The sequence below is a fragment of the Arctopsyche grandis genome, unplaced genomic scaffold (assembly GCF_051622035.1).
Source record: "Arctopsyche grandis isolate Sample6627 unplaced genomic scaffold, ASM5162203v2 HiC_scaffold_46, whole genome shotgun sequence".
In the NCBI taxonomy this organism is placed as follows: domain Eukaryota; kingdom Metazoa; phylum Arthropoda; class Insecta; order Trichoptera; family Hydropsychidae; genus Arctopsyche; species Arctopsyche grandis.
The window spans coordinates 1,787,828-1,932,006 of record NW_027518449.1 but is presented as its reverse complement, the minus strand read 5'-3'; the positions used below and the strand labels follow the sequence as shown (position 1 = coordinate 1,932,006).

General features: G+C 35.9%; 3 protein-coding genes across 5 annotated transcripts in view; all 3 read left to right on the top strand.

Moving 5' to 3' along the window:
* Nucleotides 1–47,039: 47,039 nt before the first annotated feature.
* Nucleotides 47,040–86,426, top strand: LOC143921923 (uncharacterized). The gene is made up of 2 exons (XM_077445246.1): nucleotides 47,040–49,274; nucleotides 86,316–86,426. The coding sequence occupies exon 1, from the start codon at nucleotides 47,040–47,042 to the stop codon at nucleotides 48,114–48,116; it is 1,077 nt and encodes a 358-aa protein (XP_077301372.1). The 3' UTR covers nucleotides 48,117–49,274; nucleotides 86,316–86,426.
* LOC143921917 (uncharacterized) lies at nucleotides 86,363–89,623 on the top strand. 2 transcript variants are annotated; one of them, XM_077445241.1, is made up of 3 exons: nucleotides 86,363–88,564; nucleotides 88,831–89,272; nucleotides 89,316–89,621. In XM_077445241.1, exon 1 carries the CDS (start codon nucleotides 86,573–86,575, stop codon nucleotides 88,244–88,246), a length of 1,674 nt encoding a protein of 557 aa, XP_077301367.1. In that variant the 5' UTR covers nucleotides 86,363–86,572; the 3' UTR covers nucleotides 88,247–88,564; nucleotides 88,831–89,272; nucleotides 89,316–89,621. The 2 variants fall into 2 exon arrangements, with proteins under 2 accessions (XP_077301367.1, XP_077301365.1); XM_077445239.1 differs by having other exon boundaries at nucleotides 86,363–88,415; nucleotides 88,742–89,623.
* Nucleotides 89,624–144,063: 54,440 nt separating this feature from the next.
* The window catches only part of LOC143921916 (uncharacterized), a 3,246-nt gene continuing 3,130 nt past the window's right edge, over nucleotides 144,064–144,179 (top strand). For both annotated transcript variants that reach the window (XM_077445237.1, XM_077445238.1), the window contains exon 1: nucleotides 144,064–144,179. This exon is cut by the window's right edge. The gene's annotated coding sequence lies outside the window, so the exon portion shown is untranslated.

Here is a 144,179-nt window from a genome sequence, read left to right as displayed (position 1 = left end):
GTAAAATGATTGATGTATAAGTGTATTGAAATGTAGTTGTGATGATGATTGTAATTGTGATGTAAATTGTAATTGTGACAATTGAAAGCATGTTTAGAAGAATACAAGATGATTTTATGGAATGGAAGATGAAACATTGTTGAGGATGATAGAGGAAATGTTTTAAAAGAATGTGAGATGAAACATTGTTGAGGATGATAGAGGAAATGTTTTAAAAGAATGTAAGATGATATATTGTATAGAGTAGAAGATGAAATGTAAAAGAATGTGAGATGAAATGCTGTAAAAATATAAAAGACAGAATGTCATCCGAGGGCGAATGACAGTCAGGAATGACCGAAATGTAGGAATGATTTTTAAACGAGCCGTAATTGTGGTTGGTCAAACTGCAAGGGATAAAGTATGAGTGTGGTATGCATGGGAAAGACCGGATGCGTGTTGTTATGGTCACTTGTTGGAGGACAAGCCCGAAGAACGTGTACAATAAATAGTTCTGACTTGATTTGCGCGTTTCACTTGGAATCCTTCACATCCGGATCCTATATACATGCATGCAAACATGCATGCATACATACAAACATACATACGTACACACATACATACATGCATACACACACACATACACACATACATAATACACACATACACACGTGCAAACATACAAACACACGAATACACACATACATAATACACACATACACAAACACACACACACACATACATACATGCATGCATACATACATACATACACACATACATAATACACACATGCATACATACATACATACATGCATGCATACATACAAACATACATACGTACCTAACCTAACCTAACCTAACCTAACCTTACCTAACCTAACCTAACCTAACCTAACCTAACCTAACCGAACCTAACCTAACCTAGAATACACACATACATAATACACACATACACAAACACACACACACATACGTAAATGCATGCATACATACAAACATACATACATACATGCATACACACACACATACATACATACATACATACATGCATGTATACACACATGCATACATACACATACATAATACACACATACACAAACACATACATACATACATACATACATGCATGCATACATACAAACATACATACGTACATACATACACACACACAAATACACACATGCAAATATACAAACACACACAAACACACATACATAATACACACATACACACACACACACCCACACAAATACACACATACACAAACACACACATACATACATACATACATGCATGCATACATACAAACATACATACGTACATACATACACACACACAAATACACACATGCAAACATACAAACACACACAAACACACATACATAATACACACATACACACACACACACCCACACAAATACACACATACACAAACACACACACATACATACATACATACATGCATGCAAACATGCATGCATACATACAAACATACATACGTACTCACATACATACATGCATACACACACACACATACACACATACACACGTGCAAACATACAAACACACGAATACACACATACATAATACACACATACACAAATACACACACACATACATACATGCATGCATACATACATACATACACACATACATAATACACACATGCATACATACATACATACATGCATGCATACATACAAACATACATACGTACCTAACCTAACCTAACCTAACCTAACCTTACCCAACCTAACCTAACCTAACCTAACCTAACCTAACCTAACCTAACCTAACCTAACCTAACCTTACCTAACCTCACCTAACCTAACCTAACCTAACCGAACCTAACCTAACCTAACCTAACCTAACCTATACACAAACACACACACATACATACATGCATGCATACATACATACATACATACATGCATGCATACATACAAACACACAAATACACACATGCATACATACACACACACATACACACATACATAATACACACATACACGAACACACACACATACATACATACATACATACATGCATGCATACACACGTGCATACATACACACACACAAATACACACATACATAATACACACATACACAAACACACACAGATACATACATACATACATACATACATACATGCATACACACACACACATACACACATACATAATACACACATACACACATGCAAACATACAAACACACGAATACACACATACATAATACACACATACACAAACACACACACATACATACATGCATGCATACAAACATACATACATACGTACATACATACATACATACATACATGCATACACATACACACAAACACACTTACACACATACATAATACACACATACACGGATGCAAACGTACAAACACAAGAATACACACATACATACATACATACATGCATACATACATGCATGCATACATACAAACATACATACGTACATACATACACACACAAATACACACATGCAAACATACAAACACACACAAACACACATACATAATACACACATACACACACACACACCCACACAAATACACACATACACAAACACACACACATACATACATACATACATGCATGCATACACACATGCATACATACACACATATATAATACACACATACACAAACACATACATACATACATACATACATGCATGCATACATACAAACATACATACGTACATACATACACACACACAAATACACACATGCAAACATACAAACACACACAAACACACATACATAATACACACATACACACACACACACCCACACAAATACACACAAACACAAACACACACACATACATACATACATACATGCATGCAAACATACAAACATACATACGTACATACATACACATACACAAATACACACATGCAAACATACAAACACACACAAACACACATACATAATACACACATACACACATACATAATACACACATACACGCATGCAAACATACAAACACAAGAATACACACATACATACGTACATACATACATACATGCATAAACACACACACATACACACATACACACATGCAAACATACAAACACAAGAATACACACATACATAATACACACATACACAAACACACACACACATACGTAAATGCATGCATACATACAACTATACATACATACATGCATACACACACACACATACATACATACATACATACATGCATGCATACACACATACACAAACACATACATACATACATACATACATGCATGCAAACATACAAACATACATACGTACATACATACACACACACAAATACACACATGCAAACATACAAACACACACAAACACACATACATAATACACACATACACACACACACACCCACACAAATACACACATACACAAACACACACACATACATACATACATACATGCATGCATACATACAAACATACATACGTACATACATACACACACACAAATACACACATGCAAACATACAAACACACACAAACACACATACATAATACACACATACACACACACACACCCACACAAATACACACATACACAAACACACACACATACATACATACATACATGCATGCAAACATGCAAACATACATACGTACATACATACACATACACAAATACACACATGCAAACATACAAACACACACAAACACACATACATAATACACACATACACACATACATAATACACACATACACGCATGCAAACATACAAACACAAGAATACACACATACATACGTACATACATACATACATGCATAAACACACACACATACACACATACACACATGCAAACATACAAACACAAGAATACACACATACATAATACACACATACACAAACACACACACACATACGTAAATGCATGCATACATACAAACATACATACATACATGCATACACACACACACATACATACAAACATACATGCATGCATACATACATACATACACACATACATAATACACACATACACGAACACACACACATACATACATACATACGTACATGCATGCATACACACGTGCATACATACACACACACAAATACACACATACATAATACACACATACACAAACACACACAGATACATACATACATACATACATACATACATGCATACACACACACACATACACACATACATAATACACACATACACACATGCAAACATACAAACACACGAATACACACATACATAATACACACATACACAAACACAAACACATACATACATGCATGCATACAAACATACATACATACGTACATACATACATACATACACATACACACAAACACACATACACACATACATAATACACACATACTAGCATGCAAACATACAAACACAAGAATACACACATACATACATACATGCATACATACACACATGCAAACATACAAACACACGAATACACACATACATAATACACACATACACAAACACACACACATACTGACATTCATGCATACAAACATACATACATACGAACATACATACATACATACATACATGCATACACATACACACATACATAATACACACATACACGCATGCAAACATACAAACACAAGAATACACACATACATACATACATGCATACATACATGCATGCATACATACAAACATACATACGTACATACATACATACATGCATAAACACACACACATACACACATACACACATGTAAACATACAAACACAAGAATACACACATACATAATACACACATACACAAACACACACACACATACGTAAATGCATGCATACATACAACTATACATACATACATGCATACACACACACACATACATACATACATACATACATGCATGCATACACACATACACAAACACATACATACATACATACATACATGCATGCAAACATACAAACATACATACGTACATACATACACACACACAAATACACACATGCAAACATACAAACACACACAAACACACATACATAATACACACATACACACACACACACCCACACAAATACACACATACACAAACACACACACATACATACATACATACATGCATGCATACATACAAACATACATACGTACATACATACACACACACAAATACACACATGCAAACATACAAACACACACAAACACACATACATAATACACACATACACACACACACACCCACACAAATACACACATACACAAACACACACACATACATACATACATACATGCATGCAAACATGCATGCATACATACAAACATACATACGTACACACATACATACATGCATACACACACACACATACACACATACATAATACACACATACACACGTGCAAACATACAAACACACGAATACACACATACATAATACACACATACACAAACACACACACACACATACATAAATGCATGCATACATACATACATACACACATACATAATACACACATGCATACATACATACATACATGCATACATACATACATACATGCATGCATACATACAAACATACATACGTACCTAACCTAACCTAACCTAACCTAACCTTACCTAACCTAACCTAACCTAACCTAACCTAACCTTACCTAACCGAACCTAACCTAACCAAACCTAACCTAACCTAACCTAACCTAACCTAACCTAACCTAACCTAACCTATACACAAACACACACACATACATACATGCATGCATACATACATAAATACATACATGCATGCATACATACAAACACACAAATACACACATGCATACATACACACACACATACACACATACATAATACACACAGACACACATGCAAACATACAAACACACGAATACACACATACATAATACACACATACACAAACACACACACATACTGACATTCATGCATACAAACATACATACATACGTACATACATACATACATACATACATGCATACACATACACACATACACACATATACACATACATAATACACACATACACGCATGCAAACATACAAACACAAGAATACACACATACATACATACATGCAAACATACATGCATGCATACATACAAACATACATACGTACACACATACATACATGCATACACACACACACATACACACATACATAATACACACATACACACGTGCAAACATACAAACACACGAATACACACATACATAATACACACATACACAAACACACACACACACATACATACATGCATGCATACATACATACATACACACATACATAATACACACATGCATACATACATACATACATGCATGCATACATACAAACATACATACGTACCTAACCTAACCTAACCTAACCTAACCTTACCTAACCTAACCTAACCTAACCTAACCTAACCTAACCTAACCGAACCTAACCTAACCAAACCTAACCTAACCTAACCTAACCTAACCTAACCTAACCTAACCTTACCTAACCTAACCTATACACAAACACACACACATACATACATGCATGCATACATACATAAATACATACATGCATGCATACATACAAACACACAAATACACACATGCATACATACACACACACATACACACATACATAATACACACAGACACACATGCAAACATACAAACACACGAATACACACATACATAATACACACATACACAAACACACACACATACTGACATTCATGCATACAAACATACATACATACGTACATACATACATACATACATACATGCATTCACATACACACATACATAATACACACATACACGCATGCAAACATACAAACACAAGAATACACACATACATACATACATGCATACATACATGCATGCATACATACAAACATACATACGTACATACATACATACATGCATAAACACACACACATACACACATACACACATGCAAACATACAAACACAAGAATACACACATACATAATACACACATACACAAACACACACACACATACGTAAATGCATGCATACATACAACTATACATACATACATGCATAAACACACACACATACAAACATACATACATACATGCATGCATACACACATGCATACATACACATACATAATACACACATACACAAACACATACATACATACATACATACATGCATGCAAACATACAAACATACATACGTACATACATACACACACACAAATACACACATGCAAACATACAAACACACACAAACACACATACATAATACACACATACACACACACACACCCACACAAATACACACATACACAAACACACACACATACATACATACATACATGCATGCATACATACAAACATACATACGTACATACATACACACACACAAATACACACATGCAAACATACAAACACACACAAACACACATACATAATACACACATACACACACACACACCCACACAAATACACACATACACAAACACACACACATACATACATACATACATGCATGCAAACATGCATGCATACATACAAACATACATACGTACTCACATACATACATGCATACACACACACACATACACACATACACACATACACACGTGCAAACATACAAACACACGAATACACACATACATAATACACACATACACAAACACACACACACATACATACATGCATGCATACATACATACATACACACATACATAATACACACATGCATACATACATACATACATGCATGCATACATACAAACATACATACGTACCTAACCTAACCTAACCTAACCTAACCTTACCTAACCTAACCTAACCTAACCTAACCTAACCTAACCGAACCTAACCTAACCAAACCTAACCTAACCTAACCTAACCTAACCTAACCTAACCTAACCTAACCTATACACAAACACACACACATACATACATGCATGCATACATACATAAATACATACATGCATGCATACATACAAACACACAAATACACACATGCATACAAACACACACACATACACACATACATAATACACACAGACACACATGCAAACATACAAACACACGAATACACACATACATAATACACACATACACAAACACACACACATACTGACATTCATGCATACAAACATACATACATACGTACATACATACATACATACATACATGCATACACATACACACATACTTACATACACACATACATAATACACACATACACGCATGCAAACATACAAACACAAGAATACACACATACATACATACATGCATACATACATGCATGCATACATACAAACATACATACGTACTTACATACATACATGCATTAACACACACACATTTACACATACACACATGCAAACATACAAACACAAGAATACACACATACATAATACACACATACACAAACACACACACACATACGTAAATGCATGCATACATACAACTATACATACATACATGCATACACACACACATACATACATACATACATACATACATGCATGCATACACACATGCATACATACACATACATAATACACACATACACAAACACATACATACATACATACATACATGCATGCAAACATACAAACATACATACGTACATACATACACACACACAAATACACACATGCAAACATACAAACACACACAAACACACATACATAATACACACATACACACACACACACCCACACAAATACACACATACACAAACACACACACATACATACATACATACATGCATGCATACATACAAACATACATACGTACATACATACACACACACAAATACACACATGCAAACATACAAACACACACAAACACACATACATAATACACACATACACACACACACACCCACACAAATACACACATACACAAACACACACACATACATACATACATACATGCATGCAAACATGCATGCATACATACAAACATACATACGTACACACATACATACATGCATACACACACACACATACACACATACATAATACACACATACACACGTGCAAACATACAAACACACGAATACACACATACATAATACACACATACACAAACACACACACACACATACATACATGCATGCATACATACATACATACACACATACATAATACACACATGCATACATACATACATACATGCATGCATACATACAAACATACATACGTACCTAACCTAACCTAACCTAACCTAACCTTACTTACCTAACCTAACCTAACCTAACCTAACCTAACCGAACCTAACCTAACCTAGAATACACACATACATAATACACACATACACAAACACACACACACATACGTAAATGCATGCATACATACAAACATACATACATACATGCATACACACACACATACATACATACATACATACATGCATGTATACACACATGCATACATACACATACATAATACACACATACACAAACACATACATACATACATACATACATGCATGCATACATACAAACATACATACGTACATACATACACACACACAAATACACACATGCAAATATACAAACACACACAAACACACATACATAATACACACATACACACACACACACCCACACAAATACACACATACACAAACACACACACATACATACATACATACATGCATGCAAACATGCATGCATACATACAAACATACATACGTACTCACATACATACATGCATACACACACACACATACACACATACACACGTGCAAACATACAAACACACGAATACACACATACATAATACACACATACACAAATACACACACACATACATACATGCATGCATACATACATACATACACACATACATAATACACACATGCATACATACATACATACATGCATGCATACATACAAATATACATACGTACCTAACCTAACCTAACCTAACCTAACCTAACCTTACCCAACCTGACCTAACCTAACCTAACCTAACCTAACCTAACCTAACCTAACCTAACCTAACCTAACCGAACCTAACCTAACCTAACCTAACCTAACCTAACCTAACCTAACCTAACCTAACCTAACCTAACCTATACACAAACACACACACATACATACATGCATGCATACATACATACATACATACATGCATGCATACATACAAACACACACAAATACACACATGCAAACATACAAACACACACAAACACACATACATAATACACACATACACACACACACACCCACACAAATACACACATACACAAACACACACACATACATACATACATACATGCATGCATACATACAAACATACATACGTACATACATACACACACACAAATACACACATGCAAACATACAAACACACACAAACACACATACATAATACACACATACACACACACACACCCACACAAATACACACATACACAAACACACACACATACTGACATTCATGCATACAAACATACATACATACGTACATACATACATACATACATACATGCATACACATACACACATACACACATACACACATACACACATACATAATACACACATACACGCATGCAAACATACAAACACAAGAATACACACATACATACATACATGCATACATACATGCATGCATACATACAAACATACATACGTACATACATACATACATGCATAAACACACACACATACACACATACACACATGCAAACATACAAACACAAGAATACACACATACATAATACACACATACACAAACACACACACACATACGTAAATGCATGCATACATACAACTATACATACATACATGCATACAAACACACACATACATACATACATACATACATGCATGCATACACACATGCATACATACACATACATAATACACACATACACAAACACATACATACATACATACATACATGCATGCATACATACAAACATACATACGTACATACATACACACACACAAATACACACATGCAAACATACAAACACACACAAACACACATACATAATACACACATACACACACACACACCCACACAAATACACACATACACAAACACACACACATACATACATACATACATGCATGCATACATACAAACATACATACGTACATACATACACACACACAAATACACACATGCAAACATACAAACACACACAAACACACATACATAATACACACATACACACACACACACCCACACAAATACACACATACACAAACACACACACATACATACATACATACATGCATGCAAACATGCATGCATACATACAAACATACATACGTTCTCACATACATACATGCATACACACACACACATACACACATACATAATACACACATACACACGTGCAAACATACAAACACACGAATACACACATACATAATACACACATACACAAACACACACACACACATACATACATGCATGCATACATACATACATACACACATACATAATACACACATGCATACATACATACATACATGCATGCATACATACAAACATACATACGTACCTAACCTAACCTAACCTAACCTAACCTTACCTAACCTAACCTCACCTAACCTAACCTAACCTAACCGAACCTAACCTAACCTAACCTAACCTAACCTATACACAAACACACACACATACATACATGCATGCATACATACATACATACATACATGCATGCATACATACAAACACACAAATACACACATGCATACATACACACACACATACACACATACATAATACACACATACACGAACACACACACATACATACATACATACATACATGCATGCATACACACGTGCATACATACACACACACAAATACACACATACATAATACACACATACACAAACACACACAGATACATACATACATACATACATACATACATGCATACACACACACACATACACACATACATAATACACACATACACACATGCAAACATACAAACACACGAATACACACATACATAATACACACATACACAAACACACACACATACATACATGCATGCATACAAACATACATACATACGTACATACATACATACATACATACATGCATACACATACACACAAACACACTTACACACATACATAATACACACATACACGGATGCAAACGTACAAACACAAGAATACACACATACATACATACATACATGCATACATACATGCATGCATACATACAAACATACATACGTACATACATACACACACAAATACACACATGCAAACATACAAACACACACAAACACACATACATAATACACACATACACACACACACACCCACACAAATACACACATACACAAACACACACACATACATACATACATACATGCATGCATACACACATGCATACATACACACATATATAATACACACATACACAAACACATACATACATACATACATACCTGCATGCATACATACAAACATACATACGTACATACATACACACACACAAATACACACATGCAAACATACAAACACACACAAACACACATACATAATACACACATACACACACACACACCCACACAAATACACACAAACACAAACACACACACATACATACATACATACATGCATGCAAACATACAAACATACATACGTACATACATACACATACACAAATACACACATGCAAACATACAAACACACACAAACACACATACATAATACACACATACACACATACATAATACACACATACACGCATGCAAACATACAAACACAAGAATACACACATACATACGTACATACATACATACATGCATAAACACACACACATACACACATACACACATGCAAACATACAAACACAAGAATACACACATACATAATACACACATACACAAACACACACACACATACGTAAATGCATGCATACATACAACTATACATACATACATGCATACACACACACACATACATACATACATACATACATGCATGCATACACACATACACAAACACATACATACATACATACATACATGCATGCAAACATACAAACATACATACGTACATACATACACACACACAAATACACACATGCAAACATACAAACACACACAAACACACATACATAATACACACATACACACACACACACCCACACAAATACACACATACACAAACACACACACATACATACATACATACATGCATGCATACATACAAACATACATACGTACATACATACACACACACAAATACACACATGCAAACATACAAACACACACAAACACACATACATAATACACACATACACACACACACACCCACACAAATACACACATACACAAACACACACACATACATACATACATACATGCATGCAAACATGCAAACATACATACGTACATACATACACATACACAAATACACACATGCAAACATACAAACACACACAAACACACATACATAATACACACATACACACATACATAATACACACATACACGCATGCAAACATACAAACACAAGAATACACACATACATACGTACATACATACATACATGCATAAACACACACACATACACACATACACACATGCAAACATACAAACACAAGAATACACACATACATAATACACACATACACAAACACACACACACATACGTAAATGCATGCATACATACAAACATACATACATACATGCATACACACACACACATACATACAAACATACATGCATGCATACATACATACATACACACATACATAATACACACATACACGAACACACACACATACATACATACATACGTACATGCATGCATACACACGTGCATACATACACACACACAAATACACACATACATAATACACACATACACAAACACACACAGATACATACATACATACATACATACATACATGCATACACACACACACATACACACATACATAATACACACATACACACATGCAAACATACAAACACACGAATACACACATACATAATACACACATACACAAACACAAACACATACATACATGCATGCATACAAACATACATACATACGTACATACATACATACATACACATACACACAAACACACATACACACAAACATAATACACACATACTAGCATGCAAACATACAAACACAAGAATACACACATACATACATACATGCATACATACACACATGCAAACATACAAACACACGAATACACACATACATAATACACACATACACAAACACACACACATACTGACATTCATGCATACAAACATACATACATACGAACATACATACATACATACATACATGCATACACATACACACATACATAATACACACATACACGCATGCAAACATACAAACACAAGAATACACACATACATACATACATGCATACATACATGCATGCATACATACAAACATACATACGTACATACATACATACATGCATAAACACACACACATACACACATACACACATGTAAACATACAAACACAAGAATACACACATACATAATACACACATACACAAACACACACACACATACGTAAATGCATGCATACATACAACTATACATACATACATGCATACACACACACACATACATACATACATACATACATGCATGCATACACACATACACAAACACATACATACATACATACATACATGCATGCAAACATACAAACATACATACGTACATACATACACACACACAAATACACACATGCAAACATACAAACACACACAAACACACATACATAATACACACATACACACACACACACCCACACAAATACACACATACACAAACACACACACATACATACATACATACATGCATGCATACATACAAACATACATACGTACATACATACACACACACAAATACACACATGCAAACATACAAACACACACAAACACACATACATAATACACACATACACACACACACACCCACACAAATACACACATACACAAACACACACACATACATACATACATACATGCATGCAAACATGCATGCATACATACAAACATACATACGTACACACATACATACATGCATACACACACACACATACACACATACATAATACACACATACACACGTGCAAACATACAAACACACGAATACACACATACATAATACACACATACACAAACACACACACACACATACATAAATGCATGCATACATACATACATACACACATACATAATACACACATGCATACATACATACATACATGCATACATACATACATACATGCATGCATACATACAAACATACATACGTACCTAACCTAACCTAACCTAACCTAACCTTACCTAACCTAACCTAACCTAACCTAACCTAACCTTACCTAACCGAACCTAACCTAACCAAACCTAACCTAACCTAACCTAACCTAACCTAACCTAACCTAACCTAACCTATACACAAACACACACACATACATACATGCATGCATACATACATAAATACATACATGCATGCATACATACAAACACACAAATACACACATGCATACATACACACACACATACACACATACATAATACACACAGACACACATGCAAACATACAAACACACGAATACACACATACATAATACACACATACACAAACACACACACATACTGACATTCATGCATACAAACATACATACATACGTACATACATACATACATACATACATGCATACACATACACACATACACACATATACACATACATAATACACACATACACGCATGCAAACATACAAACACAAGAATACACACATACATACATACATGCAAACATACATGCATGCATACATACAAACATACATACGTACACACATACATACATGCATACACACACACACATACACACATACATAATACACACATACACACGTGCAAACATACAAACACACGAATACACACATACATAATACACACATACACAAACACACACACACACATACATACATGCATGCATACATACATACATACACACATACATAATACACACATGCATACATACATACATACATGCATGCATACATACAAACATACATACGTACCTAACCTAACCTAACCTAACCTAACCTTACCTAACCTAACCTAACCTAACCTAACCTAACCTAACCTAACCGAACCTAACCTAACCAAACCTAACCTAACCTAACCTAACCTAACCTAACCTAACCTAACCTTACCTAACCTAACCTATACACAAACACACACACATACATACATGCATGCATACATACATAAATACATACATGCATGCATACATACAAACACACAAATACACACATGCATACATACACACACACATACACACATACATAATACACACAGACACACATGCAAACATACAAACACACGAATACACACATACATAATACACACATACACAAACACACACACATACTGACATTCATGCATACAAACATACATACATACGTACATACATACATACATACATACATGCATTCACATACACACATACATAATACACACATACACGCATGCAAACATACAAACACAAGAATACACACATACATACATACATGCATACATACATGCATGCATACATACAAACATACATACGTACATACATACATACATGCATAAACACACACACATACACACATACACACATGCAAACATACAAACACAAGAATACACACATACATAATACACACATACACAAACACACACACACATACGTAAATGCATGCATACATACAACTATACATACATACATGCATAAACACACACACATACAAACATACATACATACATGCATGCATACACACATGCATACATACACATACATAATACACACATACACAAACACATACATACATACATACATACATGCATGCAAACATACAAACATACATACGTACATACATACACACACACAAATACACACATGCAAACATACAAACACACACAAACACACATACATAATACACACATACACACACACACACCCACACAAATACACACATACACAAACACACACACATACATACATACATACATGCATGCATACATACAAACATACATACGTACATACATACACACACACAAATACACACATGCAAACATACAAACACACACAAACACACATACATAATACACACATACACACACACACACCCACACAAATACACACATACACAAACACACACACATACATACATACATACATGCATGCAAACATGCATGCATACATACAAACATACATACGTACACACATACATACATGCATACACACACACACATACACACATACATAATACACACATACACACGTGCAAACATACAAACACACGAATACACACATACATAATACACACATACACAAACACACACACACACATACATACATGCATCCATACATACATACATACACACATACATAATACACACATGCATACATACATACATACATGCATGCATAAATACAAACATACATACGTACCTAACCTAACCTAACCTAACCTAACCTTACCTAACCTAACCTAACCTAACCTAACCTAACCTAACCGAACCTAACCTAACCTAGAATACACACATACATAATACACACATACACAAACACACACACACATACGTAAATGCATGCATACATACAAACATACATACATACATGCATACACACACACATACATACATGCATGTATACACACATGCATACATACACATACATAATACACACATACACAAACACATACATACATACATACATACATGCATGCATACATACAAACATACATACGTACATACATACACACACACAAATACACACATGCAAACATACAAACACACACAAACACACATACATAATACACACATACACACACACACACCCACACAAATACACACACATACACAAACACACACATACATACATACATACATGCATGCATACATACAAACATACATACGTACATACATACACACACACAAATACACACATGCAAACATACAAACACACACAAACACACATACATAATACACACATACACACACACACACCCACACAAATACACACATACACAAACACACACACATACATACATACATACATGCATGCAAACATGCATGCATACATACAAACATACATACGTACTCACATACATACATGCATACACACACACACATACACACATACACACGTGCAAACATACAAACACACGAATACACACATACATAATACACACATACACAAACACACACACACATACATACATGCATGCATACATACATACATACACACATACATAATACACACATGCATACATACATACATACATGCATGCATACATACAAACATACATACGTACCTAACCTAACCTAACCTAACCTAACCTTACCTAACCTAACCTAACCTAACCTAACCTAACCTAACCTAACCGAACCTAACCTAACCAAACCTAACCTAACCTAACCTAACCTAACCTAACCTAACCTAACCTATACACAAACACACACACATACATACATGCATGCATACATACATAAATACATACATGCATGCATACATACAAACACACAAATACACACATGCATACAAACACACACACATACACACATACATAATACACACAGACACACATGCAAACATACAAACACACGAATACACACATACATAATACACACATACACAAACACACACACATACTGACATTCATGCATACAAACATACATACATACGTACATACATACATACATACAAACATGCATACACATACACACATACTTACATACACACATACATAATACACACATACACGCATGCAAACATACAAACACAAGAATACACACATACATACATACATGCATACATACATGCATGCATACATACAAACATACATACGTACATACATACATACATGCATTAACACACACACATTTACACATACACACATGCAAACATACAAACACAAGAATACACACATACATAATACACACATACACAAACACACACACACATACGTAAATGCATGCATACATACAACTATACATACATACATGCATACACACACACATACATACATACATACATACATACATGCATGCATACACACATGCATACATACACATACATAATACACACATACACAAACACATACATACATACATACATACATGCATGCAAACATACAAACATACATACGTACATACATACACACACACAAATACACACATGCAAACATACAAACACACACAAACACACATACATAATACACACATACACACACACACACCCACACAAATACACACATACACAAACACACACACATACATACATACATACATGCATGCATACATACAAACATACATACGTACATACATACACACACACAAATACACACATGCAAACATACAAACACACACAAACACACATACATAATACACACATACACACACACACACCCACACAAATACACACATACACAAACACACACACATACATACATACATACATGCATGCAAACATGCATGCATACATACAAACATACATACGTACACACATACATACATGCATACACACACACACATACACACATACATAATACACACATACACACGTGCAAACATACAAACACACGAATACACACATACATAATACACACATACACAAACACACACACACACATACATACATGCATGCATACATACATACATACACACATACATAATACACACATGCATACATACATACATACATGCATGCATACATACAAACATACATACGTACCTAACCTAACCTAACCTAACCTAACCTTACCTAACCTAACCTAACCTAACCTAACCTAACCTAACCGAACCTAACCTAACCTAGAATACACACATACATAATACACACATACACAAACACACACACACATACGTAAATGCATGCATACATACAAACATACATACATACATGCATACACACACATACATACATACATACATACATACATGCATGTATACACACATGCATACATACACATACATAATACACACATACACAAACACATACATACATACATACATACATGCATGCATACATACAAACATACATACGTACATACATACACACACACAAATACACACATGCAAATATACAAACACACACAAACACACATACATAATACACACATACACACACACACACACCCACACAAATACACACATACACAAACACACACATACATACATACATACATGCATGCATACATACAAACATACACACGTACATACATACACACACACAAATACACACATGCAAACATACAAACACACACAAACACACATACATAATACACACATACACACACACACACCCACACAAATACACACATACACAAACACACACACATACATACATACATACATGCATGCAAACATGCATGCATACATACAAACATACATACGTACTCACATACATACATGCATACACACACACACATACACACATACACACGTGCAAACATACAAACACACGAATACACACATACATAATACACACATACACAAATACACACACACATACATACATGCATGCATACATACATACATACACACATACATAATACACACATGCATACATACATACATACATGCATGCATACATACAAACATACATACGTACCTAACCTAACCTAACCTAACCTAACCTAACCTTACCCAACCTAACCTAACCTAACCTAACCTAACCTAACCTAACCTAACCTAACCTAACCTAACCGAACCTAACCTAACCTAACCTAACCTAACCTAACCTAACCTAACCTAACCTAACCTAACCTAACCTAACCTATACACAAACACACACACATACATACATGCATGCATACATACATACATACATACATGCATGCATACATACAAACACACACAAATACACACATGCAAACATACAAACACACACAAACACACATACATAATACACACATACACACACACACACCCACACAAATACACACATACACAAACACACACACATACATACATACATACATGCATGCATACATACAAACATACATACGTACATACATACACACACACAAATACACACATGCAAACATACAAACACACAAAAATAATACACACATACACACACACACACCCACACAAATACACACATACACAAACACACACACATACTGACATTCATGCATACAAACATACATACATACGTACATACATACATACATACATACATGCATACACATACACACATACACACATACACACATACACACATACATAATACACACATACACGCATGCAAACATACAAACACAAGAATACACACATACATACATACATGCATACATACATGCATGCATACATACAAACATACATACGTACATACATACATACATGCATAAACACACACACATACACACATACACACATGCAAACATACAAACACAAGAATACACACATACATAATACACACATACACAAACACACACACACATACGTAAATGCATGCATACATACAACTATACATACATACATGCATACAAACACACACATACATACATACATACATACATGCATGCATACACACATGCATACATACACATACATAATACACACATACACAAACACATACATACATACATACATACATGCATGCATACATACAAACATACATACGTACATACATACACACACACAAATACACACATGCAAACATACAAACACACACAAACACACATACATAATACACACATACACACACACACACCCACACAAATACACACATACACAAACACACACACATACATACATACATACATGCATGCATACATACAAACATACATACGTACATACATACACACACACAAATACACACATGCAAACATACAAACACACACAAACACACATACATAATACACACATACACACACACACACCCACACAAATACACACATACACAAACACACACACATACATACATACATACATGCATGCAAACATGCATGCATACATACAAACATACATACGTTCTCACATACATACATGCATACACACACACACATACACACATACATAATACACACATACACACGTGCAAACATACAAACACACGAATACACACATACATAATACACACATACACAAACACACACACACACATACATACATGCATGCATACATACATACATACACACATACATAATACACACATGCATACATACATACATACATGCATGCATACATACAAATATACATACGTACCTAACCTAACCTAACCTAACCTAACCTTACCTAACCTAACCTCACCTAACCTAACCTAACCTAACCGAACCTAACCTAACCTAACCTAACCTAACCTATACACAAACACACACACATACATACATGCATGCATACATACATACATACATACATGCATGCATACATACAAACACACAAATACACACATGCATACATACACACACACATACACACATACATAATACACACATACACGAACACACACACATACATACATACATACATACATGCATGCATACACACGTGCATACATACACACACACAAATACACACATACATAATACACACATACACAAACACACACAGATACATACATACATACATACATACATACATGCATACACACACACACATACACACATACATTATACACACATACACACATGCAAACATACAAACACACGAATACACACATACATAATACACACATACACAAACACACACACATACATACATGCATGCATACAAACATACATACATACGTACATACATACATACATACATACATGCATACACATACACACAAACACACTTACACACATACATAATACACACATACACGGATGCAAACGTACAAACACAAGAATACACACATACATACATACATACATGCATACATACATGCATGCATACATACAAACATACATACGTACATACATACACACACAAATACACACATGCAAACATACAAACACACACAAACACACATACATAATACACACATACACACACACACACCCACACAAATACACACATACACAAACACACACACATACATACATACATACATGCATGCATACACACATGCATACATACACACATATATAATACACACATACACAAACACATACATACATACATACATACATGCATGCATACATACAAACATACATACGTACATACATACACACACACAAATACACACATGCAAACATACAAACACACACAAACACACATACATAATACACACATACACACACACACACCCACACAAATACACACATACACAAACACACACACATACATACATACATACATGCATGCAAACATACAAACATACATACGTACATACATACACATACACAAATACACACATGCAAACATTCAAACACACACAAACACACATACATAATACACACATACACACATACATAATACACACATACACGCATGCAAACATACAAACACAAGAATACACACATACATACGTACATACATACATACATGCATAAACACACACACATACACACATACACACATGCAAACATACAAACACAAGAATACACACATACATAATACACACATACACAAACACACACACACATACGTAAATGCATGCATACATACAAACATACATACATACATGCATACACACACACAAATACATACAAACATACATGCATGCATACATACATACATACACACATACATAATACACACATACACGAACACACACACATACATACATACATACGTACATGCATGCATACACACGTGCATACATACACACACACAAATACACACATACATAATACACACATACACAAACACACACAGATACATACATACATACATACATACATACATGCATACACACACACACATACACACATACATAATACACACATACACACATGCAAACATACAAACACACGAATACACACATACATAATACACACATACACAAACACAAACACATACATACATGCATGCATACAAACATACATACATACGTACATACATACATACATACATACATACATACACATACACACAAACACACATACACACATACATAATACACACATACTAGCATGCAAACATACAAACACAAGAATACACACATACATACATACATGCATACATACACACATGCAAACATACAAACACACGAATACACACATACATAATACACACATACACAAACACACACACATACTGACATTCATGCATACAAACATACATACATACGAACATACATACGAACATACATACATACATACATACATGCATACACATACACACATACATAATACACACATACACGCATGCAAACATACAAACACAAGAATACACACATACATACATACATGCATACATACATGCATGCATACATACAAACATACATACGTACATACATACATACATGCATAAACACACACACATACACACATACACACATGCAAACATACAAACACAAGAATACACACATACATAATACACACATACACAAACACACACACACATACGTAAATGCATGCATACATACAACTATACATACATACATGCATACACACACACACATACATACATACATACATACATGCATGCATACACACATACACAAACACATACATACATACATACATACATGCATGCATACACACATACACAAACACATACATACATACATACATACATGCATGCATACATACAAACATACATACGTACATACATACACACACACAAATACACACATGCAAACATACAAACACACACAAACACACATACATAATACACACATACACACACACACACCCACACAAATACACACATACACAAACACACACACATACATACATACATACATGCATGCAAACATGCATGCATACATACAAACATACATACGTACTCACATACATACATGCATACACACACACACATACACACATACACACGTGCAAACATACAAACACACGAATACACACATACATAATACACACATACACAAATACACACACACATACATACATGCATGCATACATACATACATACACACATACATAATACACACATGCATACATACATACATACATGCATGCATACATACAAACATACATACGTACCTAACCTAACCTAACCTTACCTAACCTAACCTAACCTAACCTAACCTAACCGAACCTAACCTAACCAAACCTAACCTAACCTAACTTAACCTAACCTAACCTAACCTAACCTATACACAAACACACACACATACATACATGCATGCATACATACATAAATACATACATGCATGCATACATACAAACACACAAATACACACATGCATACAAACACACACACATACACACATACATAATACACACAGACACACATGCAAACATACAAACACACGAATACACACATACATAATACACACATACACAAACACACACACATACTGACATTCATGCATACAAACATACATACATACGTACATACATACATACATACATACATACATGCATACACATACACACATACTTACATACACACATACATAATACACACATACACGCATGCAAACATACAAACACAAGAATACACACATACATACATACATGCATACATACATGCATGCATACATACAAACATACATACGTACATACATACATACATGCATTAACACACACACATTTACACATACACACATGCAAACATACAAACACAAGAATACACACATACATAATACACACATACACAAACACACACACACATACGTAAATGCATGCATACATACAACTATACATACATACATGCATACACACACACATACATACATACATACATACATACATGCATGCATACACACATGCATACATACACATACATAATACACACATACACAAACACATACATACATACATACATACATGCATGCATGCAAACATACAAACATACATACGTACATACATACACACACACAAATACACACATGCAAACATACAAACACACACAAACACACATACATAATACACACATACACACACACACACCCACACAAATACACACATACACAAACACACACACATACATACATACATACATGCATGCATACATACAAACATACATACGTACATACATACACACACACAAATACACACATGCAAACATACAAACACACACAAACACACATACATAATACACACATACACACACACACACCCACACAAATACACACATACACAAACACACACACATACATACATACATACATGCATGCAAACATGCATGCATACATACAAACATACATACGTACACACATACATACATGCATACACACACACACATACACACATACATAATACACACATACACGCGTGCAAACATACAAACACACGAATACACACATACATAATACACACATACACAAACACACACACACACATACATACATGCATGCATACATACATACATACACACATACATAATACACACATGCATACATACATACATACATGCATGCATACATACAAACATACATACGTACCTAACCTAACCTAACCTAACCTAACCTTACCTAACCTAACCTAACCTAACCTAACCTAACCTAACCGAACCTAACCTAACCTAGAATACACACATACATAATACACACATACACAAACACACACACACATACGTAAATGCATGCATACATACAAACATACATACATACATGCATACACACACACATACATACATACATACATACATGCATGTATACACACATGCATACATACACATACATAATACACACATACACAAACACATACATACATACATACATACATGCATGCATACATACAAACATACATACGTACATACATACACACACACAAATACACACATGCAAATATACAAACACACACAAACACACATACATAATACACACATACACACACACACACCCACACAAATACACACATACACAAACACACACATACATACATACATACATGCATGCATACATACAAACATACATACGTACATACATACACACACACAAATACACACATGCAAACATACAAACACACACAAACACACATACATAATACACACATACACACACACACACCCACACAAATACACACATACACAAACACACACACATACATACATACATACATGCATGCATACATACAAACATACATACGTACATACATACACACACACAAATACAGAAATGCAAACATACAAACACACACAAACACACATACATAATACACACATACACACACACACACCCACACAAATACACACATACACAAACACACACACATACATACATACATACATGCATGCAAACATGCATGCATACATACAAACATACATACGTTCTCACATACATACATGCATACACACACACACATACACACATACATAATACACACATACAAACGTGCAAACATACAAACACACGAATACACACATACATAATACACACATACACAAACACACACACACACATACATACATGCATGCATACATACATACATACACACATACATAATACACACATGCATACATACATACATACATGCATGCATACATACAAACATACATACGTACCTAACCTAACCTAACCTAACCTAACCTTACCTAACCTAACCTCACCTAACCTAACCTAACCTAACCGAACCTAACCTAACCTAACCTAACCTAACCTATACACAAACACACACACATACATACATGCATGCATACATACATACATACATACATGCATGCATACATACAAACACACAAATACACACATGCATACATACACACACACATACACACATACATAATACACACATACACGAACACACACACATACATACATACATACATACATGCATGCATACACACGTGCATACATACACACAAACAAATACACACATACATAATACACACATACACAAACACACACAGATACATACATACATACATACATACATACATGCATACACACACACATACACACATACATAATACACACATACACACATGCAAACATACAAACACACGAATACACACATACATAATACACACATACACAAACACACACACATACATACATGCATGCATACAAACATACATACATACGTACATACATACATACATACATACATGCATACACATACACACAAACACACTTACACACATACATAATACACACATACACGGATGCAAACGTACAAACACAAGAATACACACATACATACATACATACATGCATACATACATGCATGCATACATACAAACATACATACGTACATACATACACACACAAATACACACATGCAAACATACAAACACACACAAACACACATACATAATACACACATACACACACACACACCCACACAAATACACACATACACAAACACACACACATACATACATACATACATGCATGCATACACACATGCATACATACACACATATATAATACACACATACACAAACACATACATACATACATACATACATGCATGCAAACATACAAACATACATACGTACATACATACACATACACAAATACACACATGCAAACATACAAACACACACAAACACACATACATAATACACACATACACACATACATAATACACACATACACGCATGCAAACATACAAACACAAGAATACACACATACATACGTACATACATACATACATGCATAAACACACACACATACACACATACACACATGCAAACATACAAACACAAGAATACACACATACATAATACACACATACACAAACACACACACACATACGTAAATGCATGCATACATACAAACATACATACATACATGCATACACACACACACATACATACAAACATACATGCATGCATACATACATACATACACACATACATAATACACACATACACGAACACACACACATACATACATACATACGTACATGCATGCATACACACGTGCATACATACACACACACAAATACACACATACATAATACACACATACACAAACACACACAGATACATACATACATACATACATACATACATGCATACACACACACACATACACACATACATAATACACACATACACACATGCAAACATACAAACACACGAATACACACATACATAATACACACATACACAAACACAAACACATACATACATGCATGCATACAAACATACATACATACGTACATACATACATACATACATACATACATACACATACACACAAACACACATACACACATACATAATACACACATACTAGCATGCAAACATACAAACACAAGAATACACACATACATACATACATGCATACATACACACATGCAAACATACAAACACACGAATACACACATACATAATACACACATACACAAACACACACACATACTGACATTCATGCATACAAACATACATACATACGAACATACATACATACATACATACATGCATACACATACACACATACATAATACACACATACACGCATGCAAACATACAAACACAAGAATACACACATACATACATACATGCATACATACATGCATGCATACATACAAACATACATACGTACATACATACATACATGCATAAACACACACACATACACACATACACACATGCAAACATACAAACACAAGAATACACACATACATAATACACACATACACAAACACACACACATACGTAAATGCATGCATACATACAACTATACATACATACATGCATACACACACACACATACATACATACATACATACATGCATGCATACACACATACACAAACACATACATACATACATACATACATGCATGCAAACATACAAACATACATACGTACATACATACACACACACAAATACACACATGCAAACATACAAACACACACAAACACACATACATAATACACACATACACACACACACACCCACACAAATACACACATACACAAACACACACACATACATACATACATACATGCATGCAAACATACAAACATACATACGTACATACATACACATACACAAATACACACATGCAAACATACAAACACACACAAACACACATACATAATACACACATACACACATACATAATACACACATACACGCATGCAAACATACAAACACAAGAATACACACATACATACGTACATACATACATACATGCATAAACACACACACATACACACATACACACATGCAAACATACAAACACAAGAATACACACATACATAATACACACATACACAAACACACACACACATACGTAAATGCATGCATACATACAAACATACATACATACATGCATACACACACACACATACATACAAACATACATGCATGCATACATACATACATACACACATACATAATACACACATACACGAACACACACACATACATACATACATACGTACATGCATGCATACACACGTGCATACATACACACACACAAATACACACATACATAATACACACATACACAAACACACACAGATACATACATACATACATACATACATACATGCATACACACACACACATACACACATACATAATACACACATACACACATGCAAACATACAAACACACGAATACACACATACATAATACACACATACACAAACACAAACACATACATACATGCATGCATACAAACATACATACATACGTACATACATACATACATACATACATACATACACATACACACAAACACACATACACACATACATAATACACACATACTAGCATGCAAACATACAAACACAAGAATACACACATACATACATACATGCATACATACACACATGCAAACATACAAACACACGAATACACACATACATAATACACACATACACAAACACACACACATACTGACATTCATGCATACAAACATACATACATACGAACATACATACATACATACATACATGCATACACATACACACATACATAATACACACATACACGCATGCAAACATACAAACACAAGAATACACACATACATACATACATGCATACATACATGCATGCATACATACAAACATACATACGTACATACATACATACATGCATAAACACACACACATACACACATACACACATGCAAACATACAAACACAAGAATACACACATACATAATACACACATACACAAACACACACACACATACGTAAATGCATGCATACATACAACTATACATACATACATGCATACACACACACACATACATACATACATACATACATGCATGCATACACACATACACAAACACATACATACATACATACATACATGCATGCAAACATACAAACATACATACGTACATACATACACACACACAAATACACACATGCAAACATACAAACACACACAAACACACATACATAATACACACATACACACACACACACCCACACAAATACACACATACACAAACACACACACATACATACATACATACATGCATGCATACATACAAACATACATACGTACATACATACACACACACAAATACACACATGCAAACATACAAACACACACAAACACACATACATAATACACACATACACACACACACACCCACACAAATACACACATACACAAACACACACACATACATACATACATACATGCATGCAAACATGCATGCATACATACAAACATACATACGTACACACATACATACATGCATACACACACACACATACACACATACATAATACACACATACACACGTGCAAACATACAAACACACGAATACACACATACATAATACACACATACACAAACACACACACACACATACATACATGCATCCATACATACATACATACACACATACATAATACACACATGCATACATACATACATACATGCATGCATAAATACAAACATACATACGTACCTAACCTAACCTAACCTAACCTAACCTTACCTAACCTAACCTAACCTAACCTTACCGAACCTAACCTAACCTAGAATACACACATACATAATACACACATACACAAACACACACACACATACGTAAATGCATGCATACATACAAACATACATACATACATGCATACACACACACATACATACATACATACATACATGCATGTATACACACATGCATACATACACATACATAATACACACATACACAAACACATACATACATACATACATACATGCATGCATACATACAAACATACATACGTACATACATACACACACACAAATACACACATGCAAATATACAAACACACACAAACACACATACATAATACACACATACACACACACACACCCACACAAATACACACATACACAAACACACACATACATACATACATACATGCATGCATACATACAAAGATACATACGTACATACATACACACACACAAATACACACATGCAAACAAACAAACACACACAAACACACATACATAATACACACATACACACACACACACCCACACAAATACACACATACACAAACACACACACATACATACATACATACATGCATGCAAACATGCATGCATACATACAAACATACATACGTACTCACATACATACATGCATACACACACACACATACACACATACACACGTGCAAACATACAAACACACGAATACACACATACATAATACACACATACACAAACACACACACACATACATACATGCATGCATACATACATACATACACACATACATAATACACACATGCATACATACATACATACATGCATGCATACATACAAACATACATACGTACCTAACCTAACCTAACCTAACCTAACCTTACCTAACCTAACCTAACCTAACCTAACCTAACCTAACCGAACCTAACCTAACCAAACCTAACCTAACCTAACCTAACCTAACCTAACCTAACCTAACCTATACACAAACACACACACATACATACATGCATGCATACATACATAAATACATACATGCATGCATACATACAAACACACAAATACACACATGCATACAAACACACACACATACACACATACATAATACACACAGACACACATGCAAACATACAAACACACGAATACACACATACATAATACACACATACACAAACACACACACATACTGACATTCATGCATACAAACATACATACATACGTACATACATACATACATACATACATGCATACACATACACACATACTTACATACACACATACATAATACACATATACACGCATGCAAACATACAAACACAAGAATACACACATACATACATACATGCATACATACATGCATGCATACATACAAACATACATACGTACATACATACATACATGCATTAACACACACACATTTACACATACACACATGCAAACATACAAACACAAGAATACACACATACATAATACACACATACACAAACACACACACACATACGTAAATGCATGCATACATACAACTATACATACATACATGCATACACACACACATACATACATACATACATACATACATGCATGCATACACACATGCATACATACACATACATAATACACACATACACAAACACATACATACATACATACATACATGCATGCAAACATACAAACATACATACGTACATACATACACACACACAAATACACACATGCAAACATACAAACACACACAAACACACATACATAATACACACATACACACACACACCCACACAAATACACACATACACAAACACACACACATACATACATACATACATGCATGCATACATACAAACATACATACGTACATACATACACACACACAAATACACACATGCAAACATACAAACACACACAAACACACATACATAATACACACATACACACACACACACCCACACAAATACACACATACACAAACACACACACATACATACATACATACATGCATGCAAACATGCATGCATACATACAAACATACATACGTACACACATACATACATGCATACACACACACACATACACACATACATAATACACACATACACACGTGCAAACATACAAACACACGAATACACACATACATAATACACACATACACAAACACACACACACACATACATACATGCATGCATACATACATACATACACACATACATAATACACACATGCATACATACATACATACATGCATGCATACATACAAACATACATACGTACCTAACCTAACCTAACCTAACCTAACCTTACCTAACCTAACCTAACCTAACCTAACCTAACCTAACCTAACCGAACCTAACCTAACCTAGAATACACACATACATAATACACACATACACAAACACACACACACATACGTAAATGCATGCATACATACAAACATACATACATACATGCATACACACACACATACATACATACATACATACATGCATGTATACACACATGCATACATACACATACATAATACACACATACACAAACACATACATACATACATACATACATGCATGCATACATACAAACATACATACGTACATACATACACACACACAAATACACACATGCAAATATACAAACACACACAAACACACATACATAATACACACATACACACACACACACCCACACAAATACACACATACACAAACACACACATACATACATACATACATGCATGCATACATACAAACATACATACGTACATACATACACACACACAAATACACACATGCAAACATACAAACACACACAAACACACATACATAATACACACATACACACACACACACCCACACAAATACACACATACACAAACACACACACATACATACATACATACATGCATGCAAACATGCATGCATACATACAAACATACATACGTACTCACATACATACATGCATACACACACACACATACACACATACACACGTGCAAACATACAAACACACGAATACACACATACATAATACACACATACACAAACACACACACACACATACATACATGCATGCATACATACATACATACACACATACATAATACACACATGCATACATACATACATACATGCATGCATACATACAAACATACATACGTACCTAACCTAACCTAACCTAACCTAACCTTACCTAACCTAACCTTACCTAACCTAACCTAACCTAACCGAACCTAACCTAACCAAACCTAACCTAACCTAACCTAACCTAACCTAACCTAACCTAACCTATACACAAACACACACACATACATACATGCATGCATACATACATAAATACATACATGCATGCATACATACAAACACACAAATACACACATGCATACATACACACACACATACACACATACATAATACACACAGACACACATGCAAACATACAAACACACGAATACACACATACATAATACACACATACACAAACACACACACACACATACATACATGCATGCATACATACATACATACACACATACATAATACACACATGCATACATACATACATACATGCATGCATACATACAAACATACATACGTACCTAACCTAACCTAACCTAACCTAACCTTACCTAACCTAACCTAACCTAACCTAACCTAACCTAACCTAACCGAACCTAACCTAACCTAACCTAACCTAACCTAACCTAACCTAACCTAACCTAACCTAACCTATACACAAACACACACACATACATATTGCTGTCGGTTCCCTCATCACTGAGGATCGTGACTATGATGTGCGGTCAACCAGCTGCCTCCATTCAGTTCTAAATTCGGCCAGGCGAAGACTTGCTACCGTGGAAGCGCCCGTCGCTGCAGATACTTGGTCAGTCCAGCGTGCGGGGGATCTGCCTCTGGCTCTTCTGCCTTCGACGCTACCAACCACAACCAACCGCTCCAGGCTCTCCTCACCTCTTCGTGCAATGTGGCCGAAGAACTGCAATATACGTTTCAGGCATATTGTTGACAATCTATCCTTGATTTTCAATTCTTCAAGAATAGACACATTCGTGCGTTTGTCGGTCCAAGGCACGCGCAGTAGCCGTCTCCAGGACCACATCTCGAAGGCATCGATTCTCCGTCTATCCGCCGCCTTCATGGTCCACGTCTCGACACCATAAAGGCAGACAGAAAAAACGAGACTCTTCACGAGACGGATTTTGACAGCAGTTGTAATGGCTCTATTCTTCCAAATCTTCGTTAGTTGTGACATTGCCGATTTTGCTAATGTAATCCGGCGCCGTATTTCCAATTCGCTGCCGCCGTTGTTAGATATGAGTGACCCCAGATAGATAAAATTATCAACCACATCTATACCGTTTAAAGCTGAGTTGTTGTTTTGCAGCTGTTGGTGACGGTCAATTATCATAATTTTTGTTTTGGGGCGGTTTATCTGGAGGCCAAGCACATTACTCTCTGTCTCAACACGACGGATCAGTTCGGCCATTTCTTCATGATTATTAGCTATGAGCGTTGTGTCATCCGCATACCGAAGATTGGATAGTTTTTTTCCACCAATGGACACTCCACCCTTCCAACCATCCAGTGCTCTACGCATTATATACTCTCCATATATATTAAATAGGTCTGGAGATAATATACACCCTTGCCTTACTCCACGTTGTACTCGAAAATTTGTCGAGTTTAGCGAATTGATTCGAACTACTGCATTGTTATCATTATACAAGTTATGTATTATCTTTACAAGATGCATGGGGACTCCCATGTCCAGTAGAACTTTCCACAGATAGTCCCAGTTCACAAAGTCAAAAGCTTTTTTATAGTCTATAAAACAAAGAACGGCTGGAGTTTGAAACTCCCGACATTTTTCAATGAGTTGACGTATATTCAGTATTTGTTCCCTCGTCCCTTTGCCTTTTACAAACCCTGCTTGTTCGTTCGGTATTTGCCATCCAAGGTAACTGCTCAAACGATCTTTAATTATATACAGCAATACTTTACTAGAGTGCGATATTAAGGCTAAGGTCCTGTAATTCTCGCATTTTTTTGTAGATCCTTTCTTGTGTAAGGGAATGAATATTGAATTGACCCAATCTTTCGGCCATACTCCGTTTACCCAGATCTTGTTGCACATATTACATAGCGCCTTTATCGCAGTTTCACCAAGCTCTTTCAGAAGTTCAGCTTGTATACCATCGCTGCCAGGAGACTTTTTACATTTCAGTTTCTTTATGGCATTTACAACTTCAGATGTCAAGATGTCAGGCTCCCTGACATCATCAATTAGGGAAACAATTGAGGTCGACGAACTACCACTGTACAATTCCGAACAGTATTCTTTCCATCGGTTGAGTATCACATCAATATCTGTAAGCGTGTTTCCAAATTGATCATCTATTGTCCAAGTTTTGGGTGAAAATTTTTGAGTGACGATTTTTACTTTGTGAAAAATATCCCTTGCCTGATTCTTTAATGCGTGTTTTTCTATCTCCTCACATATGTCATTTATATATTTAGCTTTATCCCGCCTACAACTCCTTTGAATATCTTTATGTAATATTGCATACCTTTCAAGATATTCTGTCGATGTTATGCCAGTTTGTTTAAGTCTTTTACGTTCTTTTATCTTAACCCAAGTTGAATCAGAGATAAAAGACTTACGATGTTCATTTTGCGGTGTTTGATGTTTTCTGGCATACCGAATTATGAGATCTTTAAAAATTTTCCAAGACTCTTCTACATCTACATTAGGATTTATTTGGAATTCTGCATCTTTTTCTCTGATTACATTGCCAAAATTAATTACATCATCATTGGTGAGTTTAATTGCTTTATTTTGATGTCTTTTAATCATTTTCAATTTCAGTCGAAATTTAGCAACAAGTAAGTTATGGTCCGATCCGCAATCTGCACCTGGATATGTTTTGACGTTATGTATCGATGATTTCCATCTAGAATTTATTAATACATAATCGATTTGGTTGCGGTGACGATCCCCAGGAGATATCCAAGTGTACAATCGCCTAGGATGATGTTGAAACCAAGTATTCATAATGGACATTTTATTTTCAATGCAGAAACTTATAAGTTTCTCTCCTCTCTCATTTGAATACCCAATCCATATTTACCTACTATGTTATCAATGTTGCTATTATTACCGACTTTGGCATTAAAATCACCAAGAATGATGGTCATTTCTTTGTTTGAGATATTTGACAATGTATCGAGTAGTGAAGCATAGAACGCATTTATTTTAATATCTTCGGCATCTGCAGTAGGAGCATATATTTGAAGGATGTTTAGTTTATATGGATGCGTGTTGAGTTTTAAGTGTATAAGTCTGTCACTTATGGGGTTGTAGCCAATTAGTGCACTGGTTAATTTAGATGCTAAGATCACCGCGACACCGCTATGTGACGAATCTTGGTTACCAGAAAAATATATCGTATTTCCATTTGAAGTTTTATAATGGCCGTTGTTCTTCCAGTGCGTTTCCGAGATTCCGAGTATATCTAGCCCATGACTGTACATCTCTTTCTCAACAACCAGTGTTTTCCCAGGATTCAGGAGTCCTCTAACGTTCCAAGTACCTATTTTGGATTTGTTCCGTAAAGTTTCTCCAGTCGCATATTTTCCACATGATGCCTGGTGAGTCACATGCATGTGGCCAGTAGCCAATTTCACACCGTGAGACCTGGAACCTCGAAGGCGCCGGGTGTCAGCCGGAGAGTCAGACTTCTTCACACTTTTATTTTTGTACATCATAGTTATCTTGGGAGAATACTGCAGTGGATTCCCACTTCCTTCTACAGCGCAGTAAATGTTTTGACATCTTATACTGGCAGAGCTGCTGCCCACTACCAGGGATTTATTATAGAGTTTCCTTCTCTGTCAAAGATGATACGGTACCTTCGAAAACCGGGTTGTGCTTTTGTTAAGCGGCGGCACTTACTCGCCGCTGACCTGAGACCGTCATAGTGTTGTGTGACATTTTATAGAGTGAAACTTACCACGGATTCACTCATCACCACTCTTATCTCAGCGCTCCTTGTCCAGGACCACCATGTCGCCATGGCAGTTGACTGCAAGAGTCGTTCCCCTATTTGCAACTTGGGGACCTGAGCGGTTGCATGGAGCTCTGCTCTGAGCTTATTAATTATGTATGTATGCATGCATGTATTACACACATTTATTATGTATTAATTATGTATGCATGCATGTATTACACACATACATACATGCATGCATACATACATACATACATACATGCATGCATACATACAAACACACACACAAAAACACACATGCAAACATACAAACACACACAAACACACATACATAATACACACATACACACACACACACCCACACAAATACACACATACACAAACACACACACATACATACATACATACATGCATGCATACATACAAACATACATACGTACATACAAACACACACAAATACACACATGCAAACATACAAACACACACAAACGCACATACATAATACACACATACACACACACACACCCACACAAATACACACATACACAAACACACACACATACATACATACATACATGCATGCAAACATGCATGCATACATACAAACATACATACGTACACACATACATACATGCATACACACACACACATACACACATACATAATACACACATACACACGTGCAAACATACAAACACACGAATACACACATACATAATACACACATACACAAACACACACACACACATACATACATGCATGCATACATACATACATACACACATACATAATACACACATGCATACATACATACATACATGCATGCATACATACAAACATACATACGTACCTAACCTAACCTAACCTAACCTAACCTAACCTTACCTAACCTAACCTTACCTAACCTAACCTAACCTAACCGAACCTAACCTAACCAAACCTAACCTAACCTAACCTAACCTAACCTAACCTAACCTAACCTAACCTAACCTATACACAAACACACACACATACATACATGCATGCATACATACATAAATACATACATGCATGCATACATACAAACACACAAATACACACATGCATACATACACACACACATACACACATACATAATACACACAGACACACATGCAAACATACAAACACACGAATACACACATACATAATACACACATACACAAACACACACACACACATACATACATGCATGCATACATACATACATACACACATACATAATACACACATGCATACATACATACATACATGCATGCATACATACAAACATACATACGTACCTAACCTAACCTAACCTAACCTAACCTTACCTAACCTAACCTAACCTAACCTAACCTAACCTAACCTAACCGAACCTAACCTAACCTAACCTAACCTAACCTAACCTAACCTAACCTAACCTAACCTAACCTAACCTATACACAAACACACACACACATACATATTGCTGTCGGTTCCCTCATCACTGAGGATCGTGACTATGATGTGCGGTCAACCAGCTGCCTCCATTCAGTTCTAAATTCGGCCAGGCGAAGACTTGCTACCGTGGAAGCGCCCGTCGCTGCAGATACTTGGTCAGTCCAGCGTGCGGGGGATCTGCCTCTGGCTCTTCTGCCTTCGACGCTACCAACCACAACCAACCGCTCCAGGCTCTCCTCACCTCTTCGTGCAATGTGGCCGAAGAACTGCAATATACGTTTCAGGCATATTGTTGACAATCTATCCTTGATTTTCAATTCTTCAAGAATAGACACATTCGTGCGTTTGTCGGTCCAAGGCACGCGCAGTAGCCGTCTCCAGGACCACATCTCGAAGGCATCGATTCTCCGTCTATCCGCCGCCTTCATGGTCCACGTCTCGACACCATAAAGGCAGACAGAAAAAACGAGACTCTTCACGAGACGGATTTTGACAGCAGTTGTAATGGCTCTATTCTTCCAAATCTTCGTTAGTTGTGACATTGCCGATTTTGCTAATGTAATCCGGCGCCGTATTTCCAATTCGCTGCCGCCGTTGTTAGATATGAGTGACCCCAGATAGATAAAATTATCAACCACATCTATACCGTTTAAAGCTGAGTTGTTGTTTTGCAGCTGTTGGTGACGGTCAATTATCATAATTTTTGTTTTGGGGCGGTTTATCTGGAGGCCAAGCACATTACTCTCTGTCTCAACACGACGGATCAGTTCGGCCATTTCTTCATGATTATTAGCTATGAGCGTTGTGTCATCCGCATACCGAAGATTGGATAGTTTTTTTCCACCAATGGACACTCCACCCTTCCAACCATCCAGTGCTCTACGCATTATATACTCTCCATATATATTAAATAGGTCTGGAGATAATATACACCCTTGCCTTACTCCACGTTGTACTCGAAAATTTGTCGAGTTTAGCGAATTGATTCGAACTACTGCATTGTTATCATTATACAAGTTATGTATTATCTTTACAAGATGCATGGGGACTCCCATGTCCAGTAGAACTTTCCACAGATAGTCCCAGTTCACAAAGTCAAAAGCTTTTTTATAGTCTATAAAACAAAGAACGGCTGGAGTTTGAAACTCCCGACATTTTTCAATGAGTTGACGTATATTCAGTATTTGTTCCCTCGTCCCTTTGCCTTTTACAAACCCTGCTTGTTCGTTCGGTATTTGCCATCCAAGGTAACTGCTCAAACGATCTTTAATTATATACAGCAATACTTTACTAGAGTGCGATATTAAGGCTAAGGTCCTGTAATTCTCGCATTTTTTTGTAGATCCTTTCTTGTGTAAGGGAATGAATATTGAATTGACCCAATCTTTCGGCCATACTCCGTTTACCCAGATCTTGTTGCACATATTACATAGCGCCTTTATCGCAGTTTCACCAAGCTCTTTCAGAAGTTCAGCTTGTATACCATCGCTGCCAGGAGACTTTTTACATTTCAGTTTCTTTATGGCATTTACAACTTCAGATGTCAAGATGTCAGGCTCCCTGACATCATCAATTAGGGAAACAATTGAGGTCGACGAACTACCACTGTACAATTCCGAACAGTATTCTTTCCATCGGTTGAGTATCACATCAATATCTGTAAGCGTGTTTCCAAATTGATCATCTATTGTCCAAGTTTTGGGTGAAAATTTTTGAGTGACGATTTTTACTTTGTGAAAAATATCCCTTGCCTGATTCTTTAATGCGTGTTTTTCTATCTCCTCACATATGTCATTTATATATTTAGCTTTATCCCGCCTACAACTCCTTTGAATATCTTTATGTAATATTGCATACCTTTCAAGATATTCTGTCGATGTTATGCCAGTTTGTTTAAGTCTTTTACGTTCTTTTATCTTAACCCAAGTTGAATCAGAGATAAAAGACTTACGATGTTCATTTTGCGGTGTTTGATGTTTTCTGGCATACCGAATTATGAGATCTTTAAAAATTTTCCAAGACTCTTCTACATCTACATTAGGATTTATTTGGAATTCTGCATCTTTTTCTCTGATTACATTGCCAAAATTAATTACATCATCATTGGTGAGTTTAATTGCTTTATTTTGATGTCTTTTAATCATTTTCAATTTCAGTCGAAATTTAGCAACAAGTAAGTTATGGTCCGATCCGCAATCTGCACCTGGATATGTTTTGACGTTATGTATCGATGATTTCCATCTAGAATTTATTAATACATAATCGATTTGGTTGCGGTGACGATCCCCAGGAGATATCCAAGTGTACAATCGCCTAGGATGATGTTGAAACCAAGTATTCATAATGGACATTTTATTTTCAATGCAGAAACTTATAAGTTTCTCTCCTCTCTCATTTGAATACCCAATCCATATTTACCTACTATGTTATCAATGTTGCTATTATTACCGACTTTGGCATTAAAATCACCAAGAATGATGGTCATTTCTTTGTTTGAGATATTTGACAATGTATCGAGTAGTGAAGCATAGAACGCATTTATTTTAATATCTTCGGCATCTGCAGTAGGAGCATATATTTGAAGGATGTTTAGTTTATATGGATGCGTGTTGAGTTTTAAGTGTATAAGTCTGTCACTTATGGGGTTGTAGCCAATTAGTGCACTGGTTAATTTAGATGCTAAGATCACCGCGACACCGCTATGTGACGAATCTTGGTTACCAGAAAAATATATCGTATTTCCATTTGAAGTTTTATAATGGCCGTTGTTCTTCCAGTGCGTTTCCGAGATTCCGAGTATATCTAGCCCATGACTGTACATCTCTTTCTCAACAACCAGTGTTTTCCCAGGATTCAGGAGTCCTCTAACGTTCCAAGTACCTATTTTGGATTTGTTCCGTAAAGTTTCTCCAGTCGCATATTTTCCACATGATGCCTGGTGAGTCACATGCATGTGGCCAGTAGCCAATTTCACACCGTGAGACCTGGAACCTCGAAGGCGCCGGGTGTCAGCCGGAGAGTCAGACTTCTTCACACTTTTATTTTTGTACATCATAGTTATCTTGGGAGAATACTGCAGTGGATTCCCACTTCCTTCTACAGCGCAGTAAATGTTTTGACATCTTATACTGGCAGAGCTGCTGCCCACTACCAGGGATTTATTATAGAGTTTCCTTCTCTGTCAAAGATGATACGGTACCTTCGAAAACCGGGTTGTGCTTTTGTTAAGCGGCGGCACTTACTCGCCGCTGACCTGAGACCGTCATAGTGTTGTGTGACATTTTATAGAGTGAAACTTACCACGGATTCACTCATCACCACTCTTATCTCAGCGCTCCTTGTCCAGGACCACCATGTCGCCATGGCAGTTGACTGCAAGAGTCGTTCCCCTATTTGCAACTTGGGGACCTGAGCGGTTGCATGGAGCTCTGCTCTGAGCTTATTAATTATGTATGTATGCATGCATGTATTACACACATTTATTATGTATTAATTATGTATGCATGCATGTATTACACACATACATACATGCATGCATACATACATACATACATACATGCATGCATACATACAAACACACACACAAAAACACACATGCAAACATACAAACACACACAAACACACATACATAATACACACATACACACACACACACCCACACAAATACACACATACACAAACACACACACATACATACATACATACATGCATGCATACATACAAACATACATACGTACATACAAACACACACAAATACACACATGCAAACATACAAACACACACAAACGCACATACATAATACACACATACACACACACACACCCACACAAATACACACATACACAAACACACACACATACATACATACATACATGCATGCAAACATGCATGCATACATACAAACATACATACGTACACACATACATACATGCATACACACACACACATACACACATACATAATACACACATACACACGTGCAAACATACAAACACACGAATACACACATACATAATACACACATACACAAACACACACACACACATACAAAAATGCATGCATACATACATACATACACACATACATAATACACACATGCATACATACATACATACATGCATGCATACATACAAACATACATACGTACCTAACCTAACCTAACCTAACCTAACCTTACCTAACCTAACCTTACCTAACCTAACCTAACCTAACCGAACCTAACCTAACCAAACCTAACCTAACCTAACCTAACCTAACCTAACCTAACCTAACCTAACCTAACCTATACACAAACACACACACATACATACATGCATGCATACATACATAAATACATACATGCATGCATACATACAAACACACAAATACACACATGCATACATACACACACACATACACACATACATAATACACACAGACACACATGCAAACATACAAACACACGAATACACACATACATAATACACACATACACAAACACACACACATACTGACATTCATGCATACAAACATACATACATACGTACATACATACATACATACATACATGCATACACATACACACATACACACATACACACATACATAATACACACATACACGCATGCAAACATACAAACACAAGAATACACACATACATACATACATGCATACATACATGCATGCATACATACAAACATACATACGTACATACATACATACATGCATAAACACACACACATATACACATACACACATGCAAACATACAAACACAAGAATACACACATACATAATACACACATACACAAACACACACACACACATACGTAAATGCATGCATACATACAACTACACATACATACATGCATACACACACACACATACATACATACATACATACATGCATGCATACACACATGCATACATACACATACATAATACACACATACACAAACACATACATACATACATACATACATGCATGCATACATACAAACATACATACGTACATACATACACACACACAAATACACACATGCAAACATACAAACACACACAAACACACATACATAATACACACATACACACACACACACCCACACAAATACACACATACACAAACACACACACATACATACATACATACATGCATGCAAACATGCATGCATACATACAAACATACATACGTACACACATACATACATGCATACACACACACACACATACACACATACATAATACACACATACACACGTGCAAACATACAAACACACGAATACACACATACATAATACACACATACACAAACACACACACACACATACATACATGCATGCATACATACATACATACACACATACATAATACACACATACACGAACACACACACATACATACATACATACGTACATGCATGCATACACACGTGCATACATACACACACACAAATACACACATACATAATACACACATACACAAACACACACAGATACATACATACATACATACATACATACATGCATACACACACACACATACACACATACATAATACACACATACACACATGCAAACATACAAACACACGAATACACACATACATAATACACACATACACAAACACACACACATACATACATGCATGCATACAAACATACATACATACGTACATACATACATACATACATACATGCATACACATACACACAAACACACATACACACATACATAATACACACATACACGCATGCAAACATACAAACACAAGAATACACACATACATACATACATGCATACATACATGCATGCATACATACAAACATACATACGAACATACATACACACACACAAATACACACATGCAAACATACAAACACACACAAACACACATACATAATACACACATACACACACACACACACCCACACAAATACACACATACACAAACACACACACATACATACATACATAAATGTAGGAATGATTTTTAAACGAGCCGTAATTGTGGTTGGTCAAACTGCAAGGGATAAAGTATGAGTGTGGTATGCATGGGAAAGACCGGATGCGTGTTGTTATGGTCACTTGTTGGAGGACAAGCCCGAAGAGCGTGTACAATAAATAGTTCTGACTTGATTTGCGCGTTTCACTTGGAATCCTTCACATCCGGATCCTATATTTGGGGGCTCGTCCGGGATGCCTGAAGACATTTCGAGTGACAGCCAGAAGCGGTCAGACGACGACGCGGAGTTTTGACAGTTGAGGTTAGGACGCGCGCGCGATGACGAGAATGCGGAAGCCCGTGACGTCGGTGACGTCACGTCAGCGAACACGCCACACGACGATGATGATATCCAAGACGATAGCGCCAATGTCAGCGTCAGTTTTACGTCGGCTAACTGTCGTGGAGATGCAGAGGTTCGCGGACTTAGACGAAGATGATGACGACGACGATGAAGAGGAAGAAGAAGACGAAGTGCCATATTTTGACAGAGACAAATTCGAGACTTACGCGCCACGGTTTAAGGGGATTGGCGGTGTGCCAATCAGCCGGTGGATTGAGCACATGGAAGAATTTGCGAAGTTCTTCCACTGGACGCCCCTGGAGCAACTGGTCTACGGGAGAATATATTGCGTAGGAACAGCGAGAATGTTCCTGGATTCAGAAGGGATAATTATATCATGGACTATCCTTAAGCAGAAGCTGATAGAAGAGTTCCAGTGGGATGACGAAGAGCTCGTCTTTGAAGAACGAGAAATGCTTGCTCAAGCAGAGCCCATTGACTCCGATTCAAGTGGGGCCGGTGAAACACCAGACGACGAACCCAGGGTGACGGGGCCCGTGAGAAACCGTGAAAACCGAGAAAGACTGAGTTCACGATGCTACAATTGTGGTGGACGTGGACACTTAGCAGCCGACTGTAGGTTTAAGACGAGAGGAACTCGTTGTTTCAATTGTAACGAGTTTGGGCACATATCAGCTCAATGTAACAGCATCAAAACAAAGACTGTCTTGACAATACAAGAAGAAATAAGAAAAGAAGTCAGTATTCCAACACAAGAGGACGATGCGAACATGGCTGATGGAGATGTAAACATGGCCAATGTAAGTGTGAACAGTGATGGTTTGCACAGAAAAAGACCTTTGCAGCAACGGGCTTCACGAGAAATGTCTGCTCAAAGAGAACTCATTGTTTCCAATAATGAAGAGGACGATGCGAACATGGCTGATGTAAGTGTGAACAGTGATGGTTTGCACAGAAAAAGACCTTTGCAGCAACGGGCTTCACGAGAGATGTCTGCTCAAAGAGAACTCATTGTTTCCAATGATGAAGAGGACGATGCGACCATGGCTGATGGAGGTGTGAACCTGGCTGATGGAAGTATGGACGGTGATGGATTGCAAAGAAGAAGACTTTGGGACTACGGAGACATACCGTCTTCAAATACAGATGAACCACCCGATGATCAATTTGGAAAAGGATATAAGGATTATAGTCATTTGAAGAATTCTGAAGATGAGAATAAAGAAAAGGAGAAACATAAAGACAAACAGAAAGATATGGCTAAATCACAAGAAGGATTAAGGGACCCAGTCAAAATTTCAACACCAAAAGACACTGTATTCACTTTCAAGCTCGGTCGTAGTCGGATTGATGTTAATTCAATGGAAAAGAAAATAGAACCATGGATTGGGAAAAGACTTACTGGATGTATCAGTGAGCTAGAACCAATATGTGTTGACTTCATTTATGGTAAATTACTAGCAGAATATCTGTGGGGTGACGGCAGATTCCTCGGACAGTCACAGAGAATCGCCGAGGGCATTGGATAGAATTTAAGTTGCACCGATGGAAGTGAAGTGTGCGTTTGTGAATTAGAGAATAAGTGAAATGCCTGGAGGGTTTTTAGTTAAGCCTTACTTGTAATTTGATGATTGAAAAGTGTAATGTTTTATTGCTTATTCTAGTATTTTTTGGGAAGTGCTTTGTATATTGAATCATGTTTTAATTTGGTTACATGCTTAGAAGAATATAAGATAACTGTATTGAAATGTAATTCTAGTAATGTTTTAAAATGTGATTGTTTCCGATGTAAAGATTTAACCTGTCATAGTAAAGGTATTGATTTTAATGTTTATTGCTAATTCTAGTAATGTTTTAAAATGTGATTGTTTCCGATGTAAAGATTTAACCTGTCATTGTAAAGGTATTGATTTTAATGTTTTATTGCTAATTCTAGTAATGTTATAAAATGTGATATTTCCGATGTAAAGATTTAACCTGTCATTGTAAAGGTATTGATTTTAATGTTTTATTGCTAATTCTAGTAATGTTTTAAAATGTGATTGTTTCCGGGGTAAAAATTTAACTTGTCATTGTAAAGGTTGTGATACCTTTCTGTTTTGTATTGCTTGTAATAATTTTACATAGTAATTGTGATACCTTTCTGTTTTGTATTGCTTGAAATAATTTTAAATTGTAATTGTGATGATTTATGTGTAACTTTAATTGTGATGATTTATGTGTAACTTTATTGAAGATTGAATTGTGTTGAAATGAAAAATTGATTTGTAGTGAAATGCGTAACGATTAATTTGTTATAATTGTAATTGTTATGTAAATTGTAAAATGATTGATGTATAAGTGTATTGAAATGTAGTTGTGATGATGATTGTAATTGTGATGTAAATTGTAATTGTGACAATTGAAAGCATGTTTAGAAGAATACAAGATGATTTTATGGAATGGAAGATGAAACATTGTTGAGGATGATAGAGGAAATGTTTTAAAAGAATGTGAGATGAAACATTGTTGAGGATGATAGAGGAAATGTTTTAAAAGAATGTAAGATGATATATTGTATAGAGTAGAAGATGAAATGTAAAAGAATGTGAGATGAAATGCTGTAAAAATATAAAAGACAGAATGTCATCCGAGGGCGAATGACAGTCAGGAATGACCGAAATGTAGGAATGATTTTTAAACGAGCCGTAATTGTGGTTGGTCAAACTGCAAGGGATAAAGTATGAGTGTGGTATGCATGGGAAAGACCGGATGCGTGTTGTTATGGTCACTTGTTGGAGGACAAGCCCGAAGAACGTGTACAATAAATAGTTCTGACTTGATTTGCGCGTTTCACTTGGAATCCTTCACATCCGGATCCTATATACATGCATGCAAACATGCATGCATACATACAAACATACATACGTACACACATACATACATGCATACACACACACATACACACATACATAATACACACATACACACGTGCAAACATACAAACACACGAATACACACATACATAATACACACATACACAAACACACACACACACATACATACATGCATGCATACATACATACATACACACATACATAATACACACATGCATACATACATACATACATGCATGCATACATACAAACATACATACGTACCTAACCTAACCTAACCTAACCTAACCTTACCTAACCTAACCTAACCTAACCTAACCTAACCTAACCGAACCTAACCTAACCTAGAATACACACATACATAATACACACATACACAAACACACACACACATACGTAAATGCATGCATACATACAAACATACATACATACATGCATACACACACACATACATACATACATACATACATGCATGTATACACACATGCATACATACACATACATAATACACACATACACAAACACATACATACATACATACATACATGCATGCATACATACAAACATACATACGTACATACATACACACACACAAATACACACATGCAAATATACAAACACACACAAACACACATACATAATACACACATACACACACACACACCCACACAAATACACACATACACAAACACACACATACATACATACATACATGCATGCATACATACAAACATACATACGTACATACATACACACACACAAATACACACATGCAAACATACAAACACACACAAACACACATACATAATACACACATACACACACACACACCCACACAAATACACACATACACAAACACACACACATACATACATACATACATGCATGCAAACATGCATGCATACATACAAACATACATACGTACTCACATACATACATGCATACACACACACACATACACACATACACACGTGCAAACATACAAACACACGAATACACACATACATAATACACACATACACAAATACACACACACATACATACATGCATGCATACATACATACATACACACATACATAATACACACATGCATACATACATACATACATGCATGCATACATACAAACATACATACGTACCTAACCTAACCTAACCTAACCTAACCTTACCCAACCTAACCTAACCTAACCTAACCTAACCTAACCTAACCTAACCTAACCTAACCTAACCTAACCGAACCTAACCTAACCTAACCTAACCTAACCTAACCTAACCTAATCTAACCTAACCTATACACAAACACACACACATACATACATGCATGCATACATACATACATACATACATGCATGCATACATACAAACACACACAAATACACACATGCAAACATACAAACACACACAAACACACATAGATAATACACACATACACACACACACACCCACACAAATACACACATACACAAACACACACACATACATACATACATACATGCATGCATACATACAAACATACATACGTACATACATACACACACACAAATACACACATGCAAACATACAAACACACACAAACACACATACATAATACACACATACACACACACACACCCACACAAATACACACATACACAAACACACACACATACTGACATTCATGCATACAAACATACATACATACGTACATACATACATACATACATACATGCATACACATACACACATACACACATACACACATACACACATACATAATACACACATACACGCATGCAAACATACTAACACAAGAATACACACATACATACATACATGCATACATACATGCATGCATACATACAAACATACATACGTACATACATACATACATGCATAAACACACACACATACACACATACACACATGCAAACATACAAACACAAGAATACACACATACATAATACACACATACACAAACACACACACACATACGTAAATGCATGCATACATACAACTATACATACATACATGCATACAAACACACACATACATACATACATACATACATGCATGCATACACACATGCATACATACACATACATAATACACACATACACAAACACATACATACATACATACATACATGCATGCATACATACAAACATACATACGTACATACATACACACACACAAATACACACATGCAAACATACAAACACACACAAACACACATACATAATACACACATACACACACACACACCCACACAAATACACACATACACAAACACACACACATACATACATACATACATGCATGCATACATACAAACATACATACGTACATACATACACACACACAAATACACACATGCAAACATACAAACACACACAAACACACATACATAATACACACATACACACACACACACCCACACAAATACACACATACACAAACACACACACATACATACATACATACATGCATGCAAACATGCATGCATACATACAAACATACATACGTTCTCACATACATACATGCATACACACACACACATACACACATACATAATACACACATACACACGTGCAAACATACAAACACACGAATACACACATACATAATACACACATACACAAACACACACACACACATACATACATGCATGCATACATACATACATACACACATACATAATACACACATGCATACATACATACATACATGCATGCATACATACAAACATACATACGTACCTAACCTAACCTAACCTAACCTAACCTTACCTAACCTAACCTCACCTAACCTAACCTAACCTAACCGAACCTAACCTAACCTAACCTAACCTAACCTATACACAAACACACACACATACATACATGCATGCATACATACATACATACATACATGCATGCATACATACAAACACACAAATACACACATGCATACATACACACACACATACACACATACATAATACACACATACACGAACACACACACATACATACATACATACATACATGCATGCATACACACGTGCATACATACACACACACAAATACACACATACATAATACACACATACACAAACACACACAGATACATACATACATACATACATACATACATGCATACACACACACACATACACACATACATAATACACACATACACACATGCAAACATACAAACACACGAATACACACATACATAATACACACATACACAAACACACACACATACATACATGCATGCATACAAACATACATACATACGTACATACATACATACATACATACATGCATACACATACACACAAACACACTTACACACATACATAATACACACATACACGGATGCAAACGTACAAACACAAGAATACACACATACATACATACATACATGCATACATACATGCATGCATACATACAAACATACATACGTACATACATACACACACAAATACACACATGCAAACATACAAACACACACAAACACACATACATAATACACACATACACACACACACACCCACACAAATACACACATACACAAACACACACACATACATACATACATACATGCATGCATACACACATGCATACATACACACATATATAATACACACATACACAAACACATACATACATACATACATACATGCATGCATACATACAAACATACATACGTACATACATACACACACACAAATACACACATGCAAACATACAAACACACACAAACACACATACATAATACACACATACACACACACACACCCACACAAATACACACATACACAAACACACACACATACATACATACATACATGCATGCAAACATACAAACATACATACGTACATACATACACATACACAAATACACACATGCAAACATACAAACACACACAAACACACATACATAATACACACATACACACATACATAATACACACATACACGCATGCAAACATACAAACACAAGAATACACACATACATACGTACATACATACATACATGCATAAACACACACACATACACACATACACACATGCAAACATACAAACACAAGAATACACACATACATAATACACACATACACAAACACACACACACATACGTAAATGCATGCATACATACAAACATACATACATACATGCATACACACACACACATACATACAAACATACATGCATGCATACATACATACATACACACATACATAATACACACATACACGAACACACACACATACATACATACATACGTACATGCATGCATACACACGTGCATACATACACACACACAAATACACACATACATAATACACACATACACAAACACACACAGATACATACATACATACATACATACATACATGCATACACACACACACATACACACATACATAATACACACATACAAACATGCAAACATACAAACACACGAATACACACATACATAATACACACATACACAAACACAAACACATACATACATGCATGCATACAAACATACATACATACGTACATACATACATACATACATACATACATACACATACACACAAACACACATACACACATACATAATACACACATACTAGCATGCAAACATACAAACACAAGAATACACACATGCATACATACATGCATACATACACACATGCAAACATACAAACACACGAATACACACATACATAATACACACATACACAAACACACACACATACTGACATTCATGCATACAAACATACATACATACGAACATACATACATACATACATACATGCATACACATACACACATACATAATACACACATACACGCATGCAAACATACAAACACAAGAATACACACATACATACATACATGCATACATACATGCATGCATACATACAAACATACATACGTACATACATACATACATGCATAAACACACACACATACACACATACACACATGCAAACATACAAACACAAGAATACACACATACATAATACACACATACACAAACACACACACACACATACGTAAATGCATGCATACATACAACTATACATACATACATGCATACACACACACACATACATACATACATACATACATGCATGCATACACACATACACAAACACATACATACATACATACATACATGCATGCAAACATACAAACATACATACGTACATACATACACACACACAAATACACACATGCAAACATACAAACACACACAAACACACATACATAATACACACATACACACACACACACCCACACAAATACACACATACACAAACACACACACATACATACATACATACATGCATGCATACATACAAACATACATACGTACATACATACACACACACAAATACACACATGCAAACATACAAACACACACAAACACACATACATAATACACACATACACACACACACACCCACACAAATACACACATACACAAACACACACACATACATACATACATACATGCATGCAAACATGCATGCATACATACAAACATACATACGTACACACATACATACATGCATACACACACACACATACACACATACATAATACACACATACACACGTGCAAACATACAAACACACGAATACACACATACATAATACACACATACACAAACACACACACACACATACATAAATGCATGCATACATACATACATACACACATACATAATACACACATGCATACATACATACATACATGCATGCATACATACAAACATACATACGTACCTAACCTAACCTAACCTAACCTAACCTTACCTAACCTAACCTAACCTAACCTAACCTTACCTAACCGAACCTAACCTAACCAAACCTAACCTAACCTAACCTTACCTAACCTAACCTAACCTAACCTAACCTAACCTATACACAAACACACACACATACATACATGCATGCATACATACATAAATACATACATGCATGCATACATACAAACACACAAATACACACATGCATACATACACACACACATACACACATACATAATACACACAGACACACATGCAAACATACAAACACACGAATACACACATACATAATACACACATACACAAACACGCACACACACATACATACATGCATGCATACATACATACATACACACATACATAATACACACATGCATACATACATACATACATGCATGCATACATACAAACATACATACGTACCTAACCTAACCTAACCTAACCTAACCTTACCTAACCTAACCTAACCTAACCTAACCTAACCTAACCTAACCGAACCTAACCTAACCAAACCTAACCTAACCTAACCTAACCTAACCTAACCTAACCTAACCTTACCTAACCTAACCTATACACAAACACACACACATACATACATGCATGCATACATACATAAATACATACATGCATGCATACATACAAACACACAAATACACACATGCATACATACACACACACATACACACATACATAATACACACAGACACACATGCAAACATACAAACACACGAATACACACATACATAATACACACATACACAAACACACACACATACTGACATTCATGCATACAAACATACATACATACGTACATACATACATACATACATACATGCATTCACATACACACATACATAATACACACATACACGCATGCAAACATACAAACACAAGAATACACACATACATACATACATGCATACATACATGCATGCATACATACAAACATACATACGTACATACATACATACATGCATAAACACACACACATACACACATACACACATGCAAACATACAAACACAAGAATACACACATACATAATACACACATACACAAACACACACACACATACGTAAATGCATGCATACATACAACTATACATACATACATGCATACACACACACACATACAAACATACATACATACATGCATGCATACACACATGCATACATACACATACATAATACACACATACACAAACACATACATACATACATACATACATGCATGCAAACATACAAACATACATACGTACATACATACACACACACAAATACACACATGCAAACATACAAACACACACAAACACACATACATAATACACACATACACACACACACACCCACACAAATACACACATACACAAACACACACACATACATACATACATACATGCATGCATACATACAAACATACATACGTACATACATACACACACACAAATACACACATGCAAACATACAAACACACACAAACACACATACATAATACACACATACACACACACACACCCACACAAATACACACATACACAAACACACACACATACATACATACATACATGCATGCAAACATGCATGCATACATACAAACATACATACGTACACACATACATACATGCATACACACACACACATACACACATACATAATACACACATACACACGTGCAAACATACAAACACACGAATACACACATACATAATACACACATACACAAACACACACACACACATACATACATGCATCCATACATACATACATACACACATACATAATACACACATGCATACATACATACATACATGCATGCATAAATACAAACATACATACGTACCTAACCTAACCTAACCTAACCTAACCTTACCTAACCTAACCTAACCTAACCTAACCTAACCTAACCGAACCTAACCTAACCTAGAATACACACATACATAATACACACATACACAAACACACACACACATACGTAAATGCATGCATACATACAAACATACATACATACATGCATACACACACACATACATACATACATACATACATGCATGTATACACACATGCATACATACACATACATAATACACACATACACAAACACATACATACATACATACATACATGCATGCATACATACAAACATACATACGTACATACATACACACACACAAATACACACATGCAAATATACAAACACACACAAACACACATACATAATACACACATACACACACACACACCCACACAAATACACACATACACAAACACACACATACATACATACATACATGCATGCATACATACAAACATACATACGTACATACATACACACACACAAATACACACATGCAAACATACAAACACACACAAACACACATACATAATACACACATACACACACACACACCCACACAAATACACACATACACAAACACACACACATACATACATACATACATGCATGCAAACATGCATGCATACATACAAACATACATACGTACTCACATACATACATGCATACACACACACACATACACACATACACACGTGCAAACATACAAACACACGAATACACACATACATAATACACACATACACAAACACACACACACATACATACATGCATGCATACATACATACATACACACATACATAATACACACATGCATACATACATACATACATGCATGCATACATACAAACATACATACGTACCTAACCTAACCTAACCTAACCTAACCTTACCTAACCTAACCTAACCTAACCTAACCTAACCGAACCTAACCTAACCAAACCTAACCTAACCTAACCTAACCTAACCTAACCTAACCTAACCTATACACAAACACACACACATACATACATGCATGCATACATACATAAATACATACATGCATGCATACATACAAACACACAAATACACACATGCATACAAACACACACACATACACACATACATAATACACACAGACACACATGCAAACAAACAAACACACGAATACACACATACATAATACACACATACACAAACACACACACATACTGACATTCATGCATACAAACATACATACATACGTACATACATACATACATACATACATGCATACACATACACACATACTTACATACACACATACATAATACACACATACACGCATGCAAACATACAAACACAAGAATACACACATACATACATACATGCATACATACATGCATGCATACATACAAACATACATACGTACATACATACATACATGCATTAACACACACACATTTACACATACACACATGCAAACATACAAACACAAGAATACACACATACATAATACACACATACACAAACACACACACACATACGTAAATGCATGCATACATACAACTATACATACATACATGCATACACACACACATACATACATACATACATACATACATGCATGCATACACACATGCATACATACACATACATAATACACACATACACAAACACATACATACATACATACATACATGCATGCAAACATACAAACATACATACGTACATACATACACACACACAAATACACACATGCAAACATACAAACACACACAAACACACATACATAATACACACATACACACACACACACCCACACAAATACACACATACACAAACACACACACATACATACATACATACATGCATGCATACATACAAACATACATACGTACATACATACACACACACAAATACACACATGCAAACATACAAACACACACAAACACACATACATAATACACACATACACACACACACACCCACACAAATACACACATACACAAACACACACACATACATACATACATACATGCATGCAAACATGCATGCATACATACAAACATACATACGTACACACATACATACATGCATACACACACACACATACACACATACATAATACACACATACACACGTGCAAACATACAAACACACGAATACACACATACATAATACACACATACACAAACACACACACACACATACATACATGCATGCATACATACATACATACACACATACATAATACACACATGCATACATACATACATACATGCATGCATACATACAAACATACATACGTACCTAACCTAACCTAACCTAACCTAACCTTACCTAACCTAACCTAACCTAACCTAACCTAACCTAACCGAACCTAACCTAACCTAGAATACACACATACATAATACACACATACACAAACACACACACACATACGTAAATGCATGCATACATACAAACATACATACATACATGCATACACACACACATACATACAAACATACATACATGCATGTATACACACATGCATACATACACATACATAATACACACATACACAAACACATACATACATACATACATACATGCATGCATACATACAAACATACATACGTACATACATACACACACACAAATACACACATGCAAATATACAAACACACACAAACACACATACATAATACACACATACACACACACACACCCACACAAATACACACATACACAAACACACACATACATACATACATACATGCATGCATACATACAAACATACATACGTACATACATACACACACACAAATACACACATGCAAACATACAAACACACACAAACACACATACATAATACACACATACACACACACACACCCACACAAATACACACATACACAAACACACACACATACATACATACATACATGCATGCAAACATGCATGCATACATACAAACATACATACGTACTCACATACATACATGCATACACACACACACATACACACATACACACGTGCAAACATACAAACACACGAATACACACATACATAATACACACATACACAAATACACACACACATACATACATGCATGCATACATACATACATACACACATACATAATACACACATGCATACATACATACATACATGCATGCATACATACAAACATACATACGTACCTAACCTAACCTAACCTAACCTAACCTTACCCAACCTAACCTAACCTAACCTAACCTAACCTAACCTAACCTAACCTAACCTAACCGAACCTAACCTAACCTAACCTAACCTAACCTAACCTAACCTAACCTAACCTAACCTAACCTAACCTATACACAAACACACACACATACATACATGCATGCATACATACATACATACATACATGCATGCATACATACAAACACACACAAATACACACATGCAAACATACAAACACACACAAACACACATACATAATACACACATACACACACACACACCCACACAAATACACACATACACAAACACACACACATACATACATACATACATGCATGCATACATACAAACATACATACGTACATACATACACACACACAAATACACACATGCAAACATACAAACACACACAAACACACATACATAATACACACATACACACACACACACCCACACAAATACACACATACACAAACACACACACATACTGACATTCATGCATACAAACATACATACATACGTACATACATACATACATACATACATGCATACACATACACACATACACACATACACACATACACACATACATAATACACACATACACGCATGCAAACATACAAACACAAGAATACACACATACATACATACATGCATACATACATGCATGCATACATACAAACATACATACGTACATACATACATACATGCATAAACACACACACATACACACATACACACATGCAAACATACAAACACAAGAATACACACATACATAATACACACATACACAAACACACACACACATACGTAAATGCATGCATACATACAACTATACATACATACATGCATACAAACACACACATACATACATACATACATACATGCATGCATACACACATGCATACATACACATACATAATACACACATACACAAACACATACATACATACATACATGCATGCATACATACAAACATACATACGTACATACATACGTACATACATACACACACACAAATACACACATGCAAACATACAAACACACACAAACACACATACATAATACACACATACACACACACACACCCACACAAATACACACATACACAAACACACACAAATACATACATACATACATGCATGCATACATACAAACATACATACGTACATACATACACACACACAAATACACACATGCAAACATACAAACACACACAAACACACATACATAATACACACATACACACACACACACCCACACAAATACACACATACACAAACACACACACATACATACATACATACATGCATGCAAACATGCATGCATACATACAAACATACATACGTTCTCACATACATACATGCATACACACACACACATACACACATACATAATACACACATACACACGTGCAAACATACAAACACACGAATACACACATACATAATACACACATACACAAACACACACACACATACATACATGCATGCATACATACATACATACACACATACATAATACACACATGCATACATACATACATACATGCATGCATACATACAAACATACATACGTACCTAACCTAACCTAACCTAACCTAACCTTACCTAACCTAACCTCACCTAACCTAACCTAACCTAACCGAACCTAACCTAACCTCACCTAACCTAACCTATACACAAACACACACACATACATACATGCATGCATACATACATACATACATACATGCATGCATACATACAAACACACAAATACACACATGCATACATACACACACACATACACACATACATAATACACACATACACGAACACACACACATACATACATACATACATACATGCATGCATACACACGTGCATACATACACACACACAAATACACACATACATAATACACACATACACAAACACACACAGATACATACATACATACATACATACATACATGCATACACACACACACATACACACATACACACATGCAAACATACAAACACACGAATACACACATACATAATACACACATACACAAACACACACACATACATAAATGCATGCATACAAACATACATACATACGTACATACATACATACATACATACATGCATACACATACACACAAACACACTTACACACATACATAATACACACATACACGGATGCAAACGTACAAACACAAGAATACACACATACATACATACATACATGCATACATACATGCATGCATACATACAAACATACATACGTACATACATACACACACAAATACACACATGCAAACATACAAACACACACAAACACACATACATAATACACACATACACACACACACACCCACACAAATACACACATACACAAACACACACACATACATACATACATACATGCATGCATACACACATGCATACATACACACATATATAATACACACATACACAAACACATACATACATACATACATACATGCATGCATACATACAAACATACATACGTACATACATACACACACACAAATACACACATGCAAACATACAAACACACACAAACACACATACATAATACACACATACACACACACACACCCACACAAATACACACATACACAAACACACACACATACATACATACATACATGCATGCATACATACAAACATACATACGTACATACATACACACACACACAAATACACACATGCAAACATACAAACACACACAAACACACATACATAATACACACATACACACACACACACCCACACAAATACACACATACACAAACACACACACATACATACATACATACATGCATGCAAACATGCATGCATACATACAAACATACATACGTTCTCACATACATACATGCATACACACACACACAAACACACATACATAATACACACATACACACGTGCAAACATACAAACACACGAATACACACATACATAATACACACATACACAAACACACACACACACATACATACATGCATGCATACATACATACATACACACATACATAATACACACATGCATACATACATACATACATGCATGCATACATACAAACATACATACGTACCTAACCTAACCTAACCTAACCTAACCTTACCTAACCTAACCTAACCTAACCTTACCTAACCTAACCGAACCGAACCTAACCTAACCTAACCTAACCTAACCTAACCTAACCTAACCTAACCTAACCTAACCTATACACAAACACACACACATACATACATGCATGCATACATACATACATACATACATGCATGCATACATACAAACACACAAAAACACACATGCATACATACACACACACATACACACATACATAATACACACATACACACATGCAAACATACAAACACACGAATACACACATACATAATACACACATACACAAACACACACACATCTATACATACATGCATACAAAAATATATACATACGTACATACATACATACATACATACATGCATAAACATACACACATACACACATACATAATACACACATATATAAATGCATACATACACACACACAAATACACACATACATAATACACACATACACGAACACACACACATACATACATAAATACATACATGCATGCATACACACGTGCATACATACACACACACAAATACACACATACATAATACACACATACACAAACACACACAGATACATACATACATACATACATACATACATGCATACACACACACACATACACACATACATAATACACACATACACACATGCAAACACACGAATACACACATACATAATACACACATACACAAACACACACACATACATACATGCATGCATACATACATACATACACACATACATCATACACACATGCATACATACATACATACATGCATGCATACATACAAACATACATACGTACCAAACCTAACCTAACCTAACCTAACCTAACCTAACCTAACCTAACCTAACCTAACCTAACCTAACCTAACCTAACCTAACCTAACCTATACACAAACACACACACATACATACATGCATGCATGCATACATACATACATACACACATACATCATACACACATGCATACATACATACATACATGCATGCATACATACAAACATACATACGTACCAAACCTAACCTAACCTAACCTCACCTATACACAAACACACACACATACATACATGCATGCATACATACATACATACATACATGCATGCATACATACAAACACACAAATACACACATGCATACATACACACACACATACACACATACATAATACACACATACACACATGCAAACATACAAACACACGAATACACACATACATAATACACACATACACAAACACACACACATACATACATACATACATGCATGCAAACATGCATGCATACATACAAACATACATACGTACTCACATACATACATGCATACACACACACACATACACACATACATAATACACACATACACACGTGCAAACACACACACATACATACATACATACATGCATGCAAACATGCATGCATACATACAAACATACATAAGTACTCACATACATACATGCATACACACACACACATACACACATACATAATACACACATACACACGTGCAAACATACAAACACACGAATACACACATACATAATACACACATACACAAACACACACACACACACATACATACATGCATGCATACATACATACATACACACATACATAATACACACATACACGAACACACACACATACATACATACATACGTACATGCATGCATACACACGTGCATACATACACACACACAAATACACACATACATAATACACACATACACAAACACACACAGATACATACATACATACATACATACATACATACATGCATACACACACACACATACACACATACATAATACACACATACACACATGCAAACATACAAACACACGAATACACACATACATAATACACACATACACAAACACACACACATACATACATGCATGCATACAAACATACATACATACGTACATACATACATACATACATACATGCATACACATACACACAAACACACATACACACATACATAATACACACATACTAGCATGCAAACATACAAACACAAGAATACACACATACATACATACATGCATACATACATGCATGCATACATACAAACATACATACGAACATACATACACACACACAAATACACACATGCAAACATACAAACACACACAAACACACATACATAATACACACATACACACACACACACCCACACAAATACACACATACACAAACACACACACATACATACATACATACATGCATGCAAACATGCATGCATACATACAAACATACATACGTACTCACATACATACATGCATACACACACACACATACACACATACATAATACACACATACACACGTGCAAACATACAAACACACGAATACACACATACATAATACACACATACACAAACACACACACACACATACATACATGCATGCATACATACATACATACACACATACACACATACATAATACACACATGCATACATACATACAAACATGCATGAATACACTCAAACATACATACGTACCTAACCTAACCTAACCTAACCTAACCTTACCTAACCTAACCTAACCTAACCTAACCTAACATAACCGAACCTAACCTAACCAAACCTAACCTAACCTAACCTAACCTAACCTAACCTAACCTAACCTAACCTAACCTATACACAAACACACACACATACATACATGCATGCATACGTACATAAATACATACATGCATGCATACATACAAACACACAAATACACACATGCATACATACACACACACATACACACATACATAATACACACAGACACACATGCAAACATACAAACACACGAATACACACATACATAATACACACATACACAAACACACACACATACTGACATTCATGCATACAAACATACATACATACGTACATACATACATACATACATAAATGCATACACATACACACATACACACATACATAATACACACATACACGCATGCAAACATACAAAAAACAAGAATACACACATACATACATACATGCATACATACATGCATGCATACATACAAACATACATACGTACATACATACATACATGCATAAACACACACACATACACACATACACACATGCAAACATACAAACACAAGAATACACACAAACATAATACACACATACACAAACACACACACACATTCGTAAATGCATGCATACATACAACTAAACATACATACATGCATACACACACACACATACATACATACATACATACATGCATGCATACACACATGCATACATACACATACATAATACACACATACACACGTGCAAACATACAAACACACGAATACACACATACATAATACACACATACACAAACACACACACATACATACATTCATGCATACATACATACATACACACATACATCATACACACATGCATACATACATACATACATGCATGCATACATACAAACATACATACGTACCAAACCTAACCTAACCTAACCTAACCTAACCTAACCTAACCTAACCTATACACAAACACACACACATACATACATGCATGCATACAAACATACAAACATACATGCATGCATACATACAAACACACAAATACACACATGCATACATACACACACACATACACACATACATAATACACACATACACACATGCAAACATACAAACACACGAATACACACATACATAATACACACATACACAAACACACACACATACATACATGCATGCATACAAACATACATACATACGTACATACATACATACATACATACATGCATACACATACACACATACACACATACACACATACATAATACACACATACACGCATGCAAACATACAAACACAAGAATACACACATACATACATACATGCATACATACATGCATGCATACATACAAACATACATACGTACTCACATACATACATGCATACACACACACACATACACACATACATAATACACACATACACACGTGCAAACATACAAACACACGAATACACACATACATAATACACACATACACAAACACACACACACACACATACATACATGCATGCATACATACATACATACACACATACATAATACACACATACACGAACACACACACATACATACATACATACGTACATGCATGCATACACACGTGCATACATACACACACACAAATACACACATACATAATACACACATACACAAACACACACAGATACATACATACATACATACATACATACATACATGCATACACACACACACATACACACATACATAATACACACATACACACATGCAAACATACAAACACACGAATACACACATACATAATACACACATACACAAACACACACACATACATACATGCATGCATACAAACATACATACATACGTACATACATACATACATACATACATGCATACACATACACACAAACACACATACACACATACATAATACACACATACTAGCATGCAAACATACAAACACAAGAATACACACATACATACATACATGCATACATACATGCATGCATACATACAAACATACATACGAACATACATACACACACACAAATACACACATGCAAACATACAAACACACACAAACACACATACATAATACACACATACACACACACACACCCACACAAATACACACATACACAAACACACACACATACATACATACATACATGCATGCAAACATGCATGCATACATACAAACATACATACGTACTCACATACATACATGCATACACACACACACATACACACATACATAATACACACATACACACGTGCAAACATACAAACACACGAATACACACATACATAATACACACATACACAAACACACACACACACATACATACATGCATGCATACATACATACATACACACATACACACATACATAATACACACATGCATACATACATACAAACATGCATGAATACACTCAAACATACATACGTACCTAACCTAACCTAACCTAACCTAACCTTACCTAACCTAACCTAACCTAACCTAACCTAACATAACCGAACCTAACCTAACCAAACCTAACCTAACCTAACCTAACCTAACCTAACCTAACCTAACCTAACCTAACCTATACACAAACACACACACATACATACATGCATGCATACGTACATAAATACATACATGCATGCATACATACAAACACACAAATACACACATGCATACATACACACACACATACACACATACATAATACACACAGACACACATGCAAACATACAAACACACGAATACACACATACATAATACACACATACACAAACACACACACATACTGACATTCATGCATACAAACATACATACATACGTACATACATACATACATACATAAATGCATACACATACACACATACACACATACATAATACACACATACACGCATGCAAACATACAAAAAACAAGAATACACACATACATACATACATGCATACATACATGCATGCATACATACAAACATACATACGTACATACATACATACATGCATAAACACACACACATACACACATACACACATGCAAACATACAAACACAAGAATACACACATACATAATACACACATACACAAACACACACACACATTCGTAAATGCATGCATACATACAACTAAACATACATACATGCATACACACACACACATACATACATACATACATACATGCATGCATACACACATGCATACATACACATACATAATACACACATACACACGTGCAAACATACAAACACACGAATACACACATACATAATACACACATACACAAACACACACACATACATACATTCATGCATACATACATACATACACACATACATCATACACACATGCATACATACATACATACATGCATGCATACATACAAACATACATACGTACATACATACACACACACAAATACACACATGCAAACATACAAACACACACAAACACACATACATAATACACACATACACACACACACACCCACACAAATACACACATACACAAACACACACACATACATACATACATACATGCATGCAAACATGCATGCATACATACAAACATACATACGTACTCACATACATACATGCATACACACACACACATACACACATACACACGTGCAAACATACAAACACACGAATACACACATACATAATACACACATACACAAATACACACACACATACATACATGCATGCATACATACATACATACACACATACATAATACACACATGCATACATACATACATACATGCATGCATACATACAAACATACATACGTACCTAACCTAACCTAACCTAACCTAACCTTACCCAACCTAACCTAACCTAACCTAACCTAACCTAACCTAACCTAACCTAACCGAACCTAACCTAACCTAACCTAACCTAACCTAACCTAACCTAACCTAACCTAACCTAACCTAACCTATACACAAACACACACACATACATACATGCATGCATACATACATACATACATACATGCATGCATACATACAAACACACACAAATACACACATGCAAACATACAAACACACACAAACACACATACATAATACACACATACACACACACACACCCACACAAATACACACATACACAAACACACACACATACATACATACATACATGCATGCATACATACAAACATACATACGTACATACATACACACACACAAATACACACATGCAAACATACAAACACACACAAACACACATACATAATACACACATACACACACACACACCCACACAAATACACACATACACAAACACACACACATACTGACATTCATGCATACAAACATACATACATACGTACATACATACATACATACATACATGCATACACATACACACATACACACATACACACATACACACATACATAATACACACATACACGCATGCAAACATACAAACACAAGAATACACACATACATACATACATGCATACATACATGCATGCATACATACAAACATACATACGTACATACATACATACATGCATAAACACACACACATACACACATACACACATGCAAACATACAAACACAAGAATACACACATACATAATACACACATACACAAACACACACACACATACGTAAATGCATGCATACATACAACTATACATACATACATGCATACAAACACACACATACATACATACATACATACATGCATGCATACACACATGCATACATACACATACATAATACACACATACACAAACACATACATACATACATACATGCATGCATACATACAAACATACATACGTACATACATACGTACATACATACACACACACAAATACACACATGCAAACATACAAACACACACAAACACACATACATAATACACACATACACACACACACACCCACACAAATACACACATACACAAACACACACAAATACATACATACATACATGCATGCATACATACAAACATACATACGTACATACATACACACACACAAATACACACATGCAAACATACAAACACACACAAACACACATACATAATACACACATACACACACACACACCCACACAAATACACACATACACAAACACACACACATACATACATACATACATGCATGCAAACATGCATGCATACATACAAACATACATACGTTCTCACATACATACATGCATACACACACACACATACACACATACATAATACACACATACACACGTGCAAACATACAAACACACGAATACACACATACATAATACACACATACACAAACACACACACACATACATACATGCATGCATACATACATACATACACACATACATAATACACACATGCATACATACATACATACATGCATGCATACATACAAACATACATACGTACCTAACCTAACCTAACCTAACCTAACCTTACCTAACCTAACCTCACCTAACCTAACCTAACCTAACCGAACCTAACCTAACCTCACCTAACCTAACCTATACACAAACACACACACATACATACATGCATGCATACATACATACATACATACATGCATGCATACATACAAACACACAAATACACACATGCATACATACACACACACATACACACATACATAATACACACATACACGAACACACACACATACATACATACATACATACATGCATGCATACACACGTGCATACATACACACACACAAATACACACATACATAATACACACATACACAAACACACACAGATACATACATACATACATACATACATACATGCATACACACACACACATACACACATACATAATACACACATACACACATGCAAACATACAAACACACGAATACACACATACATAATACACACATACACAAACACACACACATACATAAATGCATGCATACAAACATACATACATACGTACATACATACATACATACATACATGCATACACATACACACAAACACACTTACACACATACATAATACACACATACACGGATGCAAACGTACAAACACAAGAATACACACATACATACATACATACATGCATACATACATGCATGCATACATACAAACATACATACGTACATACATACACACACAAATACACACATGCAAACATACAAACACACACAAACACACATACATAATACACACATACACACACACACACCCACACAAATACACACATACACAAACACACACACATACATACATACATACATGCATGCATACACACATGCATACATACACACATATATAATACACACATACACAAACACATACATACATACATACATACATGCATGCATACATACAAACATACATACGTACATACATACACACACACAAATACACACATGCAAACATACAAACACACACAAACACACATACATAATACACACATACACACACACACACCCACACAAATACACACATACACAAACACACACACATACATACATACATACATGCATGCATACATACAAACATACATACGTACATACATACACACACACACAAATACACACATGCAAACATACAAACACACACAAACACACATACATAATACACACATACACACACACACACCCACACAAATACACACATACACAAACACACACACATACATACATACATACATGCATGCAAACATGCATGCATACATACAAACATACATACGTTCTCACATACATACATGCATACACACACACACAAACACACATACATAATACACACATACACACGTGCAAACATACAAACACACGAATACACACATACATAATACACACATACACAAACACACACACACACATACATACATGCATGCATACATACATACATACACACATACATAATACACACATGCATACATACATACATACATGCATGCATACATACAAACATACATACGTACCTAACCTAACCTAACCTAACCTAACCTTACCTAACCTAACCTAACCTAACCTTACCTAACCTAACCGAACCGAACCTAACCTAACCTAACCTAACCTAACCTAACCTAACCTAACCTAACCTAACCTAACCTATACACAAACACACACACATACATACATGCATGCATACATACATACATACATACATGCATGCATACATACAAACACACAAAAACACACATGCATACATACACACACACATACACACATACATAATACACACATACACACATGCAAACATACAAACACACGAATACACACATACATAATACACACATACACAAACACACACACATCTATACATACATGCATACAAAAATACATACATACGTACATACATACATACATACATACATGCATAAACATACACACATACACACATACATAATACACACATATATAAATGCATACATACACACACACAAATACACACATACATAATACACACATACACGAACACACACACATACATACATAAATACATACATGCATGCATACACACGTGCATACATACACACACACAAATACACACATACATAATACACACATACACAAACACACACAGATACATACATACATACATACATACATACATGCATACACACACACACATACACACATACATAATACACACATACACACATGCAAACACACGAATACACACATACATAATACACACATACACAAACACACACACATACATACATGCATGCATACATACATACATACACACATACATCATACACACATGCATACATACATACATACATGCATGCATACATACAAACATACATACGTACCAAACCTAACCTAACCTAACCTAACCTAACCTAACCTAACCTAACCTATACACAAACACACACACATACATACATGCATGCATGCATACATACATACATACACACATACATCATACACACATGCATACATACATACATACATGCATGCATACATACAAACATACATACGTACCAAACCTAACCTAACCTAACCTCACCTATACACAAACACACACACATACATACATGCATGCATACATACATACATACATACATGCATGCATACATACAAACACACAAATACACACATGCATACATACACACACACATACACACATACATAATACACACATACACACATGCAAACATACAAACACACGAATACACACATACATAATACACACATACACAAACACACACACATACATACATACATACATGCATGCAAACATGCATGCATACATACAAACATACATACGTACTCACATACATACATGCATACACACACACACATACACACATACATAATACACACATACACACGTGCAAACACACACACATACATACATACATACATGCATGCAAACATGCATGCATACATACAAACATACATAAGTACTCACATACATACATGCATACACACACACACATACACACATACATAATACACACATACACACGTGCAAACATACAAACACACGAATACACACATACATAATACACACATACACAAACACACACACACACACATACATACATGCATGCATACATACATACATACACACATACATAATACACACATACACGAACACACACACATACATACATACATACGTACATGCATGCATACACACGTGCATACATACACACACACAAATACACACATACATAATACACACATACACAAACACACACAGATACATACATACATACATACATACATACATACATGCATACACACACACACATACACACATACATAATACACACATACACACATGCAAACATACAAACACACGAATACACACATACATAATACACACATACACAAACACACACACATACATACATGCATGCATACAAACATACATACATACGTACATACATACATACATACATACATGCATACACATACACACAAACACACATACACACATACATAATACACACATACTAGCATGCAAACATACAAACACAAGAATACACACATACATACATACATGCATACATACATGCATGCATACATACAAACATACATACGAACATACATACACACACACAAATACACACATGCAAACATACAAACACACACAAACACACATACATAATACACACATACACACACACACACCCACACAAATACACACATACACAAACACACACACATACATACATACATACATGCATGCAAACATGCATGCATACATACAAACATACATACGTACTCACATACATACATGCATACACACACACACATACACACATACATAATACACACATACACACGTGCAAACATACAAACACACGAATACACACATACATAATACACACATACACAAACACACACACACACATACATACATGCATGCATACATACATACATACACACATACACACATACATAATACACACATGCATACATACATACAAACATGCATGAATACACTCAAACATACATACGTACCTAACCTAACCTAACCTAACCTAACCTTACCTAACCTAACCTAACCTAACCTAACCTAACATAACCGAACCTAACCTAACCAAACCTAACCTAACCTAACCTAACCTAACCTAACCTAACCTAACCTAACCTAACCTATACACAAACACACACACATACATACATGCATGCATACGTACATAAATACATACATGCATGCATACATACAAACACACAAATACACACATGCATACATACACACACACATACACACATACATAATACACACAGACACACATGCAAACATACAAACACACGAATACACACATACATAATACACACATACACAAACACACACACATACTGACATTCATGCATACAAACATACATACATACGTTCATACATACATACATACATAAATGCATACACATACACACATACACACATACATAATACACACATACACGCATGCAAACATACAAAAAACAAGAATACACACATACATACATACATGCATACATACATGCATGCATACATACAAACATACATACGTACATACATACATACATGCATAAACACACACACATACACACATACACACATGCAAACATACAAACACAAGAATACACACATACATAATACACACATACACAAACACACACACACATTCGTAAATGCATGCATACATACAACTAAACATACATACATGCATACACACACACACATACATACATACATACATACATGCATGCATACACACATGCATACATACACATACATAATACACACATACACACGTGCAAACATACAAACACACGAATACACACATACATAATACACACATACACAAACACACACACATACATACATTCATGCATACATACATACATACACACATACATCATACACACATGCATACATACATACATACATGCATGCATACATACAAACATACATACGTACCAAACCTAACCTAACCTAACCTAACCTAACCTAACCTAACCTAACCTATACACAAACACACACACATACATACATGCATGCATACAAACATACAAACATACATGCATGCATACATACAAACACACAAATACACACATGCATACATACACACACACATACACACATACATAATACACACATACACACATGCAAACATACAAACACACGAATACACACATACATAATACACACATACACAAACACACACACATACATACATGCATGCATACAAACATACATACATACGTACATACATACATACATACATACATGCATACACATACACACATACACACATACACACATACATAATACACACATACACGCATGCAAACATACAAACACAAGAATACACACATACATACATACATGCATACATACATGCATGCATACATACAAACATACATACGTACTCACATACATACATGCATACACACACACACATACACACATACATAATACACACATACACACGTGCAAACATACAAACACACGAATACACACATACATAATACACACATACACAAACACACACACACACATACATACATGCATGCATACATACATACATACACACATACATAATACACACATGCATACATACATACATACATGCATGCATACATACAAACATACATACGTACCTAACCTAACCTAACCTAACCTAACCTTACCTAACCTAACCTAACCTAACCTAACCTAACCGAACCTAACCTAACCTAGAATACACACATACATAATACACACATACACAAACACACACCCACACAAATACACACATACACAAACACACACATACATACATACATACATGCATGCATACATACAAACATACATACGTACATACATACACACACACAAATACACACATGCAAACATACAAACACACACAAACACACATACATAATACACACATACACACACACACACCCACACAAATACACACATACACAAACACACACACATACATACATGCATGCATACATACATACATACATACATGCATGCATACATACAAACACATAAATACACACATGCATACATACACACACACATACACACATACATAATACACACAAACACACATGCAAACATACAAACACACGAATACACACATACATAATACACACATACACAAACACACACACATACATACATACATGCATACAAAAATACATACATACGTACATACATACATACATACATACATGCATACACATACACACATACACACATACATAATACACACATATACAAATGCATACATACACACACACAAATACACACATACATAATACACACATACACGAACACACACACATACATACATACATACATACATGCATGCATACACACGTGCATACATACACACACACAAATACACACATACATAATACACACATACACAAACACACACAGATACATACATACATATATACATACATACATGCATACACACACACACATACACACATACATAATACACACATACACACATGCAAACACACGAATACACACATACATAATACACACATACACAAACACACACACATACATACATGCATGCATACATACATACATACACACATACATCATACACACATGCATACATACATTTATACATGCATGCATACATACAAACATACATACGTACCAAACCTAACCTAACCTAACCTAACCTAACCTAACCTAACCTATACACAAACACACACACATACATACATGCATGCATACATACACACACACATACACACATACATAATACACACATTCACACATGCAAACATACAAACACACGAATACACACATACATAATACACACATAGACAAACACACACACATACATACATACATACATGCATGCAAACATGCATGCATACATACAAACATACATACGTACTCACATACATACATGCATACACACACACACATACACACATACATAATACACACATACACACGTGCAAACATACAAACACACGAATACACACATACATAATACACACATACACAAACACACACACACACATACATACATGCATGCATACATACATACATACACACATACATAATACACACATGCATACATACAAACATACATGCATGCATACATACAAACATACATACGTACCTAACCTAACCTTACCTAACCTAACCTTACCTAACCTAACCTAACCTAACCTTACCTAACCGAACCTAACCTAACCAAACCTTACCTAACCTAACCTTACCTAACCTAACCTAACCTAACCTAACCTAACCTATACACAAACACACACACATACATACATGCATGCATACATACATAAATACATACATGCATGCATACATACAAACACACAAATACACACATGCATACATACACACACACATACACACATACCTAATACACACAGACACACATGCAAACATACAAACACACGAATACACACATACATAATACACACATACACAAACACACACACATACTGACATTCATGCATACAAACATACATACATACGTACATACATACATACATACATACATGCATACACATACACACATACACACATACACACATACACACATACACACATACATAATACACACATACACGCATGCAAACATACAAACACAAGACTACACACATACATACATACATGCATACATACATGCTTGCATACAAACAAACATACATACGTACATACATACATACATGCATAAACACACACACATACACACATACACACATGCAAACATACAAACACAAGAATACACACGTACATAATACACACATACACAAACACACACACATACGTAAATGCATGCATACATACAACTATACATACATACATGCATACAAACACACACATACATACATACATACATACATGCATGCATACACACATGCATACATACACATACATAATACACACATACACCAACACATACATACATACATACATACATGCATGCATACATACAAACATACATACGTACATACATACACACACACAAATACACACATGCAAACATACAAACACACACAAACACACATACATAATACACACATACACACACACACACCCACACAAATACACACATACACAAACACACACACATACATACATACATACATGCATGCATACATACAAACATACATACGTACATACATACACACACACACAAATACACACATGCAAACATACAAACACACACAAACACACATACATAATACACACATACACACACACACACCCACACAAATACACACATACACAAACACACACACATACATACATACATACATGCATGCAAACATGCATGCATACATACAAACATACATACGTTCTCACATACATACATGCATACACACACACACATACACACATACATAATACACACATACACACGTGCAAACATACAAACACACGAATACACACATACATAATACACACATACACAAACACACACACACACATACATACATGCATGCATACATACATACATACACACATACATAATACACACATGCATACATACATACATACATGCATGCATACATACAAACATACATACGTACCTAACCTAACCTAACCTAACCTAACCTTACCTAACCTAACCTAACCTAACCTAACCTAACCTAACCGAACCGAACCTAACCTAACCTAACCTAACCTAACCTAACCTAACCTAACCTAACCTAACCTAACCTATACACAAACACACACACATACATACATGCATGCATACATACATACATACATACATGCATGCATACATACAAACACACAAATACACACATGCATACATACACACACACATACACACATACATAATACACACATACACACATGCAAACATACAAACACACGAATACACACATACATAATACACACATACACAAACACACACACATACATACATACATGCATACAAAAATACATACATACGTACATACATACATACATACATACATGCATAAACATACACACATACACACATACATAATACACACATATATAAATGCATACATACACACACACAAATACACACATACATAATACACACATACACGAACACACACACATACATACATAAATACATACATGCATGCATACACACGTGCATACATACACACACACAAATACACACATACATAATACACACATACACAAACACACACAGATACATACATACATACATACATACATACATGCATACACACACACACATACACACATACATAATACACACATACACACATGCAAACACACGAATACACACATACATAATACACACATACACAAACACACACACATACATACATGCATGCATACATACATACATACACACATACATCATACACACATGCATACATACATACATACATGCATGCATACATACAAACATACATACGTACCAAACCTAACCTAACCTAACCTAACCTAACCTAACCTAACCTAACCTAACCTAACCTAACCTAACCTAACCTAACCTAACCTATACACAAACACACACACATACATACATGCATGCATGCATACATACATACATACACACATACATCATACACACATGCATACATACATACATACATGCATGCATACATACAAACATACATACGTACCAAACCTAACCTAACCTAACCTAACCTATACACAAACACACACACATACATACATGCATGCATACATACATACATACATACATGCATGCATACATACAATCACACAAATACACACATGCATACATACACACACACATACACACATACATAATACACACATACACACATGCAAACATACAAACACACGAATACACACATACATAATACACACATACACAAACACACACACATACATACATGCATGCATACAAACATACATACATACGTACATACATACATACATACATACATGCATACACATACACACAAACACACATACACACATACATAATACACACATACTAGCATGCAAACATACAAACACAAGAATACACACATACATACATACATGCATACATACATGCATGCATACATACAAACATACATACGAACATACATACACACACACAAATACACACATGCAAACATACAAACACACACAAACACACATACATAATACACACATACACACACACACACCCACACAAATACACACATACACAAACACACACACATACATACATACATACATGCATGCAAACATGCATGCATACATACAAACATACATACGTACTCACATACATACATGCATACACACACACACATACACACATACATAATACACACATACACACGTGCAAACATACAAACACACGAATACACACATACATAATACACACATACACAAACACACACACACACATACATACATGCATGCATACATACATACATACACACATACATAATACACACATGCATACATACATACAAACATGCATGCATACATACAAACATACATACGTACCTAACCTAACCTAACCTAACCTAACCTTACCTAACCTAACCTAACCTAACCTAACCTAACATAACCGAACCTAACCTAACCAAACCTAACCTAACCTAACCTAACCTAACCTAACCTAACCTAACCTAACCTAACCTAACCTATACACAAACACACACACATACATACATGCATGCATACATACATAAATACATACATGCATGCATACATACAAACACACAAATACACACATGCATACATACACACACACATACACACATACATAATACACACAGACACACATGCAAACATACAAACACACGAATACACACATACATAATACACACATACACAAACACACACACATACTGACATTCATGCATACAAACATACATACATACGTACATACATACATACATACATACATGCATACACATACACACATACACACATACATAATACACACATACACGCATGCAAACATACAAACACAAGAATACACACATACATACATACATGCATACATACATGCATGCATACATACAAACATACATACGTTCATACATACATACATGCATAAACACACACACATACACACATACACACATGCAAACATACAAACACAAGAATACACACATACATAATACACACATACACAAACACACACACACATTCGTAAATGCATGCATACATACAACTATACATACATACATGCATACACACACACACATACATACATACATACATACATGCATGCATACACACATGCATACATACACATACATAATACACACATACACACGTGCAAACATAGAAACACACGAATACACACATACATAATACACACATACACAAACACACACACATACATACATTCATGCATACATACATACATACACACATACATCATACACACATGCATACATACATACATACATGCATGCATACATACAAACATACATACGTACCAAACCTAACCTAACCTAACCTAACCTAACCTAACCTTACCTAACCTAACCTAACCTAACCTAACCTAACCTAACCTAACCTAACCTATACACAAACACACACACATACATACATGCATGCATACATACATACATACATACATGCATGCATACATACAAACACACAAATACACACATGCATACATACACACACACATACACACATACATAATACACACATACACACATGCAAACATACAAACACACGAATACACACATACATAATACACACATACACAAACACACACACATACATACATGCATGCATACAAACATACATACATACGTACATACATACATACATACATACATGCATACACATACACACATACACACATACACACATACATAATACACACATACACGCATGCAAACATACAAACACAAGAATACACACATACATACATACATGCATTCATACATGCATGCATACATACAAACAAACATACGTACATACATACATACATGCATAAACACACACACATACACACATACACAAATGCAAACATACAAACACAAGAATACACACATACATAATACACACATACACAAACACACACACACATACGTAAATGCATGCATACATACAAACATACATACATACATGCATACACACACACATACATACATACATACATACATGCATGCATACACACATGCATACATACACATACATAATACACACATACACAAACACATACATACATACAAAAAAACATGCATGCATACATACAAACATACATACGTACATACATACACACACACAAATACACACATGCAAACATACAAACACACACAAACACACATACATAATACACACATACACACACACACACCCACACAAATACACACATACACAAACAAACACACATACATACATACATACATGCATGCAAACATACAAACATACATACGTACATACATACACACACACAAATACACACATGCAAACATACAAACACACACAAACACACATACATAATACACACATACTCACACACACACCCACACAAATACACACATACACAAACACACACACATACATACATACATACATGCATGCAAACATGCATGCATACATACAAACATACATACGTACTCACATACATACATGCATACACACACACACATACACACATACATAATACACACATACACACGTGCAAACATACAAACACACGAATACACACATACATAATACACACATACACAAACACACACACACACATACATACATGCATGCATACATACATACATACACACATACATAATACACACATACACGAACACACACACATACATACATACATACGTACATGCATGCATACACACGTGCATACATACACACACACAAATACACACATACATAATACACACATACACAAACACACACAGATACATACATACATACATACATACATACATGCATACACACACACACATACACACATACATAATACACACATACACACATGCAAACATACAAACACACGAATACACACATACATAATACACACATACACAAACACACACACATACATACATGCATGCATACAAACATACATACATACGTACATACATACATACATACATACATGCATACACATACACACAAACACACATACACACATACATAATACACACATACACGCATGCAAACATACAAACACAAGAATACACACATACATACATACATGCATACATACATGCATGCATACATACAAACATACATACGAACATACATACACACACACAAATACACACATGCAAACATACAAACACACACAAACACACATACATAATACACACATACACACACACACACCCACACAAATACACACATACACAAACACACACACATACATACATACATACATGCATGCAACTATGCATGCATACATACAAACATACATACGTACTCACATACATACATGCATACACACACACACATACACACATACATAATACACACATACACACGTGCAAACATACAAACACACGAATACACACATACATAATACACACATACACAAACACACACACACACATACATACATGCATGCATACATACATACATACACACATACATAATACACACATGCATACATACATACATACATGCATGCATACATACAAACATACATACGTACCTAACCTAACCTAACCTCACCTTACCTTACCTTACCTAACCTAACCTAACCTAACCTAACCTATACACAAACACACACACATACATACATGCATGCATACATACATAAATACATACATGCATGCATACATACAAACACACAAATACACACATGCATACATACACACACACATACACACATACATAATACACACATACACACATGCAAACATACAAACACACGAATACACACATACATAATACACACATACACAAACACACACACATACTGACATTCATGCATACAAACATACATACATACGTACATACATACATACATACATACATGCATACACATACACACATACACACATACATAATACACACATACACGCATGCAAACATACAAACACAAGAATACACACATACATACGTACATACATACATACATGCATAAACACACACACATACACACATACACACATGCAAACATACAAACACAAGAATACACACATACATAATACACACATACACAAACACACACACACATACGTAAATGCATGCATACATACAAACATACATACATACATGCATACACACACACACATACATACAAACATACATACATGCATGCATACACACATGCATACATACACACATATATAATACACACATACACAAACACATACATACATACATACATACATGCATGCATACATACAAACATACATACGTACATACATACACACACACAAATACACACATGCAAACATACAAACACACACAAACACACATACATAATACACACATACACACACACACCCACACAAATACACACATACACAAACACACACACATACATACATACATACATGCATGCAAACATACAAACATACATACGTACATACATACACACACACAAATACACACATGCAAACATACAAACACACACAAACACACATACATAATACACACATACACACACACACACCCACACAAATACACACATACACAAACACACACAAATACATACATACATACATGCATGCAAACATGCATGCATACATACAAACATACATACGTACTCACATACATACATGCATACACACACACACATACACACATACATAATACACACATACACACGTGCAAACATACAAACACACGAATACACACATACATAATACACACATACACAAACACACACACACACACATACATACATGCATGCATACATACATACATACACACATACATAATACACACATACACGAACACACACACATACATACATACATACGTACATGCATGCATACACACGTGCATACATACACACACACAAATACACACATACATAATACACACATACACAAACACACACAGATACATACATACATACATACATACATACATGCATACACACACACACATACACACATACATGTAGAATTGATTTTTAAACGAGCCGAGATAGAGTGTGTGTGGTATGCCTGGGAAAGACCGGATGCGTGTTGTTATGGTCACTTGTTGGAGAGCAAGCCCGAAGATGTGTTAATAAATACATAGTTCTGACTTAATCTGCGTTTCACTTGGAATCCTTCACATCCGGATCCTATATTTGGGGGCTTTGTCCGGGATGCCTGAAGACATTTCGAGTAACAGCCAGAAGCGGTCAGACGACGACGCGGAGTTTTGACAGTTGAGGTTAAGGACGCGCGCGCCATGACGCGTACGAACATACAGACGACGCCGGTGGCGTCACGTCAGCGAACACGCCACACAACGATGATGATATCCAGGACGATAGCGCCATTATCAGCGTCAGTTTTACGTCGGCTAACTGTCGTGGAGATGCAGAGGTTCGCGGACTTAGACGAAGATGATGACGACGACGATGAAGAGGAAGAAGAAGACGAAGTGCCATATTTTGACAGAGACAAATTCGAGACTTACGCGCCACGGTTTAAGGGGATTGGCGGTGTGCCAATCAGCCGGTGGATTGAGCACATGGAAGAATTTGCGAAGTTCTTCCACTGGACGCCCCTGGAGCAACTGGTCTACGGGAGAATATATTGCGTAGGAACAGCGAGAATGTTCCTGGATTCAGAAGGGATAATTATATCATGGACTATCCTTAAGCAGAAACTGATAGAAGAGTTCCAGTGGGATGACGAAGAGCTCGTCTTTGAAGAACGAGAAATGCTTGCACAAGCAGAGCCCATTGACTCCGATTCAAGTGGGGCCGGTGAAACACCAGACGACGAACCCAGGGTGACGGGATCCGTGAGAAACCGTGAAAACCGAGAAAGACTGAGTTCACGATGCTACAATTGTGGTGAACGTGGTCATTTAGCAGCCGACTGTAGGTTTAAGACGAGAGGAACTCGTTGCTTCAATTGCACCGAGTTTGGGCACATATCAGCTCAATGTAACAGCACCAAAACAAAGACTGTCTTGACAATACAAGAAGAAATAAGAAAAGAAGTCAGTATCCCGGTTGCCGCCCTGTTGGGTAGCCCTATCACAGAATCCGTTCTTATGTGCATTGACGGCAGCAAAGTGAAATGTGTTAAAAAACCGTGTGTTTTGATGGAGGTTAACTTAGAACGGAGTCTGCCGAGGAGGAAAAAAGAGCAAGAGATGAGGGATCGTAAGGAAGTGTGGCAACAGGCATGTAAAAGACCTTTGCAGCAACGGGCTTCACGAGAGATGTCTGCTCAAAGAGAACTCATTGTTTCCAATGATGAAGAGGACGATGCAAACATGGCTGATGGAGGTGTGAACCTGGCTGATGTAAGTGTGAACAGTGATGGTTTGCACAGAAAAAGACCTTTGCAGCAACGGGCTTCACGAGAGATGTCTGCTCAAAGAGAACTCATTGTTTCCAATGATGAAGAGGACGATGCGAACATGGCTGATGGAGGTGTGAACCTGGCTGATGGAAGTATGGACGGTGATGGTTTGCAAAGAGGAAGACTTTGGGACTACGGAGACATACCGTTTTCAAATACAGATGAACCACCCGATGATCAATTTGGAAAAGGATCTAAGGATTATAGTCATTTGAAGAATTCTGAAGATGAGAATAAAGAAAAGGAGAAACATAAAGACAAAGAGAAAGATATGGCTAAATCACAAGAAGGATTAAGGGACCCAGTCAAAATTTCAACACCAAAAGACACTGTATTCACTTTCAAGCTCGGTCGTAGTCGGATTGATGTTAATTCAATGGAAAAGAAAATAGAACCATGGATTGAGAAAAGACTTACTGGATGTATCAGTGAGCTAGAACCAATATGTGTTGACTTCATTTATGGTAAATTACTAGCAGAATATCTGTGGGGTGACGGCAGATTCATCGGACAGTCACAGAGAATCGCCGAGGGCATTGGATAGAATTTAAGTTGCACCGATGGAAGTGAAGTGTGCGTTTGTGAATTAGAGAATAAGTGAAATACCTGGAGGGTTTTTAGTTAAGCCTTACTTGTAATTTGATGATTGAAAAGTGTAATGTTTTATTGCTTATTCTAGTATTTTTTGGGAAGTGCTTGGTACATTGAATCATGTTTTAATGTGGTTACATGCTTAGAAGAATATAAGATAACTGTATTGAAATGTAATTCTAGTAATGTTTTAAAATGTGATTGTTTCTGGTGTAAAGATTTAACCTGTCATTGTAAAGGTATTGATTTTAATGTTTTATTGCTAATTCTAGTAATGTTATAAAATGTGATATTTCCGATGTAAAGATTTAACCTGTCATTGTAAAGGTATTGATTTTAATGTTTTATTGCTAATTCTAGTAATGTTATAAAATGTGATATTTCCGATGTAAAGATTTAACCTGTCATTGTAAAGGTATTGATTTTAATGTTTTATTGCTAATTCTAGTAATGTTTTAAAATGTGATTGTTTCTGGTGTAAAGATTTAACCTGTCATTGTAAAGGTATTGATTTTAATGTTTTATTGCTAATTCTAGTAATGTTTTAAAATGTGATTGTTTCCGGGGTAAAAATTTAACTTGTCATTGTAAAGGTTGTGATACCTTTCTGTTTTGTATTGCTTGTAATAATTTTACATAGTAATTGTGATACCTTTCTGTTTTGTATTGCTTGAAATAATTTTAAATTGTAATTGTGATGATTTATGTGTAACTTTATTGAAGATTGAATTATGTTGAAATGAAAAATTGATTTGTAGTGAAATGTGTAACGATTAATTTGTTATAATTGTAATTGTTATGTAAATTGTAAAATGATTGATGTATAAGTGTATTGAAATGTAGTTGTGATGATGATTGTAATTGTGATTTAAATTGTAATTGTGACAATTGAAAGCATGTTTAGAAGAATATAAGATGATTTTATGGAATGGAAGATTAAACATTGTTGAGGATGATAGAGGAAATGTTTTAAAAGAATGTAAGATGATACATTGTATAGAGTGGAAAATGAAATGTAAAAGAATGTGAGATGAAACATTGTTGAGGATGATAGAGGAAATGTTTTAAAAGAATGTAAGATGATACATTGTATAGAGTAGAAGATGAAATGTAAAAGAATGTGAGATGAAATGCTGTAAAAATATAAAAGACGAAGAATGTCATCCGAGGGCGAATGACAGTCAGGAATGACCGAATGTAGAATTGATTTTTAAACGAGCCGAGATAGAGTGTGTGTGGTATGCCTGGGGAAAGACCGGATGCGTGTTGTTATGGTCACTTGTTGGAGAGCAAGCCCGAAGATGTGTTAATAAATACATAGTTCTGACTTAATCTGCGTTTCACTTGGAATCCTTCACATCCGGATCCTATATACATAATACACACATACACACATGCAAACATACAAACACACGAATACACACATACATAATACACACATACACAAACACACACACATACAAACATGCATGCATACAAACATACATACATACGTACATACATACATACATACATACATGCATACACATACACACAAACACACATACACACATACATAATACACACATACTAGCATGCAAACATACAAACACAAGAATACACACATACATACATACATGCATACATACATGCATGCATACATACAAACATACATACGAACATACATACACACACACAAATACACACATGCAAACATACAAACACACACAAACACACATACATAATACACACATACACACACACACACCCACACAAATACACACATACACAAACACACACACATACATACATACATACATGCATGCATACATACAAACATACATACGTACATACATACACACACACAAATACACACATGCAAACATACAAACACACACAAACACACATACATAATACACACATACACACACACACACCCACACAAATACACACATACACAAACACACACACATACATACATACATACATGCATGCATACATACAAACATACATACGTACATACATACACACACACAAATACACACATGCAAACATACAAACACACACAAACACACATACATAATACACACATACACACACACACCCACACAAATACACACATACACAAACACACACACATACATACATACATACATGCATGCAAACATGCATGCATACATACAAACATACATACGTACTCACATACATACATGCATACACACACACACATACACACATACATAATACACACATACACACGTGCAAACATACAAACACACGAATACACACATACATAATACACACATACACAAACACACACACACATACATACATGCATGCATACATACATACATACACACATACATAATACACACATGCATACATACATACATACATGCATGCATACATACAAACATACATACGTACCTAACCTAACCTAACCTAACCTAACCTTACCTAACCTAAACTAACCTAACCTAACCTAACCGAACCTAACCTAACCTAACCTAACCTAACCTAACCTAACCTAACCTAACCTAACCTAACCTAACCCAACCTAACCTATACACAAACACACACACATACATACATGCATGCATACATACATACATACATACATGCATGCATACATACAAACACACAAATACACACATGCATACATACACACATACATAATACACACAGACACACATGCAAACATACAAACACACGAATACACACATACATAATACACACATACACAAACACACACACATACTGACATTCATGCATACAAACAAACATACATACGTACATACATACATACATACATACATGCATACACATACACACATACACACATACACACATACATAATACACACATACACGCATGCAAACATACAAACACAAGAATACACACATACATACACACATGCATACATACATGCATGCATACATACAAACATACATACGTACATACATACATACATGCATAAACACACACACATATACACATACACACATGCAAACATACAAACACAAGAATACACACATACACAAACACACACACACATACGTAAATGCATGCATACATACAACTATACATACATACATGCATACACACACACACATACATACATACATACATACATGCATGCATACACACATGCATACATACACATACATAATACACACATACACAAACACATACATACATACATACATACATGCATGCATACATACAAACATACATACGTACATACATACACACACACAAATACACACATGCAAACATACAAACACACACAAACACACATACATAATACACACATACACACACACACACCCACACAAATACACACATACACAAACACACACACATACATACATACATACATGCATGCATACATACAAACATACATACGTACAAACATACACACACACAAATACACACATGCAAACATACAAACACACATACATAATACACACATACACACACACACACCCACACAAATACACACATACACAAACACACACACATACATACATACATACATGCATGCAAACATGCATGCATACATACAAACATACATACGTACACACATACATACATGCATACACACACACACATACACACATACATAATACACACATACACACGTGCAAACATACAAACACACGTATACACACATACATAATACACACATACACAAACACACACACACACACATACATACATGCATGCATACATACATACATACACACATACATAATACACACATGCATACATACATACATACATGCATGCATACTTACAAACATACATACGTTCCTAACCTAACCTAACCTAACCTAACCTTACCTAACCTAACCTAACCTAACCTAACCTAACCTAACCGAACCTAACCTAACCTAGAATACACACATACATAATACACACATACACAAACACACACACACATACGTAAATGCATGCATACATACAAACATACATACATACATGCATACACACACACATACATACATACATACATACATGCATGTATACACACATGCATACATACACATACATAATACACACATACACAAACACATACATACATACATACATACATGCATGCATACATACAAACATACATACGTACATACATACACACACACAAATACACACATGCAAATATACAAACACACACAAACACACATACATAATACACACATACACACCAACACACCCACACAAATACACACATACACAAACACACACATACATACATACATACATGCATGCATACATACAAACATACATACGTACATACATACACACACACAAATACACACATGCAAACATACAAACACACACAAACACACATACATAATACACACATACACACACACACACCCACACAAATACACACATACACAAACACACACACATACATACATACATACATGCATGCAAACATGCATGCATACATACAAACATACATACGTACTCACATACATACATGCATACACACACACACATACACACATACACACGTGCAAACATACAAACACACGAATACACACATACATAATACACACATACACAAACACACACACACATACATACATGCATGCATACATACATACATACACACATACATAATACACACATGCATACATACATACATACATGCATGCATACATACAAACATACATACGTACATAACCTAACCTAACCTAACCTAACCTTACCTAACCTAACCTAACCTAACCTAACCTAACCTAACCGAACCGAACCTAACCTAACCTAAACTAACCTAACCTAACCTAACCTAACCTAACCTTACCTAACCTAACCTAACCTATACACAAACACACACACATACATACATGCATGCATACATACATACATACATACATGCATGCATACATACAAACACACACACAAATACACACATGCAAACATACAAACACACACAAACACACATACATAATACACACATACACACACACACACCCACACAAATACACACATAAACAAACACACACACATACATACATACATACATGCATGCATACATACAAACATACATACGTACATACATACACACACACAAATACAGACATGCAAACATACAAACACACACAAACACACATACATAATACACACATACACACACACACACCCACACAAATACACACATACACAAACACACACACATACATACATACATACATGCATGCAAACATGCATGCATACATACAAACATACATACGTACTCACATACATACATGCATACACACACACACATACACACATACATAATACACACACACACACATACATACATGCATGCATACATACATACATACACACATACATAATACACACATGCATACATACATACATACATGCATGCATACATACAAACATACATACGTACCTAACCTAACCTAACCTAACCTAACCTTACCTAACCTAACCTAACCTAACCTAACCTAACCTAACCTAACCTAACCGAACCTAACCTAACCAAACCTAACCTAACCTAACCTAACCTAACCTAACCTAACCTAACCTAACCTAACCTAACCTAACCTAACCTAACCTAACCTATACACAAACACACACACATACATACATGCATGCATACATACATAAATACATACATGCATGCATACATACAAACACACAAATACACACATGCATACATACACACACACATACACACATACATAATACACACAGACACACATGCAAACATACAAACACACGAATACACACATACATAATACACACATACACAAACACACACACACATACGTAAATGCATGCATACATACAACTATACATACATACATGCATACACACACACACATACATACATACATACATACATGCATGCATACACACATGCATACATACACATACATAATACACACATACACAAACACATACATACATACATACATACATGCATGCATACATACAAACATACATACGTACATACATACACACACACAAATACACACATGCAAACATACAAACACACACAAACACACATACATAATACACACATACACACACACATACCCACACAAATACACACATACACAAACACACACACATACATACATACATACATGCATGCATACATACAAACATACATACGTACATACATACACACACACAAATACACACATGCAAACATACAAACACACACAAACACACATACATAATACACACATACACACACACACACCCACACAAATACACACATACACAAACACACACACATACATACATACATACATGCATGCAAACATGCATGCATACATACAAACATACATACGTACACACATACATACATGCATACACACACACACATACACACATACATAATACACACATACACAGGTGCAAACATACAAACACACGAATACACACATACATAATACACACATACACAAACACACACACACACATACATACATGCATGCATACATACATACATACACACATACATAATACACACATGCATACATACATACATACATGCATGCATACATACAAACATACATACGTACCTAACCTAACCTAACCTAACCTAACCTTACCTAACCTAACCTAACCTAACCTAACCTAACCTAACCGAACCTAAACTAACCTAACCTAACCTAACCTAACCTAACCTAACCTAACCTAACCTATACACAAACACACACACATACATACATGCATGCATACATACATACATACATACATGCATGCATACATACAAACACACAAATACACACATGCATACATACACACACACATACATAATACACACATACACACATGCAAACATACAAACACACGAATACACACATACATAATACACACATACACAAACACACACACATACATACATACATGCATACAAACATACATACATACGTACATACATACATACATGCATACACATACACACATACACACATACATAATACACACATATACAAATGCATACATACACACACACAAATACACACATACATAATACACACATACACGAACACACACACATACATACATACATACATACATGCATGCATACACACGTGCATACATACACACACACAAATACACACATACATAATACACACATACACAAACACACACAGATACATACATACATACATACATACATACATGCATACACACACACACATACACACATACATAATACACACATACACACATGCAAACATACAAACACACGAATACACACATACATAATACACACATACACAAACACACACACATACATACATGCATGCATACAAACATACATACATACGTACATACATACATACATACATACATGCATACACATACACACAAACACACATACACACATACATAATACACACATACACGCATGCAAACATACAAACACAAGAATACACACATACATACATACATACATGCATACATACATGCATGCATACATACAAACATACATACGTACATACATACACACACACAAATACACACATGCAAACATACAAACACACACAAACACACATACATAATACACACATACACACATACATAATACACACATACACGCATGCAAACATACAAACACAAGAATACACACATACATACGTACATACATACATACATGCATAAACACACACACATACACACATACACACATGCAAACATACAAACACAAGAATACACACATACATAATACACACATACACAAACACACACACATACGTAAATGCATGCATACATACAAACATACATACATACATGCATACACACACACACATACATACAAACATACATGCATGCATACATACATACATACACACATACATAATACACACATACACGAACACACACACATACATACATACATACGTACATGCATGCATACACACGTGCATACATACACACACACAAATACACACATACATAATACACACATACACAAACACACACAGATACATACATACATACATACATACATACATGCATACACACACACACATACACACATACATAATACACACATACACACATGCAAACATACAAACACACGAATACACACATACATAATACACACATACACAAACACACACACATACATACATGCATGCATACAAACATACATACATACGTACATACATACATACATACATACATGCATACACATACACACAAACACACATACACACATACATAATACACACATACTAGCATGCAAACATACAAACACAAGAATACACACATACATACATACATGCATACATACATGCATGCATACATACAAACATACATACGAACATACATACACACACACAAATACACACATGCAAACATACAAACACACACAAACACACATACTTAATACACACATACACACACACACACCCACACAAATACACACATACACAAACACACACACATACATACATACATACATGCATGCAAACATGCATGCATACATACAAACATACATACGTACTCACATACATACATGCATACACACACACACATACACACATACACACGTGCAAACATACAAACACACGAATACACACATACATAATACACACATACACAAACACACACACACACATACATACATGCATGCATACATACATACATACACACATACATAATACACACATGCATACATACATACATACATGCATGCATACATACAAACATACATACGTACCTAACCTAACCTAACCTAACCTAACCTTACCTAACCTAACCTAACCTAACCTAACCTAACCTAACCGAACCTAACCTAACCAAACCTAACCTAACCTAACCTAACCTAACCTAACCTAACCTAACCTAACCTAACCTAACCTAACCTAACCTAACCTAACCTAACCTATACACAAACACACACACATACATACATGCATGCATACATACATAAATACATACATGCATGCATACATACAAACACACAAATACACACATGCATACATACACACACACATACACACATACATAATACACACAGACACACATGCAAACATACAAACACACGAATACACACATACATAATACACACATACACAAACACACACACACATACGTAAATGCATGCATACATACAACTATACATACATACATGCATACACACACACACATACATACATACATACATACATGCATGCATACACACATGCATACATACACATACATAATACACACATACACAAACACATACATACATACATACATACATGCATGCATACATACAAACATACATACGTACATACATACACACACACAAATACACACATGCAAACATACAAACACACACAAACACACATACATAATACACACATACACACACACACACCCACACAAATACACACATACACAAACACACACATACATACATACATACATGCATGCATACATACAAACATACATACGTACATACATACACACACACAAATACACACATGCAAACATACAAACACACACAAACACACATACATATTACACACATACACACACACACACCCACACAAATACACACATACACAAACACACACACATACATACATACATACATGCATGCAAACATGCATGCATACATACAAACATACATACGTACTCACATACATACATGCATACACACACACACATACACACATACATAATACACACATACACACGTGCAAACATACAAACACACGAATACACACATACATAATACACACATACACAAACACACACACACATACATACATGCATGCATACATACATACATACACACATACATAATACACACATGCATACATACATACATACATGCATGCATACATACAAACATACATACGTACCTAACCTAACCTAACCTAACCTAACCTTACCTAACCTAACCTAACCTAACCTAACCTAACCTAACCGAACCTAACCTAACCTAACCTAACCTAACCTAACCTAACCTAACCTAACCTAACCTAACCTATACACAAACACACACACATACATATTGCTGTCGGTTCCCTCATCACTGAGGATCGTGACTATGATGTGCGGTCAACCAGCTGCCTCCATTCAGTTCTAAATTCGGCCAGGCGAAGACTTGCTACCGTGGAAGCGCCCGTCGCTGCAGATACTTGGTCAGTCCAGCGTGCGGGGGATCTGCCTCTGGCTCTTCTGCCTTCGACGCTACCAACCACAACCAACCGCTCCAGGCTCTCCTCACCTCTTCGTGCAATGTGGCCGAAGAACTGCAATATACGTTTCAGGCATATTGTTGACAATCTATCCTTGATTTTCAATTCTTCAAGAATAGACACATTCGTGCGTTTGTCGGTCCAAGGCACGCGCAGTAGCCGTCTCCAGGACCACATCTCGAAGGCATCGATTCTCCGTCTATCCGCCGCCTTCATGGTCCACGTCTCGACACCATAAAGGCAGACAGAAAAAACGAGACTCTTCACGAGACGGATTTTGACAGCAGTTGTAATGGCTCTATTCTTCCAAATCTTCGTTAGTTGTGACATTGCCGATTTTGCTAATGTAATCCGGCGCCGTATTTCCAATTCGCTGCCGCCGTTGTTAGATATGAGTGACCCCAGATAGATAAAATTATCAACCACATCTATACCGTTTAAAGCTGAGTTGTTGTTTTGCAGCTGTTGGTGACGGTCAATTATCATAATTTTTGTTTTGGGGCGGTTTATCTGGAGGCCAAGCACATTACTCTCTGTCTCAACACGACGGATCAGTTCGGCCATTTCTTCATGATTATTAGCTATGAGCGTTGTGTCATCCGCATACCGAAGATTGGATAGTTTTTTTCCACCAATGGACACTCCACCCTTCCAACCATCCAGTGCTCTACGCATTATATACTCTCCATATATATTAAATAGGTCTGGAGATAATATACACCCTTGCCTTACTCCACGTTGTACTCGAAAATTTGTCGAGTTTAGCGAATTGATTCGAACTACTGCATTGTTATCATTATACAAGTTATGTATTATCTTTACAAGATGCATGGGGACTCCCATGTCCAGTAGAACTTTCCACAGATAGTCCCAGTTCACAAAGTCAAAAGCTTTTTTATAGTCTATAAAACAAAGAACGGCTGGAGTTTGAAACTCCCGACATTTTTCAATGAGTTGACGTATATTCAGTATTTGTTCCCTCGTCCCTTTGCCTTTTACAAACCCTGCTTGTTCGTTCGGTATTTGCCATCCAAGGTAACTGCTCAAACGATCTTTAATTATATACAGCAATACTTTACTAGAGTGCGATATTAAGGCTAAGGTCCTGTAATTCTCGCATTTTTTTGTAGATCCTTTCTTGTGTAAGGGAATGAATATTGAATTGACCCAATCTTTCGGCCATACTCCGTTTACCCAGATCTTGTTGCACATATTACATAGCGCCTTTATCGCAGTTTCACCAAGCTCTTTCAGAAGTTCAGCTTGTATACCATCGCTGCCAGGAGACTTTTTACATTTCAGTTTCTTTATGGCATTTACAACTTCAGATGTCAAGATGTCAGGCTCCCTGACATCATCAATTAGGGAAACAATTGAGGTCGACGAACTACCACTGTACAATTCCGAACAGTATTCTTTCCATCGGTTGAGTATCACATCAATATCTGTAAGCGTGTTTCCAAATTGATCATCTATTGTCCAAGTTTTGGGTGAAAATTTTTGAGTGACGATTTTTACTTTGTGAAAAATATCCCTTGCCTGATTCTTTAATGCGTGTTTTTCTATCTCCTCACATATGTCATTTATATATTTAGCTTTATCCCGCCTACAACTCCTTTGAATATCTTTATGTAATATTGCATACCTTTCAAGATATTCTGTCGATGTTATGCCAGTTTGTTTAAGTCTTTTACGTTCTTTTATCTTAACCCAAGTTGAATCAGAGATAAAAGACTTACGATGTTCATTTTGCGGTGTTTGATGTTTTCTGGCATACCGAATTATGAGATCTTTAAAAATTTTCCAAGACTCTTCTACATCTACATTAGGATTTATTTGGAATTCTGCATCTTTTTCTCTGATTACATTGCCAAAATTAATTACATCATCATTGGTGAGTTTAATTGCTTTATTTTGATGTCTTTTAATCATTTTCAATTTCAGTCGAAATTTAGCAACAAGTAAGTTATGGTCCGATCCGCAATCTGCACCTGGATATGTTTTGACGTTATGTATCGATGATTTCCATCTAGAATTTATTAATACATAATCGATTTGGTTGCGGTGACGATCCCCAGGAGATATCCAAGTGTACAATCGCCTAGGATGATGTTGAAACCAAGTATTCATAATGGACATTTTATTTTCAATGCAGAAACTTATAAGTTTCTCTCCTCTCTCATTTGAATACCCAATCCATATTTACCTACTATGTTATCAATGTTGCTATTATTACCGACTTTGGCATTAAAATCACCAAGAATGATGGTCATTTCTTTGTTTGAGATATTTGACAATGTATCGAGTAGTGAAGCATAGAACGCATTTATTTTAATATCTTCGGCATCTGCAGTAGGAGCATATATTTGAAGGATGTTTAGTTTATATGGATGCGTGTTGAGTTTTAAGTGTATAAGTCTGTCACTTATGGGGTTGTAGCCAATTAGTGCACTGGTTAATTTAGATGCTAAGATCACCGCGACACCGCTATGTGACGAATCTTGGTTACCAGAAAAATATATCGTATTTCCATTTGAAGTTTTATAATGGCCGTTGTTCTTCCAGTGCGTTTCCGAGATTCCGAGTATATCTAGCCCATGACTGTACATCTCTTTCTCAACAACCAGTGTTTTCCCAGGATTCAGGAGTCCTCTAACGTTCCAAGTACCTATTTTGGATTTGTTCCGTAAAGTTTCTCCAGTCGCATATTTTCCACATGATGCCTGGTGAGTCACATGCATGTGGCCAGTAGCCAATTTCACACCGTGAGACCTGGAACCTCGAAGGCGCCGGGTGTCAGCCGGAGAGTCAGACTTCTTCACACTTTTATTTTTGTACATCATAGTTATCTTGGGAGAATACTGCAGTGGATTCCCACTTCCTTCTACAGCGCAGTAAATGTTTTGACATCTTATACTGGCAGAGCTGCTGCCCACTACCAGGGATTTATTATAGAGTTTCCTTCTCTGTCAAAGATGATACGGTACCTTCGAAAACCGGGTTGTGCTTTTGTTAAGCGGCGGCACTTACTCGCCGCTGACCTGAGACCGTCATAGTGTTGTGTGACATTTTATAGAGTGAAACTTACCACGGATTCACTCATCACCACTCTTATCTCAGCGCTCCTTGTCCAGGACCACCATGTCGCCATGGCAGTTGACTGCAAGAGTCGTTCCCCTATTTGCAACTTGGGGACCTGAGCGGTTGCATGGAGCTCTGCTCTGAGCTTATTAATTATGTATGTATGCATGCATGTATTACACACATTTATTATGTATTAATTATGTATGCATGCATGTATTACACACATACATACATGCATGCATACATACATACATACATACATGCATGCATACATACAAACACACACACAAAAACACACATGCAAACATACAAACACACACAAACACACATACATAATACACACATACACACACACACACCCACACAAATACACACATACACAAACACACACACATACATACATACATACATGCATGCATACATACAAACATACATACGTACATACAAACACACACAAATACACACATGCAAACATACAAACACACACAAACGCACATACATAATACACACATACACACACACACACCCACACAAATACACACATACACAAACACACACACATACATACATACATACATGCATGCAAACATGCATGCATACATACAAACATACATACGTACACACATACATACATGCATACACACACACACATACACACATACATAATACACACATACACACGTGCAAACATACAAACACACGAATACACACATACATAATACACACATACACAAACACACACACACACATACATACATGCATGCATACATACATACATACACACATACATAATACACACATGCATACATACATACATACATGCATGCATACATACAAACATACATACGTACCTAACCTAACCTAACCTAACCTAACCTTACCTAACCTAACCTTACCTAACCTAACCTAACCTAACCGAACCTAACCTAACCAAACCTAACCTAACCTAACCTAACCTAACCTAACCTAACCTAACCTAACCTAACCTATACACAAACACACACACATACATACATGCATGCATACATACATAAATACATACATGCATGCATACATACAAACACACAAATACACACATGCATACATACACACACACATACACACATACATAATACACACAGACACACATGCAAACATACAAACACACGAATACACACATACATAATACACACATACACAAACACACACACACACATACATACATGCATGCATACATACATACATACACACATACATAATACACACATGCATACATACATACATACATGCATGCATACATACAAACATACATACGTACCTAACCTAACCTAACCTAACCTAACCTTACCTAACCTAACCTAACCTAACCTAACCTAACCTAACCTAACCGAACCTAACCTAACCTAACCTAACCTAACCTAACCTAACCTAACCTAACCTAACCTAACCTAACCTATACACAAACACACACACATACATATTGCTGTCGGTTCCCTCATCACTGAGGATCGTGACTATGATGTGCGGTCAACCAGCTGCCTCCATTCAGTTCTAAATTCGGCCAGGCGAAGACTTGCTACCGTGGAAGCGCCCGTCGCTGCAGATACTTGGTCAGTCCAGCGTGCGGGGGATCTGCCTCTGGCTCTTCTGCCTTCGACGCTACCAACCACAACCAACCGCTCCAGGCTCTCCTCACCTCTTCGTGCAATGTGGCCGAAGAACTGCAATATACGTTTCAGGCATATTGTTGACAATCTATCCTTGATTTTCAATTCTTCAAGAATAGACACATTCGTGCGTTTGTCGGTCCAAGGCACGCGCAGTAGCCGTCTCCAGGACCACATCTCGAAGGCATCGATTCTCCGTCTATCCGCCGCCTTCATGGTCCACGTCTCGACACCATAAAGGCAGACAGAAAAAACGAGACTCTTCACGAGACGGATTTTGACAGCAGTTGTAATGGCTCTATTCTTCCAAATCTTCGTTAGTTGTGACATTGCCGATTTTGCTAATGTAATCCGGCGCCGTATTTCCAATTCGCTGCCGCCGTTGTTAGATATGAGTGACCCCAGATAGATAAAATTATCAACCACATCTATACCGTTTAAAGCTGAGTTGTTGTTTTGCAGCTGTTGGTGACGGTCAATTATCATAATTTTTGTTTTGGGGCGGTTTATCTGGAGGCCAAGCACATTACTCTCTGTCTCAACACGACGGATCAGTTCGGCCATTTCTTCATGATTATTAGCTATGAGCGTTGTGTCATCCGCATACCGAAGATTGGATAGTTTTTTTCCACCAATGGACACTCCACCCTTCCAACCATCCAGTGCTCTACGCATTATATACTCTCCATATATATTAAATAGGTCTGGAGATAATATACACCCTTGCCTTACTCCACGTTGTACTCGAAAATTTGTCGAGTTTAGCGAATTGATTCGAACTACTGCATTGTTATCATTATACAAGTTATGTATTATCTTTACAAGATGCATGGGGACTCCCATGTCCAGTAGAACTTTCCACAGATAGTCCCAGTTCACAAAGTCAAAAGCTTTTTTATAGTCTATAAAACAAAGAACGGCTGGAGTTTGAAACTCCCGACATTTTTCAATGAGTTGACGTATATTCAGTATTTGTTCCCTCGTCCCTTTGCCTTTTACAAACCCTGCTTGTTCGTTCGGTATTTGCCATCCAAGGTAACTGCTCAAACGATCTTTAATTATATACAGCAATACTTTACTAGAGTGCGATATTAAGGCTAAGGTCCTGTAATTCTCGCATTTTTTTGTAGATCCTTTCTTGTGTAAGGGAATGAATATTGAATTGACCCAATCTTTCGGCCATACTCCGTTTACCCAGATCTTGTTGCACATATTACATAGCGCCTTTATCGCAGTTTCACCAAGCTCTTTCAGAAGTTCAGCTTGTATACCATCGCTGCCAGGAGACTTTTTACATTTCAGTTTCTTTATGGCATTTACAACTTCAGATGTCAAGATGTCAGGCTCCCTGACATCATCAATTAGGGAAACAATTGAGGTCGACGAACTACCACTGTACAATTCCGAACAGTATTCTTTCCATCGGTTGAGTATCACATCAATATCTGTAAGCGTGTTTCCAAATTGATCATCTATTGTCCAAGTTTTGGGTGAAAATTTTTGAGTGACGATTTTTACTTTGTGAAAAATATCCCTTGCCTGATTCTTTAATGCGTGTTTTTCTATCTCCTCACATATGTCATTTATATATTTAGCTTTATCCCGCCTACAACTCCTTTGAATATCTTTATGTAATATTGCATACCTTTCAAGATATTCTGTCGATGTTATGCCAGTTTGTTTAAGTCTTTTACGTTCTTTTATCTTAACCCAAGTTGAATCAGAGATAAAAGACTTACGATGTTCATTTTGCGGTGTTTGATGTTTTCTGGCATACCGAATTATGAGATCTTTAAAAATTTTCCAAGACTCTTCTACATCTACATTAGGATTTATTTGGAATTCTGCATCTTTTTCTCTGATTACATTGCCAAAATTAATTACATCATCATTGGTGAGTTTAATTGCTTTATTTTGATGTCTTTTAATCATTTTCAATTTCAGTCGAAATTTAGCAACAAGTAAGTTATGGTCCGATCCGCAATCTGCACCTGGATATGTTTTGACGTTATGTATCGATGATTTCCATCTAGAATTTATTAATACATAATCGATTTGGTTGCGGTGACGATCCCCAGGAGATATCCAAGTGTACAATCGCCTAGGATGATGTTGAAACCAAGTATTCATAATGGACATTTTATTTTCAATGCAGAAACTTATAAGTTTCTCTCCTCTCTCATTTGAATACCCAATCCATATTTACCTACTATGTTATCAATGTTGCTATTATTACCGACTTTGGCATTAAAATCACCAAGAATGATGGTCATTTCTTTGTTTGAGATATTTGACAATGTATCGAGTAGTGAAGCATAGAACGCATTTATTTTAATATCTTCGGCATCTGCAGTAGGAGCATATATTTGAAGGATGTTTAGTTTATATGGATGCGTGTTGAGTTTTAAGTGTATAAGTCTGTCACTTATGGGGTTGTAGCCAATTAGTGCACTGGTTAATTTAGATGCTAAGATCACCGCGACACCGCTATGTGACGAATCTTGGTTACCAGAAAAATATATCGTATTTCCATTTGAAGTTTTATAATGGCCGTTGTTCTTCCAGTGCGTTTCCGAGATTCCGAGTATATCTAGCCCATGACTGTACATCTCTTTCTCAACAACCAGTGTTTTCCCAGGATTCAGGAGTCCTCTAACGTTCCAAGTACCTATTTTGGATTTGTTCCGTAAAGTTTCTCCAGTCGCATATTTTCCACATGATGCCTGGTGAGTCACATGCATGTGGCCAGTAGCCAATTTCACACCGTGAGACCTGGAACCTCGAAGGCGCCGGGTGTCAGCCGGAGAGTCAGACTTCTTCACACTTTTATTTTTGTACATCATAGTTATCTTGGGAGAATACTGCAGTGGATTCCCACTTCCTTCTACAGCGCAGTAAATGTTTTGACATCTTATACTGGCAGAGCTGCTGCCCACTACCAGGGATTTATTATAGAGTTTCCTTCTCTGTCAAAGATGATACGGTACCTTCGAAAACCGGGTTGTGCTTTTGTTAAGCGGCGGCACTTACTCGCCGCTGACCTGAGACCGTCATAGTGTTGTGTGACATTTTATAGAGTGAAACTTACCACGGATTCACTCATCACCACTCTTATCTCAGCGCTCCTTGTCCAGGACCACCATGTCGCCATGGCAGTTGACTGCAAGAGTCGTTCCCCTATTTGCAACTTGGGGACCTGAGCGGTTGCATGGAGCTCTGCTCTGAGCTTATTAATTATGTATGTATGCATGCATGTATTACACACATTTATTATGTATTAATTATGTATGCATGCATGTATTACACACATACATACATGCATGCATACATACATACATACATACATGCATGCATACATACAAACACACACACAAAAACACACATGCAAACATACAAACACACACAAACACACATACATAATACACACATACACACACACACACCCACACAAATACACACATACACAAACACACACACATACATACATACATACATGCATGCATACATACAAACATACATACGTACATACAAACACACACAAATACACACATGCAAACATACAAACACACACAAACGCACATACATAATACACACATACACACACACACACCCACACAAATACACACATACACAAACACACACACATACATACATACATACATGCATGCAAACATGCATGCATACATACAAACATACATACGTACACACATACATACATGCATACACACACACACATACACACATACATAATACACACATACACACGTGCAAACATACAAACACACGAATACACACATACATAATACACACATACACAAACACACACACACACATACATACATGCATGCATACATACATACATACACACATACATAATACACACATGCATACATACATACATACATGCATGCATACATACAAACATACATACGTACCTAACCTAACCTAACCTAACCTAACCTTACCTAACCTAACCTTACCTAACCTAACCTAACCTAACCGAACCTAACCTAACCAAACCTAACCTAACCTAACCTAACCTAACCTAACCTAACCTAACCTAACCTAACCTATACACAAACACACACACATACATACATGCATGCATACATACATAAATACATACATGCATGCATACATACAAACACACAAATACACACATGCATACATACACACACACATACACACATACATAATACACACAGACACACATGCAAACATACAAACACACGAATACACACATACATAATACACACATACACAAACACACACACACACATACATACATGCATGCATACATACATACATACACACATACATAATACACACATGCATACATACATACATACATGCATGCATACATACAAACATACATACGTACCTAACCTAACCTAACCTAACCTAACCTTACCTAACCTAACCTAACCTAACCTAACCTAACCTAACCTAACCGAACCTAACCTAACCTAACCTAACCTAACCTAACCTAACCTAACCTAACCTAACCTAACCTAACCTATACACAAACACACACACATACATATTGCTGTCGGTTCCCTCATCACTGAGGATCGTGACTATGATGTGCGGTCAACCAGCTGCCTCCATTCAGTTCTAAATTCGGCCAGGCGAAGACTTGCTACCGTGGAAGCGCCCGTCGCTGCAGATACTTGGTCAGTCCAGCGTGCGGGGGATCTGCCTCTGGCTCTTCTGCCTTCGACGCTACCAACCACAACCAACCGCTCCAGGCTCTCCTCACCTCTTCGTGCAATGTGGCCGAAGAACTGCAATATACGTTTCAGGCATATTGTTGACAATCTATCCTTGATTTTCAATTCTTCAAGAATAGACACATTCGTGCGTTTGTCGGTCCAAGGCACGCGCAGTAGCCGTCTCCAGGACCACATCTCGAAGGCATCGATTCTCCGTCTATCCGCCGCCTTCATGGTCCACGTCTCGACACCATAAAGGCAGACAGAAAAAACGAGACTCTTCACGAGACGGATTTTGACAGCAGTTGTAATGGCTCTATTCTTCCAAATCTTCGTTAGTTGTGACATTGCCGATTTTGCTAATGTAATCCGGCGCCGTATTTCCAATTCGCTGCCGCCGTTGTTAGATATGAGTGACCCCAGATAGATAAAATTATCAACCACATCTATACCGTTTAAAGCTGAGTTGTTGTTTTGCAGCTGTTGGTGACGGTCAATTATCATAATTTTTGTTTTGGGGCGGTTTATCTGGAGGCCAAGCACATTACTCTCTGTCTCAACACGACGGATCAGTTCGGCCATTTCTTCATGATTATTAGCTATGAGCGTTGTGTCATCCGCATACCGAAGATTGGATAGTTTTTTTCCACCAATGGACACTCCACCCTTCCAACCATCCAGTGCTCTACGCATTATATACTCTCCATATATATTAAATAGGTCTGGAGATAATATACACCCTTGCCTTACTCCACGTTGTACTCGAAAATTTGTCGAGTTTAGCGAATTGATTCGAACTACTGCATTGTTATCATTATACAAGTTATGTATTATCTTTACAAGATGCATGGGGACTCCCATGTCCAGTAGAACTTTCCACAGATAGTCCCAGTTCACAAAGTCAAAAGCTTTTTTATAGTCTATAAAACAAAGAACGGCTGGAGTTTGAAACTCCCGACATTTTTCAATGAGTTGACGTATATTCAGTATTTGTTCCCTCGTCCCTTTGCCTTTTACAAACCCTGCTTGTTCGTTCGGTATTTGCCATCCAAGGTAACTGCTCAAACGATCTTTAATTATATACAGCAATACTTTACTAGAGTGCGATATTAAGGCTAAGGTCCTGTAATTCTCGCATTTTTTTGTAGATCCTTTCTTGTGTAAGGGAATGAATATTGAATTGACCCAATCTTTCGGCCATACTCCGTTTACCCAGATCTTGTTGCACATATTACATAGCGCCTTTATCGCAGTTTCACCAAGCTCTTTCAGAAGTTCAGCTTGTATACCATCGCTGCCAGGAGACTTTTTACATTTCAGTTTCTTTATGGCATTTACAACTTCAGATGTCAAGATGTCAGGCTCCCTGACATCATCAATTAGGGAAACAATTGAGGTCGACGAACTACCACTGTACAATTCCGAACAGTATTCTTTCCATCGGTTGAGTATCACATCAATATCTGTAAGCGTGTTTCCAAATTGATCATCTATTGTCCAAGTTTTGGGTGAAAATTTTTGAGTGACGATTTTTACTTTGTGAAAAATATCCCTTGCCTGATTCTTTAATGCGTGTTTTTCTATCTCCTCACATATGTCATTTATATATTTAGCTTTATCCCGCCTACAACTCCTTTGAATATCTTTATGTAATATTGCATACCTTTCAAGATATTCTGTCGATGTTATGCCAGTTTGTTTAAGTCTTTTACGTTCTTTTATCTTAACCCAAGTTGAATCAGAGATAAAAGACTTACGATGTTCATTTTGCGGTGTTTGATGTTTTCTGGCATACCGAATTATGAGATCTTTAAAAATTTTCCAAGACTCTTCTACATCTACATTAGGATTTATTTGGAATTCTGCATCTTTTTCTCTGATTACATTGCCAAAATTAATTACATCATCATTGGTGAGTTTAATTGCTTTATTTTGATGTCTTTTAATCATTTTCAATTTCAGTCGAAATTTAGCAACAAGTAAGTTATGGTCCGATCCGCAATCTGCACCTGGATATGTTTTGACGTTATGTATCGATGATTTCCATCTAGAATTTATTAATACATAATCGATTTGGTTGCGGTGACGATCCCCAGGAGATATCCAAGTGTACAATCGCCTAGGATGATGTTGAAACCAAGTATTCATAATGGACATTTTATTTTCAATGCAGAAACTTATAAGTTTCTCTCCTCTCTCATTTGAATACCCAATCCATATTTACCTACTATGTTATCAATGTTGCTATTATTACCGACTTTGGCATTAAAATCACCAAGAATGATGGTCATTTCTTTGTTTGAGATATTTGACAATGTATCGAGTAGTGAAGCATAGAACGCATTTATTTTAATATCTTCGGCATCTGCAGTAGGAGCATATATTTGAAGGATGTTTAGTTTATATGGATGCGTGTTGAGTTTTAAGTGTATAAGTCTGTCACTTATGGGGTTGTAGCCAATTAGTGCACTGGTTAATTTAGATGCTAAGATCACCGCGACACCGCTATGTGACGAATCTTGGTTACCAGAAAAATATATCGTATTTCCATTTGAAGTTTTATAATGGCCGTTGTTCTTCCAGTGCGTTTCCGAGATTCCGAGTATATCTAGCCCATGACTGTACATCTCTTTCTCAACAACCAGTGTTTTCCCAGGATTCAGGAGTCCTCTAACGTTCCAAGTACCTATTTTGGATTTGTTCCGTAAAGTTTCTCCAGTCGCATATTTTCCACATGATGCCTGGTGAGTCACATGCATGTGGCCAGTAGCCAATTTCACACCGTGAGACCTGGAACCTCGAAGGCGCCGGGTGTCAGCCGGAGAGTCAGACTTCTTCACACTTTTATTTTTGTACATCATAGTTATCTTGGGAGAATACTGCAGTGGATTCCCACTTCCTTCTACAGCGCAGTAAATGTTTTGACATCTTATACTGGCAGAGCTGCTGCCCACTACCAGGGATTTATTATAGAGTTTCCTTCTCTGTCAAAGATGATACGGTACCTTCGAAAACCGGGTTGTGCTTTTGTTAAGCGGCGGCACTTACTCGCCGCTGACCTGAGACCGTCATAGTGTTGTGTGACATTTTATAGAGTGAAACTTACCACGGATTCACTCATCACCACTCTTATCTCAGCGCTCCTTGTCCAGGACCACCATGTCGCCATGGCAGTTGACTGCAAGAGTCGTTCCCCTATTTGCAACTTGGGGACCTGAGCGGTTGCATGGAGCTCTGCTCTGAGCTTATTAATTATGTATGTATGCATGCATGTATTACACACATTTATTATGTATTAATTATGTATGCATGCATGTATTACACACATACATACATGCATGCATACATACATACATACATACATGCATGCATACATACAAACACACACACAAAAACACACATGCAAACATACAAACACACACAAACACACATACATAATACACACATACACACACACACACCCACACAAATACACACATACACAAACACACACACATACATACATACATACATGCATGCATACATACAAACATACATACGTACATACAAACACACACAAATACACACATGCAAACATACAAACACACACAAACGCACATACATAATACACACATACACACACACACACCCACACAAATACACACATACACAAACACACACACATACATACATACATACATGCATGCAAACATGCATGCATACATACAAACATACATACGTACACACATACATACATGCATACACACACACACATACACACATACATAATACACACATACACACGTGCAAACATACAAACACACGAATACACACATACATAATACACACATACACAAACACACACACACACATACATACATGCATGCATACATACATACATACACACATACATAATACACACATGCATACATACATACATACATGCATGCATACATACAAACATACATACGTACCTAACCTAACCTAACCTAACCTAACCTTACCTAACCTAACCTTACCTAACCTAACCTAACCTAACCGAACCTAACCTAACCAAACCTAACCTAACCTAACCTAACCTAACCTAACCTAACCTAACCTAACCTAACCTATACACAAACACACACACATACATACATGCATGCATACATACATAAATACATACATGCATGCATACATACAAACACACAAATACACACATGCATACATACACACACACATACACACATACATAATACACACAGACACACATGCAAACATACAAACACACGAATACACACATACATAATACACACATACACAAACACACACACATACTGACATTCATGCATACAAACATACATACATACGTACATACATACATACATACATACATGCATACACATACACACATACACACATACACACATACATAATACACACATACACGCATGCAAACATACAAACACAAGAATACACACATACATACATACATGCATACATACATGCATGCATACATACAAACATACATACGAACATACATACATACATGCATAAACACACACACATATACACATACACACATGCAAACATACAAACACAAGAATACACACATACATAATACACACATACACAAACACACACACACACATACGTAAATGCATGCATACATACAACTACACATACATACATGCATACACACACACACATACATACATACATACATACATGCATGCATACACACATGCATACATACACATACATAATACACACATACACAAACACATACATACATACATACATACATGCATGCATACATACAAACATACATACGTACATACATACACACACACAAATACACACATGCAAACATACAAACACACACAAACACACATACATAATACACACATACACACACACACACCCACACAAATACACACATACACAAACACACACACATACATACATACATACATGCATGCAAACATGCATGCATACATACAAACATACATACGTACACACATACATACATGCATACACACACACACACATACACACATACATAATACACACATACACACGTGCAAACATACAAACACACGAATACACACATACATAATACACACATACACAAACACACACACACACATACATACATGCATGCATACATACATACATACACACATACATAATACACACATACACGAACACACACACATACATACATACATACGTACATGCATGCATACACACGTGCATACATACACACACACAAATACACACATACATAATACACACATACACAAACACACACAGATACATACATACATACATACATACATACATGCATACACACACACACATACACACATACATAATACACACATACACACATGCAAACATACAAACACACGAATACACACATACATAATACACACATACACAAACACACACACATACATACATGCATGCATACAAACATACATACATACGTACATACATACATACATACATACATGCATACACATACACACAAACACACATACACACATACATAATACACACATACACGCATGCAAACATACAAACACAAGAATACACACATACATACATACATGCATACATACATGCATGCATACATACAAACATACATACGAACATACATACACACACACAAATACACACATGCAAACATACAAACACACACAAACACACATACATAATACACACATACACACACACACACACCCACACAAATACACACATACACAAACACACACACATACATACATACATAAATGTAGGAATGATTTTTAAACGAGCCGTAATTGTGGTTGGTCAAACTGCAAGGGATAAAGTATGAGTGTGGTATGCATGGGAAAGACCGGATGCGTGTTGTTATGGTCACTTGTTGGAGGACAAGCCCGAAGAGCGTGTACAATAAATAGTTCTGACTTGATTTGCGCGTTTCACTTGGAATCCTTCACATCCGGATCCTATATTTGGGGGCTCGTCCGGGATGCCTGAAGACATTTCGAGTGACAGCCAGAAGCGGTCAGACGACGACGCGGAGTTTTGACAGTTGAGGTTAGGACGCGCGCGCGATGACGAGAATGCGGAAGCCCGTGACGTCGGTGACGTCACGTCAGCGAACACGCCACACGACGATGATGATATCCAAGACGATAGCGCCAATGTCAGCGTCAGTTTTACGTCGGCTAACTGTCGTGGAGATGCAGAGGTTCGCGGACTTAGACGAAGATGATGACGACGACGATGAAGAGGAAGAAGAAGACGAAGTGCCATATTTTGACAGAGACAAATTCGAGACTTACGCGCCACGGTTTAAGGGGATTGGCGGTGTGCCAATCAGCCGGTGGATTGAGCACATGGAAGAATTTGCGAAGTTCTTCCACTGGACGCCCCTGGAGCAACTGGTCTACGGGAGAATATATTGCGTAGGAACAGCGAGAATGTTCCTGGATTCAGAAGGGATAATTATATCATGGACTATCCTTAAGCAGAAGCTGATAGAAGAGTTCCAGTGGGATGACGAAGAGCTCGTCTTTGAAGAACGAGAAATGCTTGCTCAAGCAGAGCCCATTGACTCCGATTCAAGTGGGGCCGGTGAAACACCAGACGACGAACCCAGGGTGACGGGGCCCGTGAGAAACCGTGAAAACCGAGAAAGACTGAGTTCACGATGCTACAATTGTGGTGGACGTGGACACTTAGCAGCCGACTGTAGGTTTAAGACGAGAGGAACTCGTTGTTTCAATTGTAACGAGTTTGGGCACATATCAGCTCAATGTAACAGCATCAAAACAAAGACTGTCTTGACAATACAAGAAGAAATAAGAAAAGAAGTCAGTATTCCAACACAAGAGGACGATGCGAACATGGCTGATGGAGATGTAAACATGGCCAATGTAAGTGTGAACAGTGATGGTTTGCACAGAAAAAAACCTTTGCAGCAACGGGCTTCACGAGAAATGTCTGCTCAAAGAGAACTCATTGTTTCCAATAATGAAGAGGACGATGCGAACATGGCTGATGTAAGTGTGAACAGTGATGGTTTGCACAGAAAAAGACCTTTGCAGCAACGGGCTTCACGAGAGATGTCTGCTCAAAGAGAACTCATTGTTTCCAATGATGAAGAGGACGATGCGACCATGGCTGATGGAGGTGTGAACCTGGCTGATGGAAGTATGGACGGTGATGGATTGCAAAGAAGAAGACTTTGGGACTACGGAGACATACCGTCTTCAAATACAGATGAACCACCCGATGATCAATTTGGAAAAGGATATAAGGATTATAGTCATTTGAAGAATTCTGAAGATGAGAATAAAGAAAAGGAGAAACATAAAGACAAACAGAAAGATATGGCTAAATCACAAGAAGGATTAAGGGACCCAGTCAAAATTTCAACACCAAAAGACACTGTATTCACTTTCAAGCTCGGTCGTAGTCGGATTGATGTTAATTCAATGGAAAAGAAAATAGAACCATGGATTGGGAAAAGACTTACTGGATGTATCAGTGAGCTAGAACCAATATGTGTTGACTTCATTTATGGTAAATTACTAGCAGAATATCTGTGGGGTGACGGCAGATTCCTCGGACAGTCACAGAGAATCGCCGAGGGCATTGGATAGAATTTAAGTTGCACCGATGGAAGTGAAGTGTGCGTTTGTGAATTAGAGAATAAGTGAAATGCCTGGAGGGTTTTTAGTTAAGCCTTACTTGTAATTTGATGATTGAAAAGTGTTATGTTTTATTGCTTATTCTAGTATTTTTTGGGAAGTGCTTTGTATATTGAATCATGTTTTAATTTGGTTACATGCTTAGAAGAATATAAGATAACTGTATTGAAATGTAATTCTAGTAATGTTTTAAAATGTGATTGTTTCCGATGTAAAGATTTAACCTGTCATAGTAAAGGTATTGATTTTAATGTTTATTGCTAATTCTAGTAATGTTTTAAAATGTGATTGTTTCCGATGTAAAGATTTAACCTGTCATTGTAAAGGTATTGATTTTAATGTTTTATTGCTAATTCTAGTAATGTTATAAAATGTGATATTTCCGATGTAAAGATTTAACCTGTCATTGTAAAGGTATTGATTTTAATGTTTTATTGCTAATTCTAGTAATGTTTTAAAATGTGATTGTTTCCGGGGTAAAAATTTAACTTGTCATTGTAAAGGTTGTGATACCTTTCTGTTTTGTATTGCTTGTAATAATTTTACATAGTAATTGTGATACCTTTCTGTTTTGTATTGCTTGAAATAATTTTAAATTGTAATTGTGATGATTTATGTGTAACTTTAATTGTGATGATTTATGTGTAACTTTATTGAAGATTGAATTGTGTTGAAATGAAAAATTGATTTGTAGTGAAATGCGTAACGATTAATTTGTTATAATTGTAATTGTTATGTAAATTGTAAAATGATTGATGTATAAGTGTATTGAAATGTAGTTGTGATGATGATTGTAATTGTGATGTAAATTGTAATTGTGACAATTGAAAGCATGTTTAGAAGAATACAAGATGATTTTATGGAATGGAAGATGAAACATTGTTGAGGATGATAGAGGAAATGTTTTAAAAGAATGTGAGATGAAACATTGTTGAGGATGATAGAGGAAATGTTTTAAAAGAATGTAAGATGATATATTGTATAGAGTAGAAGATGAAATGTAAAAGAATGTGAGATGAAATGCTGTAAAAATATAAAAGACAGAATGTCATCCGAGGGCGAATGACAGTCAGGAATGACCGAAATGTAGGAATGATTTTTAAACGAGCCGTAATTGTGGTTGGTCAAACTGCAAGGGATAAAGTATGAGTGTGGTATGCATGGGAAAGACCGGATGCGTGTTGTTATGGTCACTTGTTGGAGGACAAGCCCGAAGAACGTGTACAATAAATAGTTCTGACTTGATTTGCGCGTTTCACTTGGAATCCTTCACATCCGGATCCTATATACATGCATGCAAACATGCATGCATACATACAAACATACATACGTACACACATACATACATGCATACACACACACATACACACATACATAATACACACATACACACGTGCAAACATACAAACACACGAATACACACATACATAATACACACATACACAAACACACACACACACATACATACATGCATGCATACATACATACATACACACATACATAATACACACATGCATACATACATACATACATGCATGCATACATACAAACATACATACGTACCTAACCTAACCTAACCTAACCTAACCTTACCTAACCTAACCTAACCTAACCTAACCTAACCTAACCGAACCTAACCTAACCTAGAATACACACATACATAATACACACATACACAAACACACACACACATACGTAAATGCATGCATACATACAAACATACATACATACATGCATACACACACACATACATACATACATACATACATGCATGTATACACACATGCATACATACACATACATAATACACACATACACAAACACATACATACATACATACATACATGCATGCATACATACAAACATACATACGTACATACATACACACACACAAATACACACATGCAAATATACAAACACACACAAACACACATACATAATACACACATACACACACACACACCCACACAAATACACACATACACAAACACACACATACATACATACATACATGCATGCATACATACAAACATACATACGTACATACATACACACACACAAATACACACATGCAAACATACAAACACACACAAACACACATACATAATACACACATACACACACACACACCCACACAAATACACACATACACAAACACACACACATACATACATACATACATGCATGCAAACATGCATGCATACATACAAACATACATACGTACTCACATACATACATGCATACACACACACACATACACACATACACACGTGCAAACATACAAACACACGAATACACACATACATAATACACACATACACAAATACACACACACATACATACATGCATGCATACATACATACATACACACATACATAATACACACATGCATACATACATACATACATGCATGCATACATACAAACATACATACGTACCTAACCTAACCTAACCTAACCTAACCTTACCCAACCTAACCTAACCTAACCTAACCTAACCTAACCTAACCTAACCTAACCTAACCTAACCGAACCTAACCTAACCTAACCTAACCTAACCTAACCTAACCTAACCTAACCTAATCTAACCTAACCTATACACAAACACACACACATACATACATGCATGCATACATACATACATACATACATGCATGCATACATACAAACACACACAAATACACACATGCAAACATACAAACACACACAAACACACATAGATAATACACACATACACACACACACACCCACACAAATACACACATACACAAACACACACACATACATACATACATACATGCATGCATACATACAAACATACATACGTACATACATACACACACACAAATACACACATGCAAACATACAAACACACACAAACACACATACATAATACACACATACACACACACACACCCACACAAATACACACATACACAAACACACACACATACTGACATTCATGCATACAAACATACATACATACGTACATACATACATACATACATACATGCATACACATACACACATACACACATACACACATACACACATACATAATACACACATACACGCATGCAAACATACTAACACAAGAATACACACATACATACATACATGCATACATACATGCATGCATACATACAAACATACATACGTACATACATACATACATGCATAAACACACACACATACACACATACACACATGCAAACATACAAACACAAGAATACACACATACATAATACACACATACACAAACACACACACACATACGTAAATGCATGCATACATACAACTATACATACATACATGCATACAAACACACACATACATACATACATACATACATGCATGCATACACACATGCATACATACACATACATAATACACACATACACAAACACATACATACATACATACATACATGCATGCATACATACAAACATACATACGTACATACATACACACACACAAATACACACATGCAAACATACAAACACACACAAACACACATACATAATACACACATACACACACACACACCCACACAAATACACACATACACAAACACACACACATACATACATACATACATGCATGCATACATACAAACATACATACGTACATACATACACACACACAAATACACACATGCAAACATACAAACACACACAAACACACATACATAATACACACATACACACACACACACCCACACAAATACACACATACACAAACACACACACATACATACATACATACATGCATGCAAACATGCATGCATACATACAAACATACATACGTTCTCACATACATACATGCATACACACACACACATACACACATACATAATACACACATACACACGTGCAAACATACAAACACACGAATACACACATACATAATACACACATACACAAACACACACACACACATACATACATGCATGCATACATACATACATACACACATACATAATACACACATGCATACATACATACATACATGCATGCATACATACAAACATACATACGTACCTAACCTAACCTAACCTAACCTAACCTTACCTAACCTAACCTCACCTAACCTAACCTAACCTAACCGAACCTAACCTAACCTAACCTAACCTAACCTATACACAAACACACACACATACATACATGCATGCATACATACATACATACATACATGCATGCATACATACAAACACACAAATACACACATGCATACATACACACACACATACACACATACATAATACACACATACACGAACACACACACATACATACATACATACATACATGCATGCATACACACGTGCATACATACACACACACAAATACACACATACATAATACACACATACACAAACACACACAGATACATACATACATACATACATACATACATGCATACACACACACACATACACACATACATAATACACACATACACACATGCAAACATACAAACACACGAATACACACATACATAATACACACATACACAAACACACACACATACATACATGCATGCATACAAACATACATACATACGTACATACATACATACATACATACATGCATACACATACACACAAACACACTTACACACATACATAATACACACATACACGGATGCAAACGTACAAACACAAGAATACACACATACATACATACATACATGCATACATACATGCATGCATACATACAAACATACATACGTACATACATACACACACAAATACACACATGCAAACATACAAACACACACAAACACACATACATAATACACACATACACACACACACACCCACACAAATACACACATACACAAACACACACACATACATACATACATACATGCATGCATACACACATGCATACATACACACATATATAATACACACATACACAAACACATACATACATACATACATACATGCATGCATACATACAAACATACATACGTACATACATACACACACACAAATACACACATGCAAACATACAAACACACACAAACACACATACATAATACACACATACACACACACACACCCACACAAATACACACATACACAAACACACACACATACATACATACATACATGCATGCAAACATACAAACATACATACGTACATACATACACATACACAAATACACACATGCAAACATACAAACACACACAAACACACATACATAATACACACATACACACATACATAATACACACATACACGCATGCAAACATACAAACACAAGAATACAAACATACATACGTACATACATACATACATGCATAAACACACACACATACACACATACACACATGCAAACATACAAACACAAGAATACACACATACATAATACACACATACACAAACACACACACACATACGTAAATGCATGCATACATACAAACATACATACATACATGCATACACACACACACATACATACAAACATACATGCATGCATACATACATACATACACACATACATAATACACACATACACGAACACACACACATACATACATACATACGTACATGCATGCATACACACGTGCATACATACACACACACAAATACACACATACATAATACACACATACACAAACACACACAGATACATACATACATACATACATACATACATGCATACACACACACACATACACACATACATAATACACACATACACACATGCAAACATACAAACACACGAATACACACATACATAATACACACATACACAAACACAAACACATACATACATGCATGCATACAAACATACATACATACGTACATACATACATACATACATACATACATACACATACACACAAACACACATACACACATACATAATACACACATACTAGCATGCAAACATACAAACACAAGAATACACACATGCATACATACATGCATACATACACACATGCAAACATACAAACACACGAATACACACATACATAATACACACATACACAAACACACACACATACTGACATTCATGCATACAAACATACATACATACGAACATACATACATACATACATACATGCATACACATACACACATACATAATACACACATACACGCATGCAAACATACAAACACAAGAATACACACATACATACATACATGCATACATACATGCATGCATACATACAAACATACATACGTACATACATACATACATGCATAAACACACACACATACACACATACACACATGCAAACATACAAACACAAGAATACACACATACATAATACACACATACACAAACACACACACACACATACGTAAATGCATGCATACATACAACTATACATACATACATGCATACACACACACACATACATACATACATACATACATGCATGCATACACACATACACAAACACATACATACATACATACATACATGCATGCAAACATACAAACATACATACGTACATACATACACACACACAAATACACACATGCAAACATACAAACACACACAAACACACATACATAATACACACATACACACACACACACCCACACAAATACACACATACACAAACACACACACATACATACATACATACATGCATGCATACATACAAACATACATACGTACATACATACACACACACAAATACACACATGCAAACATACAAACACACACAAACACACATACATAATACACACATACACACACACACACCCACACAAATACACACATACACAAACACACACACATACATACATACATACATGCATGCAAACATGCATGCATACATACAAACATACATACGTACACACATACATACATGCATACACACACACACATACACACATACATAATACACACATACACACGTGCAAACATACAAACACACGAATACACACATACATAATACACACATACACAAACACACACACACACATACATAAATGCATGCATACATACATACATACACACATACATAATACACACATGCATACATACATACATACATGCATGCATACATACAAACATACATACGTACCTAACCTAACCTAACCTAACCTAACCTTACCTAACCTAACCTAACCTAACCTAACCTTACCTAACCGAACCTAACCTAACCAAACCTAACCTAACCTAACCTAACCTAACCTAACCTAACCTAACCTAACCTAACCTATACACAAACACACACACATACATACATGCATGCATACATACATAAATACATACATGCATGCATACATACAAACACACAAATACACACATGCATACATACACACACACATACACACATACATAATACACACAGACACACATGCAAACATACAAACACACGAATACACACATACATAATACACACATACACAAACACACACACATACTGACATTCATGCATACAAACATACATACATACGTACATACATACATACATACATACATGCATACACATACACACATACACACATATACACATACATAATACACACATACACGCATGCAAACATACAAACACAAGAATACACACATACATACATACATGCAAACATACATGCATGCATACATACAAACATACATACGTACACACATACATACATGCATACACACACACACATACACACATACATAATACACACATACACACGTGCAAACATACAAACACACGAATACACACATACATAATACACACATACACAAACACGCACACACACATACATACATGCATGCATACATACATACATACACACATACATAATACACACATGCATACATACATACATACATGCATGCATACATACAAACATACATACGTACCTAACCTAACCTAACCTAACCTAACCTTACCTAACCTAACCTAACCTAACCTAACCTAACCTAACCTAACCGAACCTAACCTAACCAAACCTAACCTAACCTAACCTAACCTAACCTAACCTAACCTAACCTTACCTAACCTAACCTATACACAAACACACACACATACATACATGCATGCATACATACATAAATACATACATGCATGCATACATACAAACACACAAATACACACATGCATACATACACACACACATACACACATACATAATACACACAGACACACATGCAAACATACAAACACACGAATACACACATACATAATACACACATACACAAACACACACACATACTGACATTCATGCATACAAACATACATACATACGTACATACATACATACATACATACATGCATTCACATACACACATACATAATACACACATACACGCATGCAAACATACAAACACAAGAATACACACATACATACATACATGCATACATACATGCATGCATACATACAAACATACATACGTACATACATACATACATGCATAAACACACACACATACACACATACACACATGCAAACATACAAACACAAGAATACACACATACATAATACACACATACACAAACACACACACACATACGTAAATGCATGCATACATACAACTATACATACATACATGCATACACACACACACATACAAACATACATACATACATGCATGCATACACACATGCATACATACACATACATAATACACACATACACAAACACATACATACATACATACATACATGCATGCAAACATACAAACATACATACGTACATACATACACACACACAAATACACACATGCAAACATACAAACACACACAAACACACATACATAATACACACATACACACACACACACCCACACAAATACACACATACACAAACACACACACATACATACATACATACATGCATGCATACATACAAACATACATACGTACATACATACACACACACAAATACACACATGCAAACATACAAACACACACAAACACACATACATAATACACACATACACACACACACACCCACACAAATACACACATACACAAACACACACACATACATACATACATACATGCATGCAAACATGCATGCATACATACAAACATACATACGTACACACATACATACATGCATACACACACACACATACACACATACATAATACACACATACACACGTGCAAACATACAAACACACGAATACACACATACATAATACACACATACACAAACACACACACACACATACATACATGCATCCATACATACATACATACACACATACATAATACACACATGCATACATACATACATACATGCATGCATAAATACAAACATACATACGTACCTTACCTAACCTAACCTAACCTAACCTTACCTAACCTAACCTAACCTAACCTAACCTAACCTAACCGAACCTAACCTAACCTAGAATACACACATACATAATACACACATACACAAACACACACACACATACGTAAATGCATGCATACATACAAACATACATACATACATGCATACACACACACATACATACATACATACATACATGCATGTATACACACATGCATACATACACATACATAATACACACATACACAAACACATACATACATACATACATACATGCATGCATACATACAAACATACATACGTACATACATACACACACACAAATACACACATGCAAATATACAAACACACACAAACACACATACATAATACACACATACACACACACACACCCACACAAATACACACATACACAAACACACACATACATACATACATACATGCATGCATACATACAAACATACATACGTACATACATACACACACACAAATACACACATGCAAACATACAAACACACACAAACACACATACATAATACACACATACACACACACACACCCACACAAATACACACATACACAAACACACACACATACATACATACATACATGCATGCAAACATGCATGCATACATACAAACATACATACGTACTCACATACATACATGCATACACACACACACATACACACATACACACGTGCAAACATACAAACACACGAATACACACATACATAATACACACATACACAAACACACACACACATACATACATGCATGCATACATACATACATACACACATACATAATACACACATGCATACATACATACATACATGCATGCATACATACAAACATACATACGTACCTAACCTAACCTAACCTAACCTAACCTTACCTAACCTAACCTAACCTAACCTAACCTAACCTAACCGAACCTAACCTAACCAAACCTAACCTAACCTAACCTAACCTAACCTAACCTAACCTAACCTATACACAAACACACACACATACATACATGCATGCATACATACATAAATACATACATGCATGCATACATACAAACACACAAATACACACATGCATACAAACACACACACATACACACATACATAATACACACAGACACACATGCAAACATACAAACACACGAATACACACATACATAATACACACATACACAAACACACACACATACTGACATTCATGCATACAAACATACATACATACGTACATACATACATACATACATACATGCATACACATACACACATACTTACATACACACATACATAATACACACATACACGCATGCAAACATACAAACACAAGAATACACACATACATACATACATGCATACATACATGCATGCATACATACAAACATACATACGTACATACATACATACATGCATTAACACACACACATTTACACATACACACATGCAAACATACAAACACAAGAATACACACATACATAATACACACATACACAAACACACACACACATACGTAAATGCATGCATACATACAACTATACATACATACATGCATACACACACACATACATACATACATACATACATACATGCATGCATACACACATGCATACATACACATACATAATACACACATACACAAACACATACATACATACATACATACATGCATGCAAACATACAAACATACATACGTACATACATACACACACACAAATACACACATGCAAACATACAAACACACACAAACACACATACATAATACACACATACACACACACACACCCACACAAATACACACATACACAAACACACACACATACATACATACATACATGCATGCATACATACAAACATACATACGTACATACATACACACACACAAATACACACATGCAAACATACAAACACACACAAACACACATACATAATACACACATACACACACACACACCCACACAAATACACACATACACAAACACACACACATACATACATACATACATGCATGCAAACGTGCATGCATACATACAAACATACATACGTACACACATACATACATGCATACACACACACACATACACACATACATAATACACACATACACACGTGCAAACATACAAACACACGAATACACACATACATAATACACACATACACAAACACACACACACACATACATACATGCATGCATACATACATACATACACACATACATAATACACACATGCATACATACATACATACATGCATGCATACATACAAACATACATACGTACCTAACCTAACCTAACCTAACCTAACCTTACCTAACCTAACCTAACCTAACCTAACCTAACCTAACCGAACCTAACCTAACCTAGAATACACACATACATAATACACACATACACAAACACACACACACATACGTAAATGCATGCATACATACAAACATACATACATACATGCATACACACACACATACATACAAACATACATACATGCATGTATACACACATGCATACATACACATACATAATACACACATACACAAACACATACATACATACATACATACATGCATGCATACATACAAACATACATACGTACATACATACACACACACAAATACACACATGCAAATATACAAACACACACAAACACACATACATAATACACACATACACACACACACACCCACACAAATACACACATACACAAACACACACATACATACATACATACATGCATGCATACATACAAACATACATACGTACATACATACACACACACAAATACACACATGCAAACATACAAACACACACAAACACACATACATAATACACACATACACACACACACACCCACACAAATACACACATACACAAACACACACACATACATACATACATACATGCATGCAAACATGCATGCATACATACAAACATACATACGTACTCACATACATACATGCATACACACACACACATACACACATACACACGTGCAAACATACAAACACACGAATACACACATACATAATACACACATACACAAATACACACACACATACATACATGCATGCATACATACATACATACACACATACATAATACACACATGCATACATACATACATACATGCATGCATACATACAAACATACATACGTACCTAACCTAACCTAACCTAACCTAACCTTACCCAACCTAACCTAACCTAACCTAACCTAACCTAACCTAACCTAACCTAACCTAACCGAACCTAACCTAACCTAACCTAACCTAACCTAACCTAACCTAACCTAACCTAACCTAACCTAACCTATACACAAACACACACACATACATACATGCATGCATACATACATACATACATACATGCATGCATACATACAAACACACACAAATACACACATGCAAACATACAAACACACACAAACACACATACATAATACACACATACACACACACACACCCACACAAATACACACATACACAAACACACACACATACATACATACATACATGCATGCATACATACAAACATACATACGTACATACATACACACACACAAATACACACATGCAAACATACAAACACACACAAACACACATACATAATACACACATACACACACACACACCCACACAAATACACACATACACAAACACACACAAATACATACATACATACATGCATGCATACATACAAACATACATACGTACATACATACACACACACAAATACACACATGCAAACATACAAACACACACAAACACACATACATAATACACACATACACACACACACACCCACACAAATACACACATACACAAACACACACACATACATACATACATACATGCATGCAAACATGCATGCATACATACAAACATACATACGTTCTCACATACATACATGCATACACACACACACATACACACATACATAATACACACATACACACGTGCAAACATACAAACACACGAATACACACATACATAATACACACATACACAAACACACACACACACATACATACATGCATGCATACATACATACATACACACATACATAATACACACATGCATACATACATACATACATGCATGCATACATACAAACATACATACGTACCTAACCTAACCTAACCTAACCTAACCTTACCTAACCTAACCTCACCTAACCTAACCTAACCTAACCGAACCTAACCTAACCTCACCTAACCTAACCTATACACAAACACACACACATACATACATGCATGCATACATACATACATACATACATGCATGCATACATACAAACACACAAATACACACATGCATACATACACACACACATACACACATACATAATACACACATACACGAACACACACACATACATACATACATACATACATGCATGCATACACACGTGCATACATACACACACACAAATACACACATACATAATACACACATACACAAACACACACAGATACATACATACATACATACATACATACATGCATACACACACACACATACACACATACATAATACACACATACACACATGCAAACATACAAACACACGAATACACACATACATAATACACACATACACAAACACACACACATACATAAATGCATGCATACAAACATACATACATACGTACATACATACATACATACATACATGCATACACATACACACAAACACACTTACACACATACATAATACACACATACACGGATGCAAACGTACAAACACAAGAATACACACATACATACATACATACATGCATACATACATGCATGCATACATACAAACATACATACGTACATACATACACACACAAATACACACATGCAAACATACAAACACACACAAACACACATACATAATACACACATACACACACACACACCCACACAAATACACACATACACAAACACACACACATACATACATACATACATGCATGCATACACACATGCATACATACACACATATATAATACACACATACACAAACACATACATACATACATACATACATGCATGCATACATACAAACATACATACGTACATACATACACACACACAAATACACACATGCAAACATACAAACACACACAAACACACATACATAATACACACATACACACACACACACCCACACAAATACACACATACACAAACACACACACATACATACATACATACATGCATGCATACATACAAACATACATACGTACATACATACACACACACACAAATACACACATGCAAACATACAAACACACACAAACACACATACATAATACACACATACACACACACACACCCACACAAATACACACATACACAAACACACACACATACATACATACATACATGCATGCAAACATGCATGCATACATACAAACATACATACGTTCTCACATACATACATGCATACACACACACACAAACACACATACATAATACACACATACACACGTGCAAACATACAAACACACGAATACACACATACATAATACACACATACACAAACACACACACACACATACATACATGCATGCATACATACATACATACACACATACATAATACACACATGCATACATACATACATACATGCATGCATACATACAAACATACATACGTACCTAACCTAACCTAACCTAACCTAACCTTACCTAACCTAACCTAACCTAACCTTACCTAACCTAACCGAACCGAACCTAACCTAACCTAACCTAACCTAACCTAACCTAACCTAACCTAACCTAACCTAACCTATACACAAACACACACACATACATACATGCATGCATACATACATACATACATACATGCATGCATACATACAAACACACAAAAACACACATGCATACATACACACACACATACACACATACATAATACACACATACACACATGCAAACATACAAACACACGAATACACACATACATAATACACACATACACAAACACACACACATCTATACATACATGCATACAAAAATACATACATACGTACATACATACATACATACATACATGCATAAACATACACACATACACACATACATAATACACACATATATAAATGCATACATACACACACACAAATACACACATACATAATACACACATACACGAACACACACACATACATACATAAATACATACATGCATGCATACACACGTGCATACATACACACACACAAATACACACATACATAATACACACATACACAAACACACACAGATACATACATACATACATACATACATACATGCATACACACACACACATACACACATACATAATACACACATACACACATGCAAACACACGAATACACACATACATAATACACACATACACAAACACACACACATACATACATGCATGCATACATACATACATACACACATACATCATACACACATGCATACATACATACATACATGCATGCATACATACAAACATACATACGTACCAAACCTAACCTAACCTAACCTAACCTAACCTAACCTAACCTAACCTAACCTAACCTAACCTAACCTAACCTAACCTAACCTATACACAAACACACACACATACATACATGCATGCATGCATACATACATACATACACACATACATCATACACACATGCATACATACATACATACATGCATGCATACATACAAACATACATACGTACCAAACCTAACCTAACCTAACCTCACCTATACACAAACACACACACATACATACATGCATGCATACATACATACATACATACATGCATGCATACATACAAACACACAAATACACACATGCATACATACACACACACATACACACATACATAATACACACATACACACATGCAAACATACAAACACACGAATACACACATACATAATACACACATACACAAACACACACACATACATACATACATACATGCATGCAAACATGCATGCATACATACAAACATACATACGTACTCACATACATACATGCATACACACACACACATACACACATACATAATACACACATACACACGTGCAAACACACACACATACATACATACATACATGCATGCAAACATGCATGCATACATACAAACATACATAAGTACTCACATACATACATGCATACACACACACACATACACACATACATAATACACACATACACACGTGCAAACATACAAACACACGAATACACACATACATAATACACACATACACAAACACACACACACACACATACATACATGCATGCATACATACATACATACACACATACATAATACACACATACACGAACACACACACATACATACATACATACGTACATGCATGCATACACACGTGCATACATACACACACACAAATACACACATACATAATACACACATACACAAACACACACAGATACATACATACATACATACATACATACATACATGCATACACACACACACATACACACATACATAATACACACATACACACATGCAAACATACAAACACACGAATACACACATACATAATACACACATACACAAACACACACACATACATACATGCATGCATACAAACATACATACATACGTACATACATACATACATACATACATGCATACACATACACACAAACACACATACACACATACATAATACACACATACTAGCATGCAAACATACAAACACAAGAATACACACATACATACATACATGCATACATACATGCATGCATACATACAAACATACATACGAACATACATACACACACACAAATACACACATGCAAACATACAAACACACACAAACACACATACATAATACACACATACACACACACACACCCACACAAATACACACATACACAAACACACACACATACATACATACATACATGCATGCAAACATGCATGCATACATACAAACATACATACGTACTCACATACATACATGCATACACACACACACATACACACATACATAATACACACATACACACGTGCAAACATACAAACACACGAATACACACATACATAATACACACATACACAAACACACACACACACATACATACATGCATGCATACATACATACATACACACATACACACATACATAATACACACATGCATACATACATACAAACATGCATGAATACACTCAAACATACATACGTACCTAACCTAACCTAACCTAACCTAACCTTACCTAACCTAACCTAACCTAACCTAACCTAACATAACCGAACCTAACCTAACCAAACCTAACCTAACCTAACCTAACCTAACCTAACCTAACCTAACCTAACCTAACCTATACACAAACACACACACATACATACATGCATGCATACGTACATAAATACATACATGCATGCATACATACAAACACACAAATACACACATGCATACATACACACACACATACACACATACATAATACACACAGACACACATGCAAACATACAAACACACGAATACACACATACATAATACACACATACACAAACACACACACATACTGACATTCATGCATACAAACATACATACATACGTACATACATACATACATACATAAATGCATACACATACACACATACACACATACATAATACACACATACACGCATGCAAACATACAAAAAACAAGAATACACACATACATACATACATGCATACATACATGCATGCATACATACAAACATACATACGTACATACATACATACATGCATAAACACACACACATACACACATACAACATGCAAACATACAAACACAAGAATACACACATACATAATACACACATACACAAACACACACACACATTCGTAAATGCATGCATACATACAACTAAACATACATACATGCATACACACACACACATACATACATACATACATACATGCATGCATACACACATGCATACATACACATACATAATACACACATACACACGTGCAAACATACAAACACACGAATACACACATACATAATACACACATACACAAACACACACACATACATACATTCATGCATACATACATACATACACACATACATCATACACACATGCATACATACATACATACATGCATGCATACATACAAACATACATACGTACCAAACCTAACCTAACCTAACCTAACCTTACCTAACCTAACCTAACCTATACACAAACACACACACATACATACATGCATGCATACAAACATACAAACATACATGCATGCATACATACAAACACACAAATACACACATGCATACATACACACACACATACACACATACATAATACACACATACACACATGCAAACATACAAACACACGAATACACACATACATAATACACACATACACAAACACACACACATACATACATGCATGCATACAAACATACATACATACGTACATACATACATACATACATACATGCATACACATACACACATACACACATACACACATACATAATACACACATACACGCATGCAAACATACAAACACAAGAATACACACATACATACATACATGCATACATACATGCATGCATACATACAAACATACATACGTACTCACATACATACATGCATACACACACACACATACACACATACATAATACACACATACACACGTGCAAACATACAAACACACGAATACACACATACATAATACACACATACACAAACACACACACACACATACATACATGCATGCATACATACATACATACACACATACATAATACACACATGCATACATACATACATACATGCATGCATACATACAAACATACATACGTACCTAACCTAACCTAACCTAACCTAACCTTACCTAACCTAACCTAACCTAACCTAACCTAACCGAACCTAACCTAACCTAGAATACACACATACATAATACACACATACACAAACACACACCCACACAAATACACACATACACAAACACACACATACATACATACATACATGCATGCATACATACAAACATACATACGTACATACATACACACACACAAATACACACATGCAAACATACAAACACACACAAACACACATACATAATACACACATACACACACACACACCCACACAAATACACACATACACAAACACACACACATACATACATGCATGCATACATACATACATACATACATGCATGCATACATACAAACACATAAATACACACATGCATACATACACACACACATACACACATACATAATACACACAAACACACATGCAAACATACAAACACACGAATACACACATACATAATACACACATACACAAACACACACACATACATACATACATGCATACAAAAATACATACATACGTACATACATACATACATACATACATGCATACACATACACACATACACACATACATAATACACACATATACAAATGCATACATACACACACACAAATACACACATACATAATACACACATACACGAACACACACACATACATACATACATACATACATGCATGCATACACACGTGCATACATACACACACACAAATACACACATACATAATACACACATACACAAACACACACAGATACATACATACATACATACATACATACATGCATACACACACACACATACACACATACATAATACACACATACACACATGCAAACACACGAATACACACATACATAATACACACATACACAAACACACACACATACATACATGCATGCATACATACATACATACACACATACATCATACACACATGCATACATACATTTATACATGCATGCATACATACAAACATACATACGTACCAAACCTAACCTAACCTAACCTAACCTAACCTAACCTAACCTATACACAAACACACACACATACATACATGCATGCATACATACACACACACATACACACATACATAATACACACATTCACACATGCAAACATACAAACACACGAATACACACATACATAATACACACATAGACAAACACACACACATACATACATACATACATGCATGCAAACATGCATGCATACATACAAACATACATACGTACTCACATACATACATGCATACACACACACACATACACACATACATAATACACACATACACACGTGCAAACATACAAACACACGAATACACACATACATAATACACACATACACAAACACACACACACACATACATACATGCATGCATACATACATACATACACACATACATAATACACACATGCATACATACAAACATACATGCATGCATACATACAAACATACATACGTACCTAACCTAACCTTACCTAACCTAACCTTACCTAACCTAACCTAACCTAACCTAACCTAACCGAACCTAACCTAACCAAACCTTACCTAACCTAACCTTACCTAACCTAACCTAACCTAACCTAACCTAACCTATACACAAACACACACACATACATACATGCATGCATACATACATAAATACATACATGCATGCATACATACAAACACACAAATACACACATGCATACATACACACACACATACACACATACCTAATACACACAGACACACATGCAAACATACAAACACACGAATACACACATACATAATACACACATACACAAACACACACACATACTGACATTCATGCATACAAACATACATACATACGTACATACATACATACATACATACATGCATACACATACACACATACACACATACACACATACACACATACACACATACATAATACACACATACACGCATGCAAACATACAAACACAAGACTACACACATACATACATACATGCATACATACATGCTTGCATACAAACAAACATACATACGTACATACATACATACATGCATAAACACACACACATACACACATACACACATGCAAACATACAAACACAAGAATACACACGTACATAATACACACATACACAAACACACACACATACGTAAATGCATGCATACATACAACTATACATACATACATGCATACAAACACACACATACATACATACATACATACATGCATGCATACACACATGCATACATACACATACATAATACACACATACACCAACACATACATACATACATACATACATGCATGCATACATACAAACATACATACGTACATACATACACACACACAAATACACACATGCAAACATACAAACACACACAAACACACATACATAATACACACATACACACACACACACCCACACAAATACACACATACACAAACACACACACATACATACATACATACATGCATGCATACATACAAACATACATACGTACATACATACACACACACACAAATACACACATGCAAACATACAAACACACACAAACACACATACATAATACACACATACACACACACACACCCACACAAATACACACATACACAAACACACACACATACATACATACATACATGCATGCAAACATGCATGCATACATACAAACATACATACGTTCTCACATACATACATGCATACACACACACACATACACACATACATAATACACACATACACACGTGCAAACATACAAACACACGAATACACACATACATAATACACACATACACAAACACACACACACACATACATACATGCATGCATACATACATACATACACACATACATAATACACACATGCATACATACATACATACATGCATGCATACATACAAACATACATACGTACCTAACCTAACCTAACCTAACCTAACCTTACCTAACCTAACCTAACCTAACCTAACCTAACCTAACCGAACCGAACCTAACCTAACCTAACCTAACCTAACCTAACCTAACCTAACCTAACCTAACCTAACCTATACACAAACACACACACATACATACATGCATGCATACATACATACATACATACATGCATGCATACATACAAACACACAAATACACACATGCATACATACACACACACATACACACATACATAATACACACATACACACATGCAAACATACAAACACACGAATACACACATACATAATACACACATACACAAACACACACACATACATACATCCATGCATACAAAAATACATACATACGTACATACATACATACATACATACATGCATAAACATACACACATACACACATACATAATACACACATATATAAATGCATACATACACACACACAAATACACACATACATAATACACACATACACGAACACACACACATACATACATAAATACATACATGCATGCATACACACGTGCATACATACACACACACAAATACACACATACATAATACACACATACACAAACACACACAGATACATACATACATACATACATACATACATGCATACACACACACACATACACACATACATAATACACACATACACACATGCAAACACACGAATACACACATACATAATACACACATACACAAACACACACACATACATACATGCATGCATACATACATACATACACACATACATCATACACACATGCATACATACATACATACATGCATGCATACATACAAACATACATACGTACCAAACCTAACCTAACCTAACCTAACCTAACCTAACCTAACCTAACCTAACCTAACCTAACCTAACCTAACCTAACCTAACCTATACACAAACACACACACATACATACATGCATGCATGCATACATACATACATACACACATACATCATACACACATGCATACATACATACATACATGCATGCATACATACAAACATACATACGTACCAAACCTAACCTAACCTAACCTAACCTATACACAAACACACACACATACATACATGCATGCATACATACATACATACATACATGCATGCATACATACAATCACACAAATACACACATGCATACATACACACACACATACACACATACATAATACACACATACACACATGCAAACATACAAACACACGAATACACACATACATAATACACACATACACAAACACACACACATACATACATGCATGCATACAAACATACATACATACGTACATACATACATACATACATACATGCATACACATACACACAAACACACATACACACATACATAATACACACATACTAGCATGCAAACATACAAACACAAGAATACACACATACATACATACATGCATACATACATGCATGCATACATACAAACATACATACGAACATACATACACACACACAAATACACACATGCAAACATACAAACACACACAAACACACATACATAATACACACATACACACACACACACCCACACAAATACACACATACACAAACACACACACATACATACATACATACATGCATGCAAACATGCATGCATACATACAAACATACATACGTACTCACATACATACATGCATACACACACACACATACACACATACATAATACACACATACACACGTGCAAACATACAAACACACGAATACACACATACATAATACACACATACACAAACACACACACACACATACATACATGCATGCATACATACATACATACACACATACATAATACACACATGCATACATACATACAAACATGCATGCATACATACAAACATACATACGTACCTAACCTAACCTAACCTAACCTAACCTTACCTAACCTAACCTAACCTAACCTAACCTAACATAACCGAACCTAACCTAACCAAACCTAACCTAACCTAACCTAACCTAACCTAACCTAACCTAACCTAACCTAACCTAACCTATACACAAACACACACACATACATACATGCATGCATACATACATAAATACATACATGCATGCATACATACAAACACACAAATACACACATGCATACATACACACACACATACACACATACATAATACACACAGACACACATGCAAACATACAAACACACGAATACACACATACATAATACACACATACACAAACACACACACATACTGACATTCATGCATACAAACATACATACATACGTACATACATACATACATACATACATGCATACACATACACACATACACACATACATAATACACACATACACGCATGCAAACATACAAACACAAGAATACACACATACATACATACATGCATACATACATGCATGCATACATACAAACATACATACGTTCATACATACATACATGCATAAACACACACACATACACACATACACACATGCAAACATACAAACACAAGAATACACACATACATAATACACACATACACAAACACACACACACATTCGTAAATGCATGCATACATACAACTATACATACATACATGCATACACACACACACATACATACATACATACATACATGCATGCATACACACATGCATACATACACATACATAATACACACATACACACGTGCAAACATAGAAACACACGAATACACACATACATAATACACACATACACAAACACACACACATACATACATTCATGCATACATACATACATACACACATACATCATACACACATGCATACATACATACATACATGCATGCATACATACAAACATACATACGTACCAAACCTAACCTAACCTAACCTAACCTAACCTAACCTTACCTAACCTAACCTAACCTAACCTAACCTAACCTAACCTAACCTAACCTATACACAAACACACACACATACATACATGCATGCATACATACATACATACATACATGCATGCATACATACAAACACACAAATACACACATGCATACATACACACACACATACACACATACATAATACACACATACACACATGCAAACATACAAACACACGAATACACACATACATAATACACACATACACAAACACACACACATACATACATGCATGCATACAAACATACATACATACGTACATACATACATACATACATACATGCATACACATACACACATACACACATACACACATACATAATACACACATACACGCATGCAAACATACAAACACAAGAATACACACATACATACATACATGCATTCATACATGCATGCATACATACAAACAAACATACGTACATACATACATACATGCATAAACACACACACATACACACATACACAAATGCAAACATACAAACACAAGAATACACACATACATAATACACACATACACAAACACACACACACATACGTAAATGCATGCATACATACAAACATACATACATACATGCATACACACACACATACATACATACATACATACATGCATGCATACACACATGCATACATACACATACATAATACACACATACACAAACACATACATACATACAAAAAAACATGCATGCATACATACAAACATACATACGTACATACATACACACACACAAATACACACATGCAAACATACAAACACACACAAACACACATACATAATACACACATACACACACACACACCCACACAAATACACACATACACAAACAAACACACATACATACATACATACATGCATGCAAACATACAAACATACATACGTACATACATACACACACACAAATACACACATGCAAACATACAAACACACACAAACACACATACATAATACACACATACTCACACACACACCCACACAAATACACACATACACAAACACACACACATACATACATACATACATGCATGCAAACATGCATGCATACATACAAACATACATACGTACTCACATACATACATGCATACACACACACACATACACACATACATAATACACACATACACACGTGCAAACATACAAACACACGAATACACACATACATAATACACACATACACAAACACACACACACACATACATACATGCATGCATACATACATACATACACACATACATAATACACACATACACGAACACACACACATACATACATACATACGTACATGCATGCATACACACGTGCATACATACACACACACAAATACACACATACATAATACACACATACACAAACACACACAGATACATACATACATACATACATACATACATGCATACACACACACACATACACACATACATAATACACACATACACACATGCAAACATACAAACACACGAATACACACATACATAATACACACATACACAAACACACACACATACATACATGCATGCATACAAACATACATACATACGTACATACATACATACATACATACATGCATACACATACACACAAACACACATACACACATACATAATACACACATACACGCATGCAAACATACAAACACAAGAATACACACATACATACATACATGCATACATACATGCATGCATACATACAAACATACATACGAACATACATACACACACACAAATACACACATGCAAACATACAAACACACACAAACACACATACATAATACACACATACACACACACACACCCACACAAATACACACATACACAAACACACACACATACATACATACATACATGCATGCAACTATGCATGCATACATACAAACATACATACGTACTCACATACATACATGCATACACACACACACATACACACATACATAATACACACATACACACGTGCAAACATACAAACACACGAATACACACATACATAATACACACATACACAAACACACACACACACATACATACATGCATGCATACATACATACATACACACATACATAATACACACATGCATACATACATACATACATGCATGCATACATACAAACATACATACGTACCTAACCTAACCTAACCTCACCTTACCTTACCTTACCTAACCTAACCTAACCTAACCTAACCTATACACAAACACACACACATACATACATGCATGCATACATACATAAATACATACATGCATGCATACATACAAACACACAAATACACACATGCATACATACACACACACATACACACATACATAATACACACATACACACATGCAAACATACAAACACACGAATACACACATACATAATACACACATACACAAACACACACACATACTGACATTCATGCATACAAACATACATACATACGTACATACATACATACATACATACATGCATACACATACACACATACACACATACATAATACACACATACACGCATGCAAACATACAAACACAAGAATACACACATACATACGTACATACATACATACATGCATAAACACACACACATACACACATACACACATGCAAACATACAAACACAAGAATACACACATACATAATACACACATACACAAACACACACACACATACGTAAATGCATGCATACATACAAACATACATACATACATGCATACACACACACACATACATACAAACATACATACATGCATGCATACACACATGCATACATACACACATATATAATACACACATACACAAACACATACATACATACATACATACATGCATGCATACATACAAACATACATACGTACATACATACACACACACAAATACACACATGCAAACATACAAACACACACAAACACACATACATAATACACACATACACACACACACCCACACAAATACACACATACACAAACACACACACATACATACATACATACATGCATGCAAACATACAAACATACATACGTACATACATACACACACACAAATACACACATGCAAACATACAAACACACACAAACACACATACATAATACACACATACACACACACACACCCACACAAATACACACATACACAAACACACACAAATACATACATACATACATGCATGCAAACATGCATGCATACATACAAACATACATACGTACTCACATACATACATGCATACACACACACACATACACACATACATAATACACACATACACACGTGCAAACATACAAACACACGAATACACACATACATAATACACACATACACAAACACACACACACACACATACATACATGCATGCATACATACATACATACACACATACATAATACACACATACACGAACACACACACATACATACATACATACGTACATGCATGCATACACACGTGCATACATACACACACACAAATACACACATACATAATACACACATACACAAACACACACAGATACATACATACATACATACATACATACATGCATACACACACACACATACACACATACATGTAGAATTGATTTTTAAACGAGCCGAGATAGAGTGTGTGTGGTATGCCTGGGAAAGACCGGATGCGTGTTGTTATGGTCACTTGTTGGAGAGCAAGCCCGAAGATGTGTTAATAAATACATAGTTCTGACTTAATCTGCGTTTCACTTGGAATCCTTCACATCCGGATCCTATATTTGGGGGCTTTGTCCGGGATGCCTG

Excerpts from the sequence above, each read along its gene's own strand:
- LOC143921923 (XM_077445246.1), top strand. The coding sequence starts at position 47,040 with ATGCTTGCTCAAGCAGAGCCCATTGACTCCGATTCAAGTGGGGCCGGT.
- LOC143921917 (XM_077445239.1), top strand. The coding sequence starts at position 86,573 with ATGACGCGTACGAACATACAGACGACGCCGGTGGCGTCACGTCAGCGA.